The sequence below is a fragment of the Anarhichas minor genome, unplaced genomic scaffold, assembly GCF_050575085.1.
Source record: "Anarhichas minor isolate MPS153535 unplaced genomic scaffold, ASM5057508v1 ptg000026l, whole genome shotgun sequence".
NCBI classification, from domain to species: domain Eukaryota; kingdom Metazoa; phylum Chordata; class Actinopteri; order Perciformes; family Anarhichadidae; genus Anarhichas; species Anarhichas minor.
The window spans coordinates 1,222,023-1,366,201 of record NW_027466472.1 but is presented as its reverse complement, the minus strand read 5'-3'; the positions used below and the strand labels follow the sequence as shown (position 1 = coordinate 1,366,201).

The 144,179-nt window shown below is 44.0% G+C and overlaps 5 protein-coding genes across 6 annotated transcripts in view; 2 read left to right on the top strand and 3 right to left on the bottom strand.

Annotated features, from left to right (window-relative positions):
* Positions 1-46,242, top strand: part of LOC142959281 (calsyntenin-2-like) — a 130,008-nt gene extending 83,766 nt beyond the window's left edge. Inside the window, exons 9-17 of the mRNA XM_076100527.1 lie at positions 21,055-21,217; positions 26,634-26,800; positions 28,394-28,542; positions 34,539-34,750; positions 39,686-39,856; positions 39,982-40,127; positions 41,547-41,670; positions 45,640-45,824; positions 46,018-46,242. Coding sequence (XP_075956642.1) covers positions 21,055-21,217; positions 26,634-26,800; positions 28,394-28,542; positions 34,539-34,750; positions 39,686-39,856; positions 39,982-40,127; positions 41,547-41,670; positions 45,640-45,824; positions 46,018-46,242 — 1,542 coding nt within the window. The remainder of the gene's footprint in view (positions 1-21,054; positions 21,218-26,633; positions 26,801-28,393; positions 28,543-34,538; positions 34,751-39,685; positions 39,857-39,981; positions 40,128-41,546; positions 41,671-45,639; positions 45,825-46,017) is intronic.
* Positions 10,138-13,134, bottom strand: LOC142958955 (kelch-like protein 10). Its single transcript, XM_076100023.1, is given in 5 exon segments — positions 10,138-10,506; positions 10,666-10,815; positions 11,045-11,659; positions 11,878-12,361; positions 12,983-13,134. Coding segments are annotated over 5 exon segments (1,770 nt in total).
* Positions 46,243-56,661: 10,419 nt separating the features above from the next.
* Positions 56,662-101,453, bottom strand: LOC142959379 (SPRY domain-containing SOCS box protein 4-like). 2 transcript variants are annotated; one of them, XM_076100632.1, is made up of 4 exons: positions 101,322-101,453; positions 86,401-86,491; positions 71,256-72,145; positions 56,662-58,178 (listed from the first exon to the last, which is right to left on the bottom strand). In XM_076100632.1, exons 3-4 carry the CDS (start codon positions 71,962-71,964, stop codon positions 58,051-58,053), a joined length of 837 nt encoding a protein of 278 aa, XP_075956747.1. In that variant the 5' UTR covers positions 71,965-72,145; positions 86,401-86,491; positions 101,322-101,453; the 3' UTR covers positions 56,662-58,050. The 2 variants fall into 2 exon arrangements, with proteins under 2 accessions (XP_075956747.1, XP_075956748.1); XM_076100633.1 differs by lacking the exons at positions 86,401-86,491; positions 101,322-101,453 and adding an exon at positions 74,950-74,986.
* A 1,033-nt stretch (positions 101,454-102,486) lies between these two features.
* LOC142959104 (solute carrier family 25 member 36-A) lies at positions 102,487-115,918 on the bottom strand. The gene is made up of 7 exons (XM_076100275.1): positions 115,469-115,918; positions 113,866-114,030; positions 110,238-110,315; positions 108,479-108,579; positions 106,213-106,279; positions 105,195-105,484; positions 102,487-104,872 (listed from the first exon to the last, which is right to left on the bottom strand). Exons 1-7 carry the CDS (start codon positions 115,507-115,509, stop codon positions 104,679-104,681), a joined length of 936 nt encoding a protein of 311 aa, XP_075956390.1. The 5' UTR covers positions 115,510-115,918; the 3' UTR covers positions 102,487-104,678.
* A 9,893-nt stretch (positions 115,919-125,811) lies between these two features.
* Positions 125,812-143,542, top strand: pxylp1 (2-phosphoxylose phosphatase 1). Its single transcript, XM_076100645.1, has 6 exons — positions 125,812-125,910; positions 127,173-127,319; positions 133,366-133,554; positions 135,157-135,283; positions 141,379-141,518; positions 141,691-143,542. Exons 2-6 carry the CDS (start codon positions 127,238-127,240, stop codon positions 142,713-142,715), a joined length of 1,563 nt encoding a protein of 520 aa, XP_075956760.1. The 5' UTR covers positions 125,812-125,910; positions 127,173-127,237; the 3' UTR covers positions 142,716-143,542.
* Positions 143,543-144,179: the final 637 nt, after the last annotated feature.

The window sequence follows — 144,179 nt, the reverse complement described above, 5'->3', positions numbered from 1 at the left end:
CTTCGTTATAGAAATTCGTGAAACACGTCATACGATGTGTTGTCGGGGGCGTGCCGCACAACCCTCCTACACTGGTGACTTTAAGCCAAATGCGTCTGTGATTAATCCTCGTCACTTAAGTCGATGGTTGGCGTAGATAATAAACACGATGAGTTCGTATTTGAAATACCGTTGCCAAACTACGTGCACACACTTACATATGTCATCACCGTTTAAAAATAGTAGAAGGTCCATATGAAAGAATAAGTAATACATGTAATCATTACAGTATGTATTGCTCATATGCTAACCAAACAGCTTGGTTAGCTCCTTGGTTGCCCTGTCTGTAGACCCGATACAGTTAACAAAAGCTTCTAACCAGTGGAGCTGATGTCCGTGTTTACTTGTGTGCACTGTATGGTTTGAAATTCTTAATGTAAAATGTATTTAGGAGACTGAAAGTGCGAACATAGCATGAACCATAGCCAGGATGACTCAATGAGAAAAAGACCCAGGATGAAAAGAACCAGAATCGTCCTTTAAGTAAATTAACCATTTGCCCTCGCAAGCACAGATGAGGTCTAGTAACTTCCATGAGTAAGTAAATAATTATCCCGTAAACGTTATGACCCAAAGGAACTAGTCCACACAAACATTTGCATTGGTAAATCATTTAAATGGCCCTTTTTTTGTATTATGTCCCACATTTTGGGCTTGAGCACAGCGCTTCATGAAATGTTGACGGGATACCTATCCGCTTCACTGTGTCCATGTTTCCGTAGAGTTTCATAATGTGTCCCACGTAGAGAGATGAATGGAAAGGCTGTTTGTGTACAGAGCAAAGCCTGCTCTGTGTCCGTACCTGACAGGGCGAAGGGGCTCCAGCGGGACGAACAATTCAATGAGAAGTCACCTCGAGCCTTTCATCTACGAAAAGAAGGGAAAAAATGACAACTGGGATATTTGAGATCTAAACGATGTTTCCTGCAGAAGTCTAAATTGAATGTGGAAGTTACATCATTACCTCTGGCTACCCCATCACTTATTTATTCCGGAAAGCAATCATGCAAACACTCAGGGGGGGCTTTCTATGATTATATTAGTGGACGGCAGTGGGAAATATATATGTGACCTTAATGTAGTCGAGGATAATGAAGCTAGGCAGACGGCCACAATATGGGTTCATGTGTACATAAATAATGGTTAGTAGTTGTCTCACACTGTGCTGCATGTTCATCCAGGCCAGTCAGTCACTAACTGTGTCTGACGCTTAGTGCTCGCTAGTTTACTGGTGGAGCTTTTTTTATTTGTTTTGATGAGAGTGGTGAGACTGAGCCAAAGCAGTGAAGTTGAGGACTTTAAAACCAAAACAATGAGAAAACCCCTTTTCACACTATACAGTAATTCGCCACATTTTTCATACAAAAGATATTGACTAGTGCAGCTTTGATGCTAAGAAAATACACTTTCTCCATCCAACACAATTCAAGCAATTTTGTCTTTGACTACCGATTTACATGCTCCCGTTCCCATTTCGCAAGTGTATTTCACATCTATTGTGCGCATCAACAATGGCTGAATGTATCACACATGACAATAAAAGATTGAGCATATTCTTTACAAACCGCTTGGCATGATCTTCCCCCATAGCTGCCTCATAACTGGTCCGGACTCATTGTCAAAACAAACGTCTCCTGAGCACGACGCCGAGCATCTGGCATTTTAAAAGTGCTGATGTGCTGCTGTTGACTGCAGTCATCAGAAACCCCTTGTTAGTAAATCACAGGATGTTTAGGGACCGCCCTACCTGATGAGATTGTGAAATCGTGTTGTTTTGATTGTGAAGTGAGAAAAAAGAGAAGATGTCTTTTGCAATAAAACATTAAAGGTCCGGACAGCTTCTGTCTCCATAAGAGAGGAAGGAGATTCTGACAGAGAAGAGGAACCCGGCATTCACACACACTGGTGACTGATGATGTCATTTTTCTCGGAAGGACAGCCTCATGGTGCCCTATTTGTTAAAGTCTGTCTAAAATATAAACCTTAAACATATTCATGAGCTTTACAGCTGACAAATATATATTAGATTCCCATATTTTATACAAATCCCGTAGTCTGTGTCCAGCATTTATCAATGAGAGTGCAAAATAGTATTTCTGTTTATCTGTGTCTGAGTGTAACACACGAGCTCTCACACAGCGTTTCTCTCCTCCTGGGAGGAGCTGTGTTGAATGATAGATGGCTCCTACTAAAGAATCCGCTAAATTTAGAGCTCTGCTCCACCAACTAGCTCCAAAGAGCATGATGGATACACACACACACACACACACACACACACACACATCTTCTGACGGATCTTTCTGACTGTCTATGTGAAGTGCGTGCAGACTTCTGCCGCGTACAGCTTCAATCGCTATTCTCGTCTTGTCTGAGCCCCTTGCCCACATGCACACATGCACACAATCTCACCCTCCCCACTGGTTAGAAACAAAGCTCCTACAGATGTGTTCTGTGTGTCTACAGCCGTCATCTAGCTCTGGGTCAGGACTAGGACATTAATGTTTGCCCAGCTCAAGGCTAACATCTCATAGCTTTATTCACAAATACTGTGACCGCTGTCGAGCTACACCTGGAGAGCGTGGGGGGGGCGACCAACATCGGCCTTTGTACGCGATCGTCCATGCAACTCCACCTGTGGAATTGCACAAGAGGAGCGTGCAATGCTTCTGTCAGACTCCAGAATCCTTCATATTCAGTGGTCCTCCGAGTGGCCATCCCCTGGGTGGTACGCACACAGCACATGTTCCCATTAAAACAGTGGATTTATTGCAAACAACACAGCAGCAATCCCTGGACTTTTGATATTGATTGGCACTTATGCAAAGGCCCTTGTTTGTATTCAGGTGGAGGATCTCATTGAGGGCAGTAATCAATAACCTCAGAAAGATGAAAAGGTAGAGACAGAGGACAGAGGAAGGAAAGGAACGAGAAGAACAGATATAAGAGGAAGGTGAAAGAGAGACCTCAGAGGACAGAGATCGAAGAGGAAGAATAGGTACGGAGAGAAGAAAGATGGGATCTGTGGAAAGAAAAGAAAAGAAATGTCAGAAATGACTTCCCACTGGACCAAAGACATGCCGATATATAACATTGTTTGGAGTAGCTGAGAGGAATGGAAGCAGTCGATGAACAATAAACAATTGAACAACAACAGTCCTGCTGCTTACTGATGATATCACTCAGGCACAATCTCTCTGCTGTGTTTGGTGAGCAAGACACAGGGGACGATAGACGGATTGATGAGATCGATGCAGTCACCCTGGGTGTTGGGAGCCAAAATAATATGCAAAATAATTGGGTTTATAAGTGTAATCGGAGCAGGCAGGCTCTGTTGTTGCAATCCTCTCGGTATGATATCACTCATTCATCACAGACATTATCTTCTTTTATCATTTACCGCCGAGGTGTCTCTCATCCTCCGCTACGGCAGTCTGCTTCACAAACGAAATCAGCCTTTATTACAAACGCACTTTCCAAAAACCCTGTTCGATGCAGTTTTCCATCATTTTTATTTCTTTCACATCCCACTGTCCCTTGATAATATTACCTCCCCTTTTATGAGAGTGGGAAGTACTGTAGGTCTTAGATAGGCAGAAATCGTGCTGGAGAGGCCACTAAATTACAGGGTGGAGGAGCAACGGCTTTTATTACCTTGCTGACTCTGACTCGGTTTGTGTGCGTGTGTGTGTGTGTGTGTGACACACAGTATCAGTGACTTGCAGAGTGGTATATATAGTTGTGTGTGTAATTGAGAACAATGGTGTGTGTGTGTGTGTGTGTGGCATCTCTTACCCATGTGTGTGATATTTTCTTAGTGTGTATCTAGCAGAGGTGTCTGGTTTAAGTCACTTCATTTGTGACTCACCCAAGTCAAGTCTCAAGTCATTTTTGGCAAGTCTTAAGTCTCAAGTCATTAATCCTTTGTGACAGTATCAAGTCAATTGTGACAGGTTCAAGTCAAGTCTATATTTCTTCTAGGTAGAAATCATGTTTCACATCCTTCGTGCCAAATCAAGTCTCCAGATATTTGTGACAAGTCAAATGCCAAATCGTTGAAGTATTGTGTGGGTGTTGTGCCGAGAAATGAGAGACCTTTTGATTTCACTTTGTTTTAAAAGGGAGCACAAGGCCAAATAAGAGAAAATAACAGCGCAGTAAAAGCTGCTGTTCCGTGCCATTCATCATATTAATCTGGAGCAAATGGGTTCGCTGAGTACCCTCTTCTTCCAGCAAATCTACCCCTTTAACTCTTCGCCCCTTCCTCCCTCTCGCTCGCTTTCTTTATTATTATTTTTTTTACAATTTGTCTTACTTTCTGGCCAAATAACACTCCCAAACTCTCCACCCAGACTTTCTGCCCACCCAAATGGTTTTTAAGAGAGAAAGTTTATGTGCAACGCAGCCCTTCCCTCCAACTGGCTAAAGCACTTCCTGGATCGAGGGAGGCTGTCAGAATCTGCACTGAAGATTTATTGCGCACATCCCACCCTGACCTTAAGTGTGGTAGGAGAAAAGGGTGAGAAAGAGAGATGAATTGAAGAAGCGATAGAGACGGAGAGGCGGAGGAAAAGCGAGCTTGGTATAGGGCTGGTAAATTTGGCGTAGGAGTATCGGCGGTGTGCGCATTGTCAGGGTTTGGGTAATCACGAGGAGGCGTGTGATGGATGTAGTATGGCACCCCCCTCCACCCCCACCCCCAGTATGTCTCCTTCCACCGCTCTGCTATCGGTCTGTGGCAACTTTCCCCACTGCTTGGTTTGGACTGACAGTTTCCTCGTGGGAAAATGTCTTTACTATTTTACTCTCTCGCTGTCTCTCAGGCTGCTGTTTCTCTCTCTCTCTCTCTCTCTCTCTCTCTCTCTCTCTCTCTCTCTCTCTCTCTCTGTTACCCGACTCATCTCCTTCACCCGGACACCCACCTCCCCTTTTCCCCAGTTGTGAAATCTACTGCTGTATTTAAAACAGCATATGCATACATCTACAGTAGTCACCAAGTGGCTCCAGGAGACAGAGACGCAAACAAATCCAGCATCATGCATGCATTTCATAATGAATGTAGGCCTTACAGAGAACAAGAACTTCCTCCATGCTGTGATGCATGCTCCTGCTACTGTCCACCACCAGGATTCAGCTGCATTAAAAAACACTGTACTGTACCTAGAAACGTATCCTCATACAATGGGATGATGCTACTAAAAGTTACTCCTTCTTTTTCGTGCGTCCAGCAACACGTGTCAATTTTCGGATAACATGCTCGTGTACATAAATAAACTTCCGTCTTTCCAGGAAACAAGTTAGTTAGGCTACAAAATGACATCGTCGTTTGGGTTAAAATAACTACGTACCTACATGCCGTCATGGAAGTACAGAAGTTACGTGACAAATAAATCAACGTTGACTTCTTGTTTTTTAAGGGTGAAAATACAATATTTTTCAAAAAAATAAATTGCTTTGCTAGTTGCCTATAGATGGAATGAACTTACAGATCCAGTTGGACAACGATAATTGTGATAATTGATTCAATGAATTCAATTACATATCGTCAATTCAACCTAAAATGACTACTTAATGTTGATATCTGATAAAGAACATTTTAAAAAGCCGCTTCTTATCAACGTAGCTTTAAAACACACAACTCTCACCGTTTGGGAAGATGTTAAAAGTTAGTTGATAGAAGTTTAAAACCATTTTTTTGACGATCATTCTACCCCAAGGCTGGATTTTGTTCTAAACGTAGTCTAAAGGTGTTATTTCTTTGAATACACCCTCCAGACTCTCAAACTTCAAGGACGCGGCCCTCGCTCCTTATAAATCCCACTTAAACCTCCGCACTGCTTCACACACAGCGGCGCTCCAGGTGCCGGTGTTAGACATTAGTGCACTTCTATCTGGGGCCTAATCCAAACCAATGGTTTTGACACTCAGATCAGAGGCTTTCTGTCTGATTGGAAATTTGAAGTACTGTAGCAACAGGCTTAAGGGTTGCAGCATGTTTGCGTTTTAATCAGAGCAGACTGGAGAATGAAAAGAGGAGATGCTGATGAAATAGAGAGGGTGATACTGTAAGGACAGACACGTGCTTAACTCGTTATTGGTCGCATATTGTTCAGTACCTCTGATAGGAGGAGAGAATCCAGCCTTCTAGCCACAATTCAAATCTTAAAATACATAATACAAGCTCAAAATATATCCTGTCCAAAGATATCACTCCTCAAACGCTGGATACCGATCCGGACAGCGGTAATTCACAGCTGCTGCTGCAGAGAGGCCACGCTCAGCTGACTTTCCTACTGGGGATCAACTGCAGTGAAACAAGGTAATCCCAGTTTCTGTAACCGAATATTCTCTGTTTGCAGACAGACACAAAGAAAAAACACTTTAGGGACCTTTGGATGAAAAAAAACGTATTTGGGCCAAATGTTCCCAAAACTAGCTCTTAAGAAAAAAGTGTGTTTTTTTACACAGCTAGGAGTTTCAGGGAAAGGACTTTATTTGTTCTGACAGACTGACAGTGTAAAGTTATATAATACATACATCACAGCAGTTAAAAAAGTGAAATATCCTTTTTATATAACTGTTTGTGGTTTAACATGTTTCACCTCTACTTGTATCCAGTAGTAAACAAAGTCCTGTCTTCACCTGCCGTGCACATAAATCTGGTTTCGGCACAACAAAAGGCACAAATCAATTTTAAATTATAGCTGAGATTTTCTTTGTTATTTACTACTTTTTTTTGGTGGAACTGTAAAAGAATGACATACTTTTAAAACCAGTGGTTCCGTTTAGCTTTGAGCAGATGAACAGTGGGTGAGATATAAACAAACAACAAAAATATCTTCCTGCTGGGTTGAAAACATTATCTGTCTACTTCTTTTCCTCCTTCTGATCTGCTTAGCTCTTTTGTTGTCTTTGTTCCCTCCCTCTGTCCTTAGATTGCAACAGACTTGTTCTATTCATAGGAAATGATAAAGGAAACATTTAAGGTAATCTGGAGCGCTTCTGGTATATAATTACCTGCTGTCCCCACAAAAAATAAAAACCTCTCCTGAGCCCCTGACAAGCATTTGAATCAAGTAATTAAGAATCTGCATAACCTGTGTTTGTGTGTTGACAATTTACATGAGCATGTAAGCGCACATGTGCAGTAAACACCTACACATTCACAGAGTCTGACACAACAAGCCGTCCCTCAGGCAAAATCAAGACTACAAAGGAACCAGTGAGTTACCCAGTGGACTACATTTTGAACCCTGTTTTTTTTTTTTTTTTGCCCATTTGTTTAAAATTTACATTTGTTTCTGCCAAGTTGGCACAATAAATGTATGAATGAGCTATTAGCATTTTCTGTTTGCAATGTACCTATTGGATGTACAGACAACTGTCACCGGATTACTTTTATACTGAAGAAAACTCTCCGGCAAGTTTTGGATTGATAAGGAGTGTCTTCCTTTCTCTGACTTAAGCTGATTTTTGGACATTGGAGATATTGATATAGGGAAGTGTAAGAAGTCACATGTAAAGAAATGTGTGTATCATGTCAGTCCGTTCGGGTTTGACTGAGTTATGACTCCAAGAAAGAGTGTGATATTTGGTGCAAATAGTGACAATTGTTGATGAGTGTGTCATTGGGCCATTGGGCTCATGATTCAAGCACAAATACTGGTGTTCTAAGAGGAGAACTTACTCCATGTAGTCTATTTAGAGTAAATTAAAGCCTTTACTTTAGGCTTTGCTTTCCACCGCCTGATGGCTTAGTAATGACTGTGTACCAAAGTGGTTTGAATTCCCAAAGCACCTGAGAGAAACAAATGGTTTAAATTATGTAATATTTGCATATGTCATCAACACATATTGAATAAACATTTTACAGTAAACAATCCCACATAGAAAGCTAAGTACATATTACATTAATCACAAACTCGCCAAGAAAAAACAGAACAGAATTGTGAACTTATACAATCTTTGTCCAGCAGTAGCAAAGTTACCAACCATAACATAATTATCTCCGCCAGGCGTGGGATAATGTTTCGGTAGACTTTCGGTCAGCCTGCGGGCGGTCATGTGTTTGGTCGTGTGTGTGTGTGTGTGTGTGTGTGTGTGAGCTTATCTCAAATATTACCAATTAGCCAGATATATTCTGTACTCATTTATGACTGTATGCTCGCAATTGCTGTGCTTTACAATTATGACTGTTGTGTACCATCATTGACTGCTGACTCCTCACTCCTATTAACCGGCAGGTTAGGGGCAGCAAGTCATCAACAACTGCTTCAGTAACATAAGGCATGTCCGGCAATTGGATAGGCTAAAAACAAGCCTTAGCAAGTCTGTTGCAGGGCACATTTTGGCCTTTTTCACGGCCCAAACACTGAAGTTTGGTCTAATTTTGAACCGGAGCATCTACAGATGAATTCCATACCCGATATGTCATGATCCACTAAAGATAGGCACAATACAAGATGAATAAATCCCTGTTTTTGTTATTTTTGCCACCATCTTAACTGTAAAAGAACCAGAGAGGGACAATTGAGAGTGAGATTAAATGCCTTTCTTTGACAGAGGAAATGGAGACACACCTGGAGGAGATCTGCACTTTTCTAAATCTTTCGTAATAGTTACAACCACCTGTGTGAGCTCTTTGTGATCCCCGCTCTTTGTGATCCCCTAAAGATAAATAAGGCCAGAACTGTGTGACTTTCAGTCCGGCACCAGAATAAAGTTTGATGCTGATGATTGAAGATAAGTAGGTCACCAGAACTGTCCAATGAAATACCTGTCGGTTCATGTGCGTTCACATTTACAACTCTTTGTTCATTTGTAATAATTTTGTGTGAACTCTGAATGGACCAGAACTTAAAGGAATCTCTTTGGTCTTTACAGACTAAGGAAATCAAACCAAAGCAATCTAAGACAGACAGGCAGACCACCTTAAACCACTGAACCACCGGGACGCCCGCAAATTTGTAATATTACATGGTATTTTTCTCCACTCTAACCATTCTGTTGCTCTATATCAGGGGTCCCCAACTGGTGGACCGCGGTCCGGGTCCGGATCCAGACGCAATTGCATCCAGACCCAGAACATATATATGTTTTGGAATTATACATATCAGACAGTTAGTTAAACTTTAACCGGCGCAGTTTATTCAGCCGTTACGGCACTTGTTCAGCGGTGCAGGAAACACACCGACCAATGCGTTGCAAATCACATCAGGTGATGCAGCTCAGCCAATCAAATATGGGTATTCTGACAATTTCCTGACTCGAGTGAGATTTACACACACCAGACCTTATTGTACTTTCAATGAGAAGAACATTTATTTATGTATTTCTATGTATTATTTATAATCCATCCAGTTAAATTTGAAAACTGAGAATAATAATTTGTAAAATATAATTGGTGTACTTTCTTTGATTTGACAGTTGTTGACTACACAGAGACATTGTTACTACTACTAGGCTTCTTGAATATATTTATATATATATGGCACTAAATAGCGCGAGTTAGATATTATTGTAATGTTTCGGACCTTTGCCCGAGGAGATTTTCTCAATCTGGACCTTCTGGAATTTTAGTTGAAGACCCCTGCTTTATACTTTACCCGATGAGTACTACAAAAGAGTATTGAAATGATGTGACAACTGATATTAGATATACTGTAACACCAATTTTGTTTTTGATTACACTGCAGAAAGGCAATTTTTTGACTTGTCAGAACAAGGTGATTTCAAATATGAATACAATGTATTTAAAGGTACTCTGTGCATTTGGTAGATTTGCCGGCATCTAGCGGGGAGGATGCAGATTGCAACCAGCTAAACGTTTTCAAGCTGTGCCAAGCGAGTAGGAGAAATACGGTGGCCGATGTGAAAACCTGAACCCGCGAAACACAGCAATTCGTATTTGTCGTATTAAGGCGTTAATGTTGCAATGATGCACTCTGCATCAACCCGTGTGTGTGTCTGCAGGTGGAACACAGCACCCCCCCCCCCCCCCTCACAGAACATAAAACTTAGAAGTTGCACAAACTGAAAAGTTGAAAAGAAAATCTCTGGAGGAACAGCAGTTCAATGCACAATAAATATGTATTTATTTCCTTAGTGTTCTGAAGAGTCTTCAGAGTCCGCAGACACGTCATCCAAACTGACAACCGCCAGGGAGTCACGGGGGAAAACATACTCGTCCATGTTAGGGAGCCCGGACAACAAACAGCAGCTCATGGCACTGCGGGAAATATCCAAGGGACAAGCCTCCGTCCACTCCTCAGTCGTTGCGTCGTAGTACTCAACGTTAGTGCAGGTGGAGCGGCCGTTAGAGCCCCCAACAACATAGAGCTGGTTGTTGAGCACTTTGATACCAAAGTTGCTGCGGGCAGTCAACATACGGGACACTTGCTGCCAGGTGTTGCTCCTAGGGTTGTAGACCTCTGCGCTGCTCAGACGGACGGAGCCATCAAAGCCGCCAACCTTTTGGGAGGAAAAGTGAAAATGAAGGCTGAGACGTTTGAATTGACATTTAACCAAATTCTTCGCCAAAAGAGAGCGCTCATCTGAGTCTAAAAACAACCACTGACCAAATCTCTTCATACGTCGCACAGTTAGCGTGTCACTGTTTCATGTACTTACTGCGTAGACATGGTCTTCATATGCAACGATGCCCAGTCCACTGCGCTGGCAGGTCATTTGGCTGATCATTGTCCACTGGTTGGTCTCTGGGCTGTAACATTCAGCCGTTTGCAGGCAGTCGTTCCCATTGAAACCGCCACAAATGTAAATCTGGGGAGAATCGGAGGAGGTTGCTGAAGACCTTTAGTCTGACACTACTCTCTGGCCAGTTACTTCAACACAGCCTCAAACAGAAACACTAATTGCGGAACTTGAACTTGAACTTACAATTTGGTTATTTTTACAGCATCGCAGTCTCGTTTCAAACAGGTAAAAAATCGAATTGTTCCCGTCACCATCGTACTGTTACTCTTGAATTACTCTAGTTCACTTCACCCACCTTGTTGTGGAGCGTCGTGCTGCAGGCGTCGCTCCTCTGCTCGTGCATCGGCGCGATGAGACTCCACTGGTTGGTCTCGGGCCTGTAGCGCTCTGCGGTGCTGAGTCGTGAGTCCCCGTCAAAACCTCCCATGGCGTAGATGCACTCGCCCAGCACAGCGACACTCACGTAGCATCGGCGGTGGTTCATGGGTGGCGCCTCGTGCCAGGTGCGCGTGCTCACGTCGAACCTGCGCACGCTGTTGAAATGCTCGACCCTGTTGAAGCCGCCGACACAGTAGATGCTCCCGTTGAGGACGGCGGTGCCGTGGTAGGCGCGAGGACCCATGCCTTGGTCTGTCACCTGCATCCAGAGGTCGGTGCTGACGTCGTACGACTCGATGCTGTTCGTTGGACCGACGCCGCTCCAGCCCCCAACGGCCAACAGGATGGCGTTAGGCAGGCGAGGGCGGGCAAGAGGGTTGCTGAGATGCGCAGAGGGTCTGAACCTCATGATGGGACTTAGGATTTCGATGACTGCCCTGACCATGTGCAGGCACTCAGCGTTGTTTTTCACCAGCTCATTGGACATCACATTGAACCTCACGTAGTCCTCACTCGTCAAAACCAGTCGCACCTACACAGAGAAAAACAGGACACAATCTTTCAATTGAACTCAATGGCCTCTACTCGAGTCCAGTGTCCAGACCTCTGTTGCTTTTCTATAATTAACTCTTAACCTCTCGTTTGACTATGGTGGTTTAATTGATCGTCGCTGCAATTTAGGATAACACCTTCAGCCAAATTCTGAAGATGCAAGTCTAAACTAAATCTGGTGACAGAAGGTTAACCTACCTTAGACAAGAGCACTGCGATGTGTGCTTTTCGCTCTTCAGGTTCGTGGGCGATCCAGCGAAGGATGGCCTCGAACGCCACGCTCTCTTCGCTCACATTGAGGTCGTCTCTACCGAGGATGTCGGCGAGTTGCAGCAGGGAGAGCTGCGGGAACTCTTCGGACAAAACCACCTCCTCAAAGTGATCAACGATGAAGTGGTAGGCCTTCAGCCGCAGCTCGGGGCACAAGCAGGTGTCGGTGACCTGAAAGATGCCGATGCAGTTCTCTGGGCAGAGCTGCTCGCCCAGGAAGTCGCAGCAAGTTTGCACAACGCCCATGACGTTGAGCTGATCGGCTGCCAGCAGCAGCTCCTGCACGTTTTCCTCCGTCACGGAGACCAAGCCGGTGTACGCGAACTCAATGATGAGCTGCATCATGTCCGGAGACAGGCCGGGTATGTGGAAGACCTTTTTGTCTGGAGGTGACCAGCGACTCCAGAGAGCCCTGCGGGTCAGGATAAACACACAGACTTCAGATTTTCATTCTCATTGTATCATTGATAACAATGATAAAGTTTTCCAGTAAGCATTTACAAAATCAACATATTACACCATTTTGCATTACAGGGAAATTGTACAATACGTAAACCGCCGGACATCATTCCGAGTGTAACTAGCAGTAAGAATGTCACTGTCAAATAAATGTCACAAATATGTAATACTACATTTTGTATGCTATTTTTGTTTTCTTTTGTGATCTCTCTGGAGCTGTTTCACCACCATCTACAATTCATCTCAGGTTTTGTGCAGCAGTGAACAGCTTCTTCCTTCAATTTGTCTGTCGAATTAACCATCTCAAGTGTTTGCAATTACTTTTTTTTTGTTGCATTAAATGAATTTAGTCACTTTTCTGAACACACAAACTACTCAATGCTACTAATCAATACTAGTCTGCTTAAAAGCACATTACTATGGACCTGAGAGACTATTGTAGCTGATATATTATATCTTCTCCTCTATCTCAAACTTGTCACAAATCCATGAACGTATGTAATTCACCACATATCGTGATTAGTCTCCCAGACTTGATCATTAACTATTACTTTCTATCAGATAGCCAACTCACAGGAAGTACGTGCTGCATCTACACAGGATGACCTTGTGGATTTAAAATGTTACGTCCTCGACTTCGATGACTGCGTCGCAAAATTTTCCCTCCAGACGGAGAGAATTAAACACGGAGCTTGACATGTGTGAAGATTCGTTCCAGTCACTCATCTTGATTTTCTGAGTATGGGAGCTTTATGGTCAATGACTTGTCTCAAGGGTCTCAACAGGTCTTTTGAGTCAAAAGAGAGACAGTGACCACACATCAAGTTGGGGTGCTAGAATTCTAGGTCCAGGATTCCATTCTAGATTGGAATCCTGGACCTATGACATCTCTGATGAACTGACATCCTCCAATTCAACCTGTAGACCATACGATTGTCATACAAGCATAAAGTTATGCAGTATTTATTGCTGTAACTTAGTTTTCTTTTTGTGTTTTACATGTAGCCTACATCAATCTGACAGTGGTGTTTCACCAAAGTGGCAAAAACATTATAAATGTTGCTCTGCTTTGCACATAATCCACACTGTAAACAGTGTCATTTTGCTTTTGACAGAAGCCATTTCACTGAATGGTGCACATTATGTTTTCTGCTAGTTTTATTACAGATGTCCACCAGTAAAATAAGCAACTCATTTTACTGTTAGTTTAAACTCCTTGGTCACTTTGTTAGGTACTACATAATCTAATACAATCCACTACAACAGCTCAGATATGAATGTTTAGTTTTTGTTAAAAACTTTCAGAGAGGTGTTGATTCAACTACGTGTTTATTATTGACGTTGAAGTTTGCAGTGCTGTACATGCATGCATCTAGGCATGCAGCCATTCATTCACACATCGACACACACTTACGGAGTCAAACACATATTCATTGCCCAAAAATCTGCAGTAACTCCCTGGTTTTAAACCACTGCCTTACTCAAGGGCAAACACAGCAGGTAGCCTGAGATCTAATTAGCAAGTTAGCCTTTGGTTGACTGAGTAAAGACTCCATCCAAGAGAAATATGCGCTCAGTTCACGACATTGTGCTGTGATGAAGAGGAAAATGTGTGCAGCAGTGAACAGTAGGAGGGGGCACTGTGTTGACAAATAGCTGCTACATACAGCGGCTTCTGATTAAACAGTATCCGAGGAGGTGTTCATAAAACAAAGAGGCAGTGGACTGTAATCCAAACAGATTTCACCAAAAGTACTTGAATTTATTCACCGGGGTCAGTTTGGTTGTTTTCAAATCACTGGCCCAGTAATTTGTCTTGAAGGCAAAACAACTCAGGAGTGAGATGTAAAATCGTTTAGACACAAAGCGTGAGCTGAATATTTACAGGGGAAATAATTTTTCAAAAAAACTGGACCTATAAATCACTGAATGAGGCCGATAGAGTCGTTCTTCAGTAACAATGACTTTCGAAACTAATTTTCAGTTAGCTATGCTCTAAACCAGGGGTCCCCAACTGGTGGACCGCGGTCCGGGTCCGGACCCAGACGCAATTGCATCCGGACCCAGAACATATATATGTTTTGGAATTATACATATCAGACAGTTAGTTAAAGTTTAACTGGTGCAGTTTATTCAGCCGTTACGGCACTTGTTCAGCGGTGCAGGAAACACACCGACCAATGCGTTGCAAATCACATCAGGTGATGCAGCTCAGCCAATCAAATATGGGTTTTCTGACAAGTTTCCTGACTCGAGTGAGATTTACACACACCAGACCTTATTGTACTTTAAATGAGAAGAACATTTATTTATGTATTTCTATGTGTTATTTATAATCCATCCAGTTAAATTTGAAAACTGAGAATAATAATTTGTTAAAATATAATTGGTGTACTTTCTTTGATTTGACAGTTGTTGACTACACAGAGACGTTGTTACTACTACTAGGCTTCTTGAATATATTTATATATATATATATATGGCACTAAATAGCGCGAGTTAGATATTATTGTAATGTTGAAGACCCCTGCTCTATATGAAACCAACAGGGTGAGAAAGTCAATGTGATCAGTCTCACTAAAATGGCCATGCAGCCTAAAAACCCTGTGGATATTAGCGTGTGTGTGTTTGTGTGTGTGAAGTTTTGTGTGTGTGTGTGTGTGTGTGTGTGTGTGTGTGTGTGTGTGTGTGTGTGTGTGTGTCCCATTATGAGCTTGTGGAAAGGTCATTTGGCTGTTGACTCCTAGTCTCTGCCGGGAGCGGTTGGATAATTGCTACTCTAATTAGTCACTTTTGCATAGTCACCTTCAAGTACGTCTCCCACTCACACACACATACATAGACATGAATACAGTACATCCTGTGTATTTATATACACACACACACACACACACACACACACACACACACACACACATCTACTGTTCCTCCACTATCACTTTCTTTTAATTGTTTCTTCTATTTTTGTAATTATAGGCTTTCAGACAGACAATTGTGGATGCTTACAACAATTGACTTGATAATGTTTTTCATGTTGACACCGAGCTGACGATGATTTATGACAATTATGCGTTAGCAAAAAGCACTTTTGTTAATGACTGTGGAGGCTAAGTATTTCTGAGGCAGACATGACTGGATGAGAGCCTCAGCTTTAATGATACCGACATTCATTGAGCTGTTAGACAACAATTCCGTTGCGTATCAACATCTGTCGATGCTAAAGGAGACAGAATACCTCAATATAAGGCACTTTAGAATGCCTCATTCACTGAACACTGCAGTCCTTGTCACTGCTGGCTGTTACTGTGCTGCTCCAGCCTTATTTGGTCTGGTTTGACCAGCAGCTTATGATGGCTAGTGCTAGCCGTGTTAGCACACTTAAGATAGATATTGCTGCGTAACTGACATGACTGACATTATGATTCCCACTGCTTTTCTTGGCAAGACCCACCCTGCGTAGCATTCAACTGCCGAGGTACCGGTGACCCGATTTGTTCAGGTCCTATGACCTATCCTGACCCTGACTACTCGAGGTCAATGCCGAACCTTAACCTTAATCATCTCTGCCTCAACCAGCTCCACGGGGTCGGTTTGCCAGGAAATACAGTGGAATTCCTGATTATGCATTACTGGAGCGTCTTTCTGCCCCATGACTCTGTTGTATGTGCTAATGATTCTAACATGTGACGGACAAACACAGAAGCCACTGATCCCAGCCAAGGAATAGTCTGCACATGACCCCGAGTAAACACTGTTTTGTGTATGAATAAATTAAAAAAAAGATACAACCTGTTATTTGTAATTCTTAATAATTCACAAAATGTCGAACTTGTTTTCTTTGAGGTGGAGTTAAGAGTTTTCAAATGATCGATTATCACATTTAAGAAATATAATTACAGGTGTGTTGCTGGTCCAAAGCTTCAAACTGTTGCACATTGCTTTGAAAATGGAGTGGTACCAGTTTCGAGTCCCTACGGCCTTCGGAAGGGGTCGAAACCAACTTAACCCCACGTCCAAATTGGCTCGTAAATATGATTTGAAGTTAGCTCATGAATGAGATTTTGAAGGGCTTTAATTTTGAAATGCTACATCAGAATGTTCTGGTTCTCTCTGAGTGACACCTTGAAGTGGTCTGCTATTTAACCAATATTTTGAAAAATATTGTAAAGAATTAAAAGTTGATGAAATGAAGATGGAAGGGTGCAGCCTCTGTATAGTAACATGGCACATCCTTTTTAGAATGCATCTTTTTATAAACCAAATCATTGATCATCTCAGAGTGATTTAAATCTTGTTCAAGGCCACAGTCTTGGTCAAGGACAGTGGCAAGAGTGTCTGCGCCTTCTATTATGTATATCTTTTGGGAGGCAATGAAACTAGAGCACCTCGAGAACAAACAACTCCCACCAGGACACCATGGCTCTCCTGTGGCAGCTAACCACTGAGCTACATTTTACATATATAAATTGTCAGATTCTGCAATATTTATAAAATGTTTTCTTCATATGGGTCCATTTCTTTCTCATATGAATGTGAAAGTATCCTTTTCCTGATGCTCCTACGAAACAGTTACAACATCAAAGTCATTGAATTGATCCTAATGGCACCAACCGTGTAGTGGCAGTGATGTCCCTTTGCACTGATCATCGTTTCCAGCTTTGTTTGGTACCCTTACATCCAATAACCCCCCAGCCAATCCAATCACTTCAGTTTACACCTCTGCTTTCACTTTGCCTCTGGAGCAACTTTCTCATTGCTTCCCTGCCCCCCCCCCTCCCCCTCCTTAAAGTCACCTTGTTTCCAATGCTCATCAATCTCTGTTGTGGATCCTTCCTCCAGCAGGCCCTACAGGCACCCCCCTCCGCCTCCCCCTAACTCCCTCTACCTCTTTCACTTCCTCTTTCCTCCATCTGTCCCTCCCTCTCCTACACGTCGATGTTCAGAATAACCTTGTGTTTACGGGCACAGCACACTCTCTCTGTCTGGTCGTTCCTAAATGACTCAGCAGTACATCTGGTAACAATCTAATGAAAAATTTGTAAAACAAGTAAGCTTACAATCTCCTCAACCTGGGTATCAAATATTTAACTGATTCCAAATGATTTTTACAATGTTCATCTTGCTACACAGCAATAGGACATAGTTGGGCTGCATGCTCTCATGCCTTCCACCCTGTCGTGATGAAAATAAACAACGCTAACAATCTACAGCCTTGCAAGTTGCTCCACGAGGCAACACTTTCTTCTTTAGGTCTTTTCTTCTACCCTTTATTCCCCTCTGTCGTCTCTTTTCCCCCCCTCGCTTCCTTTCATCTCCACCCTCCCTCGCTATCATCTCTCCGCCCTGCCACCTTCCGATCTCAGATCGCCTCCTCTCTCCCCATTCTTTTACCGCTCCTATCTCGTTCCTCCATCTCTGGTTTGAAGTTAGAAGGTTGGATTGGGTGACAGATCTCTTAAAGACTTTCAACTCCAAAGGACTTGAGGCAACAACTCCCACAGTCAGGTTCTAATAGAGAGACAGGAGAAGAAGAAAAGACACCAAATAAACTGCAGAGAGAAAGAGAGAGTGAGATGGAGGGAGGCAGATAGCAATTTTGTTTTTCTTCTCGCCATGGAGTGCCCCAAGAGATGATGAAGGATCTTTGATGTGTGATGTTTCCGTTCTCTACCTCGCTCACTCCCTCTTTCGCTTTCTTTTCTTTGTCCTCTGGTTGTTCCACGTCCTCCCTCTTCTCTGTTTGTGTGGTTATTTATTTCCTTCATTCCTTCCGTCTGTCAATTTGCATCAGCCAGAGACACAGGAAAGTGGAGGGATTGGGGAATAGAAAAAGTTTTTGCTCTGCTTTCATAAGCAAGGCAAGCCAGAGCTGAACTTTAACTTTTGTAGCTTTGAAGTGTTTGAAGTTGACACTTAATGGTGCTGGATGATGTCTGTGCATTCATGTATTCATCCCTGTTAGTGGGTAGGTGTTATTACAAGTGGTGAATCCTTGCGGAATTGCTGCCTTGCTCTTTCTCAGACAGACGCAAGCCCCCGTGTGCACATGTGCACACTCTCGCAGTCAGTAGTGTATAGCTTTGAGCTCGTGGCATGGTGGATGGTTCTCTGAGTTACTTCCAGTCCTGAGGTTTTGTAATGGACACTGATTCCACCCTCTACACACACACACACACACACACACACACACACACACACAGTAAACACACACACACACACAGCAAAGATTCTCCATCTGTGTCCAGCTGGCGTCTTCCCATGCATAGCAGTGCACCTGTTCTCTCAAGCGCTAATCGTGTGTTTCTGACAAGATGCCGAACTTTTGTGTTGCCTACAACAACAACTCTAAATATCACTGTGGACTGAAAGTGAAGACTTTCTTTTAACCTGACTATCAATGAATTGTCTAAGTGGTATTCTTTGCAATCTTTGCTATTTTAAATGTATCTGAGCTGCTTTTTTATAACAAGATCCATATCTTGTGTGCAGAAGATAGATCTAATATCTTGTGCACAAGATAACACGGAGTCCCCGAAGTCCTGAAAGATTATGTTTTTATATCTTCTAGCCAAAAGATATAAAGGTGTGGAGAAAAATAACTTGGAGTGCACAACATATTATCTTTTTCACGCGTGATCCGTTTTATCTCGTGCAAACTAGATAAAGAATGTTTTCCTGGCTTCTGGTTCTCTGTAAAATGGAGTCACTTGGGCAAAACATGTAGAGTTTGGCCTGATGGCGACAGTAAAGCCACGCTGCTACCTACATCAAATATCTGTATAGCAGCCCTTTCACTCAGCTTGTGGGCAGGATTTTGCATAGTGTACCTAAGCTTAATTTATAAGTCTGTGTCATACTTTGTCTGTCAGGCTTAGTCAGGAGGGTTTAGCTATTAAGAACAGCAGTACCTCGATAACAGCTATTAGACGTTGCCAATTGTCTGTTGTTGCAAAATTACTTTTACACTACCTTAAAGGGAACATATCATGACAAACAAATCACTACAAACTGTGAAATAAGACTAACCAGTCAGGTTTCTTTTGTGGGCTGCCTAAACAAGAAATCATATGAGTCAACCAGCCAATATGTCCGATAACCCAAATTCACACTAGATATGAGACATCAGCAGCTTAGCACGAAGAACACTGGTATTCAAATCGGTCTTCAAGTACCCCTGTTAGTCTTATCCCATAGTCGCAAGCTCTTACTCTGCTTTACAACGTAGTACTGACATGTGTGGCTACATAATTCTCTCCCTCCTTCTGCTCCCTGAGAGAGATCACCAACAGACATCCCAGCCCAGAAAGAAGCAGCCTTCTCTCGGGCAAGACCGCCTGGCCCTCTGCCCTTTGAAGCCTGCATGGGGAAGTGACCCACTAGACACTCAGATCCCCTACGGGCCCGAGCTCTCTTTGAAATACCGAACGGGCGAAAACAGGGGAGAAGCGGTAGAGCATGGGAGGGGACGGTCTGCATTTGTAAATGTCAGAGGGATTAGTGTGTGTGCATGTGAATGTTTTAAACTTGGCACATTAGTAATGAGATGTAACCAAATTGAAGAACAGACACGTTAAAGATTAAGAGCAAGAGTGTAATGCATTCAAGACACATTTGAAATCGTATATAAACCGACTTGTAGACACAAAGAATAGGAATTGCCCTTTATGTACATGTTACACATGTCCTGACATCCTAACTAGCCGATCAAAGTCAATCCCATCAGTATCAATCACTTCTGCAGCACCATCAAATCCACGATCAGATTATCCCCCCGTTGATTCTGAGCGCTGACGCAGCGCATCAACATGCTGCATATGTGTTAAGCAGCTGTGCGGGATGATCACCAATAGGCCAGATGTTGTATCTCGCACATCAACAGCAGCAAAAGTGAACCGGATTGATTAGAGCGCCCATCTGCTGGGCTAGCACGGTGTTAATAAGCAGAGCGCTCTTCATTAGAGAGGGAGGTTACCCAAGGCTAAGTGCTCAAAGGCTGTCCCGGGTTACATTGGAGGAGCTGAGAGGAAGAGGGGAAGTATACGGCCCGAAGAGCACTGGGGAAAGAGAATGGAGAGACAGATGTACTCAGAGACAGACAGAAAGACAGAGAAGCGATTCCATCTGTGACGGAAACCTGACAATCTGTTATCTCCAACATAGTTTATGTGCTTCTCCTGTTTTTCTTTACCTGATGATGAACCACTATATCTAACAGACTAAAAGACTTTCGAACAGACAAATGTAATAGTTTATGACACAAACCCTGTCTGTCATACCAGTTAGATCGTCACTGAAAATGTCCTGGAAACGTCCTGGAAAATGATCTCGAGAAAACAGAGATGACACCTAGGTGACACCTCGACACAAAAGAACTTTCAGATAATCGGAGGTGCCGGTGGACAAACTGTGTTACTTTTAGTCAGAGCCCGGCAAGCTGTTTCTCCATGTCTCAGATCTTTATGCTAAGCTAACCGAACTGCTGGCTGTTGCAGAATGACGACAGCAAATACATTTGTTTCCCAAAGTGTCAAACTATGTCTTAAAAATGAGCTAACCTCAGCAGCTAAGTGTTCCATAACATGTATGACTATCTGAGCTGACGACCACATATCCATTCATGACACTCTCGTCTTCTCTCCCTGACAGATCTGTGACAAGGAGTGGCATTACTACGTCATCAACGTAGAGTTCCCAGTGGTGACCCTCTACGTGGACGGAGTGACCTACGACCCCTACCTGGTGACTGACGACTGGCCCATCCACCCGACACAGATTGACGTGCAGCTCACGGTCGGCGCCTGCTGGCAAGGTGAGCGGGCAGCGCCGACAATGATGATGATGATGATGCCAATGGGGGTGATGATGGAGCCAATGAAACAGGGAAAAGCCTGCGACTGACACAAAAGTTTAACATAATAGATGAGGTGTATTTGGTATTCTGCTGATTGAATATAGCTTCTACGTGTGAGCGAGTTCAAGAATATGAATAACACTATTGCTAGGGGACTCGCTGAGTGTCGAACATGTTCTTTGGCCTTGAATGAGCAATTAAGAAGAGCACTTAGTGTGCCTTTGACAAACGATTGAACCCACGTGAATGAAGGCGGACAATTTCACTGTCCTCTGAACTGATAGCTGCCACTAATTGCGCGAGGGTAGAATAAATGGCACTTTTTTTCGCTCAGTGCAGCTTACCGTTGATTTGATAGCCCGAATGAGACGGCTCAGTGATGCTTAACCCCCAGATAAAGAGTCAAGATATTTTTTTGTGCGGGAGCAGGTCATGTGGCTAGCTTTCATCTGCTTCCTCCTCCTCCTCCTCCTCCTCCTGCCCACCCAGTTCTTTCATTGAACACCAGGCTTTAGGAGGATTAAAAGTGCCTTGAATAGAAGAGAGAGTTCAGAGACGAGTCCTGCTTTTTCTAGGTGTTGGCTAAGCCTCAGCAAAGAGGTGATTCTGAAATCTTAACAAAAGCCATTAGCCTCAACAGATTGCCTTTTCAAAGCACTGAGCGTCTAAGTGCCCGGCATGTTGATTGCAAACATGTTGCAAAGATGAGCTCATTCATTGTCTAACCGGCTCCCGAAGTGTGTTTTCAGAGCAGCGCTGAAGAGGATGTGGTGGGTTCATCTCTGCTTTCTGTCACGCTGCTGAATGGCTTCGCAGATAAACATCAAACTGTAATTTGTAGGGTTCAGACGGGAGAATGCGAACGGATGGCAGAGTAAACTAAAAGAGATCTGTAAGCTCCAAACAGTATGACTGCAAACAACTGTGATAGATTTGCCATATTTAATTAAATTTCATGATATAATTTCACGGTTCATAACATTTAACTGGTCAGTCAGTATTATGCAATGTAAATGCATTCTGCCCGACCGAAGCAAATGAGCGTAATTTAGAATGATGATATTACAGATATTTATGTGAAAAGGGCATTGTAGTGGCAATACTTCACTCTGTAAAAGCTGTAGTTAAACCTCAAACTGTCATTGCAGGTGGCTGGCACACATGAATCAGTTTGTATTAGGAGGGCGGTGTTGTTGTCTAAAGATGATCTAAAATAAGCACTTCCTCAGAAGCTATTTGAACTTTGATCAGAAAAAAATCGAACTTTTGTGGTCAAATGAGATCAAATTTTAAGATTTGACTACCACCACAAAGTATGGTCTCTTGATAGTGTAAGTCCTAAATGAACTTTGTAGGCCTACTGTCAGCAATGAGCTACTGCAAAGCTCAAATTATACTTTCCACCTCTGCACCCAGCGGTGAGGGTAAGTTTCATCATCTGTCCGTGTCTGTGAGGGGGCCAACGGGTTTGGTTCGGTTTCAAATGTGCTCTGGTATGTTTGACAATTTGATCTGGTTCGTTTAGGCCGTTGTGAGAGCTGTGGATCAAACTCTGGTGCAGACTAAACAATCGAGTGTCTTCCAAATGGACTCTGGTGTGGAAGCAAAGCAGACCAGCTACAGGGCTGCGTAGTGTGATGGCAGACATCTCTGACCGATATCGGTCTTGAACACGCAAAAGGCTGCCTTATGCGTCTTTATCACGCAGAGGAGCGTGACATTGTCTTCATTGGATGACCTGGGAATGAGAAGGGGCTGGTTGAGCCTCCCGTATATCCTACTACATGTATTGTAGCGGTTAAAGAGTGAGTGAAACACAGCAATCCTTGCCAACAACAGGGCAGACAGGTGACTGTTTGCGTGTGTGCCGATGTGTATACAAGTTTGATTGATTGATTGATTGATATTATCCACACAGACATTCTGATCCTCGCTGCAGATGAACACATGGAGAAGTTAGTGGTCACAGGACACCTTGTAAACACATTCGTGCAGAAAGTACAACGGCCCTGATATCCCCAGAAACTAACACGTAGAGTAGTAGACAGTATACACACAGGAGGCATGTAAGGCCCATCCCGTTAGTGGACACATTGTTAACACTCCGGGCAAACTGCTAGATTGTGTTGCTCATTAAAATGCATGAGACACAACTTGTTAGTGTGACTTCCTGCAACAACAAAGCGGTGAATTATCCGTCTGTGAAGCGTGCATTTGCACAATTTCACTCTCCTCCCGTTCTCTAATCGAAGGGTTGCTGCCCCCCCCCGCCCGTCCTTCTTCCTTCACCTCTGGAAGTAAGTGCTGGCTGTGCAGTTTTCTCACAGTCAGCCTGTATTTACCCTCTGACCTGGCGGTGGGTGTTCATCTTCAGAAGTGTGTGTAACAGCGAGGCAGCGGAGAGCAACACACTCATCTCGCCTGGTTCTTCTTTTTGCCCGTGTAATCACAGTCTGCTGGCCTCCCTCATCACAGCGGCGAGCATGCAGGAAGAAGTACTGTTGATTACACACATGCACAAATTGAACCGTACATATCTGTGTGTGTACAGTAGAATGACTAAACACTGGCACACAGGCGCTGATACAGGTACAGTTACAATGAATCAAAAAGTAAGTGAGAGACTATCTCACTTACACTTAAGTAATTGCCCTATTTCCAGCTCACCCATGCCTCATCTGTTGCTGTTTTGGAAATGAGGCAAATAGAGCCGAGGAAAAGGGAGAGTGAAGATCTATTGAGCGAGGGGCGCTGCACAGAGCGGGCAAATAGCGCTGACACCACGTAGGAAACCGGCCTCTCCGTGAAGTGGAATGATCAGCGGTTTTATCGCCCATATCATTCGCGCTCCGCAGCGTCTCGCTAATCCCCTCTCCTCTCGCCGGGACCCCTTAATGGGTTCTCTGGCCACGGCCTAAATTGATAACATCTGTCAGGGAGGGACCGAGCGGATAGGTGGACATCTAGAGGGAGGGAGGGAATAAGGGAAGGAGAAGGTAACTGAGTTGAGGACGGGAGAGCAGGTGAAGCGTAAAGAAGGAAAGAAGGAAAGAGTGGGTTTGGCATAGTTTGTAATATGTGCATAGAAAGGTGATCTTGTGGTTTTGTAAGATAGACTGTGCTCTCATGGTACCTGGCAGGGTGTCAGCAAGCACTTTAATGTTGGCTTGGACTATGCAAAGCAGCTGTGGTTGTTACGTTGAAGTGAAACGAGAGCTGGGTAACTCACATTCTGGGTAGATTGCTGACTGAATGAATAAATCAATGACGGGCTGTCAGCCATACCACACAAAGAAGACGCATTATTACCGACGTACAGAAAGACTGTTTATCTGCCTGAAAACATGTTCTCTCTGGCACAGGGATCCTGTAAAGAGTCTTGAATATGCGCTTGATGGCTTCATGATATTGTGCTAAAATATATAAAGAAAATCAACATCTCACCAGTTGATTACACGTGTAGAAGACCTGAAAAAAACAGAATTACGCTGGTATCCTTTACTACTACTTTACTACTTTTACATAATCTATAACCCCACAAATGTATTTTGATGATATGATAACTCTTGGCCTTGGAAGTAAAGCTAATGCACTGCTAACGCTTGCAGCTGAAGATGAACACACAGGGCCGTTCCTCACATTTCCTCACATCTGCTTGTAATTTTGAATGCAGCTGTCCAAAGCTCGACAGGCTCAGGAGGCGGGTTTAGTGACAGGTCAATTGTTGTTAAGACAGAAAACTAAATATGAAAAAAAACATCAAGTAGTCTGTTTCCTGCTCGCTTCTTCAAATATAATCTTGCAGTAATTTGGGAGCATGGTGCATGAGGGCATACGCTGCCACACATGCATGCTGAGGGGGCGAGACCCAAATTAATGGAAAATGAAAATACTGACTGAGCAACAAAGAGAGTAATGACAAGGAAGGCACAGCAAAGGGGGAAGAGTTTAGGCTTGAGAGGTTTTATAGCCCCCCCCCCCGTATTTCCATCCGCCCTGTCAAGAGAAAAGACTTTGTCAGTCTCTCCGGTGGGAAGGCAGGTAGATGACAATGCAGTTGGTTGATGAAGGTGGATCACACAACTAAAGGGAGCTCTACCCAACTGACCGCAGTGTACGATGTGCCTGCAGTCTAGCGATCGTATAGCAATGATTCTAAATTGAACGTCTGCATTTGTCGCGGTTCATTTCTCTTCTATTTTCACACCCGGGAAAAAATAAGACATGATAGAGTAGTTCCAGCAGTGGTCAGTTGTGTCTCTCCGCCTGCACCGAATGAGCTTCTCACGCCGTGGATACATCACTTACGGCGGTGATACGTGTGCCTGCATCGTCCACAGGGAATTAGGTGCTAGGTCAAGCTCGGGTAATGTCTGATGAAGTGGAGCCAAAAGGGGGTTTGAATTGAGGATTTCCCCATCTCCAGTCACTGGACAGTCACCAACTGAAATGACCTGGTTCAAGGAATGAATGTGTCTCTTCCGTTACATTTTCCAAATAGCGGTCATACTCCAGCCAGGTAGAGAGGTTAAGAAAGGTGTGTACAGGATGTTCTTTTACTGCTTACCTCCAACAAGAGGCAGATATATTGATAGAGAGACATGGCACCTTAGCTAGATCTTTGCCCATCGGTCACTGCTTCACTTCACGGTAACAATGTTCTTGGTGTGTGCACAAGTCTGGATCTCTTTTTCATAGAACAAATGTTATTAAATGAACCGACTTTTCTGTAGCGTCCGTGCTTTGGTGGATTACAGCCAGAGTTGGAGGAAGAGGGAAGATAAAGTGAGGAAGTAAAGGTGACGTTTTCATACCCAGAGCTAGTAACCTTTCAGCTAATGAGTGGTTTGGAGACTTCTCTTGCTGGTATTGGCCTTTACGGAGTTCGGAGAACATACTTTAGTTGACTTTTTTCTTACCTTTATCTCGATGGTATGGCTGAAAACACTTTTACAGCAGTATCCTTCGCTTGGTCACAGAATGGAGACACAGAGCCTGCATCTTAAGGCTGATTATAGCCATGATTGGTCATCAGGACTCATAATTAGGGAGTGGATAAGGGCACTGTTAGTTTGATGATAGTTAGTTTGTTAGGGACTTGTATACGCCACATACCAGCAGAGACAAACATGACACCATGGTAATTACTGTAGATTAACCCACAACATGATTATCTACACAAAGTTCGTGTGACCCATAAATAGAGCAGCACTGCATTGTGTTCTTGTGCACATATTTAAAAACGAAGTGACGTTGGGTGCAAAAACACCAAAACAAGTACTGCAGTGTCCCCACAAACCTCGAAAAACTGTAATCCCAAAAGGTATTTTATGAACTTCATTTACTAAATGTGTGTGTATTGTTTTGTGTGTAGGTGGGGAGGTGACCAAGCCGCAGTTCACTCAGTACTTCCGGGGCAGCCTGTCTGGACTGACCATCCGACCGGGCAAGATCGAGAGTCAGAAAGTCATTTCCTGTCTGCAGGCCTGCAAAGAGGGACTGGACATCAACTCCCTCGAGAGTCTGGATAAGAGCATAAAGGTGTTTTATTCATTTATTTATTTTTATACTTTTATGTAATTTCATAACAGCCTTTCTGCCCATACTGAGTATACATTCAACATACTGTATCCTCCTCTGCTGCTTGCACACACACACACAGAAAAAAAACCTCTCCCTCTTTAAATCACCCCAGCTAAATCACCAGTTGGCTTCCTCAGACACACCCACACCCCCACAACACTTTCACCAGCTCAGCTAATCCATCTCCCTGTACTGTGGAAGATAGAGGGCAGACAAGATGGATAGGGGTTTGTGTAGACTCAAAGCCGGGGCCCCCTCCCCACCCATCCCCAGCTCCTCTCTATCTTTCTCGCTTCACTCTTCTTCTCTTCCCTCACTCCTGCAGCTCTTTTTTCCGTAGAGCCCCCTTGTGCTGTGGTCCACAAAGAGATCCTTGCCAGCCTTTTGAGAAGACAAGGTGGGATGAGGAGAGAGGACGAGAGGGCCTCTCGAGGGCCAGGGCAGTTTATCTTTTGAAAGCAATTTCATTTTCTTCTTAGCCGCACACTCGTCTGGCTCCCATAAGTCCACGGGAGGCTTAAGGACGGAATTTAGCCGAGCGGTTGCAGGGCCGGCGCAGCACAGTCGGAGGAGAATAACAAGGGAGGGAAGGGAAGGGAAGGGAGGGAGGTTGAGGCAGACAGACGGCAAGTATAGTGACAGAGAACAAGAGATGAGAGGAGACGGCGAGAGGGAAGGGAAGGTGTGAAGTCGGGGAAATGACAGGGGAGAGGGAGCGCATGGAGAGCTCCCCATGGGGTGCTGAAGTACTGTCACCCTGCTGCTGAGAGACAGCTTTAGGAAATGGGAGACACTCAGTGCGGTTCTAGCAGTGGGCCACTAAACCCTCTTTAAAGTTAGAAGGACCTCAAATCCCTACCATCAAACCCAGCAGGAGAACACACACGCACACACACACACACACACACACACACACCCCTGTCAAACTGCACCTGTGAGGAGAGTCCGCCCAGTATTTTCTAGCCTCTTGACTTAAAGGGTCATATCAGTGTTTTTCGACCGTTTACAACAAAGTTCACCAACATTCCTTTTACTATTGCACTACTAGTTCCCTTCCTGGCATCTATGCAGCCACCGGTGTCCATTGATTTCTGCATACAGTATGAAAATCTATTTGCGAAGGCCTGCGACTATCCCTTCAAATAGGTGATCCATCACAGTGAATATCACATCTGTTGTTTTCAGTCAAAGTGACCTTGCTGTTTCATGGTAAAGCAGTATAAAAACACAATGCTCACTTTGATGGATTAGCTGATTCAAGCAAGGTATAAAATCAAAGTCACTAGTACATGCTTTGGACCTATTACACAGCCCAAATAAGTGAATCCTGATGTCTTTACCACTTGAATTGTAGGTATTGTGATGGATGTATGACACATTAAAGCTGCAGGTCAATCTGTCCATGCCCTGTCTCTTCTGAGAGTCACTTTGTCTTTCTTTCTTTTTCCATACCAGACATATCTTCAGCATCTCGTATGGAAGTGACTGAGTGCAGCTAAAAATGGCTCCGGTCTCTATCCATCTAACATCTCTGTTTCTCTCTTTCTGTAGTTCCACTTCAACCCGGCTCAGTCCATCTTGGTAATGGAGGGAGAGGACTTGGAAAAGGTGAACGCTGCTGTGAGGAAGGTTTCCTACATAAACTCTCGTCAATTTCCCACATCAGGCATCCGACGTCTGCACATCTCCACTGCCGTCCAGTATGTACAACACGTCTTTTCCTCTTCCTTTGTTTTTGTTGTCTTTTTCTTTATTTCTTGTTTTTTTTAACTTTTTATCTGCAATCCTACATTTGTTTGCCCTCACATCGTCTCGGTTTCTCTGTACCTCCTCTCCCAGATATGAGGAAATGCACATTGACATCTTCTGTTGAGTATTAAGACAGCACAGTAGATATCACACTGATATGTAATTACCTTCTCATGCATTGATCCCAACCTCTCTCTCTCTCTCTCTCTCTCTCTCTCTCTCTCTCTCTCTCTCTGTCTCTCTCTGTCTCTCTCTCTCTCTCTCTCTCTGTCTCTCTCTGTCTCTCTCTCTCTCTCTCTCTCTCTCTCTCTCTCGCTCTCTGTGTTTCTCCTTTCCTCTGCTGTCACTTTCTTTTCCCTTTAATACACCATTTTCTGTTCACTGTCGCCACTGAGGCCACTTTTTACATTTTCATGTCATGTTTTAATAATTCTTTCTGGGTTTTGCCAGAGGAACGAGCGAAAGAGAGATAGAAAAACAGAGATAAAGAGAGAGAGAGAGAGAGAGAGAGAGAGAGAGAGAGAGAGAGAGAGAGAGGCTAGCGGGTAAAACAGCCTCCCTTGGCGGGTTACCATTAAAATTCATGATTGTTTTAAATATATGTAGACCCCTGCAGCGCAGCCCCGGGAGTTGACTCTCCACCCTCCTGTTGGGTTCGATGCACGGCCGTGGGCCTGTGAGCCTCAACCAACACGGCAGAAGTGAGCGTGTGTTCGTACATGTTGGTGTGTGCGCTGATGAAGCAGAGTCATCTCAGCCAGAGGCTCACCGATTATCAGGGAATACATTATGTTAATGACGGCTAAGCTTGCGTCATTGCTAAATGTTGTGTAAATTTAGTTTTTCCTCGCAGACTGCTGACTGGTCTGCTAGCTGTGTGTGCATGTCTGAGTGTGCGTGTGTGTGCGTGTGTGTGTGTGTGTGTACACTACTTGCGGATATGTGTGGCAAATGTGCGAGAGGGCGTCCATTCTAAAGCATGTGTGGAGACTCACTGATGAGGTGTATTTCAGCTTTATGTTTATGCTCACATCCAGATGAGACACCAGTAGGAAAAAAATAAATAAATTCTCCTCATCTAAGTTAGTTACGCTGAGAGCCTGAAACATGGCCTCCTGCCACAACACTGAATAAACTCCCCAGTATCGCTCCTCACAAATGCGAGATGATGTTAAATATTTCCTGCCGATGCAATTAAACTTTCTTGCTGACGCCTAGTAAGAGCAATTACTGCAGGCACCGAGAACAGAATTAAACAAACAGCGACAATCTTAAAAAACAACCCTGCTGGACTCCTCTGTTATTTTGTCTTTGGGACAAACTTATTCATTTTTTTTATCATGGTGAGTGTTTTAGAGATTATGTTTACAGAATAGATATGAACCAGCATACACATAGAGTGAAATATAGTATCGCTGCATATTAACACAGGTGCAGGGTCAGGAAACCTGTACACTTATAAAATGATTGGATTTAACAAGAAACATTCACAAAGGTCTGTAACATTGCACATGATGTTTATGGCTCTTTGCGCTCATGATGGAGAAGTGAAATGTGTGATGAACAGGGTAAATATAATACCTTTTTAGGGATTTGTATTCTCCATGCAAGTGTTGAGATTATTGTTTTTACACCAGAGTTGTTACAGTACAAGGTCTTTTCTGTATTATATCTCCACATCTTTTAAATTAATAAACAATAATAAAGTGACCTGTGAGTTACACCTCTATTGAGTAAAGAAAAACAAGCATTGCTTTGCTTATGACCACAGAGAGAGAGAGAGTGTGTGTGTGTGTGTGTGTGTGTGTGTGTGTGTGTGTGTGTGTGTGTGTGTGTAACCAGAGTGGAACTTCTGGGAAAGTGCAGGGTCTCGTTGATAACACGGGTGATTTAACTTCCAATTTGTAGTTTTAGTACTCCGTCCAGAACACACACCAGCAGAAAATATTCACTTCAACCGAGTTATTTTCACTCGCGAGCCTGAAACGCTGCCTCCCACCGTAACACCTCAGCAAGTGCCGAACCCCCCCCCCCCCCCCCCCCCAACTGCCCCAGACAGTATCACTCCTCGCAAACAAACAGAGATGTTAATTCATTTAAAATGCGATTAAATTTCCTCCGTGCTGACGACTAATAGCTGCAATTACTGTAGGCATCAAGAAAATAAAAGTAGCGGGCGCTAATCTTTGTAGCAGCCCTGTTAGGCTCCCTTGTCATATTTCTTTATAATTAAGTTGGACTGGCGCCAGTTGTTGTTCTTGTCTCTCAGCTCGGTGGGCCCACGCAGCATTCGTCTCCCTGCATCACTGACTTTGTATCTCCCACTGCTCACAACAATGGCTTAGTGCCCGAGCAGCGAACAGACACACACGGCACCGGCTGCGGCCGCAGGAAAGATAAGGAGAGATTACACGATGCCCCGAAACATGCTTTTGTCTCAGACTGTGGCCTCAGACAACTGACTGTGGAGGATTAGAGACAATAGTTAAGTTTCCATCCAGCTGTGAGGCCAAATTGGAAGGATTCTTTGTTATTATTATTTCAAAAAACGAAAAGTGAATTATAGCTCTTTTCCATCGGTTGAGTTAAAGCTGCTTCGTAAGCTTCCTACATGTAGAACTAATCAGGTCTTTCAAGAAACTGTCACTATAAGTTTACGATGAACAAAGAAATGTAATACGTCGGCCAGTGGCTGCACCCTGGGACGTTTTGGTGATCTGCTGTAATGTTCATAATAAATGTATTAACTTCTTATTCCAGCTTTTCACAAGTTCTGCTTTGTGCTATTTGCAATTCCGGTTCCAAGTCATTGTTTGTTTGTTTGTGTTTTTCATGGTATTGTGGTTCGATGCCTGAAATAAGGTCTGACGTTAACACAAGTTAAAGTAAATGCTCCACTGTCCACTTGTGTCTTTCTAATGAGACTGATGAACGTCATCATGACAAACACCAGTCTGCCTTTAGCTTAGTGGTGGTGACGAGAAGTCATGTGACCGTGGTGTCGTTCCTTTAAAGCCTAACATATCAAATATCATAAATGTTATCTTGCTGAGCAAGACATGTAAGTGTTCTAAATGTTTCTGCAATAACCTAAAATTGACGAGGGAACCAGTGCGATGCTAACTTCCTGGTTGTTCTACAGAAATACGTCACCGCTGCAGCGCTCTATATCTCTATAACATTCAGGTCCCAGTCGCTGTCATTTCTGGACTGTTGAGTTTTTGTACATCATATCAATGGTTCCCCTCTTTTTCTGTTCGGCATCAGCTGAATGAACAACAGCCTCACAATATAAGTGGCAACCAGCAGTTTCAGTTCGATTGTGTTCCGAAATAACTCCCTACAACATCCCCATTTTACAGTATGTGACTGTCAAATTTATGCACTATTTGCCCTCCAATCAGTGCCCCTCGAAATCTCAATTTACTGCTAACTATAGAGTAGACTGTTGAGTGTCTATTAGGGGGCAGTGAAGGCCTGAACGAGGGTGTGACTTGACGGGACTGTAGCGCAGCGTGATAAGAGGGTTCAGGCAAACCACTCTCCAGCTGAGAGTCATACATTAAGTTTCGTGATTGCAACTCAACACTTCCTCCAGAATGTTCCCTTTATAGCTTTTAATGTGAGACATCATCAGGAGGTTTCACTGATGGTAGCTCAGATCAGTAGAAGGAAGAAAGAACCAGTAGAATTCGTGTGTATACATTACTGTAAAAACAATAGAGAAACAGAGTTATGGGTATAAAATAACGTTGTTAAATGACTCAATGCTGATGTATTGGTGGACTTAGTGCTGTGGCAATGCACATTGCCCTAAATTTAACCACCCTCAACCTCGGAGCGCCTCCAGCTGTTGGCATCCTTGACCACTGCCTTCCTCGCCTATTCTCAAAAATACCGCCGGCACATACAACCCACATACATACAAGTTCTCTGAATGAGACATCGTGAATAATAAGTCATGCTGAGCATATATATCGTACACATCCAGTATCCAAAGACACTTTTCACGTGTTTTGCTTTGACATCCAGCCAAACCCTTTTTTACTGCCATTTCCTTTCATTATTTCTTTCCATAGAAATCCATATAAAACTGCCCAGCTAAAAATATATGAATTCATCAGTTCGGATTTATACATTGCTGCATAGTTTACGTCAGAATGTGAGGGTGAAGAATACAGAATGCATCACAGCTGAAATCTCATAGCCCAGGTTTCCAATGCAGGGAATAAGCTTGTTATGATGTTATGATGGTTACTGGTTACTGAGCTACAGAAGGGAGCCAAAGCATTGATGTGCCTCCCACTGACAGATGTTTGTGTGCTTGAAAGACCTTCGATGAAATGTAAAAACAAAAATCAGGTTGTTTGTTCAGCTTTCACGGCTTACACTATCACCACCCTCAATACCTTCCCTCCCCTTCTCTCTCCCTCCCTCCCTCTGTCCTTTTTCTCATTTTAGTATCTCTTGTTTTCCATTTGATTGATGTGTAATCTGCAGTCTCTCCGCTCCTGTGTGTATGTGTGTGTGTCCGCCAATGCATCGGAATGGTTTGCGAGTTAGATGTCTGCGCTCATTTGTGTGAGTACGGCCATTCTGTTTGTGTCTGCTCCCCCCCCCCCGTGTGTGGCCGTGTTGCTAGCCCGAGTCCTGCAGAGCCGATACGTGTCCGTCTCATAAAGGTTGCCAGTGGATGCTGTGCATTTAAACACATGCTAGCACACGTTGACAGGGAGGCAGGGAAGCAGGCGTGCAAGTATGAAAACACAGCGGGGTCTCTGCTGCAGGTTTGTGTGTCTGCTGCCTGAGCATGGTCGGAGCTCTGTGGCCTGGGTCTATCAGGCTTTTAGTGCAGCAGTTCCTGCTGGTATTGATAAGCTTCATGAGCTGCTGTAAGCTCCACCGTTTCACATTCTGATGCGTCTACTTGTTACTTAGGGATGGAGCTATTTAATTGTGTTTTCACAGAGAGCTCCTCTGTGCCCTCTGTCACCCTTTGTGTGTCAACTGGACCTCTACGGGGTTCAGCCATGTTGAGTGAAATAATGATGGAAATAGAGAAACGCACTTGGCGACGCTCACAAAGGACAACGTGGGAGACGCAGTGTGCGTGGAAGATTGCAGGCAATGTCATGGTGTTGTGAAAGGTTCCAGTAATAGTCACCGATGAAGGAAATCATTTTGCCATCTCAGTGTAATTATAACACAGAAATAAGGGTTCCAAACGGGTTCATCCTGAAGAGCTGAGGCTCTACCCACAACCATTTGCTTCTGAAAAGCTGTTTTTTGAAGAAAGGGTTTTTCAAGGGTTCTTTGTCTGACTACGAGTTACATTAAGAACCCTTTTTGGAGGAAAGACTTTTAGTTAGCATCTTTATTTCCAGGAGTGACCTACATAAGGAGAAATGAACTTAATTTGGGTTCTTAAGAAGAGGGTGCAGCTGCTAATTAACATATGAGAAAGAAGACGGTATTACCATGAATTAGTTCTTCTGGAGTAGAAGTAAAAGTAAAACAGTACGACTTTTTCAGTAACACATTCCTTTTTCTATGAACAAAGTAACAACATCTTCTGAAGCCTTTGCAGGTCATAAGTAGTAAAGATTAAAAGATTCAATATGCTTTCTTAACGAGAGTTTGATCAGGAGGTTGATACCACTCATACATGTAAGCTGTATACGCAGCTGTCAGAGCAGGTGATTAGCTTAGCTTAGCATAAAGATGTGCAACAGTGGGATAGCAGGTAGCCTGGCTTGTTTTTTGTAATCTGTACAAAAAGCTAATTGTGAAAACAACAATGTGTGGTTTAACGGGGAGTTGCTGCTGGAACTGTTTTGATACATCATGAAATATCTCCACGTCCTGGCTGAACACAGCTAATAATAACGAACACCAGACCGCGAGCTCGCCTCCAGCTCTAACTCCTCTGCCTTTTCTTCCCCTCCAGGTGTTTTGGTGAAGACACTTGTATCACCATCCCAGACATCGATGCGGTGGTGATGGTGCTGCAGCCTAGTGAGCCCAGGATAACCATCACCGGAGTGGAGAGACTGAATCGGCCCGCCTCCGACTTCAGGGTGCCGGGAGGCACAGCTCTGTTCAAGGACCTCCACATCATCAGCACAGTCACCAGAGCAGACGCCACAACACATCACACAGGTACGGACTATCACACACGGTGGTAACCTCTGTGCTACCCGTTCGTTCAAAGATGCAGGGATTGTCATACTCAAAGCAGGTGAAAGAAAATCTGTATCGACTTATTCAGCTCTAAAAATGTTGCTGGTGAGAGCAATTTGCAACCCTTTGAACCTAAAAAGCAGTAGGTGGGAAGACAGTGAGGGATTACTACCTTACATGTGTACTTCTGCAGGGAACACTCCCAGGGACAATAACAAACTCCAAAAGGTAGCCTACAAGTGTGAGTGTACCTCACAAAGTCGGAGACAGGTACCTCCCTGCAGGTAGAAATCTGTCCTGGTTAAATATTTCAGCAGGATTTCATATTGATAATGTTTTCACTCATTCATGAGGTCCCATAGCCGTGCAGCGCCACCTGTCTCCCTTTCAAAACAAACCTACAGAGAAAACCTGAACATCGCACCTCATGAGACTGCCAATCAGCAGCAAGTATTTCTTTCATCTGGTACGTCTGCACGCATGCCGCAAACTAAAGAAAAGAAAAGTTGTGCTTTTTGGTCTCATGCTGCCAGATTCTCTTGCTGGGTGGAAGTAAAGGTTATTGAAACGCAACTAAAGCAGTTACTAGTGAGTCTGTGCAGTTCACAAGCATGGAAGTATTCAGATCCTCACTTTAAAGTATGAACACACGTAGTACAATACAATAATATCTTACTTAAAATCACATTATCTCCTGTAGTGTGATGTATATCCGAATATTTCAAATAGATTATGTGGGCTTTTAAATGATCTGATCGCCCAAAACTGAGTGTTGCTTAGTAAATACGGCGGCCCCTCACAGTATGAAGCTGTAGAGTGCTGTCGGCCTCCACCCACACATTCCTCAGCTGGTAATAACATATCAGTCAATGAACGAGACCCAAACCACATTAATAACTGCAAACAAAGGCTCTGCTGACTGAGATCTGAATGCACACATCTGACCCATGACGCAGTCTGCTAGCTACATACGACGCACCAGCTAGTCTTCCATTGGGCGTGCGTGTGACGGCCAAGGTTAGCTAGTCGCCCCAAAGAAAAGAAATGTCCCTGTAGACCAGCGTTATAAAAGGCTTCTGTAAAACTGATTAAAGGACACATCCAAGTGCAAACACAATCTCTTGTGCGTAATTTTCGCTCGAGTGAATGGGCACCGTCTCAGACTTCGGTATCCAGTTCCGATATAATATCCGTGAAAATGAAATGGCATCTAACAACTGAACAATTTACACCAGGACACTGGATAAGGAGCACAGAAGTAAGTTTGGCAAACTGCACTTTAAGTATTAAAGTGAAACTACTGAAGATGCAGCAGAATAACTCCTGTCAGAGTTACATTATTAAAGATTGTTATAAATAAATAAGTAAGCAGTACATTCATTATTTAGTTTGCATACTTTGTACACAGTTGGGCAATTAAATCTTTAACAATTAATCTTTTTTTTACCCACATGTACGTATATCTTAATAAGTGACTGTAGCTTTCATATAACTGAAGTTCATTCCCTTTAAAACGTATTGGAGTAGAGGGGGAAAGTAGCATCTAATGAAAGCATAGCAATCCTTGAGTGAATGTGCCGCTGGTTTGCACAGGCAGCTATATGTAACACCCCCGTTGAGGGCATGTGCCCCTTCCTGCCAGCAGTAATCTACAGTGTGAGCAGGAGCCTTCTGTTCCACGCAGCCTCGCCAATGTGTTGACTCAATTTCCTGCTGCAGAGTCCCTCCACTCTCCTATCTGTCCCTACGTGACTTCAGACCCCCCCCCCCCCCCCACACACACACACACACCCTCCCCTCATGCTGAGTAAGGCGTCCACCTACCACCAGACTGATTCTCGGCTCAGGGTTGCTCCGCCTTGACCGGGGCCAAATGACTATGACATTTAAATCCTGAGGGGCTGAAGCCTCGTCCAATGATCTGACCACCGAGGCGAGGAACAAACCCGGCTCAGCCCGGCCCGGCCCCGGGGCCCCCCCGCCGCTCGCAGCCAATTAAGAGCAGATAAGCAGAGCGAGGCGGGAGGTTTTAGCCCTCCATTGCAGTGCAGAAAGTGGCATTGCTTTCAGGAGTCGGTGGAGCTCTTTCTCCTGGTGAAATAGAGACTGCAGCTGGGGGGAAGAGATTAGCTGGAAGCCACAGAAAGACACAGAAATGGAAAGAAAGGGAGAAGAGAGATGAGGAGAGAGAGTGTGTGTGTGTGTGGGAGAGGGAGGCACGATGAAGTTCCATAATGAACAGATTTTGTGTTCTCTCGGGGGTTAAAGGATTCCAGATAAATCACATATTTCTTTTTCAGGGCAGGCAGTACGTTTCTGTTGGACCCTGTTAATCAGCCCCTCGCCCTCGTCTACGCTTTGTCTCTCTCTGACACCCGTCTTCTTATTGAGCCTGCTCAGCATTGCCTTGTTCCTCTATCCATCTCATGATACAGCATCCTTCCAAGGCTCACACCGACGCCTTTACTCAAAGTCAACGTCATCAATTCTCCCTTTGAACTCATCATAAATGCTCAACTGTTGTTGACCCATTTGCTTCAATGGTCATTTGTTTCTGTTCTGTTTCTCCTCTTCTGCTTTACTCTCGAGGTTTTTTCTTTAGCTCCCATTTCAGCGGCTCTCTCAGTCTCTTTTCTGAGTAATTATTTTTCGGGAGCCCATCACTTTTTTCATCCCACCCACACTATAGCTCTGAGATCAGGCTGCACACAGACCTGTTCCTGGGACAGTCCTACATTTAGGTGTACTATTAGATTCTTCCAGCGCTACTCTACCTTTTCTCCCTTCATGTCAAAGTAGAATTTAACACCAAGCAGGGCAACTTGCCCACCAGACATTATAACTGAATAATGGCCGTAGACTGTATATAAGAAGTGGACGTAATCATCGTGACGTCACCAGTTGGTTTGTGGAATGCCGTTGTGAAGCCTCAAGTTCACTGTCGCCATCTTGGAATACGGCTGTTGCCATGTTGGTTTTTTTTGCAACCAGTGAACGGAAGTTACCATATCTGAAATGTGGAGGAGTGACGTAGAGACGCCGTACACGGCTCTGGTGGCAGCAGCGACCTGTCAATCACAGTAAGCCCCGCCCTAAAGCATCCCCTGCTTTATGGTCTGTTTGACTCTAAATGGACCATAATTCACTAAATGAACATCATGCTGTATTGAAGAAGACTTGAAACTAGAGATTGAGACCATAAACTCATGTTTACAATGTTTACTGAGGTAATAAATCAAGAGAGAAGTAGAGTCATGTTCTCATAGACTTCTATACAATCGGATTGGGAAACATCTGCCTGCTGCAGTGTAGAACCTGTCAGCCACTCAACCAAAACAATGAGGTAACAGAGGCTAAAAACACGCGTAAAGCCCCATTGAAGTGTTCCCTGTAATTCCCAAGGTGCATTCTCTGCACTGAGACATGAATCCAACAAGGAAGTGCCAAAAACTGCAGTTCTATAAATGTCCACTTATGACTCTTATGACTCCACTTATAAGCTCCACAAGCGAGTCAGTCTCCATGGACCCCCATGTTAAAACTTTACAGCAGAAATAAACATTTACAGGCTGGTACGAATAAACGGCTTTGGTCTAGCTAATACAACAACGGTTCGGGGGGTAAATCTTTATGTATCTTCCCCCGATATATCATATTAGGGCTTAACGTTAGGCATAATTGAGGGCGTGGCCACTTCCGCTGCATCATCCAGGATCCCTCAGCTCCACCAACGATCCTTTTATCCTGCTTTTAGATTTAGGCTGTGTCGTCACACTTCACACAGGCGATGGTAATTCTCTTTTCACTGAAAGCAACAAGCCCAAAACCAAACTGACACATAAACCACATATTTGTCTTTCTCCATTGGTGAAAGCTGTTAAATGGGCATCGGCGGTTCCCTCCCCAGGGACTGTACAGTGAGGGAGAAGGCTGGGCAGCAGCAGCGGTGAGAGGTGGAGGCTAGTGCTTAGCAAACTGTCAAAGAGCCCCAGCAGCCACCTAGCACCGCTGTGATGGGAGCTGTCTGAGGGGACTTGTTACCGCAGCAGCTCACAGCTCAGTCTGTCTGCAGAGAGTTGGTGAATAATTGGAGTGCGGGTGCAGGTGTGTTGTGTCCGGTACTGTTTGAATCACGGTCCTTCAAACTGTTCAGGGTTGTCTCCAAGAAAATGTTGTGTCAAGGCAACAGCAATTAGACTGCCGTGTGTCCTTTGGTTGATGCAAGTTGCTGGTTTATTTTAGGTCTGTCGTCTCTTTTATGTGAGTTTTTAATGTATCTATGTGCTGTTTTGCTTTTAAAGCCCGATTCCCACGGGACTAGCATTACCAGGAGACCTCGTGTAATTTACTGATGAACCTCTGCAATTATTATACATCACTAGAGGTCCCCGGGTATTCTTTCACACTGCCGTCCTGGCCAACGAGATTTTAAACCTCAATGGGATTATTTTAGTTAAATAAAGGTTACATAAAATGAAAATAAAAAAATTACCAGGGTAACTAATGTGATTAGAAATTTGAGGTAATTTGCAACAGATTACAGACATGGTAGATTTGCACGGGATTAAGATCACAGACAACCTCTGTAATTATTACAGTTTACAAGAGGTCTCCAGGTAATACACGTCCTGTGCGAATAGAATAGGGCTTTAGTTAGTAAGAGGAGGACTTAAGTAACCACACTGAGGTGCATTACAAATGTGCTTCCAAGAAAACTGCAGTTTATTAGTGAGTGAGAACATATTCTCAACCAAAAATAAAAAATGGCCTCAACTTTAAGTTTTATTTCAAGCAGTTTGAAAAGTCTAGAATAGCAACACGAGGTGACGGCAAACGTGTGCTGATATTCTCTGGTAGTTCTCTGTTATGAGCATCGGATTGTGTGTGTGTGTGTGTGTGTGTGTGTGTGTGCAGCACGTCGACCCGGGGTGCAGGAGGAGATTATCCATAACTTGGACTACTGTGATATCCTGGTGTTGGGGGAGGAGCTGAGGTCGGAGCAGGAGTCCCTCCAACTGCAGCGCAGCGCTCTGCTCGGAAAACACCTCGACGCCACTAACTCCACCTCTGGCATGTCCATATATGGTAGGTTAATATGGTAACCACAACAACTCGCCCTTTGACACTTCCATAGATTCACAACTTCCCCCTGATCTCTCTCTACAAGTACAGTATCTCCCATAACAGCCGCCTGCTGCCTCTTCCCACAGGTGTGGACTCCATGTCCAACTATGAACAGGTGATCCGACAGGTGCGTTACTATAGTTGGCGACCCGGACAACTGACGGACAGAAGGTTCCGCCTCACCTGCTCAGAGCTCAATGGACGCTACACCAGCAATGAATTCAACCTGGAGGTCAGTGGGAACTTCAGCTGGACTGATGTGGACTGATTAATAACTTTCATCTCTCTCAAGCATTCACTGATTCACAAACTTCAGAAATGCGAGGCTTAACTGCTGTTCTTTATTTATTATTTTAGTCTTTTTTTGGCAGGGAGGTTGAAAGAGACAGCAGCTAAAATAGAGCATTTTAAACAGAGGGTTAACACAGGTATATTCAGAGAGACAGTATGAGAAAGATAATGTTTTTTTTGTAACATTAAAGCATGAAAACATGTTCTATAGAAACCCAAAGTACAAGTATGAACCTGAAAATGAGCATTTTATGTCCCCTTTAATATTTCTATTTGAGGCCTGGACCAACATCAGTTGTCTTGAGTGAGCTGCATTAAGCAGTGGAGTCAGCTTATGGGTGGAAATTAAAATGTCAGATCCAAGTCACCCACTTATGCATTAAGATACCTGCAGGAGTGGCTGGGAAGAAATGCCCCGAGGGCTGACAAGCAGCTCTGACATCACAGAGGACGTTGCACATATTTGCAAAAAAGAAACAACTGACTAATGACAATGATAGTCAGAAATAGTAATGACAAGTTATCACTATAGAGACAATGGACCAACTGGACCAAATAGTTTGAAAGTAACTGCGCTGACTCGGCTCAGGTGTCACTTTGAGAGCACATTTAAAAAGCAGCATTACTTTCACCCTTAGTGGCAAAAAACATCTTTTGAAAAACAGCAACTGGAATATGACAAGTTCCACAGGTTACTAAAGAAATATGTAGACAAACAAATTAATTCAACTCAAATGGAATTCATGCCAAAAACTTTTTCTTGTAGGAACAATCTGATTTTTTACTTCCAACCATCCTCATGTTCAGTTAAAAGCAGCTAGACACACCGACATGGTTCAACATATGAAAAGAAGGCACAATGCAGCACTGAACACTTCCTTCAGAGACCTTGAACTGCTCTACAGCGAATCCGGCTTCTTTGGCAGGCAGACATACTCACGCACACACTCCACCTCTTACGCAATGTTCTTACATGATGATGTGCCAAAATCAGCTCGATGTGTCAGCCGACCGCTGTTTGTTTCCTTCCCTGATTGTGAACGTAGTTTGACTTATTCATTTATTCTCTGTTTCACTAGTTTAAACCTTGGAGGCTGTTGATGAATCTAGTTTACATTCATTTCCTGTATTGAGCTGACCCTGTCCCCCCCGAAAGCCATAAATTCAATGCATTGCATTCACATTTCTCCTCGCCTCGCACGTAAATCTTTACTTTTCCTCTTGTCCACAATAAATCATCTGGATGAACCAAGGCAAGCAGGTGGGAGGCATTGGGACCGAATGGACAGGAATGTAAAACTGTCCACTGGGATTACTTTTATCTAAAACCATCCCTTCTGCTTCATCTGTTCCCAACCAGGTGAGCGCTCTTCACAGTGCGGAAGCAAGGGAGCATGTCAATCACATGGTCGCCCCGCCTCAGTACATGCAGGTGATCCACCATCCGTCCATGATTCAAGACCTGTACCCCAGCCACGGCTCAGGTAAGGACACAAAGAGATTAGATTCATTCTGTCTGTTCTTTATATGGCATATTAATGTCCCATCCTGTCGGGTCACATCACACAACGTTACACTGAGATACCAGCCGAGCTACAATCGGGTACGGTAGCCATTTTTAACAAGAGCAGCGGCACTCAAATGCCACTCAGCAAGTTTCCACAGTGTCACAGGCTCATGGTGGATTGAGTGAGTGATATTTTAATTCAAGAAAATCCAGAACTTTGGTCAAAGCATGAGGTATTACAGGTCGGTTTTATTGTGATTGCTTTCACATTTGTGACGGAAGTTGTTTCATCGTGTCAAAACTCTGCACACAAGCCATATAAGACATAATACGTCTCTTTTTTCAAAAATGACAGAAACAAATTAATTAGAAAAGTATAGCATTGTAAGGGATGGTGGATGTTTTTGGATCCTGCCTTCTGTTAGGGTCTTGCCACCTCAACTCATCCACAAGCACTCTTCCTCGCGCTCTCACCGCCTCCACGCTTGCAAAGTCCTGAGGTCTGTTCCTGAGCCTCAGACTGACTGTGTGTGTGTGTGTGTGTGTGTGTGTGTGTGTGTGTGTGTGTGTGTGTGTGTGTGTGCGTGTGTGTGTGTGTGTTTTCATGTGTGTGAGTGTTGCCAATCTAAGGTGTGTTCATCATCTTGAATAGAAGTGTTTTGCAAACGATTGCAAGATATTTCAATCTCGAAAGTGTCTGCCTGATGTAAGAAACAAGTGTGTATTGATTGCAAGTGTGTTGCAGAATTACAAACTTGTTTGTACTTTGGGTGCCTTTGTTTAAGGCATGGATACAAAAGTTAAGGCTTTGATGCTTTGTGTCCAAGCACACACTTTTATCAAGCGCTAAAGAACCGTAATGGGACACCGTTAGCTGTGATGTAAATGTATGTCACCTGAAGGTTCAAGAGGTGTGACAGCGCTACCTGTGTTGACACACTTCTGGGGAAATATAAATGCGACAAAATGTAGGCGATGACTTGAACACTGACGGGAACTTGGACACCTTCACAGACGGAAGGAGGAGAAGTGCTGAGATTCAGACCCAGCAGCTGGGCGGCTGAGCAACAGCTGTAAAAAGAAGAAAAAAAACTGACTGAGGGTTTTCATGTTAGCGATCCGTCCCGGGGTAAACATGGCTGGATCCAAGGGAACGTTCGGTTTCGCTCTCTAGTTTGTTTATCGTTCTGCTCATCTGACTGCTGCACTCACACAGCGGTGCTCCGTGATGGAGAGCAGCAGCGTAAAGGGACTCCTTCAAATGATGCAGCAAGCGTATTCCCCTCCCTCTGCGCATATGAGTGATCTGAAGTAAAGAGAACATGGTGAGGAGGAGAGACATTGGTCTTAATCTACCACACCACATTTAATTATTCATCACACTCTAATGGATTCTACTTAGAGTCCTGGAGAGTTCAGTGGCCAATGCTGTTAACAGCCCAGAGAGTTGGGAGAGTGTGCGTGTGTGTGTGTGTGTGTGTGTGTGTGTGTGTGTGTGTGTGTGTGTGTGTGTGTGTGAGCGGAGAGGGTGATGGAAGGTTTGCAAGTAAATGGAAGGCAAAAACTACAAATAAGAAAGAAGTCTTGTAGTTTCAGCCATGGCATGTATAGCGCATGTGAGTGTTTCAGATGTAGAGAGTACAAAGTCAAAGGAAAACGTCAGGGTGTGTGTGTGTGTGTGTGTGTGTGTGTGTGTGTGTGTGTGTGTGTGTGTGTGTGTGTGTGTGTGTGTGTGTGTGTGTGTGTGTACTCACATGTGCAAACACTCCAAGTTACCCTAAAAGGGGCTGCATGAAGCTTCGCTGAGAGGAAGTTCAAAGGCCGCTTATTTAGTGTGAAAATCTAGGGAACTAGTGAATCCAATGATCATCTGAAGAGTCCTCTGTGAGTCTCACGCTCGTTAAACACACACACACACACACACACACACACACAGGCAGGGACTAGCGGAGGGAGGGTATTTACAGAGAAGTTGTGTTATTTCAGTCGGCTGGAGATCAGAGCAGAAGAGAGAAACATTTTAGATCAAGAGAAATCCCTCAATGTATGTTGTGGTTCTGCTACTGAATAAGGCGTACGATACGTCTCTGCAGCCATGTGCTGCACTGGGACCTTAATGAAACGTGTTTAAGTTGTGTAGCTTACACACAGCTCTCAGTTCAATTCCTCCTGCTTGTTCAGCTCTTATTCGTCTTTGGTCTTTGGCCTTGGGCACAGATTCAACAAAAAGATGAAACGTGAGGCAATTCATCGTGCTTTCTGTTGCACACTGGCAGCACGAGAGTTCACTGAGCCAAGTTCAAAGCAAATAAGTCTTTACATTAGTTGAAATACAGAGCAAGGATCAGCAGCAAACAGCATGAGGAGCATTTTTCTTCTTGCACTTCTCTTTAGCTGATGACATAATAGGTCATTTAGTCAAAAATCATTTTTGGATTTGCATAAACATTACAAACATTTAAGGCAAACACACAGCTGCAGCTTTGGTCATAAAGCAAAGTATTGATAGAAGTGAGGTTTTAAATGATGCAATGCATTTACACAGCGCCTTTATCCGAAGCGCAATTTGACAATTTGCCTCTCATTCCCCCTTTGACACACACACACCGAGTCAAAGCATCGAGAGCAGCTTGGTGTTCGGCATCTTACATCAATGAGCTGAAGTTTCAGCAGAGAAACAGACAGAATTGGAGAGCTACTGTGAAACTAAGGCCTGGTTATGAGAGGAAAGTCAAAGGATTTGTGTTCCAGACAACAACAGAGGGATGCAAAAAAGACAAATAAAGAAAACGTAAAATTATACTAAAACACAATTTATTTATAAAGAAAAAAATTATTTCCGGTCGTCTGCTCCTTAGGACCCTAAAATCCCACCGATGTCCTTGTTCCCTCCTGTTCAACTAAAGGCTGCCCGGCTCCGTCTGCCTCCATAAACAGGCAATGGTAACCTCAAGAGATTGAAGCGCAGTTGCAGCCGCAGTGCCAGATACATACACATTTCCACACACACACTTCCACATGTGTGTGTGTGTGTGTGTGTATCCTTCACTTTACATTCACGGCGGTGTCACAACCTTGCCCAAGGACACCTCGACATGTGGAGGCCATGTATTCGACATGTGGACAGGAGGCCCGGCGGATAGAGCCGCCCACCATGTGATCAGTGGATGACCCCCCATGTCAAAGTGCTGACCTGATGACTGTGCTACATGAACAGTCAGAGGGAAGTTATTCTAATCGGTCTTGAGTAGACTGAACAACATCCCATGGCAGTGAATCAATAGTTGTTGAGATATTTCAGTCTGGAGCAAAGTGATGGACAGTCAAGCACACTGACATAGCCATGCCTGGTGCTACGCTGCTAGCATGGCTACAGCAGGAGGCATTGATCAGTGGAGGCATAGAAATACAGTGGAAACAGGTCAATGTTGCCTAAAGAGAGGGCATTACAGTATGAGAACATCAACACGCTGACACAACAATTAAAGATCACAAGCATCGTCTTAGGTGAAGTTTAAAAAGACCTCTCGTACGATGACATGAGAAAGAACAGAAAATAGCCTCAGCTACAACAACATTAGATAAGAAAGTGATTCATCGATATCCCGGCTGGTAAACGTGTGTGGGGGTGTGGAGTTCAGACATTCTGAGCTCACTGTTTTTCAGGAACTATAATTCAGGATGTGCAGTACGAGTCTCTGAGTTGGACCATTCCTTTTTGGTTAGTCTTCTAAATCGGCTTCGCAAGCACCCCAACTGCCTCGATGTCAACAGCAATACAAGATGTAGTCTGTGGTATCTCTTTAAGACCAAAACATTTCTAAAGAATAATGTGAGTACAAGAGGACAGTTTGTGGGATTTATGTTTGCATGTGGAAGGACTCGTTGAGTGCCCCTTCTTACAAACACCGGTCCACACCATCTTGTTCTCTTGTCTTGTTCTCAGCCATGCCAAGTGCCGGCACCGTGGTAATCGTGATGTGTATCGCTGCTCTGGTGACGGTAGTGGTGCTGGGCATCTACCGCATCCACCTGACCCACCAGCAGGAGGTCAAGCTGGCAGAGACAGCTAAAGAGGCAGACGAGACCTGGGACGACTCCGCTCTGACGATCACTGTCAACCCGATGGAGGTAGGGGGGGGGGAGATTGGAGGAGGGGAGGCTGTCAGGGAGGGGAGTATGGGGAATTAGGGGCTATGAAACATGTTTTAGTGACTGTAATACGTACAACAACAACAAAATAGATACACACATGATCTGCTTTCACATTTCTCGTTTTTACTTCAAATTTCTGATGATTTAGTTTCTGAAACTCTCTGAATAGAACCTGAAGGAGCCTCAGGCTGCAGAGGAGGAGGCCAGCGAGGAGGAGGAGGAGGAGGAGGAGGAAGAAGAAGATGAGGAAGATGACGACGACGACGACGAGGAGGATGACATCACCAGCGCTGAGTCAGACGACAGTGAAGACGAAGCGGACGTCCAGCTACCCAGGATGCAACGCCCGAGCAAGAAGGGACAGAACTGGGACAAAACAACGATATCTTATTGAGACACACATTCACAGTCACTCACACTCGCACACAGGCTGCAACACGTCCATACTGAAACCTCAAATCAGACGGTTGAAACAAAAAGACTATGTGATGTCGATGCTCTAAAAATGAAGTAATATCGCCCCCTACTGGAAGACTCCACTGAAATACAATGCAATGATTTAACCTTAGCCTGGTCAGAAAACCTCCTGTTTTATACAGCTGATAAAAGATAAATAACGTGACACTAAAACTGCTCGTCGATCATATGACTTTCATTCGTCTTAAAGGGACAGCTCGCCAAATTCAGGGCGTCCCCTAAGAGCCGTTTTTCCTCAAAGCATCTCCCATTACAGTCTACACCACAGCTACAGTCTTTAGTGAAATAAAGTTCTCTGAATCTCATTCTGTCGATTAAACCCTGCACCGTACATTCAGTTTAATGTGTCACATGCTCCACAGTGAGATCTCTGATGTCCCATGAAAATGCAAAAACAGTCTTTATTTCAGAAAACTGAGTTGCAAAAGGAAAGAAACTGACTATTTTCTTGGTTTGTATACTTCATGTTATTTATCTTTGTTCTAGCCCACGTGGCACAGCCAGGTGATTTTTCAGAAATAGCATATTTTCAATGGTAATCAAAAAAAGAGAAGAACAACCATCTGTGTGTAGTCATGGTAAACTAGCCGAGGGGTCCGGGTTTTGGGGAAAAACGGAGTAGTCTCCTTGTAAATTTTTGTACGCTCCTCTCTTGTAAATATTGAGTATAGTAGGTGACTCCATCCCATCCCACACCCCACTTTCTCCACCCTGAAACTGTCCTCCCCACCTGTATACAGCACACACTCATCCTGTATGTACGTACATCCCCTGAACCCTTCGCCTGCAGGAGTCTCCACTGAACTGACCCCTCAGTCCTCTGTGTTTGTTTCTCGCTCAGTGTTCACATCATTCCAGCTGGAAGCGAGATCGGCTTGTTAGGACGGATGTGCCACTGCCTTCACAGTGACTGGGTCAGTTAAAGCTGCACTAGGTAAGACGTTCATGGAAGGAGACAACGGTCTTATACTGTATAATCTAATCCACACAATCAGAGATGCCCAAATGAAATGTTCAGCAGCGGGGCTACACTATTAGTACCACAATCTCAGTACCAGTCATTAATGCTGCATTGCAGAGGTGTAGATTCCAACTTTCTAGAAGGAAACGTGCACTGGACCTGTCCCTCGACAGTGGACCTGTCCCTCGACACTGGACCTGTCCCTCGACAAAGTCAATAGATGAAAATACCCAAATTAGAGCCAGATTTTTGAGGCCAATACCAATAATTAGTTTGATTCAAACAGTGTGATTATTCTGTTCTTTTCATTGGTTTTATTTTTATAAGGATCCTTTAAAATCAAAGTGTAATATAGTAAAATAGAGAATATGATAATAATAACTAAAACACTAACAACAAAAATATAAGAGAAAATATTACAGTTAAAGGCTGAAATATTTAAATGTATGTATATGTATCAGCCTCTATTTATTTTTGATTATTCTATTTAATAAGCACTAGTATATAGTATATAGAGCTATAGTAAATAGACATTAAAGCTTATATTTTTATGTTAACAATGGATCAAGTGTAAACACAGAACTCTGCAGTTCTTCACCTCTAAACAGCATGTTGATGTCTTTCACCTCCTTCTGGTTTTATAACTCGCCGCTTCAATCTTTTGATTCATTCTCTCATCAACCTTAATTCCAGTAGCTCTAATAAAGCCACTTTGAGCTGCTGAGCACCAAATAACTCACAGAGTGAGTGGAACATTTAGCAGCTAAAGAGCTGAATATTTATCCATCAAGACAGATGAGAGTGAATGTTGGACTAGAAACACAACTCCAAAGCATGCACTTTAAATGCAACAGTGTCACTTTTATGTCCATAATGTCCTAAAGTACACTTTTTGTCATTTTCATGACAATAGTCTAAACTTTAAGTAGCTAATGCTGCAAAATACCACTGACACAAAATATGCTGTCCCGTGTTGCAAAATACGATATCAAATATATACTAATACCAGTTATTTCTGATGAGAATGCACAGATGCTTTACACCTTATACCTGCAAGAAACTTCTAACTTTGAATGAAATGCAGCATTAATGAAAGACATGTAGGCCTAGGGTGATGTGGTGGTACTTAAAGCCCTCTTTATTAGCAGCAATTGGTGCAGAACAGAATCACATAATTTGTGGGAGTGAGAAACAGGCGGCAGCGTCACATTTTACTTAATCAGAAAAACCCAGTCGGAGGTTTCTTCACCTTGAAGTGAAAGTTAATCTGTGGCCGTCCTGAATCCAGTCTGTCTGTAACGTTTGATAGCAAGGAATCCACCAACAACACAGAGTGTAGTGACGCGTGTAATGGCTGAAGTCACAAACACTGGAAGGTGTCCTCCTCTAACGTAGTGAGCCTCTGACAGCCGTCCTGTGGGTGTAGCTGCTGGGAGAACCTACTGTCTATGTGTTCTGTAGCTCTATGTTGATGTAAAGGTCTCATATGTTGTTTAAGAGTTTTCCTCATCGACTGTGACACCTGTTCTTGTGACGTCACCTCCCACCTTGCACCCGCCCTTCCCCCGAACCTTTGGTGGATTTTGCATCAGCCCGAGCCCTACTGTTGTCCTGACGTTTGTTTTAGAAAAGGAGGACGATGAAATTAACATGGAAACCTTGTAAAATGTGTAAAAGTTTTTTTATTTTAGTTTTGCCTTTTTTTCTCTGGACTCTTTGGTCGGTTTTTCTTTGGAGTGGTCACTGCAGCACTTTCTGTAAATTGGCCAATAAAAACTTGTTTTGGAATCTAGCTGTGGCTCTTGTATTTGTGTGTGTGTGTGTGTGTGTGTGTGTGTGTGTGTGTGTGTGTGTGCGAAAAAACTTGGTATTCTATGTTGAACAAGTTATAGTACAGTATTTAGAAAAAAATATTTCAGTCATGTATAGTATGTTGAAAAAACTTTATTTTCCGGAAACAGGAAAAATAAATGATATTTATATATACTTTAATAAGTGATAGTATAGTATGTAGAAATAAATACATAAAAAATCATAGAATAGTATGTTCAAAAGCATAAAAAAGTATTGCATGTCGAAAAAAGTCAATTTCACAATATGAAGAAATAAGTCGTATGACTAAAAAGTCATAAAAAGTAATAGTATAGTATAACTAAAAAGTAATAGTATAGTGCAAACATGTACAGATCCTTCTAAGGGAATAACCCACGTAAGGCACCTGGACCTGATGGCATCCCTGACTGAGCTCTCAAGCTGTTTGCAGACCAAACCGGCCGATGTCCTCACAGACATTTTCCACCTCTCACTGCTCCATTCTGTAGTTCCCGTATGTTTCAAGAGGCCCTTTATTGTCCCAAAAAGACCAAAGCCCGGTGCCTAGACGACTATCACCGAGTAGCCTTCACCTCAACCACCATGAAGTGCTTAGAGAGCGTCAGATGCCGTCACCTTCACTACTCCCTCTCCCAACTGGACCAGAGGAACACATGGAAGAAATATTTCCTTCACATATACACAGTCTTTTTTTTAATTAAATCCATGTTAAATGTATTTAATCTATAGCCTACAAGTGCTTCTAGTCGTTCCTGGACAGTGAACACAACATGAACTGTCTCTGCTGGAGCCACAGTCCATGATCAATGGACTGTGGCTCCATCTAGTGGATATTAACTGCACTGCACAAACACACACCATCCCTTTAATACCAGAGGTAGATTGATAGTTCTACAGGCTCACCTCAGCTCCATGACTCCTTTGCTTTTCACACTTCTTGTCACGACACGCAGCGGTATTATTAATGATCTCATTTATGATTTCAGCCTTCAGCAAATTGGGGATTAGCAGGATTTTGGAGACGCTAGCTAAAAACCCTGCGAGGCCTATACTGCTCGAATAAACCTGGCGGCAACACACCAACTCAACATAAAAGAATAAGAATATTCACAGAACTGTTTATTTTCCAGCAGCACAGAGAGCAGAGCGGTGGGGGGGGGGAAGCCCCCGGGCACTGTCACCTTCACGCTCGACTCACAAACAAAAAATAGACTTTAGGTTCCCACGAGAATACAACTTTGATCCTTCAAAGAGCCCCCGTGTGCAGACTGCAGCATCACGATGAATACCCACTCATTTAGCTCTCTCACATTGTTTTATGTTACCAAGTAGAGATAGAAATATGCTGCCGCGCTCTTGACATTGTTGCTTAGATGACGGCAGTCGGTGTCAATCAAGTGTGAGGCTGCAGTAAATAAATAATGAAGTGAAACCGAACAGGAGTAGATTCATTTAGTTTAGTTCTTCACACTCCAAGGCAGTGAGAATGATTGAGAAACAGCTGAGGGACTGTGAGGATGTAGACACACGGGTAAATGAGCTCGAGGTGATGTTATTTGCCACAACAAAGCTCGACCAGTCGTGTGATATTTGAACGTAGTGGCACGGGTGTGCAAAGGATTTGTAAAGTTGGACCGGTGAGCCGGTGCTCACTGGAGGGTCCGGAGCCAAAGCAGCAAACCGGGGCCTTACAGCCTGAAAGCAGGGAGGACTGCTCCATTGGTGCAGAACTGCTTATGAAGGTTTTTACAGGAAAATGAAATAATTTGTGTTCTAGTAGAAATGCATTTCAAGATGAATTATTAATGTGTGTTTGTACATTCAACGCAAAGGCAGCTCACATATGGAAGAGACGGGGTGAGGCTCACCTTCATGCTGCGAGCTGGATTCTCTGCACATGTATGGCATTACACATTTTTTGGTGTAAAATATATTTTGTGGAGATATTATTGGAACACAAAGAACAAAGTAACTCGATCGCTATATTGGTTCAGAGAGAATAGTAACGGTAACAGAGTTGCCAAGCGGGGGTGACCGATGGTTCCCAAAGTGTTTTACCCCATTCTGTACTTCCACTTCAAATTCTACTTTAAATGATGTCCTCAATGATGCACATGTTTATGTTCTGACCACCATTGTTTTCTTCTTTCTGAGAAGTCTTGTTTTGTTCTTCGATTAGGTACCAAGCACAGGTCGAAATACTGCAGTACCCATGAGCCTCGGCTGCGTTTGCTATGGAGAGGGAGCCAGTCAGAGGCCTGAAACAGCAGTAGTTTCAGTTTCACAGCTTCATCATTGTGAATAAAATGAGATGTCGTACTGTAGTTGCTGAATTAATAAAAACTCAACTGCTTGCTGCTCACATGACTGAATTCCGAGCTCTGTGATTGGATGTTTGTTGCCTGAATGCAGCTCGGGAGTCGTAGTTACTTTCTCCCCAAAGAAAGAATGGACACAAGATGGACCTTAACTTTATAACAAAGAATCTGATATTTTCTTTCAGTTGTTCATCTTAAATCTTTAGTTTTGCTAAGCTGACGTCCTGTCCTGAACTACATAGCTATGTATAAAGTATTCGCTGTGCAACTTGCAATTACCAAGTTAGCCAAAAAGCTTAAAAGCTCCTTTCTATCTGGCAGAAGTTAGCTACTATACATTGGCTAATACAGTACAGAGTAGCTTACAGATGGAATTTTGTTTTGACAAAAACAAAAACAGCAGCCACTGCTTCAGTGCACACTCTTAGCTCCCAGTCGCAGGCCTTTCCCTAACACCTTCACTGCTGCTGTGTTTTAAAAAGTAATTTGATTCAATTGTTAATATAAAACTATTGATTATAGGAGTATGAAGCATTTAGAGTCAACACGGTAGAAAAGTCATAAAGGGACTCACAATATAGGATAAAGACTGAGCGATGTGGTCGAAAGCTCCACAACAAGCAAGTAAGGGAACCTTTAGTCCAACATGTCTCGTCTACTCCTCTGTCTCTTCTTCCGGCTCCACAGCAGAGTCTTCACCGACTGTATACTCACAGCTTCCAGGCGCAGCTAATCCCGCTGGTAATTACCTCGTAAACAAACCCTCTCACCGACACGGGATTACACGTCTGGTTCACACCGTCAAACAATTACAGCTCCTCACAGTCCAGAGGCCAGCAGAGCCGGACCACTTCCCCGTCAACGACTCACTTAATCCACTTTATTGGAAATGTGAGGCCACCACGAGAGCAGGAGCTGGAAGATGAGTGTCACTCTAAAAGACGAGATAGTATTTGTTTGTGTGAATGTTTACAGCGAGCTCACAAGACTTGTTCTTTCAGAAATGTAAGTCCATCAATTTTACACTTTAAGGTGACTTTACTCATCGTGAGAGACTGTTGCGTAATGTCTTCGTGGCTCTGGGGGGGCTTCCTTTTGCTTTTGTTAGAAAATAACCCTGATGACGTCATAGTGGTAATTTACCAGGTTGGAAGGGGTCTCATAAAAAGTTGCTATTGGTCTCATTACTATTGCATCATGGGAAATGTAGTCTCCAGAGGTTGGAAGCTTGCTCAGTGTTTGGCACCAAAGGTTAGCGTGTCTTGGCCTCTCCTGTGTCAGTTTTGACTTGAGTAGAAATTAGTACACTAAGAAATGAGTTAATTGACAGAAAATTAAATTAATAAAATGTGTCAATCAATTAAATGTTTAATTTATTAAGTAAAAACACTCGCTGGTTCCAGATTTGACTATTTTCTGAAATTTCACGGACTGAAAACTGCATCAATTCATCATAAATATAAGATTTAATTGATGTGATTTCCCTACATTAACGGGCAGAATCACCCTTTAAACAACCTTCCATAGAGGTTTGATCCTCTGTCTCTCTCACACATTGTTTAAATGAAGCCAGTGTTGTAGTGAGAGCACGTGACCAGAGGGTGGCAGCAGTGACGAAGCAAAAACCGAATCAATCCTGATCAGTTGATCAATCTCGAGTCAAGGCCACGTGTGTTTTATGCATTTTTAATTAATCAAAATGTGACGCGTCAACCAGCACTCTCCACCAGGACCTCGTGAGTCTTTTATGTTAATAAAGCAAGAAAAATAGGCGTGTTTACCTTGAAATAGAGACACATATTGTTCTTTATGTCAATAAATCCACGATAACAGATATTAGATATTAGAGGACACGAACCCCGGGTCCTGCCCGCCATTGGCTGCTTGCGTATTTACATAAACTGCAGCGGGCACAATGTGAAGCAAACAGAACAGGCCGGTGGGCACAGATGACATTGTGCACTGACGTCACGCGCAGTGTAATATGCAGGATTAAAACATAATAAAATGAACTTTTGGCACAGAGTCAGTGACAACAGTGCTGCTCTGTCTGTCTGTCTGTCTGTCTGTCTGTCTGTGTGTGTGTGTGTGTGTGTGTGTGTGTGTGTGTGTGTGTGTTGCTCTGATGAGATTATGACGTCACCCTCTCAGCCAAGAGGTCTGATGAAACTGCCAATATGCGCGCGTGCACAAATACAGTACACGAATGTGACACACAGGCGAGAGAGGCGGCTGTGTGCTGCCTGCGGGCCGTGGCCGGTAATCAGCCCAGGTATGCGTGTGAGACTGTGTGCACCCGGGGGATTTGTTATCACTAATTTTAGATTGTACCCTCACAGTAAAGGTGGTTTGTTTTCTGCCTAATAGGCAGAGGGTGACATTTGAAAAGGTTGAGACAGCAGGCGGGAGGTCCGACTGGAACCCTCTGACAATATTAACAAGCGCTGGATGGGAACTTTCATAGCAGCTGGTTTTACGTTAAAAAATAAATAAAATAAGGTTGACACTTTCCTTGAAAATGTCCTTTTGTTCAACAGAAGAAATAGACCACAAAAAAAAAAAGTTGAAGATGCACGGAGGGAGACACTGATGGTAGAGAGAGAGAGAGAGCGAGAGAGAGAGAGAGAGAGAGAGAGAGAGAGAGAGAGAGAGAGAAGATGAATGCTGGGTAAGAAGAAGGCCCCGCACTGTTCTTATTGGGCCTCACACTGAGCTCCCCTACTGCGAGTGTGCGACAGCAAGATGTGAGTATGACTCATGCCTTACACATGGACTCCAGCTACCCGGTAACATTCAAAAGCTACAGCGCTGCTGAAATTAGAAGCCGACGTTCTGACCGTTAGTATGATCATGAAGCTGCTGTTTGCAGAAACACCTCCGTGCATTTTCATGTTTCACACCTCTGCAGCTTTCTCCCAGACGTCCCGCAGCGCCTGGGCCTTTATTGCACATCTCCAGTCAGATGGTGGAACAAGTACAGCGCAGCTGAAAATAGCTCTTCTGTCTTCACTTGTTCCACCATCACCTTATTGCATTTCCCTTTCCACTCCGTGCCACTGACGCCACCGGGCCTCCTCCAACCCGGCTCGCTCACCTCTCATTCGTTACTCCCCCCCCCCTCTGAGGTCGTCATCTTGGCTCACCATCGTAGTTGATGACGAGGATTACCGCGTAGGATGATTGCCTCCACCGTCCATGTCTCACCAAAAAGCCAACACTTCATCCTTTTATCCAGTTAGACATTTGTGTGAAATTGTCATAACGTGCGCATGAATTCTTCAGTGACGGCCAAAAACATGTTTTTGAGGTCACAGTGACCGTGGTCCACCAGGTGGACGTTTGGGCCTCGAGGTCTTCCTGAGACTTGTGTCCTACATTAATGCTGCAGGTCGTTGGGGCGGTGTGCAGATCACAGGCAGACAAATCAGAGCTGGAAAAGAGTTTTGAAAAATAATTAGTTCATCTTTTAATTTACAGTTAATGTTCTAAAAAGATGCTAGAACTGAACAACAGAGCTATTTTTAATAAAGATGTTTTAATTGTATTATCTTTTACTTAATTGCACCCCCCCACACACATAATTCTGCTGACCCATAGTCACTTTAAATTCTATCCATTTCCACTTTTTCAAGATTTCTTAACTTAAAAGCAAAATACCTACATTTCTTCCAACGCGATCTAAATTTGTGAAAAACATATAATAAAAAGTCCAAATGCCACGATCAGTCCTTCCCCCAAAACTCTTGAAGATGAATCACAAAGTCAGCAAAACAGAAACAGATGAGCCTTTGATGTTGGTGCTGGACACGGAACATAAATACGCTAAAGTCACTTCCTTATCTGTGACTGGGCAACATTTCCTCAAGTATTTCAAAGAACGATCCTTTGCTTTGAGGAATTCTGTCCTCTGAAGTTATCTCTGTATGATATCCGGGAGGAGAAATATGAAGTGTAAGCTTTTACATGACTTACCAAGCAAAGCAGGGAGCAGGGTTTCCTCCATAAATTATGGATCTCTGCCCCGTCTCTGAAGCCGACAGCCGGCCTCCAACCATCCATCTCCCTCCGCCACTCTCCATATATGCATATGTATAACATGTATGCATAGAGGGGAGGCGTCATGGACAGTTACTTTACCTGAGAGACAGTTGTCAGAGAGGAGAGGAGGCAGCGAGATGAGCTGAAGTCAGGAGCCATCAGCTAAATGTTGATCCGGCAAAGCCAAGTCACTTATAACCAGATCAAACAAGTCATCAGCTTTGACTTTAAGGCTTGTTCAATAATCCTTCAATAATGCAGCGACCGGCTCTTTTTAAACAGCACTATACGCTGAGGCAGACACATGCTACAGCCGGGGATCAATAGCACGCTGCAGCGTACAGCACAGCTCGCCTCTCTGGAGACGAGAGCTTCTTCTTCAGCATCTCTGATGTCAGCGGGTTAATGAACACGTGTTCTGGAGCACAGGGTTCAGCCAGTTAGAGTTAATAAAGTCCATCTTTGTCATCATTATTAAAGCATTAAACGTGTATCAGTTCCCCCGAGTTAGTTCCAGTCATCCCCCCTCTAGAAGGGAGGGGGGGGGGGGATTATGATGATATTAATCAACACAGGCTGCTCTCTGCCTCACAACACTAATGGATTTTCATGTTAGAGCCAGAGAACGCCACGCTGAGCTGAACTTTGATCACACAACAGGCTTTGTTCTGAGTTCAAAGCTTTGAACTGGGATGGGGGGGGGGGGGGGGGGGGTCTGGTTTAGAGCTGGCTCATCTCGACTCAACACCAAAAAACACTCTGGGGGGGGGGGGGCCTTTGGTGTAATGTGTTGTTGACATTATCCGCGTTGATACAGCACCAAACTGATCGCTCATTAAGCCCCGCCCCCTCTTAGTTACTGGTGCTACGTCGGTCAAGTTTTCCGTCCTCGCGCCGCTGCTTCCGTTGACTTTGAACGCTCCGCCTTCTTTAAACAAAACGTCACATTGTTAGCTAGCTAGCTTAGCATAATAAGGCAGCTAGTTAGCCTTGAGGTTACTCACGGTGGCTCAGCAGAGAAGCTCTAGTTCATCCTCGTTAAGAGGAAAAACCTGTTGGCCGAATTAATGGAGCAATATGGCCAAAATAATAGACGATAAAAAATATTTTTATATCCTAGACTAGAGCAAAATATTGTCTTTAACTTGTGCTACCCACAGATCTTAATCCAGGCATCGAACACAAATCCTATATTAAAACCCATTGACCTCCACACAAGAGACCCGGTAGTGCATGCATGAGAACTCGTTCCTGCAGCAACACAAGACACTCAAAGAGCACAGAGACAGTTTGAGTTTAGCAGAGTTTAGTTTTATTCACATTTAAAAGTTTCTCATGGCAGCACATTTTCTACCTATACCTACGAGACAACCTGTCCCGCAGACAAATATCATGATCCATGGAATGAGAAAAAAACATTAAAAAAAATAAAAAAAACTCATAAGAAGTAATTCAGGCATTAAAAAAACCCACATGGGGATAAGACTGGAATAAAAAGATGGAAAAGCAGCATTAAAAACTTGGTGTGTGTGTATTGGGGGGGGGGGGGGTTCTTTGTGACATGACAGAAGTGTTGACATGTGCTTTTTTTTGTGTGTGTGCGTTTCCGTCTCAGGCACATTAGCAGTCAAACACAGCTTCAACCTTCAGATCAATCTCTATCAGCGTTACAGAGTCGACAAACAGCGCCCGCGGTCCTCTGACTTCACCAAACATGGTGGAGGCTTAAATCAAACTGGAGCAAGTGATGAAGAGACAGAGGGAGGGAGAGAGAGGGAGAGGGAGGGAGAGAGAGAGAGAGGGAGAGAGGGAGAGAGAGAGAGAGGCTGGCAGGAGAGAGGAGGGGGTTTCAGAAGGTTCAAACACAGGAGTTGTTGTGGGTTTTCTAGCCGGTAGGTGGTAACCGCCTGCTTGTCAGTGAGTTGTCATCTTTCTAAAGACAGTCAAGGCTTTGTTTCTGCGCACACACACACACACACACACCTGTATGTAATCCATGTGTGCTGCACTGTGTACACACTAACAGAAATAGAACCGTGTAGACTTTCTTTCTCTCCTGTGGCTTGGAGGGATTGTTGCCTCTCCACAGAGCCTACTGTGTTGTTGGGAATATAAATATAAATACCAGCATGTTTTCCAGAGGAGGCTTTCCACAGAGCGCGTGCAGGAAAGATGGCGGTTTAAGCAGTCACCACCAAAACCACAGCGTTTAAGGCCTTCAAAACCGAGGACTCTGTACATGTGATTAGCAGGAAACTGGATAAAAATATCCTCCTGTTAATGTCTCCCTCTTTGTTTCATTCATCAGCTCCTCTGTCCAGTAGAAAGACAGCTAAAAAAATGTTTAAAAAATAAGGAGCAAAAACGGAAGATAAAAACATTCAAAACAGACAAACCCCATGCAGCGCCGTCTTCACCACCTGTTCGTAGTCAACGCCATCGTCCGCAACCTCAGCAGATGTCTGATGGTTCTGATTAGGTTCAGTTTGGAGGCTGGCTGCCATTAGCTCGGTGTCGTCCCATCAGAGTGTGTGTGTGTGTGTGTGTGTGTGTGTGTGTGTGTGTGGGGGGGGGGTCACTGGTACTGGAGGTAGTTCTTCAGCGTCTGCGGCAGCGGGAGGGTGTCGATGTGATGGATGCGCTCTCTGCCAAGAGTCAGTCGAGCTACTCGTCTGCACAGGTCCATGAGGGGGAGGGGCTCCGCTGTGAGGAAGAGAGACATGGTTAGGGTGTAAACAGTGACACAACAGACCCTTCACAATGCATTCAGTTTGGTTACACTCGAAGCGGATTTATATACCAAAGTTGTGCTTTTTATTGGCGTCATTCAGTCACACATACGTGTCGTTAATGTTCCTTATGGCCTCATTCAGATGTGACAGGACGTTTATGGAAGCGCAGTGATGCTCGCGGTGTATTTGACAGAGGGAGAGACGTCCCTGCTAGATAACAGTGACCAATTAAAAATGGAACCATGTTTCTGTTTTCTCACATCCAGTGATTCAAAACTGACGATTTCACAGCGAATCCAGGAATACATAATCTCATCAAGTTCATTATTTATTTGGTAGAGAATTATGCTGCCTGTACTTTATGAAGTCTGACAGAAAAAAGCAAAGAGGTACATGTTCACTAAGGAGGAAATGTTTTATTGACTAACTGTCGTGATTCTGACTATTTTGCTGTGACGTTGATCAGAGGAATAAAACATATTTTAGTGTGTGTGTAATGAGCTTGGTGCTGCTGCAGCCTTTACGTTAATCTGACAGCATTCAACGCAGAAGTGAAATGTTACCACTGCTTCTCAATGGAGGCACACAGGCTCTCAACGTACTAATCACACACTACATTTTAGCTACAGTAACAGCTAGCAGCATGTAGTCCCCAAAAACAACTGAAAAGGGATACAACTGATGACCACTACGAAGGATTGACCGGCTATTTAGCCAGTAGCTCATTGAATCACTTGATGCACTGTTGGCCAATGCAACACAATGCATCAGTCACTATACACATTAATAAAACACGAAAAGAAAATTATAAAACAGGATGCCTCGATGTGTATTCATGTCCTCTAACACACGCTTTAATTAACCGTTACTCTATTATAATGCAACAACCTTGGGTGTGTGTTCCAAGCAGAAAGAGAAGCAGCACTAACAATATGTATACAAAGACACGTCTTCACTATTCATCAATATATGCCAGCAGAACATGGCAACCCCTCCCCCTCCACGGAGACGAGTGATGTCTGTGTCCGTCGAGACAGAAACAGACTCTTGACGGCCGTCCCTGTACGGATGTCAAGCCGCCCCACCTGGAAGCTCCATCTGGTGGGGCTGAAATCCTGCTGCTCAGAGTCCACTGTGTGAAGGACACACACACACACACACACACACACACACACACACACACACACACACACACACACACACACACACACACACACACACACACACACACACACACACACACACACACACACACACACACACACACACACACACACACACACACACACACACACACACACACACACACACACACACACACACACACACACACACACACACACACGTTGCCTTGACGCTGTGATTTAGTGATGGAGCCATTGTTTTGACAAAAGACCCTGAAGCTGCTTCAATAGATTACAGCTCAGGGCCATGAGAGGGACTGTGAATCAGTCTGAAGGCCGTTAAACAAAAGGGGCGATCAGTTCGTGCATAAATGTGTTTTTTCGTACTTCGGGATTTGTACTTTCACAAAGAACTCTTATATTAGACGATGAAATAAAGGCATCAACCAATCACGTTGTGTGGAACAGACATATTGAAACAACACCACGGCGGCTCCGTGTTCTGAATCAAGACGGCAAAACTTTCATCCTCCTCATTTCAACCGTGACAAACTGACATTTCAGTTTTTACCTTACAAAATAAAAGCCACTGTCTAACTGAGCAAATTTGAGTTCCCGGCCTCCGGTGAACAGAGCGTTTAGCTAAGAAGGAAACTCAGACTAGCTTACAGTAGGTACCGCTATACAACAGTCCACCTCGGACCGATTGCCAGACGCTCTGGCCTAACGGGATCCCAGTAGTCGGTCCTCTAACAGCGCAAATTGTTGCAACAGTAGAAATAAAAAAAATCACAATGCTGCCAGAATGAATCGCTTTGATGTGAAATATTCGCAGGAGAGTATTTCGCATTTTTGTGTCGTTTATTCGTCACACTCTCGGTGTGGTAAGACATTAACGCGGCATTATTTTCTGATGTTGGTTCTGTCCATATTTTGCACGACAGAAATACATTTGCTACAGCATGTGAAGGGACACACCAATCCAAACAAGCCTCCTCTGTGACTGATTGAGTCAGTCTATTAAAAATGCACCACGTCACCACAAACCGAGACCCCCCCTCCCCAAAGAAATAAGAAGTGACTACGTGACTAGTCTGGAGCGTGGAACCTGTCGACAGACCTCAGGCATTCCTCTGGGGGACACACACACACACACACACACACACACACACACACACACACACACACACACACACACACACACACACACACACACACACACACACACACACACACACACACACACACACACACACACACACACACACACACACACACACACACACACACACACACACACACACACACACACACACACACACACACACACACACACACACACACACACACACACACACACCGATGTGAGCAGTGTCGTTTCCACAATCCACTTAACGAGTCAACTCTTTTTCGACAAATTCAGAAACCACCACAAATTGACTAACTTTTAGTTTTTTGTTATTTCGTGCAGCTCCTCTGATGAGATATTTCAAACCGCACATAAAAACAAAGCTACCGGGACATGCTGGTCAATAACACGCTGTTATAGCAAATATTCTAGCACTTTCATCTGCTGCAGAAATGAATACGACGAAGGTATTAATATACAACGAGGTATTAATTTCTTATGGAAGGAAGGTGAAATTTCCGAAATAAACAGCTGTGGAAACCCTACAGTCATTCCGTTATCTCCTTAGAGACTCGGCACAGTTGGTAAGCCTCACTGAAACACCAGGTACGACGTCTCACTATGAATAAAAATAAAGATGCCTGCAAAAACAAATAGTGGGAGAGAGTTCAGCTTCAAACTACTGACTGTGTGCTCACAACAAAGAGACTCGTAGTTCATTTTCAGAGATATTCAGGAGGAGCAGGAGACAAAGTCAAAGTGCTGCTTCAAACCAACAATGAGCAGACATGAAATGCAGAAGCTGGTTTGGTATCTAAAAGGCGAGTGAAGGGACAGAATACAAAGCTGGCTGTGAAGAAGGTCCGTTTCCACAGAGAGTCAGACGATGGAGAAGTATACCAACGATGGGAGAACTGATGACAGAAGTGAGGCGCACTGAGAGCGGGTGAGTGACGGGTGATGGTGGGAGATAAAAAAAAACAAATGTGCCAGAAAGACGGGATGAGATGTGCCGTCTAACCTCACCGCTCCCTCCGGATTAAAAAGCGCTGAATTTAGAGGAAGGGGATTATCCACTTCCAAATACAGCGAGGAGCAACCAAGAACAATCTGCTTCATCTCCTCCACCGCTTTAAAAGAAAATCCAAAAGTGGCCAAAACAAAAGACGTGTTTGAATAAACTGACTGAATGCAGACAACGTGCAGCGAAGTGTGCAACGACACCGCAGCAGCCAGAGAAGCACTTGGCAGGACAACTACATCTTATTACCCTCTGTCTGTATAACAGAGTCCATGCTGCACCATCCGCTCACAAGATTAGGAACCAAGACGGTCACACAACCAGGTCTCCGTTGATCCGGCACCGCCTGACCGTCTGAACCCTCACAGGTAAAGGACTCGAGATCTCACACCGTTGGTGCACCTCCACCCAGAGATGGATTTTACTAACGGCACCCATCAATCAATCAGTCTCAACCTCACGAGCACGGCCCCCGCATATAGGTAGTTTCCATAGTAACCGGCTCCTCACACCACCGCTGTGGGATGCCACCGTGCTGGGAGTGTATAGTCAGACGCAGCATGTGTGTAGATCTCAGAAGTTGATGCCAATTTAAATGTTGAACCAACATGTCGCCGTTCGGTATAAAACACACAGAATGTGACGAGAATACATCGCGAGGCTTTTTCCACCCAAAACGAGCTGCACATCCCTGCAGGTTCTATCCAGAGGAACGCTACTGGAACCGGGCCATTCATTGGCAAAACGGTGCACAAAGATATCGACGCTATTAGAGATTATTCCAAACATATGCAATTTTTAAAGTGCGTTAGCATTCTGTGGAAAAGAACTCTTACTTCCATCTGGCAGACTTTTATAGAAGTGAGCCTGATTACTGTTTATTTCTTCCACCAACACAGGGGTCGGCAACCTGCGGCTCGCGAGCCTCTCTGTTGCGGCTCCCCGAGGTCCCCAACTGGCGCACCGGATTCGGACCCAGGAACGAAAAACCGATAGATAATTCGGAATTATACATATTGGGCACCGAGTTTAAACTTTAACCGGCGCCTCTTATTCAGCCGTTACGGCACTTGTTCGGCGGTGCAGGAAACACACCGACTAATGCATTGCAAATCACATCATGTGATGCAGCTCAGCCAATCAAATATGAGTATTCTGACAAGTTTCCTGACTCGAGCGAGGTTTACACACACGTGACACACTGGCTGAGACGAGGAAATCGAAAGAAGAGCAGGAGAATTGCGCTAATCGAAGAAGTTATCTCACATGACTCTCTCCAAAAAGAGAAACGTGTTCAGAGAGAATATAATTTATAAGCAAGAATGAACAGAATCGTATATGTTAATTCTTACCACAGGCAGTTAAATCCTCTACCTCTGTCAAGCGCTTTTCCCTGCAGGTGGCTAATCATGATTTTCTGTAAACCATCAATGGATAAATCCCAAAAAAAGAAAAGTCACGGAGGAAAATAGAGAGTTTAACTCTGTGTGGACGTCTTAATTTGCTTTCACTGCCAACGATGCTGGCTTACCTGCATGCTTCCACAACAAACACACAGCATTTACTGAGAAGTGTCACGCTGGAGATCAGCGAAAAAGAGCGAATTCTCAACTGCTGCAGCAAACTCCTCTTCATAAGAGTTTGATATTGTTATAACAGGTAAAATTGCAAATAAATGTCAAGAATTGTCTTTATTCTTGTTCGATATTTTCATAAATACAACAAACTATAGTTTTTGTATATATAATATAACTATATATACAACTTTATAAGCTGTGATATCAAATAGCTTTTGCAGCTCCAGACGAATTATATTTGGTGGAAAATAGGGCAAAATGGCTCTTTGGATAGAAAAGGTTGCCGACCCCTGCTCCAACATAATCCTCGTTTCACACCCGCCTGTATCATCAACACCAAGAAGAAGAAGAACAAGATCGTCACTTAAAATGCAACAGTCTCATTAAAAGTCAAAAGTAAAGTCATGACTGCTGGCGCTAACGAGATTGATGCTACCACAGTAGCATTGCCCTCCTGAGGGAGGTGATGACACGATGATGCTACAAAGTCGCTGAAAACCAGCCAATCCCTGCTGAGACGAGCCGGTCTCCATGGTGCGGGCAGCCGGGGGCGACAAGTGGTCCCGTCAGACGGCGGTGAAGAGCACCAAAACACAGTAAGTGCTCACCGTCCATCAGCTGGTAGACCAACAACACTGCTAAGTGGGTTGGATTAAAAATAAAAAGCCGTTTCAGACTCCTTCTGCTTTACTACTAGTTCATCCAAAATAGAAAAATAACTCAAATAGCCATACATAACTGCACTGCCAGTGAGAAATGTCTCTGTGACAAGGCCTCATCCATTAAATTCATATTAGTGGATATTTTTCCAATTATAAAGGGAGCTCTAGCATTAACTTGACATATACCTTCGGGTCTGGATAATGATGCACCTTAAACCCAAAGTCGCTGTGTGTTTGTGTGTCTATTTACAGCATCATCTTCTCCACATGAAAACCCTGAATGACTTCCTACTGAGTCAGAATGAGTTGGAACGTTTTATAGTTAACATGCTAATTAGCTGCAGGTAACCAGAGGTGAACAGCACATTCCTCATCATTCCTCATCCCTCCAATCAGTCGTGTAACTGTCCATGTCTGCACTTTCCTCCCACGCACTCAAGACTTTTCTTTGGGTAATAGCTAGAGACTAGTTTCTGACAGATTCATGGCACACTGAAGAGGAGATGGAGTGTGGTGAAGGACGACTGAGCGGCTGATGCACCGTTGGACTACAGAGGCCTGCGGGCTGGCAGGCGCATACATCAAGCTAACACTTAATCGAGAACAAAGTGGAGGGGGGGGGGGGGCGTCGAATAGTCTGCCGTCACTGAGGTGAGACGGTGATAGCTTCTTCCACTCCATCGCCCGCAGCCCAACTCCTCTGTGTGGGTTTTAACATCCGCTCACCACGAGACAGACACAACCCAGTTATGTCTCACTTGGAAATAAGGCAGGTCCATCTTTTTTTCGGACGTGCTCCAATTTACTGTTCATTCAACTCCCCCCCCCCCCACCTCCTTCCTCCTGCATTCCCTTCATTACCAGAGAGGCGCCCAGGTAACAGACTCCCAGCCATGCTTATCTAATAGATTAGCATAGAGCGGTTGGGGCCGTCTGGCCTAGTTTTAAGAAGACAGGTGCGTCTGTCTTACATATACAGTCCCAATCTCACCGACGGGTCAAAGGGGAGAAAAAGGGAAGGAGGGGGGGGATATATTTAAGGGACGGACAGAATGAGATCAATGATGTACGAGATGAGAATGAAAAGTGGAGCAGAAGAGCGAGGCGAGCAGCGGGGAGGAACCGGCGCTCTGTACGCGATCGGAGCCGCAGGTTTCCAAATTGAATCGTCCACTCAGAGCGGAAACCAATTGCTCAACGAAGTAGTGATTCCTTCCACCGACGATATCAGACTCCCTATTACTTCACACCGTCGAGCTAGTGAGTCCCAGACAGAAAGGCTGGCCTGCCATCAATTTAGTGTCTCTCCTCTGTATATAAAGAGGAGCACTGTAATACTCACATGAGTTATAAACTGCACACTAACTACCATGTCTTCACCCAAAGTATTTCTCCATGGAACTTGCAACAACATCCATTATGCATTATCATTTTCACTAATCGTCCAAATCTTGAAATTTGACTTGTGTTCACATAAAACAAAAAGGCTATTTAAAATCTCCACCGGTTTATTCTCGCCCTCCAAACCAAACCACTGTATTCTCGAGGGCTTTCTTTACCGTTTCATCCGTTTCACCGAGTGGTTGGACAGAACATTTCTGTTCAGGGAGTAGTTTTGGAACACAAAGTACAATATTAAGTTGAAAAGTCCTCAAGGAATGCGGCTAGAACGCAAAAGGTTAAGGGGATAAAGTTTGATCATCTTAAATAACTGCAACTTATTTAAATACAAAAGGAACGTTGACATTTGTTGAGATTATTGCAGCCGAGTGTCAAGCCTCCTCCATTTGTCACGGGGTGCCGAGAAAGGCTTCTTCAAAAGGACACGCCGGTGTGCCATCGCGTAAAGCTCCTCTGGCAAGCGTCCTCGTGAACCTCGCTCAGCTAGATTCAAGGAGGGAAGGATTCAAGGAGGGAGCACAGAGATCGATTACGGGGTCACGAGCTCGAGGAGGCACAAAAAAAAGTGGGAAGTGAGAACTGTACTCGTACTGAATGTAAGTCTGACGAATATTCCAAGATACTTTAACCAGCTGTACGATGAAAGGACAGTGAGAACAGTGAGTTATAAACACGGTGGTGAGGAAGAAGGCTGTTTTCTAGCAGGCTGCATCACTGATACTCAATAAATGAGCATTGTGAGCGTGATGGACGCTTGCCACCTCTTCTCACAGTGAATCCACTGATGCATTTTCACATCAGTCTCATCATTTAACCTCGTTGGAGTGAATTCTGCTGCCTGTTTCACAGAATCCAACAGTGCACGAGCATTGAACGACAGGATGTTCATTTGGCTCTCGTTTGATTCCTCTTTGCACGCCGGCTTCATGTAATGTTTGCCAGATATTTATTAATCCACGCTGTGAGATCGTTGACGCGGCAGTCTTTAGGTTAATCTGACTGCATTCAATACGCACTCGTGTTGTGTTCAATGTGACGCGGAACTGAAGGCGATGCTTCAGGTCTGACCGTTATTAAGTCAGACCTGGGAGGTTGTTCAGACACGAGACTGACATGTAAAGAGGCTGTTATTATAATGGTTTTCAAATCATCTAAAATCATAATCATTGTTATCATACCTCTAAGAAAAGGAATCATTTGAATAGGATTATTAGTTGATATGTGGCTAACTGAATAAGGCTGCATCAGGTCTGGGTTTTAAGGACTTTAAGACAGTTTTGAAGACCAGAGGAATCACTTCTGCTCATCTGAAGACCAGAGGCCCTGGAGCTGGGCTGTCACGATAGCGACGTTACCGACTCATTGTGCAGTCTGTGGACCACTAATGGTGCCATATGTGGACATGACCTCGATATCAGCGGTTGCGTCTATATGCCTTTTGGTATACATACGCATGTCACCAACATTTTAGCCAACGTGATGGCGGAACAAACGGTATGATTTTCCCGACCACTAGAAGACCTGGCAGTGTGCAGGCTTGGCACATTTTTGTTAACCGATTGCTTTTTATTTATTGTTTTGGTTTCATTTTTTTCGTCTGAATATTCTTACAGCTGCTCTTTGAAGAGGGTTCTTGCATTATTATGTTATCAGTGGCTTAAAATAGTCTATAAATGCAAATAGCATTGTTTATCGCAATGCTTATTTGGGACAATTTAGAGTCCGACAATAGTAGTTATTGTGACGGGCCCCATGTTGTTTATTAACAACAGTGACTAGATGATATGTAGTCCAGAGTAGCCTTCTGCAGGATAAGTGTACATGTTTAACTTTAATTCTAAGCCGTGTCTCATCTCATGCTGCAGCTTGCCTCATTGCTCACGGCTCTGAGCTGCAGACGGGCGGTAGGAAGACATTTGCATAGGGCACATCCTCACCAACAGACTAGTGAGCAAGCTGCCTGGTCAGCGATTACCCGCCCACACATCCCCCAGAGAGTCGGCTCTAACCATTCCCACAGCAACCTGCCACAACTACCGGGTGTGTAAACAGAACGTAAAGGATTACTGTTGAGAGGGATGGACGCGAAAAGAGAAGGAAGACAGCAGAGGGGAGATGAAACACAATGAGTGGGAGTCAAATAGGGTTCACGCGTGAACCACTTCCTGTTCTCTACACCTGAACGAGGCCAGAGGAGTCTGGATCAGATTGTTGCCTTTAGGCCCGACAGGCCTGTCATGTCATGAGGCTCGTTGTGGGGAAGACACAAATATGGCTTTCCAGGAATAGAAAGAGCGACGCCATTGTTTGTTTTTTTTACTTCCAGACTAGCAAGTCAGAGGTAGGAACACCGATATAAATCATGTCTCAGTAGAGGTTGCTTTCAAGTGTCTCTGGGACTGAGGGGCAAAGGACTAAAGGATGAATGCAGAGTATTAAGGGACAATGCAGACAGGGGAGGAAGGTAGAAGGATACTCATCTCCTCTGGATTCCCAGGGAGAAAGAAATGGAGAATAAAGGAGTCTCAGCAGGAGTGAGGAGGGAAAAACAAAACGTGAACAGACTACAAGACGGAGAAACCAGGAGGGGAGCAAGAAGAGGATCCTCTTTGAGCCGCTATAGCATGATGCACGGAAGCAAGATCTGGGAATTAGAGAGGGCACCGTGATCTCTGAGCATAAACATTGATGCTTCCATTATTCTCCATTTTACAACGTGGAGGAGTTCTTTATGCGTGACATCATACACTCGTCTCTCATGTGCATTCTGTCAGAACACGAGATCTTTGAACACGCGTGGCTTCCAAACTCTGCCGATCTCAGATACGCCGATCTCAGATACGGCGTGCCAGGCAGACGTGAATGTCTGAGAGGAGAGAATGTGCGAGTATCATCTTTGATACCTACAGTGAAGCCTTCTACAATGAGCTGAAACAAAAGTGAAATAGGTGATTGCTGCAGGTTCAGGCTCATAAGTTGGCACCATTATCCGTTTGTAGTGTCTGTTTTCCATCTCCACGCTTCATTAGTCTGGCCAAAAAGAGACGGCTCAAACTATTCAGCCATCAAATAGCATACGAGTCTATCAAGGCACTAACTGCATAGAGGTTCTACAGGAAGCCAAGAGGATAAAAAAAGGATATAGATCATCTCGTGGTTTCTAGTGGGGCGAGAAGGAGGGACCATGAGTGTCAGTTTTTATTACTCTAAAAGACAGTTATGATTTTATTTGTCAACCGTCTCCCCTAAAAGGCATCCAGGGGACAGAAAGACAACAAGTAGCTATGAGCGATCATCACAAAACAAAATCGATGCCGCTGAACCACAGATATCCTTTTATTCCACGCATTCTTCCTCCTAGTCAAACCCTGCCGCCTAAATCACCCACAATGCAACTCAAACTGATCGTTTGGTCAAAGTTACACCGTCTGGTTGGCTCACTTCTTTCCAACTTCTTAACCCCGTGTGTCTCGTTTTTCAACAAGTGACATTACCTGAGGCAATTCATGAGACTTCACACAACTCCCTCTGGAGACACAAAAAAAACAACCGTATCCAACTTTCGTCACAGATGCAGTAGTTCTCCACAAGACTTGTAAACAGACTTTGATGTGTAAAAACGGTAGAGTTCCCCTTTAAGCTTAACACACACACGACTAACCCAACGTTTCCCACTACGCAAGGCCAGATGCTGAGCTCAGAGGCACACTGGGACATCTTCCAGGATCCCGCCTCTGCTGGCTGCTGCCCACACACACACACGCACACGCACACACACACACACACACACACACACACACACACACACACGCCTCGCTGTCGGCAAACGCCCCCGGGCCGCTTTGCGCCACATGCAGGCTCGAGCGGGGGAAGGAGGACTGGGGGCCATTTCACAATCCGAGGGGCAGACGTGATGGAGATGAAGAGTCAGAAGGATGACATTTAACAGGAAAGAGCAGCGGGGCAGAGAGGAACATTGGGAAAGACGAGCAGAGACACACACTGATCTTTATGGGGACTTCAGGACAGTGGTGAAACAGATGTTCTCATTTCATCTCAGTGATGGATACAGTTTTCTGAGTCTGTTAAAGTTAGAAGACTGTCGGAGAGAATGCTAAAAAGACTAGAAATAGTACACAGGCAGGACGTTAAGCTGCTTCCTATTGGTAAACAAAGCAGCAGCCCCCTTTCATTGTGGTCTTTTTATAGATATCTGAAAAAAAAAAAAAAAAAAAAAGACAGATCTGCAAGTAAAGCCTTCCCAGTCTGGCCTCAACCCTTAAATCCTGAACCAAGACCAGGTGTGAGGAGGACAGGGCTCAGTAGCCATTTTTAGTCACCTTATATTTTGAGCGATTCAGATACTATGCAGTTATAAGTCAGCTTAATAATGAAAATGATTAATAATGTGACGTAAAAGAATAAAAGCTTCATCACAGTAAATGATTGTTATTGTAGATCTGATACTTTACAGAATTTTATATATTTTGGGGTGCACGTTTTGACTGTTGGCTGTCCCCATTTATTATATATTAAAAGTGGTTGCCTCTGATGTCCTCACACTGTAAAGCTACAATTTCAGACACAGGATTGTAAGTGAGTTGGGAGGTTTCTATAAACTGTCAAAATGACTCAGCTGTCTGACTCACACTGTTCTTTCCGTCTTCAAAACAATCGTACTTTGTCATGCAACTAGAGACAGGCGCAGCCGGTGACTGAACACACACGTCTTTCTCAGAATTGTGTTTCTCCCGTTTCTCCTCCTGCTCTCCCCTCTGGTCCTACTTTGGGAATCCAGTTACAAAAACCCCAAAGTTGTTACAGAATGAATCTAAATCTCACCCTGGGCCTGCACAGCCCTGATGAGCACGTCTAAATATAAAACCCATCTAGAGTTTCGTAGACGAACAAAACATCTCTGCACCGTGATATATTACCCACCACATCCACCTCTCTGCAGCGGCACCAATGCACACAGCGGTACTGAAACAGGCACCGGTCTTACTACTTGGAAGAGGATTGTGTAAACTGAGTTACATGCATTTGATGTAATACGCGGTAATATGAACACATCTTTAAAGGCTGCATGACAGCCTCTAACGAACGAGAGTGTGCTACACTTAAACTGGGATTAGGCTGGAAAGGTTCACACGTTTTCTCATCAAAACATATCTGTGAGCAGAGAACGCAGTGAGGACGTCTTGTGCTGAGGAACGCATCCGAGACTCAGCTTTACCATTTACTGTAGAGGGAAAACTCTTTAAATCCTTTACTTCATACCAAAATACACTGACAAATTATACGGCTCCAAAACTGAACACAACCAGGAGGAACGGACAGTTTGAAGACTGATCTGGATCAGGGCCAAAAACACTTTGAAATATGACGAGTGGGCGTGTACCAGCTCCCGATCAAAGTATTTTAACATTGATCCAAACACTGAAAGTGGCAATGGTAAATGGCGAGTTGTTGGAACTACAGACACACTCGGTCCACTCGCAGTTATACAGTGGCGTCAGAAAGTGATGCTCCTTTTACTGCAGTCTTTGGCTGATACAGGCTGAGAGAACACAAACAAACATTTGTCTTTCCTGCCATAATGTTAATCAGAGATTTTACATTAATTAGTGATATGACCAGCTGCTGTCATTTTATCTAGAGAAAAATGAGCTTCACGATTTGTGCATTGCTCCATCAGAGGAGGGATGGCAGATTGACTACCATCGGAGGTTAACGAATCTATGTACTTTCCCAACCCGAGTGTCAGAACTGAGCCAATCACCGGTCCGACCAAATGTTTTGGTGGTGGAAAGGAAACTGGAGCAGCCGTTTTATTTTAGCCGATTTATACCAATCATTAAAATATGCACGGATCTGCCGTATACTGTACTTAGCTTTGGGACATCTCTAACGACAAGGTTCACATCAACAGACTTGCCTCACAATACGACACTTCATACATCATATTGCCATCATTCTTCCTGCCATCCAACAGCCATATGAACAACGACATATCTGCACAAGTTACACAATCACTGTTCAGCAACTTGTCAAATATATTCCATTACTGACTGGGTTTTTCAAGCGTGTGTGTATGTGTGTATGCGTGTGCGTGTCAGATTTGTGCCACTTACGATCTAGTCCGTTGACGTAGCGAATAGAAACTTCACAGTGCCCCCACACAGCGCTGACGATGGGATACAGTCTCTTGCCTTTGAGCCCTCTAAAAGCTACTCCCAGATACTGTCCGTCTACCATGAAGCTCAGCGTTCCTTCGTCCATGTCTAGTATTACTGTCAGAGAGTCTGGGAGCACAAACGACTCGTCTGGCTCCAGGAAACAGGGATACGTGGGTGCCGACATGGAGACGGGCCGGTTCTTTCCATCGTGGTAGAGTCTGTTGCGACCCAGGTCCCAGCCCCAGGACTCCGGGTCGGCGCCCACCAGGGCTGTGTAGCCAACCGAGTGTACAGACGCCTCGGCGGAGGCCACGCCCACAACGGCGTGGGTGCCTCTCTGTCGAGCCGGCCAGTGAATCCTCCACACGTGGAGGCCCCTGGTGTAGCCCACCTTGCCGCGGATACAGTCTGTGCTCTGTGCCACTGGATGTCGGTGAAACGTCAGCTTGTCGTCCTCCTTGACGAAGACGTTGAGCGACCGGTCGTCCGGGTTCCAGGCGTGGCGGAGCTGGGTCTCGGGGCTGGCCGCCGGCATGTCCAGCAGCAAGTCCAGCCTGGGGGGCCGACAGAAATCCGGGCCCCGCAGTTCGCGGCGTACGGGCCGATACGAGGGCTCCCCGCGTACATCCACCGACTTGATGCTGCCAGAGATCTTCTGGCCCATGGCTGGGTGGGTCGGAGGGAAGGAGGGACCAGAGGGGAGGGAGATGGATGGACCGAGGGTGGTGATGAGGGGGCGCTAGGTCCTGACGTTACCTCATGGGCGCAACGGTAACACAGTGGGTCCTGGGTGGAAAGGTGCTGTTGGACACGCACACCGTCTTCAGCCAGGGGGAACCACACTCCTGAAACACAAACGCACAGAATTATTTTCATATATGCAATCAAACGCTGAGGATGGCAGAAACAGCGCCGGCTTCCAGGCAGAGCTGTGGGGAGGACAGGAAATGACAAGGACGGAGAAGTGAAGGATGAACTTCTCTTCACTTCTAGCATTTCAGCAGAAAACCATTTCTTGTCCTCAGTTATCAGTCTGATGTGTGGAAAAACACATTTAAGTGTCTGTGTGTACAAATGCATCTGTTTTTTGTCACTTGATACCTTGACAGCAATTTGAAAAAGGATTACATCAGGCAGCGTATGCAAGCTGGCTCTCTACTGCACATTTACACAAGCTGAGGACATTTCATGTTGTGATGATTGTCGTGGTCCCTGTGGACAGTAGAGACCGGAGTCCCTTTAGAAAACCTCTCATTTCACTGCAGCAGGATCAAAGGCTGCAGTAAAGCCGGGTCCAGGTCTGACCGCGGTGGACCGGTCTCTGCTGGAGTTTCAGAATCAGTCAAAAGGTCCTCACAGTAACTTTGAACACATAAGGGCTTAGTGCTTTTTAAGGAGGTACAAGTTTTATGAGCAACCATCCAATAATTAAATACTAATGGTACAAACTTGATGCTGACTAGTCGGCATAATTTCCTTCTTCCTAGCCAATTAAATCTTTACCAAGCAAACCATCATTTTAGGTTATTATAAGATAATGTAACATGTACACACAAGCAAACAGAACATCTTCAGTTACTTCCAAACGTGTTTCCCTGCGTGACCGAGTCCAGAGAAGCTGTGCTGACATTTCTCCTTCTCCCCTCTCCTGTGTGCACTGCTTCAAATGTTTCCCCCACTCCCCTATAGTTTCTCAGGAAAGGACTCCACATGACTCTTCCGGGGAAAGTACAGAACAGTAACTGGTACTGACCCACAAGGGTAGGCTTTAGTCTCTCACACACACACACACAGATGCTGTGTGCGTCTGCAACCACGTCCAGAGCTCACATGAGACATTGTTTGCCTGCATTTAAATAACACAGCCGAGTGGAATCTCAGCTTCCGTATATTCTCAACTGACAGAGATCCATGCATTCGTTATTGTGGCTTCTGATTGCAACGAAGAGCATATTTTGTGTTCCCAGTATCGGCCTGTATAAATCAACCCGCCGCCCACCTGAATTCATTATTTCCTACGATGCATTTCCCTCCCCCTTTATGAGTCCCTGTAGGGCTATGCTGCTTCATATTTATGCATTAGGCTACTGATGCAAGTGTGGTTTCTTTACCAATTTAAAACAGTATAAGATATGGGATTAGGAACGTTTTCATTCCATCTCAACGGCTCTCAACATGGTCACGGCTGAGGTGCAAACGGCGCAGGGCTAACAGCGTTTACCTACAGGTTATCAGTTGTAACCGCCACTCAGAGCAAACCGGTGGGGCACGCCAACATGCGGCAACATCACGTGCAACAGACCTAACTGCAATCCATGCACGACTAGTTTCCTTTGTCAAGGAAACGCATGCGTTGTGAATGGAGGTGAAAGGAGACGATGGATCAAGACAGGAAATATAACATGATAAATGGGCAGCAGCTTTCACAACAACACACCAGACTGGCAGCTCTAACACTTGCTGGGGAACAAAGTAATTGCCAGAACACCATCTCATGACCACGACCCATGAAAAGTGACACGTTCCCATACATTTCCATATTAATTCATTCATCCCATATTTTTTTATATGAAGCAATATTTATCACACAATAATGTTGTCAAAAGATTGTCATCACAGCAGATATCTAGTCAGCTGACATGTGTGCCGCACGCACAACTAAATTAAATCGCATACCGCTCATGCACACATTTTGCTGGCAATTCCTCAAGCATTTACTGTCAGCGGGGGGAGGATGAGGCGGTGATTTATGGGAGGAGGAGAGAGGGAAAACATGACGAGGAAGAGCCTGGACTGCGCACACACACTACAAATCTGGTGTTATGTATCCAAAGGCCCAAGTCTGTTATTACATGACGATGTCTGAGAGTGTGTGTGTATTAGGCTCGTCATAGTGGTCGCATACGATAGTTTAACTGAGGAAATCAGATGTTTCAAACTCGTCTGCCTGAGTATCCAGCAGGGTTCAAATATTACAGCAGAACTTTAAAAGAATAATTTAGTTTAAGAAGGAAAGAGAGGCATTATTATTATCTGCTCTCAAACCAGACATGACACTAAGCTAACCCGAGGAGGACCGGTATTCTAGACTCTACTACTGGCACTCGACACATAATGACACACTGAGCCCGTGAATCAAAGTGTAGCAACTCCTGCAGCGATTACACCTCGACTCGTCTACGTCTTTCAGCTCGCTTCAAATCCAAAATGCCGCGGTTTTAGTTTTCTGACTCTGCAATGACTTGTCACCCCCAAAAAAATAAATTAAAAAACACCACTACGTGCAGTGAGCATCTTCTCTCCTGGACTGAAATGTGATCTCCTTCATGTTGCCTCTGCATTAAACTGTGCACGGCCTGTCACACACTTGCAGTTTATAAAAGAAACATGAATGATGTTAATCCCGTTGTCGTACTGCTCATTACTAACAGATGTGTTAATGTGTGCCTGTATGTTAATTCTATCCCTCGGGGTTTGGCTGATGATCAACTGAACGCTCCGTGCAGATTCTTTTCCTATAAAACCCGGTGAGGCGAACCTATGAAAAGACTTTGCCACAACGCGTCATAATAACAAAAGCCGGTTGAGCCGGTTTGCATAAAATCAAAACGGTTTACGCTTGTAAAGCAAAACCTGAAAATCGACCCACCTTCACAGCACATGAAAGGCTTTCCAGCTGCTTTCTGCCACACACTGGCTGCATCAGCGATTCCAGCCAGAGGGTGTTTGTCTCTGTCTCTCTCTGTGTCTTGCTCTCAGAGACAGAGAGAGAGACAAGTGCTCCTGTCGGCCTCTGTGAAAAAAAAGCCTTTGGGGAGATTAGATGTCGTCCACATGGAGCTGCCGACATCAAAAAGGCACTTCCAGCCCGTGAATACCAAACTTCAAATCAACTTCACACCAGTGCTCCACCCTCCTGTGCAGAGAGGAGCCGCCCCACACACACACACACACACACACACACACACACACACACACACACACACACACACACACACACACACACACACACACACACACACACACACACACACACACACACACACACACACACACACACACACACACACACACACACACACACACACACACACACACACACACACACACACACACACACACACAGAGAGAGAGAGAGTCATCTTCTACCCCGATGTGAGCAGTGTCGTTTCCACAATCCACTTAACGAGTCAACTCTTTTTCGACAAATTCAGAAACCACCACAAATTGACTAACTTTTAGTTTTTTGTTATTTCGTGCAGCTCCTCTGATGAGATATTTCAAACCGCACATAAAAACAAAGCTACCGGGACATGCTGGTCAATAACACGCTGTTATAGCAAATATTCTAGCACTTTCATCTGCTGCAGAAATGAATACGACGAAGGTATTAATATACAACGAGGTATTAATTTCTTATGGAAGGAAGGTGAAATTTCCGAAATAAACAGCTGTGGAAACCCTACAGTCATTCCGTTATCTCCTTAGAGACTCGGCACAGTTGGTAAGCCTCACTGAAACACCAGGTACGACGTCTCACTATGAATAAAAATAAAGATGCCTGCAAAAACAAATAGTGGGAGAGAGTTCAGCTTCAAACTACTGACTGTGTGCTCACAACAAAGAGACTCGTAGTTCATTTTCAGAGATATTCAGGAGGAGCAGGAGACAAAGTCAAAGTGCTGCTTCAAACCAACAATGAGCAGACATGAAATGCAGAAGCTGGTTTGGTATCTAAAAGGCGAGTGAAGGGACAGAATACAAAGCTGGCTGTGAAGAAGGTCCGTTTCCACAGAGAGTCAGACGATGGAGAAGTATACCAACGATGGGAGAACTGATGACAGAAGTGAGGCGCACTGAGAGCGGGTGAGTGACGGGTGATGGTGGGAGATAAAAAAAAACAAATGTGCCAGAAAGACGGGATGAGATGTGCCGTCTAACCTCACCGCTCCCTCCGGATTAAAAAGCGCTGAATTTAGAGGAAGGGGATTATCCACTTCCAAATACAGCGAGGAGCAACCAAGAACAATCTGCTTCATCTCCTCCACCGCTTTAAAAGAAAATCCAGTGTTTTATTCTTCCGCTCTGAGGGGCAGCGGAGACGGGACGCTCAAGGAGAAGCAACCTGACCAGACTCCACGGCACAAACTGGTTATCTCAGAGCAGAAAGGGAGGCAGTGGCACGGAGAGGGCCGCTGGTAGCGTGACAGCCATTGTTAGCATATCACACACAGACACAGACCGTCCTAACAAGCATTGCCCCGAAATTATTTACCACGTCAACTGTTCTGCAGGTTCATCTATGCATGTGTGATATAAATTAACATGAAGGCAAACAACCATAGGTGCCAAGATGATAATGCATAGATCTTTAGGGATTGTTTTAAAGATAACGGTAGCAGGAGGAGTATAATCCAAAGCATGAATACCAACCCTCTGAACCCTAAAACCCACGGGCAGAATTGAAAAGCATGTTTTCTTTAAACAATCGGCAACACGACATCGTTTATCACAGCCAGAAGCTGTAAAGACCGTTATTATAGTCAGATGTTCACCTTTCCGACAATACTTGAACGCTTCATGTGCGATGAACGCTTCTGTCGGAAAAAGCAACCAAAACAAAACTAAAATTGTCATATTTCATAAAAAATATTTTATATTAAATGTCTCATTTAAAATTTTGTCCCGAATTAACCTTTTGCTTCAACCAGATTCTGTAAAAAACATTAAATTCTGCACTTCTCAGCGCAACTAGGAAACCATGATAGATTCACCTGAGACCAACAGTCACGTGACAACAATTCTTTGAAACTTTGAACTTCGGGCTGCTGAACACAGAGCAGAGAGGAGAGGCTGTAAGTAAAGGTTATAAAATGTACATAATTCAATGACTATAGCAAGTACAGCCTCCTTTTTTAAACATTGGTAACACTTAGAAATATGTTGAATAAATAGATTCCATTGTTTTCCAATATTTGTAGGATAACTCATCTAGAAAGTTCTTTTGTGATTTATGTCATGGTGACTGTGTTACACTGCACAAAAGACATGTTCTAGTCGTCTCTACTTCTAGCCCTGGTGGTGCTGCTTCTATAGAAGACGAGGCCACGGAGAGCAACAAAGCCCCCAGAACAGCTCGGTGTTCACACAGTTAACGGTGGCCGAATTCTGACACGAAGCTACGCAGTACATTTCAATTTTGGTTGGTGCTCTCAGGATTTTGAACGCTGCTTCTTTTTTCTTCTACAAGCAAAAAAAAAAATATTTCAAAAAATAAAATGCACGCCGGCAACTACGGTGCAAAGCTTAAAAACAAACGGCGTCAACTTTTTAAAACAGACCTATTGCCGATTCGTATTCCGAGCATACAACAGGACTGATTGTAGCTTCACCGGTGAATGAAAAGGTTTTCAGGTTCTTTTCTTTTTCAGACAACAACAAAGGACTACTAATGACTTCTTTCATCCTGCACAGGATGTACGCACACGCCAGCGGTCAACTGACCGAAGCTTTTCACTGTGTTGAAGAGCAACTTCTAACAGAAGAGGCAATGCGAGGACACGCACAGCATTTATATTGTGTATTGGTCCTCTGAGGTGGACTTAAAGGGTAAGTTCCACATGTATTTTGTCTCCACGTGGCTAATAGGGAGAATATTTTCTAATTGATCCAACATTACCTCCTCACCATCGATGTACGGCCAATAGAAGTGATTAATTATGCAGCAGAGAGGCTCAGATTGGTATTATAAGTGTCTGACAACATTTAGGAAAGGAACCCTACAGAGGTGCAGTTTGGTCCAGTTCAAAAAGTGTTGTCCCCATTAGTCACTTTGACACAAAAATCATGGGAAAACACCCTTTAAGGCCACTCCACACTCATTTAGGGCTTCACCAGATAATCCTGAGATCAACACGGTGAAGCCTTTGGTCGTCAATCGAAAAGAAAAACTTTGATCCAACTGTGAAACGAGTCCTCCGACGGCTGACGCGAGTCAATAACACGTCTCTGCTTGCATCATCACAGCGGTATGATTCCCCCGGCTTTCATCACACCATCTGACATGCCTCAATATTTATATATTGTACAGTCTGCCTCAGATTGCCACCAAGATTCAATAAGACCCATCTCACACAGAAACTGGGAGAGTTTTAGTCCGTCAGTGAGGTCCAAAGCAGATTAAGAGGTCTGTACACACATGAGAACGAGACATGGCATACAACTTAATTTACTCCGACCGAAACTATTCTCAGTACTAAAGAATTAGAGTAAAGATATGTGGCATATTACCGTTTCCAGGCATGAGTAAGGAGCTCAAAATACAGACCTGTGATAGTACTTATTAAGAGTATTTCATCACTCAGACACACGCCCACTCAGCTCAGGTTATGTCAGTGGAATGATGAGTCAGAAGTGAACTGGCTCAGTGTAACACCATCCAGAGAGCCGTCAATCATGCCTCACTCTCTCCCGTCACGCTACACTGAAGGTTAGCGAGACAGAAGCCATCGCCACGCTGGGGAACACAGCTCTTCCTTTTCATGCAACAACCAAACCATTTACTAATGTAACAAGCAGACATTAGATTAGAGATGTTCTGATATCGGTATCTGGAATGCCTTCGATTCAGCCTAAAATAATAAACAAGAACAACAAAACGTTTCACTGTGTACTGCACAACTACTCTCACGCAGCCTATTTATTTATCTAACAATGCTTGTTAACGGTAGCCGTTAGCAGTCCAGCATGGCAGAGGGCTAGATGACGGCGCTAGCAGCCAACAGAGGTTCCATTGAGTTACATTATAGATGCATTTTAACTTTACGCTATCGCGCTGCGTTCAAATGTAATCGTGTAAAATGTAGTTTTTGGTGAGAAACCTCAATGTTTTCACAGCAATATGAAATGGAGGGAACCATCACCTCTTTAACGTCCTAAAACTAGCTCCAAGCAGCTTAAAACACATTAAAACTATCGAGTGTGTTTTTATGTAAATAACCACTATAGAGGACAGCATTTAGAAAGTCTGTAGCCGTGTGTACCTGCTGCTATAACAAGAAAGAAAACGATGAGGTCATCTCTAGAAGCATTCAGTCACTGCATGTCTTCAAAGAGTTTAACCTGAGACAATGGCAGTAATCATACCGGGTTAGTAGTACACGGGAACATCTACATTAAAGTGGACTTCAACGGAATTAAGAAGCTCTTGTTTTACTATCAAAAAGAATAACTTGTAGGGACATCTCAAACTTTAAACAGTTACACTAAGCGCTAAACTTCTTTTAAAAACACAGACTTTCACTTGAGACGTAGCCTAACAAACAATCAAAGCTGTCGTATATTTCAATCATTCCAAGGTGTTTTTCTGGTACATGCGGACACGAGAACGCTGAAACTTTGTGAAAACTGTCAGGATAGAAGTCCAGCAACAGTCGGTGGGGGAAACCCGAGAAAACAGTCAGACGGAAAGCAGCACCAGCGAAGAAGAGGTCAAGTGACTTCAGTGGCCTCCGAGAAAGAGGAGAGGCATCTTACCATGAAAGCATTTCCCCGAAAAAGTGAGGCGGCTCTCACACGGCGCCGTGAACACACAATCACAGCCGCCAAGAAGAAGAAGAAGAAGAGGAGAGGGAACACGACGAGCTCAGTACTCAGATGAGACAGACTAAAAGAGTGTGTGTGTGCGCGTCCGTAAGTTCCTGCTTGTGACGCGAGGATCGGGGGGGGGGGGGGGGAGAACAGCCTGGCTCCAGTTCCCAGCTAAAGGCAGGAAAACAGCTGCTGGAGGGAGGGAGGGAGAAAGGGGGAGGGCTTAGAGCGGCGCACGCTCAGTGTTTCAACCAAGCAGCACAAAACCACCCACTCTCCAGAAGAAACGGTGGGAAGGAAACCCGGAAAAACACACATTTACAGATTATCGTTTACCTTATGTTTTTAGTGTATTGCTTTTATATATATGATGATTTTAATGTAAAGTGTCTGAGTATTTTGAAAAGCGCTATATAAATAAAATGTATTATTATTATTACCAACGCAGACGCTCTTTGGAAGTCTGTTTTTGTTGCATTCAAACGGTATTTTATGCCGACTACGGTATTTAGGATGAAGGATTTACACGATTCCACATCAGTACGTTGGTCCACAAGCAAGTTTACAGTGACAACAAGCCGACAACTAAGATATACTGATTTCTACATTTACCAGGAAGTCATGTTCCACCCATTTACCTCTAGAAACAGATGCCGTCTTCTTCTTACTCCGACCTTTGTTTAACTAATAGAACTTGGTGTACCCTCACTCAGTCATTAGTGCTTTGCCTCAGTTAATTCATTCATCCCATCACACTGTAGGATAACTGGACGCCGATTCTCACATTTGCTTTGGAAGTTTTGTAGTTCAGACATCTTGATGGAGACATTCACATCCATAAAGTTGTTTTCTTCAAATTAAATATTAAAGTGGGTTGATAAAAAGAAGAATAAAAGAGTGCATTTATTTGTTAGTTTCAATCCGTTATTTGTCCTTTTAAACAACAAACACATTCTAAACAACACTACAGTCATGCTGGTGTCTTGAAAAAAAAGATTAAAATATTTCCATTTCCGGATCATTTCTTTGGGGCATTTATTAATGCAGTGGTCTCACTGAAATGACGCTGGCTGTGTTTTGGACATTGTGTTGATGTCTAAACATTAACTAAACATGAACTTTCCACTGGAACTAACGTAACGAGGCCTGAGGGTGTAACAGACCACGTCAGCTTTATCTGGGGCTTCTAGTTTTGCCGTTAAAGCCAATAAATGTGTCCCAATAGGAAGAATCCCCCCCCCCCCCCCACACAATCTTCTCACTTCCTCCCTCCTTGGCTCCGACACCATCTCCCCCGCTCTCCACCTATGTATCCATGCTGCTCTTCATCTCATCTTTCTCCCCTGGGAGACAAGGAAGCCTCTCTCTCTCCTCCCCCCTCCCCTCTTTCTCTCATTACCCCCCCCCCCCCCCCATCAGCAAATGCACAACAGCATTCCTCCCCACCTGCTGAAAAGAGTGTTTTCTGCTGAATTATGCGTTTATTAAAGCAACGTGGCTTCAAATTAACTCATGCAAGAAAACACTGGCGCTTGTGCCGACATTCATTACAGATTCAACTCCTCCCCCCCCCACACTGAAGGCTGCTGCTGTTTGCAGCAGGACTACTTTGTGTTGACTGAGTGTGGTGCATCGATACGAGCGTGACCTGGAGCAGGGTCAGAGAGAGTGGGCCTGAACTGCACCGACAGTCGGCCATGAGTGTGTTTGCAGTCATTTAGGGGCACAAATCATTACGAGAATGTGGGAAAACATATTTTGGTTGTTATCGTTGAAGTTCATTGCAGGGACGGACTACGGTTTGGGAAATTGGCAAGAAAACAAGTCAAAGAATGAATTCATAGACACAAACAAAGATGGGAAAGAGTCGCTGGTTAAGAATAAATAGTTCAACCTACAGCACATTACTGTTTCACCCTCTGAACTCAAGCAGTTTGGTTCTCCTGCTCGCGTCACATTTTATTTTACAAAAATTTGAAAACAGTGGAATCTACAGTATATGTCCATATTTCCAAGTGCCCACTTGAGTTAACAATGTAGGAAAAAAGAGGCTTTATGAGCCGTATTCATTGAACTATTTACATTTTTACAACCTATCCCGTCTCTGCTCTGCGTTCTGCAGCCTGAAGTTCAGTCAACGTTTCAAGGAGTTTTGTCACATGACTGTTGGTCTCAGCCGAATCGATCATAATAAAATAAAAAAAACAGCAGACCATATAAACTGCACTACGATTGAAAAAAAGAAAGGCTTTTCCTTTCATCTGCCATAAAGCAGATGGACGACTGCACAGTGTGCAGATGGAAGAGTCTAGCAGGCCAGTCAATAATAGACCCATTTGTCCAAATGGCTTCCTGCTCCTCAGACCAAAGACGCGCCCAACGTCTGAGGATGAGCCGCCGTCCGGTCGCCTCCATGTCTCCGCTCACACAGGAGAAGAAATTGTTGGCAACCACGTGTTGGAAGTGGCAGCAGCCAAAGCTAACCCTCTCTGGGAGTCCCGCTCCTTCATGTGTCCACAAACGCAGCACCGCCGTCCAAACACCAGAGATACCCAACGTCTCCCACAAATATTGTCATGGCAGCAGATGTGATCAGCAGGTAAAATAAGCACATTCTTTCACACCGTAAGTCCCAAAATACACAAGCTGGAGCTCGTTGATATTTACATTCCCATGCGGCAATATTTTTAATGCAACACCTCAACACTGGTGGGGCTTCGTTGCTCAGCACTTTCACCGACGCCACACATTCTGTGGGCGCTCTCTGTGTGTTTGTGTGGATTTTCTCCGACTGCTTTGGTTTCCTCCCACGGTCCAACGACAAGAAGGGGAGCCGAGCACGGAACTCTAAATTGCTGACGTGGGTCTGCTCGTCTCCGTGTTTGTTTGGTGGTTGGGACGTGCTGCAGCATCTGTTGACCCTCAACAGGACGCGGCAGGTAAAGAGTATGGATGATGTGACTCATGGTGGCGGCCATATTGTAATCTAAACTGTGTGTAGGCGTTTAGCTGAGAAAGAAATAAAGATGTGAATGCCGGGGGAGAGACTCATCATTTCACAGCCTGAACAGATATTATCCAACGCTCATCTGCATAAACAGGCTTTGCTGGGTGCAAGTAATTTATCAAGTCGTTGAATAATCTGCAAATATTTTGAGCATCAACGTAATCGGTTCAAATAATTCTTCAAGCAAAACCTCCAAAACGTCTGAAGGTTCCTGCTTTTTGAATGTGAGTTTCCTTCTGTTCTTAGTCTTCCGTTACACAACATTTGTTGGTCACATAAAACAAGACGTTTGAGAACGTTAGGGGCTCTGGGATACAGTGATGAGAGGTCTAATCCTCAACATAATTAGCAAATGAATCAGTTCTTTCAGTATGGAAATAGTTGCAGCCATATAAAAATAAAAATATTTAGCAGTGCAAATATTTCATCTTTTGGTCGTAGCCATGTAGGCATCCAGGGAAAGCCGTGTTTGTCTAGTGTCCATTAGAGTTTACTGTTTGAGCATAGCTGAGGAGTTAGAATGGTGTACCACACACACACACACACTTAATTTGGGCCAAATTAAATGATTAAAGAGTTTATTACAGTCCTACGACAGCCAGAGATAGTGGATTTTATCAGGTTTTTGTCAGCATTTGATTTATGAATAGCTGTCGGGACGTAGAGAGAATTTTAACGAACATAACAAAAGAAGATTACCAAGCCTAGCTTTAACGAGTGTCACAATCACATGGTCAGACTGAAACAGAGTTTTCTTTAAAGTTCCCATTAAAGTTGAGCTACACTTGTGTGAAGTCTTTCTGCTGGTCTACAACCTGCTGCCACAAGTCCTTTGTGTAGTGCAGTTATACTTTACTCATAATATTACATATTTAATATGTGCTGTTGTGGGTGCAAACCTTTACATGCCCGTTGTCTTCGTGTCTCAGGTCAAAGCCATGAAATATACAAGAGCTGAATCAGTGATCTCATTAGCTCGGAGTTGGCTTTATATCACATTTTGGTTTATTAGAATCATTTAAAAACAGGCTTTTCCACAACAAGCCCGTGAATAAAATACAACCAGAAACCTTTTTAAACAGCTTCTGCAAGGGAACCGTAGACTGATCGTCTCATAAGGAGTACTGGATTGGACTGGATTACAATGGATAGGGCTTCTGTTGTTTCGTGGGGCCGTTGTGTTGGTCATGTGACACATGAGCCAGTCTCACATGCTAAACATATCCGTTATTCACTCAGCATTGAAGTATAAAGAAACGTTCTATGTGGTCACATGTTGGGGTGATTGTTATCTGTATAATTAGTTGAAGTGCACAGTATATGACTGTTACTTTACTGATGCACCAGAGCAACCTTAACCACGTGCTTTGGGGTCTTGATTCACTTAAAAACGTCTTTGTCTGGACGTATGTGAGCAAAACTCAAGCTAGCTGCTGTTTTCTGTAAATCCTGATGCTTTAACTAAACCTACTTTATTAAAGATCTGATGCTGCAGCTTTAAGTCTTTCACTAAAGAGAAGACATGGGTCAGCAGCACGCTGTAATGCAATTCTGAAGTGCACTGCAGCAACACAGGCCTTCACAGGATGAAACCTGAGCCTAAGCTCTCCAGGCCTGCACTACATATGGGCTGCTGCAATATTTAGCAGCCCGTCTTGGATCAGTTCCCCTTGTGCCTACAGGTAAGCCCAAACCAGTCCGATCAGGTTTCCACAGCTGGGGGATGGAGGTAGATCCGTCACCAGTGGGACGCTTTGTCATTTTCAAACAGAGACACGTCACTCGACAGTCACTGAAGAAGTGATCAGATCCTTTACTCGTGTAAAAGTAGCCAGACATGAATAAACGACGTCCATTTAAAAAAAGATAACCAGCAACTAAAGCGCCAGATAATAACCAGCAACTAAAGCGCCAGATAATAACCAGCAGCTAAAGCACCAGATAATAACCAGCAACTAAAGCACCAGATAATAACCAGCAACTAAAGCACCGGATAATAACCAGCAGCTAAAGCACCAGATAATAACCAGCAACTAAAGCACCAGATAATAACCAGCAACTAAAGCACCAGATAATAACCAGCAACTAAAGCACCGGATAATAACCAGCAGCTAAAGCACCAGATAATAACCAGCAACTAAAGCACCAGATAATAACCAGCAGCTAAAGCACCAGATAATAACCAGCAACTAAAGCACCAGATAATAACCAGCAGCTAAAGCACCGGATAATAACCAGCAACTAAAGCACCAGATAATAACCAGCAACTAAAGCACCAGATAATAACCAGCAACTAAAGCACCAGATAATAACCAGCAACTAAAGCACCAGATAATAACCAGCAACTAAAGCACCAGATAATAACCAGCAACTAAAGCACCAGATAATAACCAGCAACTAAAGCACCAGATAATAACCAGCAACTAAAGCACCGGATAATAACCAGCAACTAAAGCACCAGATAATAACCACCAACTAAAGCACCAGATAATAACCAGCAACTAAAGCACCAGATAATAACCAGCAACTAAAGCACCAGATAATAACCAGCAACTAAAGCACCAGATAATAACCAGCAACTAAAGCACCAGATAATAACCAGCAGCTAAAGCACCGGATAATAACCAGCAACTAAAGCACCAGATAATAACCAGCAACTAAAGCACCAGATAATAACCAGCAACTAAAGCACCAGATAATAACCAGCAACTAAAGCACCAGATAATAACCAGCAACTAAAGCACCAGATAATAACCAGCAACTAAAGCACCAGATAATAACCAGCAACTAAAGCACCAGATAATAACCAGCAACTAAAGCACCAGATAATAACCAGCAACTAAAGCACCAGATAATAACCAGCAACTAAAGCACCAGATAATAACCAGCAACTAAAGCACCAGATAATAACCAGCAACTAAAGCACCAGATAATAACCAGCAGCTAAAGCACCGGATAATAACCAGCAACTAAAGCACCAGATAATAACCAGCAACTAAAGCACCAGATAATAACCAGCAACTAAAGCACCAGATAATAACCAGCAACTAAAGCACCAGATAATAACCAGCAACTAAAGCACCAGATAATAACCAGCAACTAAAGCACCAGATAATAACCAGCAACTAAAGCACCAGATAATAACCAGCAACTAAAGCACCAGATAATAACCAGCAACTAAAGCACCAGATAATAACCAGCAGCTAAAGCACCGGATAATAACCAGCAACTAAAGCACCGGATAATAACCAGCAACTAAAGCACCAGATAATAACCAGCAACTAAAGCACCAGATAATAACCAGCAACTAAAGCACCAGATAATAACCAGCAACTAAAGCACCAGATAATAACCAGCAACTAAAGCACCAGATAATAACCAGCAACTAACCGATCACCTCCGATATCATCCAACACAACGCATCCCTATTAACCAGCTCTGGGGTTTGAACAGAGACGGAGCAGCGGTGCTGAAGCTCGTAGTGAAGGTGATGAGCACACTCACCTCTTAATCCATCAGACTGAGGAAGTCTAGAGAACAGAGCATCTCCACGGAGCCAACGGGGGCACCGGCACCAAGCTCCGGTTAGTTCCTGCTGAGAAAAGACGAAAAGGTTCGATTAGCAAAGAAACACGAGACGGTGTTTGCACATTGATGAAACAGCTTTATTACATCTGAAGGGTGGTGTTTTGATAAACAGAAATAGCACACGTTTAAAATTCATACTGGCTCTTTTACAGCAGCCTTGAAAGAAGGTAAGGTAGTTCACGGAGCATCTTAATGAGCTCAAACACGACGGTGCGATTAGAGGCAATGGTCTGACATAATGTTCTGCATTATACACACGTTAAGTGCTGGTGGACGCTCTCCTGAGTAAACCTGTGCTGGTTTGAGTCCAGTTCAGATTCAGGCCGCGATGAAGCAGAGGAAGAGGAAGGAAGGGAGGACGAGGAAGAGAGGGACTGATCTTTTGAATATTCATGACCCTGTGCAATCTTAAAGCTCATCAAATTTTAAGACCATTCCTCTTCAAACATTAAAGGCACGGTGTCCCGGCAGTCATTGTTGGTTAAGTCAGCGATCAAACCAAGGGAATACTGACAACAATCTAAGAAGTAAAATAAATACAGGTGTTAGTACTTCCTACAGTTATGACTGAGGATTCTTCACGTAAAAGATGCAAATGAAAAGCAGCCCAGAGAGCCGCTCTGCTGCAGACATTACTCCGTGTGCTCAAGAGCTACTTTACTCATAAGCTCCTCTGGTAGGAGAGCACTCACTCTTTACGAGTGGGGCTTCAGTGGAGCAGCTATTCTGTCTGCCGAGTCGGTTCGAGTGTCACTGGCCGGTCACACCGGGGTCCACCTGAAGAGATTCAGAGGAAATCGGCGCATTTATATGTATTTAAGAAAAAATATATAAATCATAGACTTTGAGAAAATATGTTTTTCATCTTTATGATTCATAGAAAGCCAGCAACCTGGTTTCCTGTGTGCATGTAAATAGAGTGAGACATCATCGCTGCCTCTTTTTTTACTACACAAACAACTCTGCAAAAGGGTGTCGTGTTGATAATTATGCACTGAAATGAGATGGAGGAGGGAGTGCTGATGGTGCAGAGGAGGTTGTGATCATTGATTAAATGAACCACAGGGCACCAGAGACCCTCTAAAGACATTAAGGTGCTCCAAGGTGTGGAGTTCATTAGGAAACTGTACCTATTAAACAAAAAAACATCAGTGGATCGATTAAACTACTAGTGAAAACTTGAAGAACCGTGGATCAATGAGCAAAACAACAACACCATCTTATTTAAGACAAGGCAGGTGTTATTGATTGCAGGTCTAATGGCATCAGAAATGATCCACTGATTCAATATGGTGGAGACGAGCTGCATCTCTTCCAAATTATACTATAGAGAAAACCACATCTAACCAACTGATCCAGGCCCTGAGAGTGTGCCTCACACAGTAACGCTCTGATGCCCCTCGGTCCACAGACGGCTCCAGGAACAGCAAGTGAGCCGGTGTGGAAACAAAAGTAAAAGTGGTCCTACTGAGGTAGAAACATTCGTGAGCATAAAAACTTCTCTTCTCTGGTCAAACACCACTAGCGTGATCCATGTTCCAGCATATACTTCAAGTTACTACAAGGAGCTGGAAGGAGAGACTACTGGTCTCTGCTGGAGTCTGAGCTGAAGGGGTTTCTGGTGAACCTGCACGAGTTCATCAGAATCAGACCCGGTGGCACCGATGACGAGCATTAAGAATGTAGAAATAGACCATCTTCTCTCTGATGGTCTTGTTTACTTGTGTGGGTCATATTGAGGCATCACCGTTTCATGACCAGTTATAAGTTCCTCACAGTAACTTTAAGTCCGCCTCTCTCTTTCAGCATCGCACTACCTTTGTTCAAAGCCCTACGTCCTCAGCGGCTGCAGGGTTCTTCCACTAAAAAGAACGGTTTTATTATTTATTTATTTTTATTCTGCTCCAGTGCCGGCATGTTCAACACTGTAATTTCAATTATTGGACAAGTTGAATTAGTGCACAGGTATTCATTAACATCTGTCCTACTGACATGTTATCATCCGCTGATAATTAAAGAGGACAATCTGTGCACAGTGACGGATTTAAATTAGCTCACAAACACTTGGGAGTGCAATTCAACATGCTGCACAAGAGGAAAAGAAGACGCCAGCTGACAGACAATGGGAGGGGGGGGGGGGTATGTAGAACTGCAGCTTCTAATGACTTGACAGTTTAAATGGTGGTTAGAAGGAAGAGGGGGTGAACCATTTATCAGTAGGAGACTTCAGCCCTCAATGGTTTCTGCCTTACCCTCCTTCTCTCCTTCCAGCCTCGTGCGTTTCAACCCGAAAACATTCTCAAGCGACCAGACGACATCTATTGTCTGAGTCACAGTCGTATACGGGCCTGGGCTGACATAGCGGCCGTCAGAGAGAGCCTATTAAATCATGGAATAAAGACGCGCGACACGGCGGCGTGAAGATGGAGCACCTTGTTAGGAGCTCGAGGGTGCTTCATCATCGCCTCCTTGTTACACTGAAGAAACTATAAATAAATCCCCAAAATACTTCACACACCAAACAGTCACGTCTCGGCCTGGAGATTGTTAAAATTGTGAACCCCAAAACCTCCCAGAATATGAAGCGCTGTCCTTTGTTCAACTGACAGCTAGTAAATAAGATGCATTCCCTCATCACAACTTTTGGACTGCGGTGACTACGAAGAGTCCAACTTTTCATTTGAAAAAAACAAACAATCAGCAGCTCCCTTTATTCTCTGAGGGAATAATAGAGACGACCAGAGATGTCCCGATTCCAATTAGATTTTTATCAACTATAATTTGCAGCAAGGCTCCATACTAACTTACTGGAACCGCAGAGAAAACTAATTTCAACTGCGCTGAAGTGCAAACAGTCACAAATACTAAAAGTCATCGTTCTGCAGGAAATTAAAGATTGTATTTGAAATACTTAAAATTTTCTCTCCAATATCCATTTTATCATATCTCCTTCAAACAACTGTATTCATTATGAACTTTGTGACAGCGTTATAATTTACCTTCACGCGGAGCTCATTTACATTACAGTCATTTTAGCAGACACTTTTATCCAAAGCGACTTACAATTCAGAGTCTATCACATTTCTACACCGTAGACACAACTACGGAAGCAATTTTGGGGTTAAGTGTCTTGCTCAAGGACACATCGCCATGCGACTAGCAGAGCCGGAGCCAGGGATTGAACCGCCGACCCTCTGATTGAAAGACGGCCCTGCTCTCCACTTAGCCACAGTTGTTACTAAGCAGCACTTGAACGCATCATAATCAATTCAACCTCTGTTAATTAAGGTTTAACTGTGTTGTCAGCAGACGAGCCGGTCACTGAGATTACTGTGAGCTGCACGCATAGGAATCAATTATAAAAATAAGTTTCTGATTAAGTGTGTTGCTCCAAATGTTTTAAGATTGATTCTCCACGGCTTGTTTTGGACAACTTGAGAGCTTTTTAAAACTTCCACACTACTTTTATGGTGAAGAAGCCTCATCTTTGCTTCCCTCTCCTCCCTGCTAAGACATAAACCATGATAAGTTATTTTTTATAAATAGGACAAAGTTTCCAGGAGCACCAGTATCTATTTTCAAATTCCTGTCGCCCGTCTATAAAAATGGTCCAAAATAAAATGTTCACAGCTTGTCCCGTCTTTCCTTCACATATTTCCTCGACTAAAGCAGCCAATGAAGCGGCACATTTTAACAGTGCGACTGGCCGTGCTCAAAAACGACCCGACGCGCTCTGCATGTAGGCCACGGGGTGGTTCTGATGGCATGGAGCTTAACTGAAGCGGCACGTTAGCGGATCAAAAGTGCCGTGTCACTCTTGTCGTTCAAATTAGCTCGATGTGCCATTTGTTGAGCTCGTGGCCTCATTTACCCCCCCCCCCCTGAGAAAAGCGGTCATTAGCTACAGTCAGACGCCATGTGCATCAACTCCGACGGCTTGCTGTGCTCAAGCACTTGACACGGTTCTAATTAAAAATGCTAAACAAAATCTGGAAAAAGATGGAGGGGGAAGAAAGTAGACGTGTGTGAAAAGTGTCTCTTCTGTTTCTGCGTTGCTTTGATCTAAACTCCTGCTTTCCATAAACGCCCCAGAAACACTCCGCCTCAGAAGAAACACTCGTTTTTCCCCGACCCAAGGAGAACCGTGCAACAGAGCAACGGGCAACAGTTGGTTAAGTGCACCATGGTGTAGCAACTCATCTCAAACACTTGGTATTCGATGGTGCAATACATCTGCAAGGCACACGTTGGACATTTGCTAACTTCGTGGTATATTTTGCTAAAACAGAATGCATGACCTACATAATGCTAAAGTATTCATGCACGAACGTAGAGAAACAGGAAGGATGACGAGCGTTCTTCAGACGGAACCCACCGCTGCGAACAAAGATCCTGACATCTTGCAAGAAAACAAAGCCATTGTAAGCCAGTGGAGCAAGACTCCAGTGGAGCACATCCATGAGCACACAGGACAACTCAATTATTCATGGCAGTGTAGTGTTGCAAAACAATGGCTAGTTTCAAGGGCTGGTTGGAAATAGAGGTAAGTGTGTGTGTGTGTGTGTGTGTGTGTGTGTGTGTGTGTGTGCATTAACACAGGATGCTGCCATGAAACCATTCTTCATTTAAAACGAGTAGGAAGCCTATCCCAGCTCCTCCTGAGAGAGGAAACACTGGACCCATCACTGGTTTAGACAAAAAGTCAGCATCCTATTTAAAGATGTTCATAACAATTAGTTTCCCCGACGAGTCCAACAGTAAGAAAACACTCAAGCACAATATCATCGAATGATATCTTTAATGAATGCAGATGTTTTCACAGCAATATAAAAGATATTAGAACACTAGGTCTAATGAACCTATAATGCAAAATTAAAACTATTAATGCCAAGATTTTAAATATGAATACAACCATTTACTACTGCAGGTAACGTTAGTGATACCATACGGAGTTTGATCATAACAGGATAATCAAAGCTAAGAGCTTAGCTACGATTGCATTTTAAAGGTTTTGGAACTTTGTGTACGGCTGCTCAACAAAGACCATTTGTTTACATACAATAATAATAAACATGCGTCGATTGTTTTCTTCATTAATTCTCTTTTTTTAAGATAAGAGCATCGATAAGAGCACTAGCGTCAATAAAATCCTAACGATGCCCGTCCCTAATGCTTTACTATTTATCACAAAGCAAAGCATTGCACTCATGGCTTATGAACCCACTCCTCATCGTCAGTCTCTGCTTCATCATATTGACGTGCTGCCGTTATCCTCCATTTCTGTTTCACCTCACTGACAGCGAGCAGCCATGTAGGACCAGTATCACACCACGGAGCTACAGGTCACCTGAGGTGAGATGATTCACAGCAGGTAGGTGTGTGTGTGTGTGTGTGTGTGTGTGGACTCTGCCCTCACAATGACCCTGTGGTTTGGGCACACCGTTTGGCATGCCAGGAAACAAAAAGGAGAACGCAGGACGTCTGCTTTAAAACAGTCGAGAGGAAACTTCCTGCTTCCAGGTCAGAATTAACCTTCTCGTTAACACTACGTTGAATATAAAGATGTAATTATGTACAGAACATCAGGTTCTCCATGTACAGTGAATAAAACACAAACTACCACCAGGGCTCTTTGCTCAACAAATGGGAGGAAACGGTGCAGCTAGCGCCATCAATACTAAACAGTGCCGTTACGAATCATCCTCTCTGGTGCTTTGATTTAAAATACATACTTTAAGTCGTCACTGCAGGGTTCTTTGTGAAGGTATTTAGAATGAGGAATACCTCACATTTCATGAGTTTAGAGAAGAAGTCCAAAAGACCGTCACATTGTTCCTACACAGATACAAATGAGGATCTGTAAAAGCTTTTCACAAGCCGTCATAACTGATGTGCTGAACGTCTTTATTCATCTGAAGAATCAATGACATCACACGGTTTTCATTGTCAGCATCAGAACCACGTCTCTTGTGCTTGTAAGAGCTTGAGCTCATGGCTTCAGTAGCGAGAAGCTTTGTAAACCGTATTACCGGAGAGAGAGAGTTTATTAAGGCCATCGCGACAGTAACGCCCCTCTAATCCACAGCCATTAATCGCTCCACTATTCTAACCTCCTCCTCCGTTTCTACGTCTCCTTATATGCCATTTGACTCTCACCCAGGAAACATCCACACTACTACATGTCCGCTTTAAAAACGCATAACTTTTGCTATGTTTATGCGTTTTAGAACCCCTAAAAACAGACGTTTGAAACCGCTGCTGAAGCGGTTTCAGTTTGAATATCGCGGGTTGTGTTTTAGTCTGGACGAGGAGAAACTGACGTCCACGTTTGCTTCTTGATCGAGTATCAAAGTCCCGCCCTAATTCTTTACGCCCCCATCACGTGATCTTTTCTCTGGAAAAAAGAAAAACATCAGTCTACCAGAGGTTTATTTCGACATGGATAACAAACAGTGGCTTCATTAGAAAACCATCACATTGGCATCTTAAAATCACTGCTAGTTAGTTTGTGTTTTCTATACCCACCCACATCCTTTTTACACACAGCATTCAGCTGTTGAGGTTGGAAATTCTAGTATCATCTCGTGCTATGTTGAGCACATCATTACAAGGTGAACAGAACCACCGTCGGCAGTAGTTTCCATTCACAGGAGTTAGCGGCTCAATGTGGCACACAATGCAGCGCTTCGGTGTACCAGTATAGAAACGTGGGGGCGGAAGCTTCTTCCAGGAGGAGCGCTTTAAACCACATCCTCCTCAGATGTGAAAGATAAACAGCCATAGTAACTTATATCCTCACCCCCCTCCCTTTCTCTCCCCTCTTCATCTCTCTCCGTGGGGAGGAACATCCATCATCTGCCTGAAGAGCAGGATGAGAATCCAATCTTCAGCACGCATCGCTCACCCAGCAGCGACAGGCAACCCTGGCTGACGTGAGCAGTAAACTACTCCGTTATAATCACGCACACCGGGCCTAAAGGAGGACAACGATGAGTAGAATTTATTTCAAAAAGGATAAACTCGTGTCCTATTTAACACAGACAGTCTGAAGACAGTGCTCTACAAAGATGAGACCTCCGGCTGTGAAGAGTGAAGTCAACGCTCAATTGTCTTAAACTTGCATTTAAGACAAGAGGCGACTCCTCTGGTTGTATAGAAGTCTGAGAAAATGACTCTACTTCTCTCTTGATTTATTACCTCAGTAAACATTGTAAACATGAGTTTATGGTCTCAATCTCTAGTTTCATGTCTTCTTCAATACAGCATGATGTTCATTTAGTACATTATGGTCCATTTAGAGTCAAACAGACCATAAAGCGTCACTCCGCCGCCGTCCAAATATGATCACCGTCTGTTCATTGGTTGCAAAAAAGCCAAGATGGCGGCGGCCAAAACGCCGAACTCGAGGCTTCAAAACGTCAGTCCGCAGTGGCAATGTCCTACAATCACAGATGAGGTCCCTTCAAATCAACTTCATCAGGACAATGCAAACAACTGATGGAAACAGAGCAACACTATGCAGTATTTACCTCAGACACCGAAGCGCAGCTGCGGCTCTGACAACAATTATTCTCTCCCGGTGACACTCGTCCAAAATCATTTAAATGGCCCTCAAGAGCAAATAAACATGAGCGGCAGCGATTTAAAAAGAGCAATCCAATTTGGTGTGAGCCACTCAAGTGATTAGATTCTATTACAGAAGCACAAAACACACTGCTGGCCTTTTAAAATGACCCGCTGTCCCCCGTAGAGCCCAGGCGTGGCCCTGCTCAACGGCGGATTGCTCTTAATGGGATTTCACAACATTAACATTCTACCGAGTCAGCATCAGGCACGCTGGGTACAGTGGCCCACTGCTGAAACAGCCTCCGACTGTGTGTGTGTGTGTGTGTGTGTGTGTGTGTGTGTGTGTGTGTGTGAGAGAGACAGAGAACGATTGTCCACACAGTCACTCCCCACTGACTTGCAATTATCAGACATGTAGTGGAATCCCAGTGGATAACTTAGTATGTGGCTCCTCTGACAGAGGCAGCATAGAATATTTATATCTGGAGGAAAACCATCTCCAGACATGATGCAGCAGAAACTCATGAGCACATATTCTGTTGTAGTCGTGTTTCTGGACACTGCCCTTTCTGTAAACACTTTTTTTGAATCACAGGCTGTCAGAGGATTAGTCATCGTGATGTCACATATTAGTTTGTGTTTTGAAGCCTTGAGTTCGGCGATTTGGCCGTCGCCATCTTGGCTTTTTGCAACCAATGAAAGGAAGTGGAAGGTAGCCCCGCCCTAAAGCATCCCCTGCTTTATGGTCTGTTTGACTCTAAATGGACCATAATGTACTAAATGAACATCATGTTGTATTGAAGAAGACTTGAAACTATAGATTGAGACCATAAACTCATGTTTACAATGTTTACTGAGGTAATAAATCAAGAGAGAAGTAGAGTCATTTTCTCATAGACTTCTATACAACCAGAGGAGTCGCCCCCTGATGGTCAGCAGAGAGAATGCAGGTTGTAAGACTCTTCCGCATCGGCTTCACTCGCCAGAAGCGGATGTTGCCGCCTGTTTTGAATGCAATAAAAAAATGTTTTATTCAAAGCAAATATTTGAATAAAAATACAACCAGGTCCAGGTGTAAATCAAAGCATTGGTCCAACCCTCTGCATGGAAGTGACCAACGCCCCTTGTATTTGGCTTCCTGGTGGACTCTGGACCTAAACAGCAGAGCTCTCCACTGTTGACCTCTGAACACTGAACCCGGGCACGTTCATGCCACCCACTCTCGAGGTCAACCGGTGTCAGTGGTCACAGGGTCAAACCCCAGCTGGTGGGGGATAGAGTGCAGGGGTCAATAGATCCTCCAGGACGGGAGCATTTAACCCTTCAACAGTATGAGCACGCTAATTGACATAAACCATTTTGCAGAGCCGAGTGTGATGGAGTTGTCTGCGAAAAAAACCCGCGACTGAACACCAGACAAAAAAAACACCCAAACAGTGGCCACCACATCAGCCAGCTGATGCCCTCCATCTCACCCACCTGCTGTGGTCCACCCACACAGACCTCTCATGACGCTCTCTGGACAGCAGCTTGCCAATGCCCAGCAGGGCAAAGCAGATGGTGCGGTTTACAGGCAACGCATTTAGCCCTTTGAATCAGCCGGCAACGCTGCAAAGAAAATGGTCAAATAGTCCACTTTCTACCGTTTCCAGGGGCAGCAGAGCGCCTCGTTTGCTCACCTGGAATAATGTAAGCCCTTGTGCTTAGTCAGAGATCATTTAGCTCAGGGGGAGAAATAAAAAAGAAGCTGCCAGCCCCTGCTTGGTTGAAAACTCCAGAAACTATAAGCAACTAAAAATGAAGGTAACAAAGGTCTATTTTTTGTTAATCTCCCCAGGACATAAAAGGGGTAATTAATTCAAGGGGAAACTGCCATTTATTAACTTGCCATTGATTTATCCAAAATATAAGCATACCTTTAAAAAGGCAGCTATCTCTGGTCTACAACAGCAGATATAGTGCCTCGTGCGAGCCAAAAATCTTAATCCAAAACTCGTGTCAGTCTAGTTTTGCCATCGAATCATTCAAAACACAACCACCTGGGAGGATGAATGAGTCTCTAATGAGTCTTCTCTAGGTTTTCGGCGCGTGAATGACTTCCAAAAAAAGCAATTAGTAGGAGAATAAAAATGCCTTTTTTAAATTTGACTCATGCACGTTGCTGCACCACCAGTCCTACCTGTTCAGCTCAGAGCATGACAGAACAAGTCAACAAGTTACATTGTTTCAAATAAATGAAATAAGCGACTAGTTTGAACATTTTTCTTTTATGTGTGGTCACCAAATCACCTTCGCTTATAGGTCAACATTGAGTGTTTTATATCTGTCAAAGATGAATGAAGCGCTAAATTAACACAATATTTAAGATTCAAAAAGAGGAAAGTTTGAAACAGGAGTTTCTGCTTGTAAGCGACAACACAACACAGTCACGATTCTTTTTTTAAGGGTGTTTAACGGAAGAGAAAACATTAAACTTACCGCACGGCACCTCTTCCCAACCCAGCGTGTCCAAAAGGAAAGAGGTTTCGAGAAAGGCGACCAGACAAAAAACCCTCTCACGACGACGAAGTTTCCTCTATCCTCACCGGGGGGGAAAACAACAACCAGTGCGTACGACGAAGAGTGCCAACCACCCGGTTAATGGTGAGTGCTTAAAGTAATGCACAAAACCTGGAAATGTTGCCGGAGTGAAAGGACGTTTTTGCTACACGCACACGGGCGGCTTTTTTTCTTTGTTCCTCCTGCCCGCAGCCTGTTCCGTAGATGTTATCACCGCTCGTGCGTCTCTGACAGCCGCTGATTGGCTGGAGGGTCGGGATCAAGAAAAGGTGACTGGTGTCAAGTTAGCCGGAATAACAAACACGGTTTCCGACCACGACGTCCGTAAAAAAAACACTTTTGTAACAAAACACCATTTTCACACTTAGTGTTTTTATTATATAATTCTCGTTTGTGACGCTGCATCACGACTTTTTGTGTTTTCATGTTGCTGAAAGCTATTTTACCTCTAAACGTGGCAAATTCCATGCTTTTATTTTGTAAGAAAATCCCTTAACTTCCTGTAAGATGCTAGGTTTACAGAAACCTGACGCAGGGTGGAGGCCACTTCATGCCTTGCATAGTTTTATTCTGACCGCAATCACGACCTGTCTGCTGCCGTTTGTAGTTTATGTTCTTGCGTTTGAAGGTAATGTCTTTATAGTACGGAAAATAATGACTTAGCATGTCATATATGACTCTATATGTCTCTCGTAAGTCATAATTATGAGATGCTGTAAGTCATTATTATAATGACTTACAGGATCTCTATTTCTTTTCACAACAGTTGCAGAAATGCTCTTCCATAATATAGCAAGTTAATATTTGGAAAACAAGTCTTTCCATCACACACTGATTCTATTTTTCATGTAAATTAAAAGTATATGAAAAAATATATACATGAAACAAAAGCATAGCTTGTGGATATCTTACATTTTTGTTCCACATGTCCCTGATTAATGTGCATACTTTTATCTTAACGTTTGAATTCAATTCATGTTCAATATTGAAGAGTCGCTGAGTGGGAGCAGCTGGATTTACGGATTAAATCCGAGCTAATGGGTAAACACGCATCTCATGCCACTCACCACAAACACAAGGTGGTTCACTCCTTTGCAGTGAGTCATAAAGGGAAGGGGATAAGGCAGTCAAATGCACCTAGTCATGTTCTTGCAGGGAGTTAAATGAGTTGATCAATGAGCTTCATAGGCGCCGGTAGAGGCAGATTGTTACCTCCATGGACAGGGCCAGGCTAGCTCTTTCCCTCTGTTTCCACTCTTTATGCTAAGCTAAGCTACCAGTCTTTAGTTGTTCACAGTATCCCTTTTAAATGTCATCGACTTGCTGTCACTACAGACGGCAAAATGTCTGTTACTCATAAAGTTAGAAAAGTTGATCTCGGTGAAACAGAGACAGCTCCAACTGAACATGACTCAGAGCTCCCATGCTGTGTGTGTGTGTGTGTGTGTGTGTGTGTGTGTGTGTGTGTGCATGCGTGCAGTGTATTGAGTGTTGTGTAAGAGTTAGGATGTGTGTCTGCCTGCTTTTCAGTGACTTCAGAGAGAGAGCTGTTCTCACCGACGCACAATGAATCCTCCCCAAGTCCCTCCGACAGACACTTTGCATCAGATGTTTTCATTCTCAGCCTCTTCATTATGTCTTCTCCCTCGCTACCCGCTGCATCTATACCATCCCTTTTTCCCCTTTTGTCTCTATCTCCCTCCCAATTCCCTGAATGTGTCTCCATCCTGTCCTTACTCGTTGTGTCTTCTTCGTCCCGTGGGTCTGTCTCTCTCTCTCTCTCCGGACCGGTTGGGGTGTAACACCGGTCATAATTGGATAGCCAACTGACAGTTGAACAATGTCACTGAATCAACATAAGGATTTCTGCTTGTTAGGCAATGAAAGAGGAGTACTTTGTCTCGACTTGGCTGAACTTCCGTTCACTTTGCCTCCCATATGTAGGTGATTTCTGTGTTTGTGTGTGTGTGCCGCTGAGATATGTCCCTGAGTTTACCCGAGCCAGTGAGCTTCTCACAGCTGACCACAGTGGGGGTTTGAACAAAGCCAAAGTTAAGTGTGATCATGTGTTTTGTGGATGCATTTAACATGTTCAGCCCAAAGTCACTAGACTGACACATTTTCATACTTTCTCTATCTGGTCGTGATCAATATTGTACTGTGTTTATAGAATATATAATTTCTCTTCTTATATTTACACCTTTGGCCCCCATCGTAACGTTGTTCTAGCGGGGTTTACAGAAATATACAATGGCGACGTGTTTTCTGGTGACTGGGTTGATGAATCCCCCTGACTTTTCCTCTGGCGCCATCAGCAGGTCAGATATGTCACAGTGACAGACCATCAGCCAGACGGATTGGCACAAACGTTTGGACAAACATTCGTGGTTCCCAGACAAAAGATGACTTGACACATTTTTCTCAAGAGCCACCATGAGATTGACATTTTTGGTTTTAGGTCAAATGTCTCAACAACTATCAGACAGATTGTTGAAGTTCATGGTTGCCCTGAAAGCTAAAGCTTGCAGCATTTATAGTAGTTTTACATATTTGTGACGGTTCCTTAACAAAGGGGGGCTGACAAAAACAAGGTGTACATCTCCTTTTAAATGACCTGAATCCATTATAATGTTATTGTTAAATTTGATGAAACTCCCAGCAATAGAGGTGCAGCAGCCATGTTGCCAGTGGTGTTTCGACACTTGACACTGTAGTTCTTTGTGCCAAATCCCTGATATCTCCAACTTGGAATTACAATTACAACTCGTAGGCTGACGTGAATGTTTTTTCCCCACTCGACTGCTCACAATTATGACAGGAGTGCAGCATAAGTACAACCTCACGGAGCCGCTATGCTCTGCTGCTGTCTTCTTACCGCACACAGGTGATTATAGTAGCACAAATTAAAGAGTGAAGGACAACAAAAAAAAGAAGAAGATTCAGCTTTAGGTCTTAGATCACCAAAAAGAAAGATAAATTACAACAACTAAGACATAAAAGCTATACGTATGGATGACTTTCCGGTGTCCCTCTGATCACAGAACAACCATTTTAAATACGTGCTTGGAGAAGAAACAGAACAAGAGCTATGAGGCAGATCAAATGCATCTTCTTCTTAATCCACGCTCGCACCGTGGTGTTCACGATGCCCCGAGCATGTCTGCTGTAAGCTGTCGTTGCTCTGTTTCTGACAGCGTGGGCCGCCGCAGATATCTCAAGCAGGAGGAGCGGGGATCGTTCGTCTGACTCCGGAGCTCACAGCTGCTCGGGGATCCAAGCCACCGTCTACTTCACCCTCGGACACATCACTCACAGCCACGCGCTTCACGTCTGAAGGTCAATGTGGACGCACATGGTCTTCAAAGGTGTGAAAGATAACCGAAAGATACTATTGTAAAAGAATACAACATTTCTAACGAACTTAAAGGCTTAAAGGGCACTCCTTACTTCAGCAATAAGATCACACCCTAATGTTGTCCTCCTGTCTGGTCTGGTGTGACCACTAGCTTATGGTAGCTAATGTTAGCAGACTTCTAGATATAGAAATATACTTTAGTTGTCACCTGCTGCAGTGGCCACAAGCTAACGTGTTAGCTCAAATGTTTTACTTGATCGTAATGTATATGCCCCAGAGTTGAAGATGGCGATTAAAACTTGGAAAACGTGTATATACAGTATATCTATTTCACTGCACCTTTTCAAGTATAAAAACGTAATAATTTGTCTTTAGACCTCAAATTCGAACAGAAAGCGTGTGTTAAGAACTTGGGCGTAAACTTTGAATGACAACGGAAGATGCTAATAAACTGCATTATGGGAAATTAAGTGTTTTTTGGAGCTGCCTCACTTTTGACCGCTCTTTTAAACCGTCTCTTGCGTGTCCCAATGAATGCAATAATGAATAGACGTAGTTCCCCTTTAAGAACAGCTTCCTCTGAAATACCTCAGAAATGAGGAATCACTCCAGTGGAAGTGGAAATTGGAAAGTGAGAGCCAAAGCAACGAGCTTCAGAGAAGAGGCCAGCAGCAAGAGGAAGAAAAGCTTGAAGTATGTGATAAAACCAGAAAAAAAAGACTTTCATCTTTACACATAACCCAAATACAGATTAGTGCCCAGATTCCTTCTTTTTTTCAGGATTAACAGAAACAGAAAACACCATGACAGCGAGCCAAAAGCCTGTCCAAAGGAAATGAAACAAAAAACAGCCTTTTTTCTGTCTCTTTGGCTGGCCTCCTCTCTCTTCCACTCCAGTTCAGAGGTAAACAAGGTGCCAGTCACCACCGGCTCCACCGGCTCTTTTGCTGTCGTCTCACAATGTCAATTAAAAAAAAAGAAAAGTGAGGCTCAACCAAACAGCCCGCAGCACTTTGTATTATTCCAAGGACACTGGCGTTGCCGGCAGAACTGCAGGAGCGTGGATTTTGGGAACACGACCCTCCCTTCCTTTTCAGTCTGACAGAATAAATGTGTGTGTGGTGTCTGACTCAGGCCGGTCCTGCTGGAGCTCATGGGATGGTGTGATGCTGTTCAGGCCAGGAACTGAGCTGTGAATTAGGTACGTGTGTGTGTGTGTGTGTGTTGTATACCATCTGGCATCTTTTGCAATTTGTTTATGTTCTGCTCTAGTTGGCGACATGTACACGTATAGCCGTCTGCATCATTTCATGTGTGTGAGCTGCAGAATACAGTAAGACACTTGGTCTATTCTTACTTTATTTGAGCTCTCCCATCTTTTGGCTTGAGGGCGGAGGCAGCAGCAGGCTGTCATCCCTCAGCGTCCGCTCCACTGGGCTGATGGCGAGCCAGAGAGGAAGTCGTACTCGGGTCAACACTCCCACCTGCTGGTTGGAAGGATCTACTTTAATCCAGCTGCTGGAGGTAGAATGCATTGATCAGCACACACACACGGTCACTGTTGTGGAAGCATGACAGCGCAGCACCACGCTTAGTTCGGGTCGTCCCTCACTCATAGCGCGTCGGCTCATGTGTCGAGAGTGATCAGCTTCATCAACATGTCACATGTCTTCATCATTGATGAAGACAAGGCAGTCACTGCGTCAGCATGATGGACTAACATTATGTTTCTTTATTTCTCATTGAGACTTACAAAGTGATTAAGGCAAATGTTTGTACTTATTTTATTTAATCATGTTTGATGTGTTTTGTGTGAGTCTTTGTTAAGGATATACGTGTTCATGCTGGGACAGTTTAATTTGACTACATGTGTATGTTGCTCTCCTGATATGTTCTTTTGTTGGTTTGTGCTTTAATCACTTCAGTCTGATTTTATTTGTTTAGTCAAATATCAATAATTACAAATTTGCCTCTGAGGGCTTTATCTGTACGACTCCCTTTGTCCTCGGACCCTCGTTCACAGCACCATTGTTCCACCAGAACTCTTTAAAAGGTAAATTAATATAATAACCGTGGATAATTGCGGTCTATGTATCGTGTGCATATGCCTGTGCTCGTCTGGTGGGAGGGGCTTAGGGCAGAAAGGGTAGATGTGAGAGCTGCAGGATGAGGGCTCTATTGTTATGTTTTGGTGTATTTTTTTTATTTTTTTGCCTTTTCCATAAAGCTGCCTACCCTGAGGCACAGCTAAATGTACAATATGCTGAAAGATTATAGAATTATTGCCTAATGACGGCAAAATTAAACTGCCTACCCCAGCGTTAGTTTGAAATTAAACTGATTTATCTACTTTTAATTATTTTGAAGATCCCGTGGGCACCCTGTGGAAGTCTGTGTGAAAGAGACAAGTGCTCAGAATGTGAGGACATCGGTTATTCATTTCAGTTTTGAGAAGTTTCATTTGAGGGTTTGTGTAAAACAAGCACTAAGTAACAGAATTCCAAGTTCCCGACACTTAAATATACACTGAATCCACTTTATTTTCGTTTTTACAAAAACAGGTATGAGAGAATGCATAGGCCGAGCCCCACCCACAGTGAGCTCACTGATCCACCGTGGAAGGAAAAACTATTTATTTAAAAAGATAAAAACAACACTGTCAGCCATTCTTCTGAGTGCATTCATACTCTCTATCACACTCTCACACACACACACGACACGAATGACACACGATTGTCATTTCACTGCCAACACACACACACACACACACACACACACACACACACACACACACACACACACACACACACACACACACACACACACACACACACACACACACACACACACACACACACACACACACACACACACACACACACGCACGCACGCACACGCACGCACACACACACCACAAACATGTGGGTGCAAAAGAATAACCGTCGGATGCAGGGAATAATGATACGAGTGAGAGGGATGCATTGCACCTTTACAGTTACAGGGTCATTTCACCTCAATGCATTTTGGGAATTTGAGTGAACTGACCCTTTAACCATTTTAAAAACCCATGTAGCCAAACCCAAAGATGCGGTCTCACTACATCATCAGTGTGTTGGAGGTACAGAGTGTGAGCCTCTTCCTTCCCTCCATCTCTGATCAGATGTTTCTGCACAATGAGGCCGGTCTGACGCTTCCTTCACGCGTGCTGCGAAACTGAGGATCACGTCAAAAAGAAAAGAGCTGCATATGTCTCACCTTCCGTGTTTGGACAGGTTATCAACGGTGAGTTCAACTGTTAGCATTGTGGTGAAAGATGAGGGTCATCAGCAGGCTGGGTTCTGCTGAGTCATGCGATGACGGAGGGAAAAGTTACTTCTGTGGTTGTTGAAGATAAATGAGGAGACGGTGTTGTACCGTTTGAAACATGACGTGAAATAAAAATGCAAAAAAAAAAAAAAAACTAAAACAAAAGCAGAGAGCGAGTATCTTTCCAACAGATCATAAAACACTGACAAACTAGAGGTTTCTTTTTTCAAAACTATAATGCAGTTCACCCGTTTTCAAAAACAACTGAACAAGCGGAGGAAACCAATAAAACAGTCTCCGTTTGTTTACGAGTGTCTGCATTGAATTAATGTGCACTTATGAAGAGCATATTCCTGACCACTTCCTCCACACTGGCTCCACTGTTTCCAGAGTAAACTCAGAGGATTGTCCCCGCCTGTAAAAACTAGCCCGGATTCTCCAACTGAGGAACAAATAAAAACAAACATGAGATGAGAAAGACATTTGAAGGCGCTGTGAGAACACCGCCGTTCCAACCGGTAAATCTCTCCTCTGAAGAACAAAATGTTTGAATTTTCTGGGCAGACGAACGCCTTATTTTATACCTCCAACAGTTACAATTTGTTAATCCCATTTGTTTTTAATTCCCGACATGGGTCAGTTGTGGAAAAGGTTCTCCAAGTTTAACACAATACCAGTGTAGGACTCTCCGCCTCCAGGACCGGAGCTCCGCCTCCAGGACCGGAGCTCCGCCTCCTCCTGCGGCCCCGCTGTGCGTCACGTTTCCACACAAGGCACGTCGTTCTCCACCCTTCTGTTTCTTTCTACCTCAACAAGCCTCAGGCAGTCAGATACTTGCATCTTTGTACTGATGGATGCAGGGAATACTGCATGATACTAATAACAGATGAAAAGTCATCTTCAGCGTGACAGCTGCTGATGGGTGGGCTTCTTATATCCACTAGGTAGTAAGGATTGGAATCACTGTACTTCTTTCATTATTAGTATTGTTAGAGGCAGAATAGATAAAATATACTCTTCCTTCAGCACTCTGAGCTTCCAGAAGCATCACGTATAACCGAAGGGAGAAAACAAAGCATGGAATAAAACTATAAATAGGGCGACACATTTCTTTGCCACTGTTAAACCCCGGTCCCCAGAACCAATGTGAGGAACATCGCGATCCCCCCCCCCCCCCCCCCCCTCCCATGTGCCAGACCCTTTTGGTTACAGAAAAAAACGTCAAACTTATTTTTAACCAGCGCATCACTGGAACAAAAAGGTCACGGCGTCCCCGTCCTCTACATGGCGCGCTGGCGACTCTCGTTCTTTTCTTCTTTTTTTTCTGTCTCTCAGTCTCCGAACAGGGGGGGGGGGGGGTTATACATACACTGTCTATGTACGGGGGGGGGGGGGGAAGGGAAGGCGTTTAACCGTTCAGGAGGTAGACCACCAGCTCGTAGGTGCACATCATGATGGCGGTGTTGGGGATCTGTCGCACCAGGTGGGTGGTGAGGCCGCGGTACAGCGCGCGGTAGCCCTCCTCCCGGGGCACCGTGGTCAGAGTCTGGAAGAAGGAGTTGTACTTGGTGCCCTCCTCGCGTAGCCGGGTGCGGATTACTTCTGCAGAGTAGCGAGGAGAGGGAGGGGTTAAAAAGGGTAGCAGCACATCAGTTAGCCCACATTAGCTAAATGCAGAGCATGTTAGACGTTCCGGTACCATCTATTAACCGATACGGAGTACTCACTATATAAAATATTATTATTTATACAGTTGTATACGACTACAGGTGATACAGGGTCACATCAGAGTTGAGAGTTGCACATGTGCAGTACCGATCGGTCAGGATGTGCAGATCAGGTAGCGATATCTTAAGGCTGTATTAGAGGCGTTCCTGATCCTGGTTTTGGTACCGGAACCACTCCGCCCAGCACAAACTCTTACCGTGAGGATAAGCGATAGATGTGGCACAGGTCTTGGAGGTGGCAGCGGCAAGCATCATCCCGATAAAGTCCGAAGCGTCTTTGGACGTCTCCTCCTCCTCGTCCATGTTCTGCGGCGCCTTGGCCTCCAGGAGGCGCCGCTTGATGTTCTCATAGATCACAAAGTGGATCACAGTCTCTGAGATGCCGGCGTAGGACGCCGACATTCCCCGGTAGAAGCCTCGCAAGCCGTCCGTCTGGTAGACCCGCCGCACGCACTCGAACGCGCTCATCCGCCGCTCACCTCGGTTCCTGAGGAAAGAAAAACGTCTTTTAAAGTCAAGTAAAAGAACCAACTTTGCCCATTTGAAGATGTTCACGTTGACTGAAACAACACATCAGAGTCAGTGTTGTGGTGATGTCGTCCTTTGAGGCCTACTGTGTACAGCCATCTCTGTGCATGTGTTTATGCGTTTGACAGCTTCTGATCTGCACCAGAGTTAGTTAATTAGTAAACTCATTTACGTCTGTAGTCCCTGGGCAGGAAACAAGAGAATAACATCTCTGTTAGGAAAATGAACACTGTAGTGTAAAAAAAACAGACGGCAACCTCCGGTTCTGCTGAGTGAAGCCGACGCTTCATGTCTTAAAGCTGCATTCTCTCTAGTGACCACCAGGGGGCGACTCCTCTGGTTGTATAGAAGTCTATGAGAAAGTGACTCTACTTCTCTCTTGATTTATTACCTCAGTAAACATTGTAAACTTGAGTTTATGGTCTCAATCTCTAGTTTCAAGTCTTCGTCAATACAGCACGATGTTCATTTAGTACATTATGGGCACGGCTCACTTTCCTGTCAACGATGATTAATATGAGAAAGCTGCAAGCAACAATACCAGAGGCCGAGCATTGGGTCTGACCCAGCAGGCGTGTTTTGAACAGACACTCCACTGGATATGGACCCAGGAACGCCCCTTTAAAGCTACAACATGTCTCTTGTGAAGTGAACTTGGTCAAGCCCTCACCCGGGTGGTATATTTACCTGGCATCCAGCTGGAGGCGGGTCTTTATGAGCCATATTGGATTGGTCGCTGTGATGGCTGTAAAACCTGTGGAGGGGGAAAGAAACAAACATCAACTGTCCGACAACTAACCGAGCTACAGTAGAGTCAAAGCCTAAAACAGACACAGGCTTGTGTACGTGCAACCATTTTACTCCCCCATTCCTCCCCCATCATCTGACACAGCGTATTCCAACCTCGGGGGGGGGGGGGGCAAAACTTGACACCAAGTTTTATGGACTTGTTTTAGACATTTATATTTATACCTCTTTATACTTATGGGCATATCAGAGTTCAACTATTGTTCTTTGGGTGTTTTATGTATTTATTTGACAGCTGTAGTTACTGGTTAACTTACAGATTTTACAATAAAAAAATCTTGTAAAATTCAGCGCATGTTAAAGATTAAACCAGCGGTTCACAGACATTCCCTCTGAACTTCTCACTTTCACTGAACTGTTCAATTGATTTATTACAAAGATGAGAGAAAAGTCAAAAAAACGATTTCAGAACTTCTTCTTTCCGACCATTAACCATCTCACTACTCCTCAGATCCTCCATGTGACCCTTTGGAGGGTCCCGCGTCTGTCCAACATGTCATCACTTTATCATTTTATGCTATGAAGACAAAGAATACAAAAATGGGATCAGTTCCACCTGGAGTCCAGGTGGACGTCTGTCATAAAATTGAAAGACATTCTCTCCAGGCGTTCCCGAGAAGCCGAAACCATAACGCGCTGAGTCAGCATAAGAATGTAATTAGTAAAAACAAAAATCTTGATGAACTGGAAAGTGTGCAAACCATCCTGCGCTGCCTTAACTTGCACCGTAGTGCGACACTGTGTCCTCTTTCCGGCTTTACACACAAAATAATGGCAACATTTCCCCCCGATGAAAGGAGCCCCCCCCCCCCCCCCCCCGTATCCTAATTACGTAACGTGGGTCCGTGTAGTCCTGGGCACAGCAGGAACCAGCACAAAGTTCAGCTGGATCACGTATCACTGCAGAGACTAAAATACTCCCGACACTGTCGACTCCTCGTCACCCGTCAGGTCTGCGGAGCGTCGCTGGAGGGTGACTGACGGAGCTGACCTTGACTGGGTTATTGAAACGTGCGAGTCATGGCGGGCTAAAAGTGGCACCGCCGTGAACCCGTCAGATTCACACACACACACACACACAAATACATACATGCATACATACATACATACATGCATATATATATACAGTTGCTAGAATGGCCCAGACGATCAGCTGACTTGAATCCAATAGAAAATCTATGGAAAGAACTAAAGATCAGAGTTCATAGAAGAGGCCCACGGAACCTTCAAGAATTGAAGACTGTCTGTGTGGAAGAATGGGTCAAAACCACACCTGAGCAATGCATGCGCCTCGTTTCTCCACACAGGAGGCGTCTTGAAGCCGTCATTACCAGCAAAGGCTTTACTACGAAGTATTGAATACATTTCAGTAAGCGTGTTCAATACTTTCTCCCTGTGTCATTCCATTTTATTACACAGAACTTAACTTCTGAACGCATTTGTTTGGTTTTCTTTGTATGTATGGATTACTTGGGTTGTTACCGACATCTGGTGAAAAGTTCATGTCAATAGCACCGTTAGAACTATATTTACTGAGAGAAATGGTGACGTGTTCAACACTTATTTTACCCGCTGTATGTATAAATAGACAGATAAACACACAGAGATGCACGCTGTAGCTGTAGCTGTAGCTGTCGTTCAAGGCCGGGTCACAGTGACACGATAACCTTCCTTTGACATAAAAAAGCGTCAGTGATTAAAGAAACCGTCTTTACATCTGGCTTTTTAACATGTTACGCTTATTTAATCAAGCCGTTTCAGCACTGCTGCGTCGGCACATTTTGTGGGTTTTCAGAGCTTGTTTGCAAGTTTCAGTTTTTCAGACAGGTTTAATTTTTACATGTTTAGCTTTACGGTAGTTTTCAACTTGAGCGCTCATTCACGACGACTTTCAGAAGAAACCTCAGCTCACCACAACACTGGTTGGCGGTCGATCTGAACAAAAAGGTGAAGCGTTTAATGAATACAAAGGGTCCGCATGAAGTGGGTGGTGTTCCTATATTGTCAAAGACAACCAGTACAAACCAGTTCTACCACAGCTTAGCAAAAGCGGCCTCCCTACAGTCTGTGCATGAAGCGATCACGCCGTTACGGTGGGTTTCCACGGTGGTGAACCGTCGACCCGTTACCCCGCATGTTTAGTTACCTGCCATTCCTGCCGACACCATGTGCACCTGTGTGGAGTCGGGCTCCAACACACCGTTCAGTTTCTCTTTGGCAGTGGAGTAGGCAGCAAAGTAGATCGCTCTGTTGGAAGCAAAGGGACAAGAACAGATAAAAGGTGAACATCTGTGACAGCAGTACAAGTCACACGCAGCGTGTTTTGGTGTTTTAAAGTAAAGAACACGAGTCCCGGGACAACTCTTTGCCTCCAGTTGTGATGTAGTTTATTAATTACAACACATAAAACTGTCTTAATGACAGTTAAAGCTCTTAAAGCTTAATGAGCTTTAAAAAAAAATGCATTAAGTGGAAAGCCGAGAGCGGAACCAACCGTCTCAGCAAACCAGCAGAGTTGAACAAAGAGGCCATTGAGTGCAAACAGCACGTCTGTGTTTATTCTCACTAATTAAAAAAGGGTCAGAACGATGACGTTCATGTCTGAACACAACTGCTATTATTTAACAGTCTGGTTCATTTGTGAAATGTGCCGAGTCAACACTTGTTAATGATGTTAAGAGCCCATCAGTCACAGTAGAAGACGGTGTGTTTGTGTGTACAAGTGTGCGTCACAGCTCAGGGGGTCTTCATCAGCATTCAGTCACGTACCAACAAAACACTCCACATGTGCCGAGCACCGACACCTGCTCGCTGCAGCGTGAGCTCGCTGCCCACGGCCATTAGCCCCGCTTTGCTCCCATCATTACCACGGAGGCTGGTTAATGATCAGGACTTATACGCCATTAACTAACTGCAGTCAACTACAGCATTTCCTGTCTTCAAAACGCTGCTGAGAAAGCCGTGAAGAAGAACGAGAACTGAAGGACCATGTGTTCCTTTTTGTCACCAAGTGACCTCAAAGAGCCATGTGGTGGTTACATGATGCCATTGTTCCCCGAGTGTCCAATGTGTCCACGACTCAAACAGTACTGAACCAAAGTGACTGAATCAGCCACCAGAGAACAAGAACAGTTGATGCCAAAGCACAGAAGTGATTAGATAAGACGACTTTGTTTAGAGATACATCTCTGTCAGGCTTGGGCAGTATTATGGTCGACCAGGGGATTTCTGGTGTGTTGGGTATTTTGAGTTTGGTTTCCCTCCATTACCACCAGCACATCATCTCCGTTCAGCCCACTGAGGAGTCGGTTTATCACGTACTCGCTGTCTGACTAATGAGTGAGTGAGTGACGGTGACCATGATCAACAACACCTCAAGACCTGAAGCCTCTTTGCTTGCCACCCGCTGATTGACGTGAAAGTTAGCGACAACTCCAGCTCAGGCTCTCTTAACTTAAAGTCAGGCTTATTATTTCAGCATACCGCCAGAGCCTAGTCTATGTAAACAAACATACATTTTAACATTTATAACGCCCCCATCAGTGGAGTTGTTTTAGCTGATCTGTGGTCATTTGAAGGAAGGGTGTCGTATGAGAAACTGCTGTTAATGCATACCCTACCTGCATTATTACCACGTCAACATGCATGTTAGCACAACGTTAGCACACCTCTCAATGCACAGCTGTGACTGGAGCACTGAACAGGCTCATTTGAGTTAAGAATCATTTGCAGATTTACAATTCCATCAAATATTCAATTAGTTAATACCGTTACTGGCAACTAAATAGGAAACCTTCTTTCTCTAAGACAGCAAACACAGCTCAATAGTCTTCCAAGTCAAACTCAAAAGAGGTCCGCGATAAGAAGATGAAGAAGACGATTAGCGGCGACAGGAGGAAGCTTACCTGGAAGGTGCCACACCCACCAAGTTTGGCCCCAAGCCCCTGAAGAGAGAACGAGGTCCTTCTTTCTCCAATATCAACCTGAATACAAAGAACACACAGAAACAAAGTACGTTACGACTCTACCACTGAGACAACATGCATGGTCTAGTGTCATTACTTCTCTTTTTCCACCATTTTAAAGACATGAGGTAACTCATGGCTTTCTCTGGCCAACAGGGATGGTGATGCCAGTCCTCCGGACCTCTTATCAATACTTCGGGTTTTACTAACTAAGAACTGGTTTCGGTTTAGGACCGGGTTTTGGGGGGGGGGGGGGGCATCCCTAAGCACGGGTGACGTGATACACATTCGAGCCAATGGTTTCACAGTATTCTACCGCTCAACAGCTGGTGGCAACATGTCGAGAAACAACAACGCGGCAACAGAGGCAGTGAAGAAGAAAGTAAACACGGAGGGTAACAATGCAGGTTTCAAACTTTTTATTTTTTTATTTTTTTTTTTAGAAAAAGCGGTATTTACAGATGCATTATGAGGAATTAAATGGATTCAACACTTTTGTTAGACTTCTAGAACTCATACAAGGCGACTTGGCGCGTAAATCTGACTGTAAACAGAAACTTTGTTTGTTTACAAAAAAAAGGGGGGGGGGGCTTGATGTCATCTAGCGCCGACACCAAGTCAACGTGACATCTACCGAACACATTCATTCAACAGGATAATCCCTGAGATTATAAATAAACTTTGGCCTTTCCTGTCCTTCCACTTTCGGGGGGGACCTTCGGCCTACATTCAAAGCCCTGAAACCAGCGGGGAGCTAAGAATAGAAGAACCGTCGGCTGTTTACCGCTTACAGCCATCGGTGCTCAACACACCACAATGCAGAGCACTACTGCATTGTGGTGTGTTGAGCACCGATGGCTGTAGGGGACACGCGTCTTAGATTCATATGTTAGGTGAAATACATTCGAAGAGGTTTGTGAGCAGATTAAAAGTAGATTCAGAAACTCATTTAGGCTGCCGGCCAAACAGCCGACTACTCACTTTAATCCAACCGGATACTTTATTATAGGAATTTTGTAAAAATGGTTTTAATTAACAAGTTGTGATTCGCTAAGCGTGAACGTTTTACGACCCCCAGCGTCCGCTTCAAAACAGTGTGAGCATGATGAGAGAGAAACGTACTCGTGTGTCTGGATCAGTCCAGCCCCCCACATGCTCTATTTGAATGAATGTGTGTGTGTGTGTGTGTGTGTGTGTGTGTGTGTGTGTACATTACAGGGTTTTACATTTTAAGCCGAATGAACGTAAAAACAACGTGAGGAGCATCCGGCAGAGCCGACACACGGCACGATGAGAGCGAATCGCCTCCAGCCTGCCAGTCATCCCGCCGTGCAGCTCAGAATGCCGGGTTGGAAATGGTTGTTTACTTATGCTGATAATAAGCACTAATAAAACGATGTTCAACACACTAATCATGTGTCAAACAGCTACGCAGTTAGCGAATAAGTGCCAGAAGACCGTTGCTGGCTGTGTTAATATTCTATAGGCAACACCGTGAGTCCATACATCATCATCGTCAGTTTATTTCTCCGAGCGGTGAAAAATAAATCAATCACACAACAGGCAGGTGTGCTCACCTGCCTGTTGTGAGGATTGGCTACATGCCCATTTCCCAGAACTAGACAATGGGCATGTAGCCAATCATCATAACGATTATGATGATTATAATTATGTTTTAACATTAGCAAGCTCCTTCCTGTAAAGCAATAAGAGGACCATTCATCATAATTTGTATGAATGAAGGAGACATTTACATTTTAAAGTTTTCTGAGTCTGCTCTTCTGATTTACAGAATATGATTTCACAGGCCGGAAGAACCGTGTTCAGACGAAGGCTTTGATATGTGTAAATAATTAAAATATATATCTATAGTAATATTAATCCAAAATGATGTAGTAAAAACCTTCAGATTCGACTTAAAACTAGCGGCTGTGTCCTTGTTTAAAGCCCTGCAGGTACGACTCCAAAAACAACAGATTACCAAAAGAACATGAACACATTTCCAAGGAAAAAGAGGGGGAGGGTGGGTCATCCAATTTAACCCGTTACAGCCGTAACAGTCGTGCGTTTTCTCATTAATTGTTGGGTGAAGATCTTGCGGGAAGCAGATGTCTTCTCTCATCTTCTTAGCTAATGCATGCGTCGTGTCTTAACACCAGTGCGCCGCGTTAGGCTGCAGAGTCGAGCCAAATAAACATTTAGAAATTGTCCCCCAGCCTCGCTGACCCTATCCGCCGATGTGACACGCTGCTTTAATAGAGTTGTAACACTACTACATTTTGCTTTGAGAAAAATACAAGAAGAATGTCTGCCGCGACTAAATGAGAAGACCGTACATTGCCGGTGGGCCTGTATTCAAGAGGAGTCGGAACATTTGGCAAAATGCATTCAGTTAGGAGGATACTGCCAGTCTGCAGAACAAAGTCTCTACCGCTGCAGTCATTGGCATGTTATACATGTGACTTAGCTCAGTGAATTTTAGAAGTGACGTGGTGAAAAGTTCTTTCCAGAGGCTTAGAGCAGCCAGGACATGTTCTCTGTAGATGATCGACAGCCATTCTCTTCCTTACGGAGCGGATCTCATTTCCTACAACATCACAGCTGGCATTCTAACCAAATCAAAAAGGTACTTCACCAAGTGGACGTATAAAGAGGAGAGCTGTCAAAGCAGACGCACAAGAGTCTTGAGGAACTAAAAAAATGTATTAAAATCTCACAAAATCTCATAAATAAACAACAGTTGGACTTGTGATGAAAATGTTTGGCTATCGAGCGACCGGTGTGTACTCTGTGTGTAGTTTCCCCCCAAAGGGTGAGGAGTTGGGTTTCAGGGAGAGGTCGGCCTTGCCAGAGGGAGGCCAGCCAGACGCAACAACAACAACGGCAACATGGTGCCTGCTGAATAAAGAACCACGGCCCTGCAGGCAAACCGAGGAGGAACCGTTAGCTCCATACACAAACATCTCCACTCATTTGAATTAAAACTCAAATAATCCCCATAAGCCATCAGTGTTTACTTGATTTTTAGGGAGAAAAAATATGTTTATTCCACTTTCACATTTGGATAAACAGAGTAGTACTTTCACATTGTGCTACATAAGACTTTAGTAGTATTCAGTAGGCCACGCTACTCTTCTTCTCTGGACTGCAGCCGCAGCATTCAGGAGAGTTTTCACTAAGCTGCCGCTGTAGCGTGTGTGTGCAACGGCATGACAGCTCACCAAAAGTAAAGCCAAGAACAATCTCAATGGCCATGGGTGGCTGGCTGTTGGTTTAGGAAGCGCTTGACTCGATATGCAGCGGAGTTTTCTGTGAGCGGAGCACGCATTTTAAACGAGCGATTGTTATTTGATTAAATGTGCAATATAAAACTGAGCATTTCATGTTGCTCCTCTAGAAACATTAGTTTATATAAATACATTCTAATCCTGTCCTGAACTTAATAATTTGTTTATGTCTTGTGAGAAGAAGAACCGATTAGAGCACCAATAGTACTGTGAAGGAGTCTATAAGAGCAGTAGCATCAACATGACAGTCTTGACAGTGATAAATGCTGTTGAATACCCACTTGAGGCAGTGCAGGGGCCCCGGCGGCGACATGCGGGCCACACTGGCCCCGTTGACGGTACTGAGCTGGACCTCAGACACATAGAGGGTGATCGAGGATGACTGCAGACGGGTCTTCACTACTTCCAGCGGACACGTCAATATGGCTCCTACCGTGCCCCCACATCTGATGGAAAGACAAGAGATGGAAAAAGGTGGTGACATAACAAACAAGTCTCAGCGGACAGAACGAGACTTAAAGTTACGATGTCCTCGCTTTAAATAAGTCAGCCAATGATGTGTTTGGTGGAATTCTAAGGATCGCTGGCATGTAGATGAGAAATAGCAGTGTGGGAACAGAGAGCCAGTCAGGAATGCTTTGTGTTTGTTGGGAGAAATCACAACAAGCTTCTGTTCAGTGACGCACCACATTCCAAAAATCACAGGCGGACGTATTTTCATATAAGAATGAACCAAATAGGAATCCTACAACAACTGCAAACTCTTTGTTTTTAGATTTGGGCCTACCAAAATCATAAACCTATGAGCCAAGATATGAAGCATAACTTGACGCCTTGTACAAAGAATGTTACAGCCGGGGCATCGGTTGACGACCAGCTCGGGTATTTCAGGTATTTCTCAGGTCACACATGTTGAGAGAACAGACAAGAGATCCCTCTACCAGATGGAGATGAATGAACTGGAGTCTGACAGGACTGTCAGATATCAAAAGCAAGAGCGACAGCAGTTATCTTTAGACAGGGTTTATTTTCAATCGGCAGCAAAGCAGAAATACAAAGTCCTTGTTTTTTGAGACAGCTACAGTACAAACCAGAGAGAGAACAGGAGTCACATTTCAACTTAGTTAGGTGCCAACTTTAAGCTTGATGTGCAGAAAATGTGTGCATACACACATGTTTCGTCTATAAACACTAGAAAGATACACTAGATCTAGTTTATCTCTCACATAATAGAGCCACTGCTGTTGTTAATTAATCTAAGTTAAGTGTCTCAACTCATTACCTGGATAGTCTGCTGGAGGCAAGAAAGAATAATTCTAGAAAATTGTATTTTTTGCAATTCGGGGGGGGGGGGCTGTCCAAACACAGACGTTGTTGCAGATGTATTCTGAGGCTGTGTGCACAGAATATAATAACTGTGCAATGAAATCAGACTGCGATTAATGCATCCGATTATTCTGATCGACCATTAGTGCCAGCGTGCTCACGTTTGTTGTGATGCACGAACGTTTACGGCCGATTCACGGATGACACCGAAAGTAAAGCCGGCTGTTTAAATAAAACACTAATGTTAAGTTTTACACCCAAGTATGCAGACTCACAAACAGAAAAACACGCTTCCACAAAAAACATGTCATTTCCATTCATACGTCAAAAACGTCACTGTAAACTCGTGACATTGAGTCCTACGGGACACGTTTTAAGTTAGCTGACATCTGACACACTGGTGCAAACACGAATCTCCATGTAAACAAACACACTGCCACTAAACAAACACCCCGCTAGCATGAACACACGCACCTACGCAAACATCATGTGGAGCATGTTAGCAACGGCAGCGTGGAGCTAGCTAGCTCTCGTTCAAAGGCAGAATAACACACTCACCCTCCAGCAAACAGATGAACCAAGGTGTCTCTTTGACTCATTGTGGATCATATTCGGGAACCGTCCACGCGGGCAGCCACGCGAGGGACAAACGGGAGCGCACGTGGAGGACACAGGAGAATGGTGACCCCCAAACCTAGCATGCAAACGATACACGGTACGCCTGTGTTGTGGTGGAGGTCAGTCAAAAGAAAAAAACCAGGGTATGTAACAGCTAAGTTAGCTAGCTAGCGTTAACAGCCAAGGCTAACTGGTTTTCGGTGTTTAAAAGTCGATGTCAGAGCGCCATGTTTGCCTCTCGTTTTAAAACGGAGTAGTGCTTCTTCACCGTGCGTTTATCTGACGTTGAGTGAGTATAAGTCCAATCCTGCAGCGATAACAACCGTGTGTGAGCTACTCGGCCTGCCCTCAGTCACGTTGACGTGCCCTGCCTCTCTCTATCTGGAAGCTCCTCAAGTCGCAATGTTTATCGTCGAATGGGAAGCCGCAAAACAGAGGCGGTGATTGGCGGAGGTCCCGTGCGCCCGCCCCCGTCACTACTCTGTCACGTGACGGTCGCTTTTATTTTGAAAGGGGCTGGATAATCACGCAGGATCTAAATTGAAGAGTTAAGCGAATGTAACACTGAAGAGGGGAGAAACACGACAGACTTCTAACGTTGCTTAGTTTAACAATAAAGGTCACAATATAAATATATATATATATATTTATATATATATATATATATACATAAACACACAAAGTGCACACAGCACAGTGGCCGTAGCCACACACTGTTGGTTTATATATACTTAATAGCCTTATAACGTACAGTGCAGTACACAAAAGTACAGTTAATAAAGTAACTATCTATCTACTATATTGTAGTTAATGTGACTGTGGTATCCCATTGAAGGGAAAACCATCGTTTGCATTAAGCATATTTCCGGCCTAAAGCTTAATGCTGAATTAACTTTTATAATTTATCATTATTTACAGTATCCAGTAACGAATACATGTAAACTGCTTCAAGATAAGCCCCAAGGCTCCAGGAAGCTGAGTATAACTTACCAATCAGCATTCCTATTAGGCAGATTTTATATTCATCGCTAAGCTGAATTGTGCTATTAACCAGTAGTACAGTTTGTGCATGCCACATGGCCCATTTGCAGAACTACTGTAACATTTCCCAGAGTTTGCTCTAGTGGTACAAATGTATATTTGCACTAGCCTCTCCCATGTTGTGTAACATTACTAAAATCACAACGTTTTTAAAAGAAAGGCCCGATTGTTGCTACTTTTAAATAGCGCCTAAGCTTATGTTTGACATGCAAGATATGATGAATTTAGACACTGGGAATTTTTTTCTGCTACCCACATACTGATTTCACCTCAATCCATATGGTATATTTGGCCCAAATATTTCATACAGAGGTTCTTTGTGCATGGGCAATTATCTGTGTATGTGTGTGTGTGTGTGTGTGTGTGTGAGTTGAATTGAGACTTGATACTCAGACGTACACAGAAAATGAGGTTTTCCAATTTGGGTAGCAGAATAAAATCCATACGCCACTTAATTTCATAATTACAGATGCAGTTTGACCCAGCCAGATCATGTGCCACACTTTCTCGTGTAATCACGTTAGCTACTGTCTGTCCGACTGTATCACAGGCAAATCTGATTCTTTGCTGGACTAGTGCTATCACATCATCTTCGTCATTGATCAACATTAATGTGCATGACATGTTCATTCATCTTTATTAAACAGTCATAAAAAGCCAAACTAAGCAAGTAGTTAAACCCAGTACAACGACTTTATAGCTGCTGCTCCCTGAAACAGACTTCTGTAGACAGAAAGCCTTTTTCCTTTTGTAGCATAGGCCTTTTTTTGACATAAAATCTAAACCCAATAATTGCATTTAACTTTAAAAGGAAAACTGCACACAGCTGCCTGTCTTTGAATCCAATATCCACTGGCTTCAAAATGCTAAAGTTTATTTGTTTTTTGCATATTTTTATCTTCATTACAAACACATTTACTTATGATTTGAGGCGTAACAAAGCTGAGAGTCTACAGCCATGCAAACAATGCAGTGGTGCTTTGAGCTAAATGCTAACATCAAGATGCTACTATGCTCGAAGTTAAAAATGCTAACGCCCCCTAGTTTATCAGGTTATACTTACCAAGCATAATATTTGCTAATTAAAGGTAACAGTGTGAAAAAGTAAATCTGTTGGTGGCGCCAAAAGAAAAGTTGGGATCGTAAAAGCCAATTGGGATCATTCATGGCTATCTATATAGCTCTTGAGATATTTTTGTGTGGACCAAAGTGGTGGGCAGACGGACCAACTAACCACCACACATTCAACGCTGGAACCTTGTGGTTCTGAGTGATAATCAGTCTCGCCTGGTGTTCCCTGGATAGCGTGCAAACCATTCGCTCTACAACCACTGCTCTAATGCTCTAACACACAGTAAGGTAGTTAAGCTGTGATTCTCTCTGTGTGGGTGCTTATTACTACCGTTGCATAACAGGGCCTGCTCTAACAGCCAAGTTCTTTATTGAGAAAACCTCTGAAAAAGTGGTCTCGAGCACTTGAAATAGGGAGAAAGGTTTGTTGTGTCTCTCAAAACCTAAGAAGAGTTGGCAGTTCAACCATTTTCAGGGTACTGGGCACATAATCCTTACGATTCACACCAAGAATGCTGGGAGTGAAGCATTGGGCATTTGATGACAGCGACATTCCATCATACTTTACATAGCAAATGAGATCTGTTGTGTCACTTCTACCAAAATCTCTTACCTGGTGGGTTAAGTTCTGCAAAAAATCTGCCTTTACACCAGTTACTTGTAAAATCTGCATGACTATTGCAAGCCCTTGAAACTGGACCGTGTAAACCCATTTGCAAATTTGCAATACTGGGGAAAGTTGTTATTTGTGAGAGAAATGGCAACATGAACCCCGGGGACACTGAACTGTGGTCGTCTGTTGGCGAAAGGGAAATGTATTTTTGTTTGGTTTGCTCATTGTCTGTTTTGGCCAACATGTCGGTGTCTTCTGTGCAGGTCCGTCTGGAAATAGTCAAATAAAATTTTAGTCTGACCTTTGAGAGCAAACATTCCTTCTGTCGGCTTTTGGGGTGGCCTCTGAGCACAAACAGACCGACGGCCAGAACTTTGCAGCAAAAGCATGTTTTGGACAATGTGGACAGGCTGTACTTTTTAGGAACAGATTGTTTGTTGTTGCTGCTTAACATCAATGCTTGCAATGTGGCTAATGTTAGCACGTTTTAACCATTACTGTATAGCAGAGATACATAATTCAGTTCAATGACTGTACGACAGGTCTGTTTCAACATTTAGCATTATTGTCACTTGTAGCTGGTTATGAAACATTCTCAATTTAACACTGATGCCTCTATATGACCTAAATAAGTAAACAAGACCATCAGGGAGAAGATTGGCTATTTCTATGAAGTAATTCTTAATGCTTGTCATCGGTGCCACCGGGTCGGATTCAGCGCCAAATCAGACCAAATCATGCAGATTCACCAGAAACTCCTTCAGCTCAGACTCCGGCAGCGACCAGCCCAAACAAAGCTAACCTGCAGTCGACCTGCAGTCGAACCAGAACCAGGACTACGCGGGGAAAACCGTCAGACCAGTGCTGCAGTTAAATGAGAGGTTGTCTAAAGAGTCTCTGGTGCTCCGAAACGGTGCTACTTTTGTGCACATAGACCGGAGAAATTAAGACAGAATTAAAGTAGCTTGTAGAAGCTTCAACTTGTTTTTGTTGCATGCTATTTTCAGGTTATTATTGATATGTCAATGAGCTTGTATCTCTATATCTAACTTCCTGGAATGAATAATACAAATTCCGTTGGCTTCAAAATAAGAATAATATAGTGAGTCAGCTGTTGCTGTGCATGTAAACCTGTAAACACAACTCTCAAGGTGTGCGTCCCTTTGAGTCAAACATGGAGGTTGCTGTCCCCTGCGTGTCGACCATATTAGGGTGCTCCCTTATAAAGGGAATTGATTTGGGGAATCCCTCACTGTGAAGTAATCCCTGGCAAGTTCTATGTGTCACAGTCACCTTATTAAGAGACAACTTTTTGTAGCTTGCATACCTGTTTCCAAGACACACTGGTTATTATTGTTTTGGTCAATTTGTAATTATTATGTCACCATCGCTAAGTGGACTCAGTGAATGAATTTGGGCAGGCACCAAAACTTTTTTCACAACTCTAAGACATACAAAATCACATATATGGCAAAATGTACAACATTTTTAATAAACAAAATGTTTAATTTGTATCGTTCTATTTCATATGAGGCCTGTATGGTCACAAATGCTGAGGAAGAAAAAAGAAAAACAAAGTTTTTACACTCTTTTAAAATTATTTTCTGGAACATGTGGTAGGTCAGCACAGAATCAATGGCCAACCATTGATCGGCCAACTGGGCTACTGGACCTTTTGACTTGGTTCATAAAACAATATCTTCCTTCATACTAAGCTTTTACCAATAATTGTGTGCTAGTGTTAATGCAGGTTTATTTCCAAGTACGTTTGCGAAACGGATTATTTGTCAATTGTAGTCATGAACTCTTGTGTTTGTGAAACAACCTAGTATGTACACAAGTGAAATGTGTTTGGAAAATGGCAGTTAAACTTTAACCAGTTCCAGGGCTAAAGGGTTCATGTGTGTGACACGTGAGCGGAGGAGCTGTCAGTGATTACAGACAAACACATGCTCCGCTCACACGTGTGCCCTGACATCCTGACTTTACAACCCGGGGCCAAGTCTTCATTTACTCCGTCCTCTCCTCAGATTAAACTTTACCTTCGGCGGCGGCGTCGTAACGTGCACTCTCCAATTTTTGATTTCATGACATCCAGTTTGCACAGCAAATATTGAGTTGGACACACACACACACATACACACACACACACACACACACACACACACACACACACACACACACACACACACACACACACACACATTCACATACGGCAATGAAACTCGTGATTGTGTTAAAAAGAACCGAGGCAGTCTCTGCAGGCTGTTAGTATTGATGGAAATCTCATGATGTTCACACACACACACACACACACACACACACACACACACACACACACACACACACACACACACACACACACACACACACACACACACGTGGCTGCCAAGCATGATTTGGATTCCCTCAAAATGATATCAACACAGAATTAGCACTGGATTGAAAAAGGGTGAAGATAAGTGGTTGCACGTTCAGCAGCTCGGCTCACATGACCGCCGTAGAAATCAGAAATTACTCCAGCAGAAAGAGGGAGGAGGTGATGCACAATGATCCACTGAAGGCCCGAGAGCTTCCTGTGGGACACCTGATTCAATCATCAATAATCACAGACTGAGCTAAGTTAAGTTCTGTGGATGCAAGAGACCCACCAAATACCACATCGGGGCCAATCTGGGGCCACATAATTTCTTCTGAAGATAGAATCACAGCCACAAGACTGAGATGAAGTCCTTACGGTTACATGAGAAATCAGGTGACTTGTCACTTACATTGAAAGACATGCAGCTCTCACTGCTGTGAGTTGTTTCTGCTCCTTCGAGAGCTCTCTTATATCCATTTGTTTATCATATTTTATTGTACATTTTCATATTAAACAATGTTTATTGTCACGCACCGATCACCAAGCCAAATTCCTTGTATGTGTAACATACCTGTCAATAAACCGTTTCTGATTCTGATTCTGACTCTGATTCTGATCAAGATGAATATTAGTTAAAGTCAAATCAGTTTACTTAAAGAGCACATTTAAAAACAAATGTTGTAGGTGACAACAGAGGAAGTAAAATGGTTGTAGAATTCAAGAAACTCTTTGACATTTTGAATACTCAAATTCACTTTCCTGTAGAGAGTTTAATGAAATGATCACACTCCCACTCTCCAATATGATGCTAGAGCCAGCGGACGGTTAGCTTAGCATACTGGAGACTGGGAACAGTCTGACTCTGTCCAAAGATTACAAAATCAGCCTACTAATACCTCTGAAGCTCACGAAATAAAACTTTATATCTGATTTGTTTATTACATCAATGTTGATTTGTGGTTTTAGCCAGGCTAGCTGTTTCCCCATGCTTTCAGCCTTTATGCTAAGCTAAGCTAACCGGCTGCTGGCTATAGCGCTATATTCATCGGACAGATATGAGAGCGGTATCGATGTTTGAAAGAATCAAACAAGTCTATTTTCCAAAATGTGAAACTATTCATTTAAAGCGACACAAATTATAATAATGATGTATGAAATGAAAAAGAGAAAACAATGTAAAGGAGTCACTCGAAGTGATGAACCCCCAGAAAATGATCTCCTGAATTTGCAGCTATTTGAGTTTCAGCTAAACTGTTAATCTGTCCGTCCACAACTTCACAAACATCTGCTGTGCGGCAGACAGACACAGTTAGCGGCTAGCTGGTGAACACTGGAGCATGTAGCAGCTAAAGAGCCAGATTATGCCCTTTAGGAGGTGGTGGAGACCAAAAACAGAGCTAAAAGAGGGTGAATATGGGACATTCATTAGCTGGATAGACTTCCAATGAATGGTAACGTTGCTGTGTAACGGCTGGATGTGTCAATAAGCAACTGTTTGCCAACAAGTTCAAGATTACGTCGATGTTGTGCTCACTGATAGAATACAAAGTAGAGAGTAGAAGCAGATGAATTTGTCTGCAGGATCCATTCTGTCTGCTGCTGTGCATCAATAACGTTCTGCCAACACATTGTACTAAAGAGTTCGCTTTTTGTAGACCGGGGGCTGATTGTCAGTAAATCTATAGAACTGCACAACTACTACACTAAGTTGCTTTTCTGAGTTAACTCTCAACATAGTTTGAGAAGATGAGAAAATTAAGTTTTTTGAGTTCAGAAACGAGTTTCATTTTAAAAGAGTGTTTGTATTTTTCTTACATTTTTTCTCGCATACCTAATTTCCCCTGCTAGTGATGTCAGAAATCATTAAACGAATATAAATAACATGTGTTAAACTGGAATACAAGCGAAAACCAACACATCCAGTAAGGGATTGACTGATGTGTACGCATCAGCAGACGATGGTTGACAAATGCTAGCATGAAGAATGGACTTTCATTTAGGTGTGATTCCAGCAGGTGAGTGTGACCCGCTGCGTTGTTCTGTTGGCTCCTCTCGGTCTTCCAGTCACGTCTCCTCGTCTTGTTCTGGCTGTGAGGCTGAATGTGTAAACCCAGTGGCTCTCTGCTAACCACATGAGCAGACTGTGGTGTGATGCAGGCGGGGTGACACTGATTAGTAGCAACCAGACGGCAGCGCTACGGGCCTGTCAGCAGGAGTCCGGAGAGGATCGGGCTCCTAACTCTGTACTAGTCGTCTCATTTTCAGAACCGTGACTTTAAAGATGCACATTTGCAAAAACCAAAAGACTGCAAGACTACATAAAATAAACTTCCATGAAATCTAGATAAATATAGAGATATATGGCTCCTTATATGCACACATTTTTGCCAGCATTACATTTTTCTACAAACACAAACTTAACCCATCAGAATAATAAGTAAGATGTTATAATCACATAAAAGTGTAATATAGGAGCTTTGAAGCAACATTTCAACCAAAATAAATGTTGAGTATCAAACACTCTGTAAGCTCAAAATGATGATTTTTAATGACTGAAACAAAGTATCAATATGATGATTGAAACTCTATTTGTTCGTTTTGCATCTCGTTGTAGACGTTTTGTGTCTCTTTTTGCTGTTTTTGCATCTCTTTGTGGTCATTTTGCATCTATTTTTGTTAGTCTTGGGCCCAGTAGACTATATTATGTTATTATACTATATAAATATGTCCCTCTGAAATGTTGAAGAGTAGAAGTAGATATTTTAAACATTAGAATACTAGAATACTAAAGTACCCAGAAGTGTAGTACTTGAGTAAATGTCCTATTGCTTCCCACTGATATCAGCAGGACATATTGAATATATCACAGTAGCAAACCTGGTGAGGATGTTCTTTAGAAATGTTGTGCAGAAACACAACAATTCATTAGCAGAAGGAAGACTTTAAAATCAATAGCTGAAGTGAGTTGGATCTGCTTTTCCAGTGAATACAAAACTAATATGTGAGATTAAAACATTTTGTTAAAAGGTGAAAGTGACTCAGTGACATTCAGTCTGTAAAGGAAGAAGGAAAACATCTGAAACCTGGACTACACGTTAGGACAAACACAACCCAGGAGTTCATTTAGTAAAGTAAATGCCATGCCTGAAGGATTCTGTACTTCCTCCTTCATACCTTCCTCTTCCTTACTTTGTGCAAAGTCAGCACCTTATTATTGCTTGTATGGAATCCTTCCTCCTCCAAACAGCAAGCTGCTTCCTTTTTAAAAAAACATCCCATCATCTTTGAAAGTAATTATTTCTATTGTTAATTATTTCACGTCTATGAATTGAGGTGAAGGGACTGATCTGTTGTGTTATTGGCTGCAGTGCTAGTAAGGTGTGATTACAATCAGCCAGCGGTTAAAGTGTGTGAATGTCTTTCCCTCAAAAACTCTACAAGACCATGAATATATACGTAAGATATTATATTTCATGCTAAACAACAGACAGGGTTCAGGCCAGTCGATTTTTGCTGCTGTAAGGTTGTCATATGGCGCCCTCTGTGTTCACAATGTGAAATAGTTGTAGTTGTGACGTGTTCTCAAACATTAGGCCTGCAGCTGATACACCCAGATGCATGGTTGGCAGCAACAAGTAGGCGACATATACATATAGCATTGTCCTAATATCTGAGAAATTCAGCTCGTGATTGGTGCATGACAATAAACATAGTGCAATTGTAAAAGACACAATTTTAAAATAGGAAATATGAAAATGTAAAATAAAATATGACAAACAAACAAACACATAAAGAGTACGTTAAGAAGAGTATGTTATTAAAGTGACAAGTGTGTATTACATATATATATCTATATATATAAATACCCCATTCACAAACATGTTAACATGGTCTCCTTTGTTGTCCCTTGCATTTGAACACACCACATCTGCTCGTTCCTCTGATGGAGACCGTGAAGGCATCACGTGCATTGCTGCCGCTGGTCCAGCAGATGGAGCAGTGATGTCGGGATGTTGATGAGCTGGCTGCTTCTCAAACCACAAGACAGCCTTCCAGACCGGCTTCTGCCACAACCGTCAAGTTAGAAAGAGAAAGCTAAAGTGGTACCAGAAAATAATACATTTTGTTTTCAAAATAAAAGCAGATTTCTTTATGTCTAATGCCACTTTGTTCTCGAGAATTCACAGAGTGCATTTCTAATTCCTACATCAGAGAATCACCTACAAATGTGTTAAGCCTCAGACATGTTTATTAGATATAACTTTTTTGTTTTGGATAGACTTCAGGGAGGGACAAGAAAGGGGAACTATAAGTGTGTTGGTTGACACAGCACACCATAACAAAGATCCCACCCCTTTTAAAGTTCACAAATATGTGAAGTACACAATACTCATTACTAAGTAAGAGGACTGTTGATTTCGTTGGCCAGTGATGCAGTGGTTGGGATGTAGTGCTATACTCTATTTAGTATAATTTTAAATGCCATCTCTGAAAATGTTACTCCGCATCCCATATGAGTACTTCCTGTGACAGCCTTTTAAAATAAATTAGCTGTAACCCTACGGCTGCAACATGAACATACTGCCACGTTTTGCGCATTACATATGGATTACATTGAAGGATTCAAGGATTCAAGGATCATGTAGTGCCATTATGCAACACACAGGGATGCACAATGAAATTCAGCTGTAGGCCATTTGTAACACATGCCAAACAAAACAGAAACAGTACGACATTCCTGTAGTGTATGTTTTAAATTTACATAATAATGAATATAAACAGCAGCAACAAAGACGATTCTCTGGGGATAAATGTATATATATATATTGTTTATTTGTCTATTTCTGAGTATGTACATTGAGAGCAACGTAAAAAGCGTAAAAAGCAGAGTGGAATTCCTTGTATTTATCTGGGGATATATATATATATCCATTTATCTCCAGATAATTGTTTTTGCTGCTGCTGTTTATGATGCTAATTTAAAATATGCACTACAGGGCTACAACTGCATTTAATTGTGCATCGCTGTGTGTTGCATAATGAGAATAAATTATCCTTGAATCCTTGAATATTTGAATGTAATCCGTATAAAACGTTGTTTGTTTCCCCCCATGTTGCAGCAGCTAAATTACTTTGAAAGGTTGCCACAGGAAGTGCTGCTGCTGCTGCGTTTAAACTATACGAGACTTGACGCCGGTCTCCGCCGCTCTGTTCGGCAGTCGGTCGCGCCGGAGAGAAACCGAAGCGCTGGATTCAAGTGCTTGAACCCGGTCGTCTGCCTCTCGGTTCCGGCAGGTAGGGGAAACATTTGAACAAAGCCTATTGTTGTGTGCAATGACGTTCGGACACACGTGCATCTGGTGTTTTGTGCGGCCGTCTTCTGCAGCGCTCGGTCCGGTTGTTTGAAGTCCTTCGTTTTAAATGTCTTGACTCGGTTGGCTCCTCTCTCGGTGAAGAGCAGATACGAAAAGCTCCACGCATGCATCATCAGCACGGCTCCACGTCTCGAGTCCCGCACATCCAACTCGCGCAACAAGTCGGGGAGATAAGTGAAGTCAGCAGAAGTCCTCAGAAACACTCGACACGAGCTCTCTGTGTGCAGTGTTCTCCTTAAGCTACACGATTAATGAACGCACGTTAAGTAGCTAGCTAACTGTCGTCGGCACATTGAATGTACCAGTTAAAGACTTTTATGGCTCGAATCCACTCGAAGGCATTCTAATGATATGGAAACTAGCATGCAATTAAGTAGAACATGTGACCACACGGTGCTCCTTGCGCGTAAATTGTGATGTGGCAAGTGTGTATTTAAGTTATTTCATTTCAATAAGTGTTTTTTGTTTGGTTATGTGTATGCCGAATCATCAAGTGTCTCTCTTATAGCTATATGTGATATTTTACTGGTTTATACTGTTCGTGATAAGGAACTCTGCATTAAAATAGCAGCTTTTTGACTGGAGTTTGGCGTGGAGGCGGTGGAGCATCGTTTTACTGTACCGTGGTTAGACGTAGGCTCGAACACTGCGGGCTTGGGGTATTTTTAGACCTCCTAATCATAGGGTTTATTGTGTAAGGCTACATTTACTGCACTTTTAGTTTGTTTCCATCCCCCATGTCTGCACGGCTTCCAAATGTGCACGGACTTTACATGGGAACGAACAACTGTTTTTAATGGTGGAAAACGGTACAGGCTGTTACAGTGCTGCACATATGACAGTCTATGATTGTCTTCATTCATCATGGCTGATCATTTTGGTTTGAATATATTAACTCAGTCATTGCACTACTTTCTCTCTCATAACTCAGTCATTGCACTCATTTTTCCAAACTTTTCCATTGATATCTTCAGTCGCCGAATAGATTTTTTAACCATAAAAGCATAAAATCTCCCTTCGTTCTTGTGCAACTTGAACTGTGAAGCTAACCCTTACCAGTCTTTTACATTGAGGACCCATAGAACCCAGAGAACCCAGAGAACATAGGGTTCTACTGTGCAGTAGCTTACGCTTATTTTGACTTTGGACTGCTGTGTAAGCTCACTCGTGTTTTGTGTCCAGACTGCAGGGATGGGCCGTGATCTGGATGGCTGACTGACGGGGACGAGGACCAATCGCACCATAAGATGCTGGCTCGTAACCGCTTCTTCCTCCTGGTGGTGGTGGGCGGCGCGGCGCTGGCCATCATCAGCCTGAGCCTCCAGTTCTGTAAGTGCTCTGTTTGTGCTCAGCTCAGACTCCTTTACATATTCATTCTCTCTCTCCGAAGCCCCGGCCCAGTGCTCAGATTTTAATGTGAAACAAAATATTCAGTTTGAAAAGTTGCCCAGGTCTTCTGTCTGCAATGCTTGTTTGTGTTCATGCATGCATAGCCTTTCATCGCCTTCCCGCTCAAGAGAGCCCATTCATACCAAAACAAAGCTCAATCCTCTACAGGCTTCCTATAAATATCCAGCAGCAGCGGGACTCTGGATGCTCTGAAACCCTCGGGAGATCAGATCTGCTGTGGAAAGCCGCTGCGTGTCTGTCCCCCCCATAAGGTCATTGTTCAGCCTCTCCTGTAGGTATTGTCTAGACGGTGTGTCCTCGCCAGCCGCAGTCAATGCAAGGAAACCAGCGAGTGGAGAGACGGCCTCTCCTGCAGTGGAAGTGATTTGCAAGCCTCTCAGGCGAGATTAGAAAAACAGCGGGTGATGAAGCAGGTGGGGCGTGACGTCCAAATGGAAATGTGTAGGATTAAGCTACTTAGTGTTGGATTCCTAAAAAAAACCTCAGTGCGGTGGAAGTGTTTGTGGTGCTGGTAAGCTTGTGCCTGGACAAGCATGTAAGATTAGACTCATAAATCACGCTCTCTCCCTCACACACACACACAGGATTATGGGGGAATGCGACAGTATTTTTTTCTGCATGTTTGCCAGAATCTCGCCTCTTCTGTTACTTTAAATGTCACGCAAGATCAGAGGTGTAACAAAAAAAAAAAAAAGATGGCAAGAGCAACTAAGCTCTTACTCATACTTGTCTGGTGTTTGCACTTTGCGACCCCAAATACACAGTTGCCTCCCAAGCCTCCCTCCTGCTCCGCTAGATATAATAATGTGTGCTTGACCGGCTGAGAGGAGGAGGAGGCTGTTTCAGTTATTATTAATGCCTCGCTATCAAACCCAACTCATCTCCCGTCCTGTAATCTCCTCTTGTAAAACTCCGTCCTCCCGTTTTTGTTTTCTTCATTTATTTTTAAAAATAAGTTTATTTTTTCACCCGTAGTACGGCTGGAGAAAAGCTGCTGTCATCATTTATTCATCGCATGCGCTGTAGAGAAGGATTTGAGCCTTTACCCACGAGAAAGCGTGTTGGAGTTTCTCCTCATGTTTAATACATGGTCAGCTTCTGCTTTTGTTCCACGTTTCATGTTCAATATTGTTTTGTAAATCATCCTCTTCTGCCTGCATTTCAGTCCGTAGTTTGTATCTCTGCAACGTCGTCTGTCTCGGCCCGCTTGTCGACCATTACCGTGAGAGACTGAGTGACGGGCCGACGATCGATGGAGGAGTAAATGCCCCTCTCTGGCTCCAGGCTACCTCAAATTAAAACCAGGAATGACTGCTAACGTGGCACCCAAAGGGCCGCGATGGGCGCGCTGATTGACACACTGGGGACTCCCAGAAGGGGAAGTGACAACAGCGAGGGCAACTGCTGTAAGGCAGAGAAAAGGGGGGAACTATTTTGAGATGTTAGCAGCAGCGAGGGGAGAGGCGAAGCAGAGCTTGATGGGAGTTAAGTGCTCCAGGAGTGCTGGTAGGTTCACAGTGAGGAGGGGGGACGTCATGGGAGGATATAAAAGGAAAGAGAGAAAGGTAGGTTGCCTGTGAGCGATGAGCGCGGTTTAACCACAGGGGAAAATGAGCTGGAATAGAATCAATGCTTGTTTGAGGGAGACGAGAGACACAAGTTTACACTTAAAGACCGTAAATAGTCCAAATAAATGTCCGGACAGTTTGATAGCGGTGGAAATGTCTCAGCACCAGCTTTTGTAGCTTTTTTTCCCAAAACGGTAGTCCACCAACAAGCGTTGTTAAGTGTCAAATAGGCAGAGCTCCAAGCACTTTGCAGATTCCTTCCTCCACATTCCTCCCATTCTTACGTTCTCCAGTGTCTGCAGCCACTGTTTAATTGCCCCACTGCTGCCAGAGGAGACCGGGCTCTCAGAGAAGAGACGGTGGCGCTGACATCTGGATATGTGTTCACAAAAGGCCTGCGTTCATTTTGCTCTTAGATCAGTCTAAAGCAGGTTAGACAGTTTCACAAAAATAATGACTTATTTTTAAGCCTGACTAACAACGTTGGTTTGTTACAGTGTTTGCTGTATTTTACCAGTAAAATGTAACTTAACTGTTTTCTGACTGGGGAATGGAGCTGAGGGGTTTGACATGGACGCCCAGTCACCCACATTTTTTGAAGATGATTTAGCGCCATCGTTAGGTCAACATTTTAATTTGTCCAAATACCTGCAAAGCTCAGGACTCTACCACGAGCCTCGGCTGTACTTTAATCATAAACATGGTAAATGTAACAGCTCAAAATGAGCATGCTAGCATTATGTTAGCATGTTGGTATGCTGATGTGAGCAGTAAGTACAGCTTCACAGAGCCGCCAGCATGGCTTTAGACTCTGCTATGAGGTGATGCTGCTAACCACTGAGCCACTTTAAATAAAACTTCAGATCGCACTCGCTGTGAGCAGAAGAGACTCCGCATTAAAGGGTGCGGATCAGCACGGGGGCAGCCAGGGGTCTTATCAGTTCATCCCTAGCTGTCGCTCCATTGCCAAGCACTCGTGCTTAATTAAATGTGCCGAGCCGAATGTTAATCTGTGCTCGGATACGGTTTGTGTCCCTGCAGATTGTTTATCGGGCTGCATAGCTCTGCCTCCTCCAGTCGTAACTAGTTTTCATTAGTTCCGTGTGAGAAAGAGATATAAAGTGAGATTCTTATCTTGGCAGAAATAGCGACGTGAACAATCTGTCATTTGAGACCTTAAAGGTCGATTTATGATGGACCACTGCAGAGGTTTCCATTCTCTCTCACACACACACACACACGCACACACGCGCGCGCGCACACACACACACACACAGAATGCCGAGCCTGTGTCAATATTTGTTCCAGCTGCTCCACTAGGTTTTGGTAACCACAGTGCTGCCGGCCCAGTCAGGTAAGTGGAGTCTTTAATTTCAGGCCAAACCACATTCTCAGAGTACCTGTTCACGGGTGTGTGTGTGTTCGCATTTTTGCGACAGTGAGCAGCCTTTTTACTTCAGGTAGAAATGAAGCTGTGCAGGTGTGTGTGTGTAACAATGGGCTCTGAGATTGGTGTGTGTGTGTGCATGCGTGCGTGCGTGCGTGCGTGCGTGCGTGCGTGCGCATAGTGTTAAACCATTCAAATTCAAGAGAAATGTAACATTTATAAGTGTCAACTTTGTTGTAAAGCCGTCTCAGGCCGCCTCCTTTTGTGTTCGTGAGATCTAAATGTAGGTGGATGGAAAGTTGGAAACATTTAAAGTTGTGTGCGCGCTACAGTGAGCTCACTGCGCCGTTGCCGTGTATGCACTTGGTTGTGTTGGGCAGCGGGTTACAAAAGCCCCATTGTGTAGGTGACTGTGGCTGAGCTGGCCTCCAAAAAATTTGGCTAGCGTGTGTGTGTGTGTGTGTGTGTGTGTGTGTGTGTGTGTGGATGGGTAGCTCGCAGTGGGCGGTGTCAGTGTATGAGGCACAGAGTGTAAGAGGGGGACAGGTTGTGGTATGAATGAGCTCCAGTGTTGCGTGGCCGGGCCGAGCAGTCGTCTAAAATGGTCTCCGCCGTCGCCTCACACCTTCTCCTCTTCCTCGTCAGCGGTGAGTTCATGCAGAAAAAGCTTTTTATAGAAGATCTACAATGTTTTGATGAAGACGTTGCCACTCACCAACGAGAGGTAGAGAAGATCCTCACGTGGATTTCACCACTTATTTAACTTTAGTCTTGGTTCTGACTTGAGAAAAGGCTTTTGTGCCCGGCGTCGACTGAGACGTTTATCCTCCTCAATCCCTTGAACTATTCTGAGGCGTTTTATGAAGATCCTTTGTCCAGTATTTATCAACTTGTTTTTGCGTAGCCTTTTCAGCAGCTTGTGTTCAGATGAGGCGATACGATGAAGTCTCGCTGTTGAAGAGAGATGAGTGAGATTTGTAAAAGTCTGCATCCTGTAGAAAGATGGTGCCGGGCAGATAGTCAGACGGCTGCTTTGCTTTCAAAAATTCCACAAGCAATATGTTCCATTTTGCAGAACAATGCATGTTGTTGAGGTTTGGTATGATAGTTCCTGGTGCTCCATGTTGGCTGATTATGTGACTCAATCACAGTTTTCGGGCTGCCAAAGAATCTTATTTTCAGCATTGATTAATCTGTTGATAATTTCTTTGATTATTTGGTAATCGTTTTGTATACAGAAGATCATAAAATAGTAAAAACATAGCGGTGATCTTTGCCCAAAGCACAAGTTGACAGATTAAAATTGTTTCCAACCCAAAGATATTCAATTTGCTAAAATAGAAGACAAAGAAAAGCTGGAACAACCAAAAGTTTAGACTGTTTGCTTGAATAAGTATTGTTGATTGACTAATTGATTAATTGACTTGTCATTGTGACACATCATCTGTGGATTATTAGTTACAATTCATTATTTTGACTTTAAAATGTCAGAAAACTGTGAAGAATAGTTGTACTACTTCCCCAGAGCCTAAGGTGATGCCTTCAGGTCGCTTGCTTTGTCAGACCAAACGTGGTAATAACTGTTGAGTCGGCCTCATACCTACTGGGTTCTTGTCACACTTCGTTGGGCACCATCTCAAAAACTTAAATTAGGAGCTCGTTTATAGAGCAAACATGAGAGGGTTGATATTTGCACAAAATGACTATCAGCTCAGCTGCAGAGAAGAGGAAACGTAAAACTATGGCCGTGTGAATGCGAGCGAGAGAGAGAGAGTGTAACTATTTACCTACACTTGTGTAGATGAGTTAAATCTGAGGGTAGTTATGGCGACTATAAACCATGAGCTCTTTGTGCTGGATGATGGGATGCAGGCGCCTGCCAAAGAGCCGTACGGGTTCAACTCGTTTTTTCTTGGGAGTTGGATCTTTGTGAATCGGCCTTCCAGTTCCCACAACATCTCTGCTCTTATTGGAGCATTTCTGCCGGGGGTCACAGGTCATTGGTGTCCAGGCAACGTACTGGAAGCAGTGAGGGGTTTTGGGGTACAGAGCTGTTGACATGGAGATGAGCTACAGTTGCATTGGTTTTCTTAATTTTAGGCACTCTTTCAGTGCGTTGTCAGTCGGCCTTTTTACTTTTCTTGGTCCCGTTAAGTTGTTGCCTGTAAATCCCTCTTGAATCTCTACATTTAGCAGGTTTTAGATCTTTTACATTGTCAGTTAACAACATGGCTCAATGATGGAGATGTTGGTCCGTCAGTCGGTTCACCGCTTTGTTTCAAACTGAAAAATCTCAAAAAATCTATGGGATGAATTGCCATGAAACTTTGTTCAAACCTTCATGGTTCCCAAATAATTGAATCTCTGACTTTTCCTTTAGTGCCATCATTAAGTTGGATTGCAATCCAGATGCCTTTGGTGATTCCTTGCCTTTTCATCTGGTGCCATCATCAGTTCAAAGTGTTCACTCAAGTATCTCAACATCTATGGGATGGATTGACGTTTTGTTCAGGCATTCATTGTCCCCAGACGATGTACCCTAATGGTGATCACCTGACTGTTTATCTAGTGTCAATCTGTCAATCAGACTCTTACCGAAGCCAGTTGGGAGAAGAGTGAAAAACGTCTTTTCCAACAGGAAAAGACTTCAGTGTTCTTTGCTCTTCTGTCAGTGAAGAAATACTCTCCAGTTCTGATACAACTGATGCTACTGCAGCATCTACGCTAACCTCTACAGGAGCCGCTATTGTTGTTTAGAACAAACCGTTGCTTCTCCGTGTCGAGTGTCACACACCTAAGCCCCGCCTGTAGCTCCTCACAGGACTCTGATTGGTCCTCAGCACTGTGGTTTGGACACAAATGCATTGATCTTTGCATGATGTCATGGTATTGGAATGATGCAGCTGCTGAGGCTGGCGCGAGTCTTGTTTTTCTCTGTCCTCTTTTATTTGACCTCCACTCTTCATCCCCTTTTTTTTCCCACTTTCTTTGTATTCTCTTTTCCCTGCAGTGAACCTGATCCCCATCGCTCCCATACTGGAGGAGCGGCCCCTCCAGGTGGCAGATGGAGGTGTTGGGATGGCTCTGGGGAAGAGCCGAAAGAGAGTGTTCCCGATGCCTCACACCGAGGAGCCCAACCCCATATCCGAGGCTTACAGCTACTGCAACACTCCCAACCGCACCGAACAGGCCTGGGAGGGTGAGACCTCAACACTGACAAATACAGTCTTTTTAATCCAAGTCTGTGGATGACTGTCATGTATGGTTTGTGTTTCTGGAAGACCTAAATCGTAACTGATCATAGGCAATAAACTTAGTTCATTCTTTCCAATTTGGCGTCACAGCATCACTGTTTCAGAGACAAAAAAGTTCGATCAATTTCCCCCCCTGCTAGAATCACCCAGAATGACGGACAGCTCATAAATACTTAATATAGTCATAATGTCAGATTTAGTGTGTCAGGACTCGAGGGTTGTGTTAATTGTGCGAAAGTCATTTCCACTAGATTGCGTCATCCATAATGCTGCAGTGCTTCCTGTCTTCAGCACATCAGCACAGTTACTGTTTTTTTTCCCCCACGAATTGAAAAGTCAGCACCGCCTCGGGGCGATCATACAAACATCCGTCACCACCTAAGACAAGTTGTACCGGCCGACGCTAATTGAATCTGGCTCTCTCTGTCTCCGGATGGCAGTTTCTGTGTCCGAAGAAGTCAAATCCATCTTTTAGATTTAGATTAGAAGTTATTGAAAATCAATCGGGAATAACGTTTCTTGTTCAGGTGGTGTTATTTTCTCCGCGGCACGATCATTTTCAAAGTGTCCTGGTTCCTCTTATCTTCTTAAATTACTGTTAAACACTCTCTCAGTCCACAGTCCATTCTTTTGAACTCAGCAAACTCATTTGTTTATCGTGCTGCTGCTGTGGATTTGTTTGATTTGTTAAATCAACATTTGCTCTTTGGTGGAGCTCCCAAGTTACTAGATTTATAGTTACTCGTAGAATTAGGCCGTGGTCATATTTTGGGGTCGCGGAAACAAGCTGTCGACAACTCTGATATGCTACGATCTAACAGGTGTTTACAGCTAACCTGTTGGCAAACATTAGCATTCATTTTGAGGGGTGCTGCTGAAGTCTAAGTCCAATATTCACTCGCCTTTTTACCTCTGCTTTGGTCTCCACCATCTCCTGAGAAATGTATTTGGCTCTTAAGCTGCTGAATGCGCTGCCATGTTACTGGGTAGTCGCTAACTTTGTCCGTCTGTCTGCAGTTTGGGGCTCGGCAGGTGGTGTACGATGGGTTTATCAGAGCTTCAGCACGGAAAATATCTGCCTGCTGAGTCTCAAAACGACACTGACGAGAGTGATAACAACCAAAACAGTGAAGTTACGAATCATAAAACCCAAACAATAAGCTGAAATACATTCAAGAAGCTCTGTAGAACTGAAAGTACAGACTATCTGTTAAGTTCGTCATCATGAGCGATACCTTTCACATTACACTCAAGTCATTTGAGCCATTTGTGATATCAAATTATTGATTAAGCAACTTTAATCACTCAGCTTTATATGCACGAATCAGTGATTTTGACCTTTCTCTGTAAGGTATTTATCTGTAACATCTCTTAAGGTTGCAGTTGCATCATTTCTTGTCTTTCTCACACACGTCTTACTATTTATTGATTCATAAGAAAAGTGAAACAGCATTTTATAAGTCGTAGAAAAACTATTTATGTTGTTATTTACACTACTTGTTGCATTGAAAACAATGAAGAAAGCTGATGAGAGTCTCCTCTGACAGGTCACAGTCCTGCTGACTACAAGCTGCTGTCTGTCCAGGTGATGATTCGCCACGGTGACCGCTACCCCCTCTACTACATCCCCAAGACCAAACGCCCCGCCATCGACTGCACCCTGTCCACCAACAGGTACACGCACGTTCCCTACAAACATAACGCCTCTAAATCTTAGAGAGGTGTTGGTACAATGACATTATTCTAAAAACAAATGAAAAAAGGAGTTGAGAAACGTTCAGTGTTACAGACAACGTGTGCAACAGAGACAAAACATATACAAGATATGCACTGCAAGCAGGCGGCAACCTCCGGTTCTGACGAGTGGAGTCGATGCTGAAGTGTCTTAAACCTGCATTCTCTCTAATGTCCACCAGGGGGCGACTCCTCTGGTTGTATAGAAGTCTATGAGAAAATGACTCTACTTCTCTCTTGATTTATTACCTCAGTAAACATTGTAAACATGAGTTTATGGTCTCAATCTCTAGTTTCAAGTCTTCTTCAATCCAGCATGATGTTCATTTAGTACATTATGGTCCATTTAGAGTCAAACAGACCATAAAGCAGGGGATGCTTTAGGGCGGGGCTTACTGTGATTGACAGGTCGTTGGCGTTACCAGAGACGCAGCGTCTCTACGTCACTCCCCCGCATTCCAAATATGGTCATTTCCATTCATCGGTTGCAAAAAAGCCAAGATGGCGCACGACCACAAAGCAATGGGTGACGTCACGATGACTACGTCCACTTCTTAAAGATCTATGTTTGCAACACTGCAAGTTCATCAATTCCTGTTAAGTATAATGCAATCCAACTTAAATCACCCTGCAAAAAAAATACACTATTGTGAAGGTTGTAGTGTTCAATTGCTGTGTGATACCATGTCGATGCCATCATTTTATTTAATTTCTTAGTTTATTTAAACAGGCCCACGGTTAGCCTTGAAGCTAATTTGAATGTGTCGTCCACGGGGTCTGTAGGGTGCGAGATGATAAACGACATCCATGAAAATCTAATAAAAACATTTGCTGCAAAAGTACAACAAACGGCAAACAAACAACATAATGAAACACCAACTTGTGGTATTTTTACATTTAATTGCCTTATATATCAAGGTGTTCATGGTGTTCTGCCCAATTTATGCTTTTAATTTTGTCATTTATTTAGTTAAAGCTAAAATTAAGTAAATAAATGAAGTGAGAGAATCTGAAGCTTAATGAGGAGCATTCTTCCTCTTGTCATTTGTTTCTAGAGTCTGACGTTAAAAGGGTTTATTCCCACGGTTTCAGTTAATCCGGGTCAGAGTTAAGGGCACAGAGTACCACCGGGATTTAAGACGGCTTCCTCTTTGTGAAGCCGAACAAGTGGGAGAGAGCGAGACACCAATTACTACCACAAGAGCTTCTCATGTCCTCCAACAGCAAACTGTCAGAAAGCGAGCTCGGTGTGTTAAATAGAAGGTAGCTCGAGAACGATCTCCACATTTACAGGAAATGATAATTGATTTGTTTTACATTGTAAATATCAGGATCTGTGTCGGCATTCAGATCAACAAGTCAACCTCCCAGTGTTATCGCATGTGTCAGCGATGGCGGGTGGGCTTCGGTTTAGTACGTCTGTTCTGCCGCGGTGCAGATGGATACGCGCGCGTTAATGCAAACACGGTCACAAGAACATTGTTGACGGCTTTATCTCGCCTGATTTGAGCAACGCGCTCGCCGAGCTCTGCTCTGGTGTGGTGTGGCAGAACGAGATGGAAAATACACACGAGCTCAAATTTTAAATTGCTATCTTCTATAATTCATTATGCTGTCATTCTCTCTTCTGTCTCATCGTTCCTCCCTTTCTCTCCTTTACTGTTGGCAGTCTGGCTCCGCTGCTCTTTTCAAGAGGGCCGGATGAGAGCTCCTGATGGGATGTTATTAAAAGCCAGCGTGTGCTCTCTGTACACTCTAAGCTTCAGAAGAAGTCTGAAATCAGCACTTTTCACACCCACACAGTCATTACCTGAAATGTATGCAAAGCTCCTCGTGTGGATACACGCCTGCTATGATAACAAACTGCTATTTTTGAATCCGGAATATTTGTAGTTCAGTCAGATGGGTTTTGATGCGTGCACACACATCCTCTCAGATGATTTATTTAGACCATATGGTCAATTCCAATCCTCTTGGGGGGGGGGGGGGCTGTGTACCTGAGTTCAGATTTAGCCAATGACTTCATTTAGCACAAAGCTTTTCCCCGCAGCCACATCGGCTTTGCACATCTGGACGGAGCTGTAATCTTTAGAGCTGGCACGGTGACATTTCAGGCCGGTACAGTAGGACGCAGATGATCTGCTGCGTACATCTCACTGTTGGATATCGTCAGATACCCTTTGATCTTTGAACTCCAGCTGAAAGTAGGTCATCCAGCACACAAGCCTCTTATGATGGAGGTCGGTGGCCGTACAGAAATGAACAGAAATTGAACGGACTCTTGACTAGATGTACGAGCAAAGCAGTGATTTATATTACATATTGACATCCTATCTCAGCTGTTGCTCTGGAGAGCCGCCGCTTAATGAACAGAAGTGACCATATTTGGAATGTGGAGGAGTGACGTAGAGACGACCTGTCAATCACCGTGTAGCCCCGCCCTAAATCATAACTTTATGGTCTGTTTGACTCTAAATGGACCATAATCTACTAAATGAACATCATGCTGTATTGAAGAAGACTTGAAACTAGAGATTGAGACCATAAACTCATGTTTACAATGTTTACTGAGGGAATAAATCAAGAGAGAAGTAGAGTCATTTTCTCATAGACTTCTATACAACCAGAGGAGTCGCCCCCTGGTGGACACTAGAGAGAATGCAGGTTTAAGACACTTCCACATCGACTTCACTCGGTAGAACCGGAGGTTACAGCCTGGATGCAACACAACTCTTGTGTTGCAGTTTTCTTACTTTTAGACTAGTCGGATAGTTTGTATTTTTGTCCATTAACTTTTCCCACCTCAGCTAAGCGTAACGTTTTCTGCAATATCTTGAGGTTCCTGCACTCTCTTTCGGCGCTTCCACTCAGGTTTTTTTAATGTATTTTTTACGTGCAAATAAAAAAATGCACATAAAAGCTAGTGGATGGAAACAACCTTCCTGTGAGGCATGCTGAGGTTAGCATTTAGCTCGAAGCACCGTCGTGCTCCAGTGCAGCCGTGAGCTGGAGACTCCTCTTTGAAACCCGGTTTTAGTTCTAAGGAGAATGAAGCCTTAGATCAGTCCAGTCTGAGGCTGAGTGAGCTCAGCTGCAAACTGTGTGTTTGGATTATTAGTTTGAATCTGTTTGTTTTGCAGGGAGACTGAATAGTAAGTGTATTAAATATTTCAGCGTGTTCTCGTAATAATGTAGGTTGGCTCTGATTTTATTTAGACCTGTGTGTGTGTGTGTGTGTGTGTGTGTGTGTGTGTGTGTGTGTGTGTGTGTGTGTGTGTGTGTGTGTGTGTGTGTGTGTGTGTGTGTGTGTGTGTGTGTGTGTGTGTGTGTGTGTGTGTGTGTGTGTGTGTGTGTGTGTGTGTGTGTGTGTGTGTGTGTGTGTGTGTGTGTGTGTGTGTGTGTGTGTGTGTGTGTGTGAGAGAGTGTTGGCACCAGCTTGCCGACCCACTGTCTCCGTCTGCGGTTAACTGAGCTCTCTTTAGCAGGGAACATGTCTCTCGCTCTCTCTGTGTGTGTCTCTCTCTCTCCCACCAGTACATTCTCAGTCAAGGTTTTTTTTTTTTTTCCTTCTCCCCCAGACTTTAGACCACATCATCTCATTTCCTCTCTGTTTGTTCCTCCCCACTCATTTACACTATATTTTTCCCCTCATCTCTTCCTCCCTCCGCACTAATCTCCCCCCGGTCGTATCCAGTGATAATAATCCCCGTTTAATATAATTGGGCTCCTTAATCTTCGGTTAGCAACAATCATCCTAATAGACGGGCTGGCTGGCTCTTTGTCCGTCACCAGTGTGGCCGTCCGCTGACGTCCGGTCTCCCGCTGTAGCCAATTAAATCTGGATTGGCCCAAACTCCCCTCAGCGCTCTGATCTGCTGATGATGGAGCAGAACGCAGCGCCGGTGGGCTCCGTATCTCACTGGTGTGGTGCACATTACGGAGTAAGTGAATATCAAAGTGCAGAGGGAGGCGATTCGGGGACAAAGGCTGCCGACGGCACGTGACAACAAACGGAAACAATGCCCCCAGAAAACAGAAGCATGTGGGCTGGTGTTGTTCAGTAGGGATCTGACACCAGAGCTTTGACGCTTCTTTATTGTGACGCAGATGATGTTTACTGTGTTCAGTCAGTTACAACAATCACAAGTGGGATTTAAGGGTAATGACCGACGCTCTTTTTAACCCCGTGTTCCCGAACCAGTCCACGATCACTATGGAAACTGTGTGTGTGTGTGTGTGTGCACGCTTCTTTAATCCGAGCGAGCTGAGCCACCGATTTCTTTTTTTTAATATTAAACTGTAATCTTCAATCATCTCTAATCTATCAGATCACTGACTGCTCCTCTCGCTGCCCTCATCCCTGTGTGTGTGTGTGTGTGTGTGTGCTCGCGTATATATGTATTTATGTGAGTGTTTGTCCCAAGGCAACTCACTCTTTCATCTCTTTACATCTCCATCTCTCCATATTCCCTCCCACACATATTGAAGTGTGCTGTAGTCCAGCAGTGTGGTGTTAGAGAGACACCTGGTGGAGGATGAGAGGAGGTTCTCTTGATTGTTAAACTGAGTGAGAAAACAAGCAATTTGATGAATCAAAACTTAAAGATATTCAGTTATATTAAATTGGGAAGAATAGAATATACAGTGCAGAAAAAAAAATGTATCAATGAAGTTGTATCTTATTGTACTGCTGAGAAAATACAGTATTCTGTCATGTCAAAGACAAAAGCAACAAGTTGCATGTTGATTTCATTCCCCACATAAACTGTTCCCACTGTGACGTGTCAAAATGTTTCTTAACACGAGGAAAGAACTGAAGGTGACTTGAATGTGAAGGCTCTGTTTAAGCAAAATCACATTTGTTGCTGTAAAGTTGTTTTCTCGATCATGACAGCATTTTAAACCAAGATTATTTTCCGTCCGGCATGTTCCTTTCAAACTATTGTGTTTCCAAGACGCTGTAAATCCACAGGGACGAGGAGACGGCTGCTCTGTCAGCCAGAGGCCAACGGTAAACGCTGTGGTTTGAACAGGAAGCTGCTGAGCCGTGTGACTGTAACTTCTGCTGTAGTGACCCCGAATAATCCACCGCCGATCTCACAGTCCAACCGTCTCAGTGGGGGAACAGTGTGGTTATGAAACAAAGGATCATCCCATCTTGGCTCTATGGGGGGCGCTGAATGTCTGATTTTTACATATAATTGATCCGTTTCTCCCAATAAATCATGTGTAACCTATTTTATTATAGTAAATAATACCGTAAATAATACTCTTGATAAAAATGTCTTTCAATCATTCTCCTTAGTGTATGTCAATAAATCAGCATGTTGACTAAGTTGCACTATTCTAATTAGTGGGACCATCGGAGCAGCATCTTGATACAATAACAACATAAGGCTACTGTTTCAAAATCAAAGACTGTATTTATTAATCAGAACACTCGCATAAGAACACAGCGCTATCCGAGCACTAAATGTACTTCGAAATCCAGAGTGATTCTCTAAAAGCAGCAGAGGGAGGCACCGACATCTATTTTTTTTTGTTTGTTTGCCGCTCGCCTCTCTGTCTTTTTACAACCAGGAAAAGTGAGCAGGCTAATAAACCGTGTCTGTAGTTTTGTTTCAGTACTTTGGACAGCGACGCACCTACACACACACACACACACCTACACACACACACTACATGCAAAACAGGACCGTGGTCCATTGTTCTGAAACAACCGCGAAGCAATAGTGTCTCTCTGCCAGTTATTAATTTACATTTTTACTATTTCTCTAAAGATTAATAATTCTTAAACAGAGGATGAAAAATGAGCGAAAAAAGTTAAACCCGTGTTGCATTATTTTGCATAACCGTATGGGTTCAAGTGGGTCATTCTGCTTATACCACGGCTATAAACCGTGTCTTATGACAACCAACGACCACAGCAGAATTGAGCAGCCTTTTAGCCACGAGTACAGACATTTTGTACCTGAATATACTGCATCAGGATCAGGTCCGTCTCTTTACCGTTTGTCCTCCCTCGCCACCCTCAGGAAGCCCTCCCACCCGCTGCTGAACGCCTTCATCCGCCACATGGGCCAGGGGGGCCGCGGCCACTGGGAGTCGACGCTGGGCTCCGTCCCGCGTCTGCCCAACCACAGTGCCTGTGAGACGGGAGAGCTCACGCAGACGGGTAGGCAGCTTTTTACTTTTCACCGTCAAACGTTCGTGCACAAATGTTGCTTTAGAGTTTGCAGATTTCTTGCCAACCAGTGTACTGTTGACGAGTTCTACAAATGATTTTAGCTAACGAGCATTCATCATGTACAAGTGTCAAACAATCCATTGCTGCCATTCTTTTCCAGGTGTGGTGCAGCACCTGCGCAACGGGCAGCTCCTCCACCAGGCCTACAAGCGCCACAACCTCCTCCCCTCCGACTGGTCGCCCCGCCAGGTGTGGATCGAGACCACGGGCAAGAGCCGCACCCTCCAGAGCGGCCTGGCCTTCCTCTACGGCTTCCTCCCGGACTTCGACTGGACGAGAGTGACGGCGCGGCACCAGTGGAGCACGCTGTTCTGCGGCTCGGCCTGCGACTGCCCCGCCAGGAACCGGCACCTGGAGGAGGAGCAGAGGCGGCAGTACCGGCTCCGGGTGAGCGACACGGAGCTCGAGAGGACCTACGCCGACATGGCACGGACTTTGGGTCTGCTCACCCGCCAGCTCCGGGCGGCGAACCCCATAGACTCCCTGCTGTGCCACCTGTGCCACGGCATTTCTTTCCCGTGCGTCCCCGCGGGCGCCGGTGCCGGCGGGTGTCTGACGATGGCACAGTTTGCCGTGATCCGCCGACAGCAGCTGGACGACGAGGCGGATCGGAGAAGAGCGGGGCTGTACCACAAATACGCAGTCCTGGCCATGTACCCGTACCTCAACCGGACCGCCGCCAAGATGGAGCGCGTCGCAAGGGACAACGAGGCTGGCCGGCAGCCCCGCGCAGGGGGCGAGGAGGTCTTCACCCTCTCCTCGGCCCACGACGTCACCATGGCCCCGTTGCTGAGCGCCCTGGGACTGGAGGAGGCGCGCTTCCCGCGTTTCGCGGCGAGAGTGGTCTTTGAACTGTGGAAGAGTCCCCCGGCCACGCAGGGGCCAGCGAAGAAGAGAGCTGGCAGAGGCGAGAAGTCGAAGGCCAAAGACGGGGAGCTGTTCGTCAGGGTGCTGTACAACGGCGAGGACGTGACATTCCACACCAGCTTCTGTCGCTCCCACGACCGCCACGCCAGACAGCCGCTCTGCCCTCTGAAGAACTTCCTGTCTTTTGTCAGGAGGGACATGTTCGGCGTTGTCAACGCCACGTCCTACCAGGAGGCCTGCTCCAGGCGCCCCGGTTGACAGATGGACTCGGAGTGACTGAGTAAGGATGCCGAGTCGGCAGATGGTTCTACTTCTCTCGGTTGTTGTTTTTGGGAAGATGGTGCACTTTTAATGCCGCTCATAGTGTCCTACAATCTTTTTAAATGTAGTCCTTTACATTCCTGAGCACAAAGTGAGTGGCAAACAAACACACACACACACACACACACACACACACAGTACTGTACATGATGTCTTCATAAGATCACTTTCTAACCTTTCTACAAGTGTGTTTTTTGTAATACTTTGTGTTTTCTGAAGCGTATACAGAAAGAGACGAGTAAATCAAGGGAAGTTGTCTGGCACTGAGCCACTTTATTCCATATTACATTCCACAGCACCGTGGAATCGTAAAGTTCCAGTATTCCTAAAATGCTTGCAGGAAACGGGAACATTGAAGCTGGAAATTCTATGCTGGATTTATCATTCCTGGGAAATATTTTGTGTTTTTATAAATCTTTTTCGATGAAAATTACACTTTGGGCTCGTTTTGGCCACATCACTCAATATGACTCAATTGTCACTTTGCATTTCTTAATGTTTTTAATCTTCATTCGTTGCAGTAGGCCGTCTGTTTTAAAAAGGCTTATTTCAACTTTGACACATCAATTTGGGTCTTTTTTGTTTGTTTTACTTTGCTTTAGTAAAATTGACTTTGAAAGTGTTTTCTTTTCATGCGGTGATTTAAAACTACAGAACATCTGTATTCATCACAGTTTGTGGTATAACTGATCCAATCCACTTTTTGTTTTTGCTTGTAGTTTTAATAAAGGTTTATTCTGAGCTGACATTTTTATATCAGTGGCTGAGAAATGGTTTCCTGGTGGTATTTTGGTATCAAGCATGTGACTTGAAAATCCATATATATGCATATACGTGTACGTATAAATGACTGAACAGTTTTCAGTTGGCGTCTTATATAAATCTACCACTAGATGGCGTCTTAGCTCCACATACCTCATTCAAACCCATCATTTAGCCACTTTGTCAACAGTGGACTGCAGGGGCACACAGTCGATCCATTTCTATACATGTAGAAACCCTGAGTGCCTGCTCCCCCCCCCCCCCCCCCCCCCACCAGACAAGTCATGTGTCATCATCATTAGGATCATAATACAACGCTGACAAGATATCAATTGTACGGCTCATTTTCAAAAGTGCCTCAGCTCAGAATCCTCCGAATCAGGAGAGTATTGACTGGAGAAATGCAATAACAGTGAGTCGGGTAAATTACATTTGCAGTATATGGATGTTATATTTGTCCTGGCAGTAGACGGCTATTCTCTAGTGAATAAATGGGTACACGATTGGTGCTTTCATTACAGATGTCAAGACTTTCCACATTGTTACTCAGGCGAGTCGGATTTTTTTTTTTTTCAGGAAGTTGTGAGATTTCTTGATTGTAATGTGCGAAAATCTGCATTATGAAACTCCTTAAATTCA

What these genes read in the sequence shown, in the direction of transcription:
- LOC142959104 (XM_076100275.1), bottom strand. Translation starts at nt 115,509, where the DNA reads ATGAGTCAAAGAGACACCTTGGTTCATCTGTTTGCTGGAGG. An exon ending in GTTCATCTGTTTGCTGGAGG is followed by an intron (nt 114,031 to 115,468) that starts GTGAGTGTGTTA and finishes TCTTTCCATCAG; the next exon opens with ATGTGGGGGCACGGTAGGAG. An exon ending in GTGGGTGTGGCACCTTCCAG is followed by an intron (nt 108,580 to 110,237) that starts GTAAGCTTCCTC and finishes TGCTTCCAACAG; the next exon opens with AGCGATCTACTTTGCTGCCT.
- LOC142959379 (XM_076100632.1), bottom strand. Translation starts at nt 71,964, where the DNA reads ATGGGCCAGAAGATCTCTGGCAGCATCAAGTCGGTGGATGTACGCGGG. An exon ending in CTACGTCAACGGACTAGATC is followed by an intron (nt 58,179 to 71,255) that starts GTAAGTGGCACA and finishes TCTTCCTCACAG; the next exon opens with CGGAGCCCCTCCCCCTCATG.
- pxylp1 (XM_076100645.1), top strand. Translation starts at nt 127,238, where the DNA reads ATGCTGGCTCGTAACCGCTTCTTCCTCCTGGTGGTGGTGGGCGGCGCG. An exon ending in CACCGAACAGGCCTGGGAGG is followed by an intron (nt 133,555 to 135,156) that starts GTGAGACCTCAA and finishes CTCCTCTGACAG; the next exon opens with GTCACAGTCCTGCTGACTAC. An exon ending in GGGAGAGCTCACGCAGACGG is followed by an intron (nt 141,519 to 141,690) that starts GTAGGCAGCTTT and finishes ATTCTTTTCCAG; the next exon opens with GTGTGGTGCAGCACCTGCGC.